This window comes from Epinephelus moara, chromosome 21, assembly GCF_006386435.1.
Source record: "Epinephelus moara isolate mb chromosome 21, YSFRI_EMoa_1.0, whole genome shotgun sequence".
NCBI classification, from domain to species: domain Eukaryota; kingdom Metazoa; phylum Chordata; class Actinopteri; order Perciformes; family Serranidae; genus Epinephelus; species Epinephelus moara.
The window spans coordinates 8589829-8732406 of record NC_065526.1 but is presented as its reverse complement, the minus strand read 5'-3'; the positions used below and the strand labels follow the sequence as shown (position 1 = coordinate 8732406).

At 42.1% G+C, this 142578-nt stretch overlaps 8 protein-coding genes and 1 non-coding gene across 18 annotated transcripts in view; 8 read left to right on the top strand and 1 right to left on the bottom strand.

Moving 5' to 3' along the window:
- The window catches only part of ubxn7 (UBX domain protein 7), a 10336-nt gene extending 8057 nt beyond the window's left edge, over positions 1-2279 (top strand). Inside the window, exon 11 of the mRNA XM_050032857.1 lies at positions 1756-2279. Within this exon, the coding sequence (XP_049888814.1) occupies positions 1756-1917 (162 nt within the window). The 3' untranslated portion in view covers positions 1918-2279. The remainder of the gene's footprint in view (positions 1-1755) is intronic.
- An 11993-nt stretch (positions 2280-14272) lies between these two features.
- tfa (transferrin-a) lies at positions 14273-25243 on the top strand. Its single transcript, XM_050033779.1, has 17 exons — positions 14273-14431; positions 14530-14678; positions 15836-15938; positions 16058-16249; positions 17234-17363; positions 17567-17622; positions 19235-19398; positions 19590-19743; positions 19847-20007; positions 20102-20198; positions 20296-20316; positions 21038-21202; positions 21661-21811; positions 22770-22837; positions 22930-23114; positions 23391-23583; positions 24892-25243. The coding sequence occupies exons 1-17, from the start codon at positions 14392-14394 to the stop codon at positions 24936-24938; spliced, it is 2076 nt and encodes a 691-aa protein (XP_049889736.1). The 5' UTR covers positions 14273-14391; the 3' UTR covers positions 24939-25243.
- A 3124-nt stretch (positions 25244-28367) lies between these two features.
- Positions 28368-52785, top strand: eif4g1a (eukaryotic translation initiation factor 4 gamma, 1a). 6 transcript variants are annotated; one of them, XM_050074472.1, is made up of 33 exons: positions 28368-28809; positions 30725-30847; positions 30939-31022; positions 31269-31301; positions 31999-32019; positions 32338-32517; positions 34353-34452; positions 35314-35424; positions 37746-37897; positions 38154-38246; positions 39311-39386; positions 39556-40521; positions 40611-40699; positions 40881-41061; positions 41525-41658; positions 41837-41956; positions 42088-42477; positions 43126-43272; positions 43383-43619; positions 43807-43911; positions 44125-44406; positions 45648-45765; positions 45851-45953; positions 46185-46537; positions 46669-46790; positions 46985-47157; positions 47249-47374; positions 47794-47875; positions 48010-48108; positions 48820-48963; positions 49104-49185; positions 49369-49509; positions 51330-52785. In XM_050074472.1, exons 2-33 carry the CDS (start codon positions 30773-30775, stop codon positions 51509-51511), a joined length of 5301 nt encoding a protein of 1766 aa, XP_049930429.1. In that variant the 5' UTR covers positions 28368-28809; positions 30725-30772; the 3' UTR covers positions 51512-52785. The 6 variants fall into 6 exon arrangements, with proteins under 6 accessions (XP_049930429.1, XP_049930428.1, XP_049930430.1 ...); XM_050074471.1 differs by having other exon boundaries at positions 30721-30847; XM_050074473.1 differs by lacking the exon at positions 31999-32019 and having other exon boundaries at positions 30721-30847.
- LOC126383293 (small nucleolar RNA SNORD66) lies at positions 42535-42607 on the top strand. The gene has a single exon (XR_007569133.1). It is a non-coding gene; the product is annotated as a small nucleolar RNA SNORD66 (small nucleolar RNA).
- Positions 52786-56335: 3550 nt separating the features above from the next.
- fam131aa (family with sequence similarity 131 member Aa) lies at positions 56336-64302 on the top strand. Of its 2 annotated transcripts, none has more exons than XM_050032717.1 (5): positions 56336-56666; positions 60186-60297; positions 60384-60560; positions 62887-63018; positions 63185-64302. In XM_050032717.1, the coding sequence occupies exons 2-5, from the start codon at positions 60207-60209 to the stop codon at positions 63745-63747; spliced, it is 963 nt and encodes a 320-aa protein (XP_049888674.1). In that variant the 5' UTR covers positions 56336-56666; positions 60186-60206; the 3' UTR covers positions 63748-64302. The 2 variants fall into 2 exon arrangements, with proteins under 2 accessions (XP_049888674.1, XP_049888673.1); XM_050032716.1 differs by lacking the exon at positions 56336-56666 and adding an exon at positions 59732-59875.
- A 105-nt stretch (positions 64303-64407) lies between these two features.
- clcn2a (chloride channel, voltage-sensitive 2a) lies at positions 64408-118637 on the bottom strand. Of its 2 annotated transcripts, XM_050033348.1 has the most exons (25): positions 118375-118637; positions 100083-100251; positions 91210-91341; positions 89142-89270; positions 88635-88768; positions 88188-88268; positions 85464-85487; positions 84890-84968; positions 82779-82904; positions 82488-82572; positions 81926-82027; positions 79586-79670; positions 76857-77012; positions 76704-76773; positions 76503-76613; positions 75783-75996; positions 75430-75563; positions 73806-74050; positions 73324-73435; positions 73166-73212; positions 71264-71332; positions 70526-70564; positions 70330-70434; positions 69989-70075; positions 64408-68671 (listed from the first exon to the last, which is right to left on the bottom strand). In XM_050033348.1, the coding sequence occupies exons 1-25, from the start codon at positions 118423-118425 to the stop codon at positions 68153-68155; spliced, it is 3105 nt and encodes a 1034-aa protein (XP_049889305.1). In that variant the 5' UTR covers positions 118426-118637; the 3' UTR covers positions 64408-68152. The 2 variants fall into 2 exon arrangements, with proteins under 2 accessions (XP_049889305.1, XP_049889304.1); XM_050033347.1 differs by lacking the exons at positions 88188-88268; positions 88635-88768; positions 89142-89270; ... (1 more) ...; positions 100083-100251; positions 118375-118637 and having other exon boundaries at positions 79586-79688; positions 84890-85775.
- Positions 100681-103630, top strand: LOC126383005 (zona pellucida sperm-binding protein 4-like). The gene is made up of 8 exons (XM_050033349.1): positions 100681-100996; positions 101106-101293; positions 101511-101608; positions 101693-101850; positions 101929-102121; positions 102720-102867; positions 102957-103032; positions 103463-103630. Exons 1-8 carry the CDS (start codon positions 100711-100713, stop codon positions 103579-103581), a joined length of 1266 nt encoding a protein of 421 aa, XP_049889306.1. The 5' UTR covers positions 100681-100710; the 3' UTR covers positions 103582-103630.
- A 6473-nt stretch (positions 118638-125110) lies between the features above and the next one.
- thpo (thrombopoietin) lies at positions 125111-128580 on the top strand. 3 transcript variants are annotated; one of them, XM_050032662.1, is made up of 5 exons: positions 125111-125433; positions 125529-125653; positions 125787-125918; positions 126033-126197; positions 127020-128580. In XM_050032662.1, the coding sequence occupies exons 1-5, from the start codon at positions 125421-125423 to the stop codon at positions 127161-127163; spliced, it is 579 nt and encodes a 192-aa protein (XP_049888619.1). In that variant the 5' UTR covers positions 125111-125420; the 3' UTR covers positions 127164-128580. The 3 variants fall into 3 exon arrangements, with proteins under 3 accessions (XP_049888619.1, XP_049888618.1, XP_049888620.1); XM_050032661.1 differs by having other exon boundaries at positions 127017-128580; XM_050032663.1 differs by having other exon boundaries at positions 125832-125918; positions 127017-128579.
- Positions 128581-128880: 300 nt separating this feature from the next.
- Positions 128881-139402, top strand: LOC126382776 (solute carrier family 12 member 9-like). Its single transcript, XM_050032841.1, has 14 exons — positions 128881-129248; positions 130491-130625; positions 130841-130978; positions 131058-131155; positions 131460-131661; positions 131919-132026; positions 133064-133175; positions 133359-133516; positions 134064-134146; positions 136398-136522; positions 136639-136831; positions 136920-137094; positions 138010-138156; positions 138255-139402. The coding sequence occupies exons 1-14, from the start codon at positions 129041-129043 to the stop codon at positions 139193-139195; spliced, it is 2823 nt and encodes a 940-aa protein (XP_049888798.1). The 5' UTR covers positions 128881-129040; the 3' UTR covers positions 139196-139402.
- Positions 139403-142578: the final 3176 nt, after the last annotated feature.

Here is a 142578-nt window from a genome sequence, read left to right as displayed (position 1 = left end):
AAGTGGACCTGGCAAGTGGCAACCCTGCGGCTTGTCCTCCTCACATTTCTTGTGTACTGACGTGGGAAGTATCCCGCCTCTCACTGGCTGATGCTCTTTGTCAGTCGTGGCAGCCTTCTCCAGTTTTCTAGCATGCCAGATATCCAGTCTCAGTCACAGACGAGGGGGCGACTTGCTCGTAGGCTTGTTCACACACGAGGACTCAACGTGGCAGACTATCTGCCGACTCACCTCTGACCCAAGGTGGCTCTCAAGATCCTCTGCGACGTCAAAATCGCGGTGAAAATCTTGTAATGTGAACTAGGCTTTAGTGGTGCTGCTTTTTTAACTTTATACAAAGCTAGGTTAGCTCTACTCACCCTTATCCAGTTATGTTAACGTAAGCTAATTGGCTGCAGCTTCATATCGACCTTGACGAAAGTAGTATCTATCCTGAAAGTGAATCAGGAAGTGCAATGGATTAACAGGATGAAGAGTGGAAAGGGTGTTTGGTCCAGATTACATACATGTGCCAGCATGGAGATGTTTAGGAAACATGGCAGTGGAGTTTTTAACTGAACTGTTTCACACAATCTTTGAAAGTGAGAGGATGCCTGAAGAGTGGAGAAGAAGCGTACTGGTACAGATTTTAAGGAATATGAGATAAGAAAACATGTGGCAGGGTGCCAAGAGAAGAGGTGTGGTATTGTATGAGGAAGCCGGGAGTAGCAGAGAAGTACTGTATGTTAAGAGCAGTGCAGGATATGTATGAGGGTAGTGTGACAGTGGTGAAGTGTGTGGAAGGAGAGACAGATGGGTTTAAGGTGTAGGTGGGATTACATCAAGGATCTGCTCTGAGCCCCTTCTTATTTGCAGTGGTGATGGACTGGTTGACAGACGGCATCAGGCAGGAATCTCTACTGACTATGGTGTTCACAGAGGACATTGTGATCTGTAGTGAGAGTAGGAGGCAGGGTGAGGAGAGCCTGGGGAGGTGGAGGTATGCACTGGAGGGAAAAGGAATGAAAGTCAGTCGGAGTAAAACAGATTTTATGTGTGCTAATGAGAAGGAGGACAGTGGCATTGTGAGGATCTGAGGACTGAAGGTAGGTAGTGGAGTTTAAATACTGGGGGTCAAATGTAACAGGGAGTGCGGACGAGGGGTGAATAAGAGAGTGCAGGTAGAGTGGATTTGCAATAAAAGGGTGTCAGCAAGAGTGAAATGGAAGGTTTACAGGGTGGTAGTGAGACGATGTTGAGTGTTTTGGAGGCGATGGCGCTGACGAAAAGACAGGAGGCAGAGATGGAGGTTGGCAGAGTTCAAGATGCCAAGATTTTCGGTAATTAGTATATTAGAGGGACAGTTCAGGTGAGATGGTTTGGGGAGAAAGAGAGAGGCAGGACTGAGATGGTTTGGACATGTGCAGAGAAGAGATGCTGGGTGTATCAGGAAAAGGATACTGGAGGTGGAGCTAGCAGAGAAGAGGAAGTTTATAGATGTGATGTGGGAGGACATGTGGGTGGTTGGTGTGACAGAGAAAGATGCAGAGGAGAGGAACAGACGATCCAATGGGGCAACCCCAAGAAGAAGTGGTATCTATCTTATCTTCTAACTCTTGGCAACAAAGCAAATAAGTGCATTTCCCAAATTGTCAAACTATTGCTTTAAGTAAAAATAATGTGAGCGTTTCCTCTGTGAACAGTGAATATTATCACATGAACACAGATTGTTACTTAAAATGTCTCACCTCTTGTATGTTACTCTCTCCCATCAAGGCCCTGGTAAGACACGTCCAGTCCAAAGGTTACCCGAATGAACGCTTCGAACTTGTCACCAACTTTCCCAGGAGGAAGCTGGCCCACTTGGACTATGACATCACACTGCAGGAGGCGGGGCTTTGTCCACAGGAGACTGTATTTGTGCAGGAGAGGAACTAGCCTTGTCAGACACACTCACTTTTGCTTGTGTATCTCTCTGGTAGACCTCACCCTTTCACCAATGATGTGGGACGATGTCACTGGCCTTGACCCCATAACCTTCTGTCCTCCTGGAATTAGGCCCCGTTTTTGCCAAGACAACTCTTAGTGGATGGACATCTCTCCTCGCCACTCCAGTAGTCTCAATACTGACGTCTCTACTGACAGCCTAATCCCTTTGTAGTCTTCTACAATTGGCCAGTAAGGTGTTACAGGTGCCGGCACTCTTTAATTTTATAATGCAGTTATTCTTCTCTGATGCAGACTTCATTTTGTTCTAAATACTGAGGCACATCAGGATAGAATATATATATATATATATACGATAGCTCATATTCAAATAAAAAAAAGCCCAAACAATGGATCACTGATTGATGACGAGGCACCAGGGACTTGTACAAAAAAGACTTTTACCTCCCATAAAGGATGTTAAATGTCAGAGTTTTATTTTCTTGCTCTTCTTGTTATTTTCTGTACCTGGGGACAGGTAAAGGGAGGCTCATTCTTGTTTAATTTGACCCAAATTTGGTCTCACACGGTCATTGTTTGAACAACTGTCATTATATGGAAGGCAGAAGCACTAAGAGAAAAGGTCCGTGAAATTACAAGTCTAGAAAATGTGTCGGACATCGGTGACACACGTGTGTAGATCTGAGAGGACTTGGTTCTGCACATTTTTACTCCAGTTTCTATTGGTTAACTAGAGACTAGTAGATTGTTTTTGGATTTCAACTTTTGATACAGAAGGGAATGAATGAAGGGTGGTACATCTCATCAGTCGGACCTACACTGTACAGAGATGGCTTAGAGAGACTGATATTTAGCTGTAGTCATTGTTTCCTTTCTTTTTTATATGCTGCCAAGAAAATATGCTGATGTTGAAATATAACCACCAAAACCAAGGGAGATTCTGCTTGGTCTCTTTTGTCACATTTTAAGTGAACTTCACAGATGTGATGAGATAAATGTCAGGTTAAAACCCAAAACCAATATCAAAACAAATGTAGAAAAAAGCTATTAGAAAGAGAAATGCAGCAACTCCTGAGAATGAACTGTGACTACTTAGACAGCAAATGTGCATCAAAATCAACAAGAATAGTAAATATTATTTATGTAGCACATCTTAAGAACTTTAGAATAAAACCACACATTTAAAACACGAAGAGAATTAAACTGGCTAACAGCCTAAACGCATAATAATACAGTTAAAAAAAACAAAAATGTAATCGAGAAAAATTATCTAAAACACTAAGCTGAGTGATTTAAATAAAGTAGGCAAAACACACCAGAAATTAAAATTTCAAAAATACAAATAAACACTGGGTCAGATGAAATCATGATGTGCTCTCTAATAAAAGTACATTTACACAGGAGACTCAGGCCCTGTTAACACGTATACAGATATTTTCCCATCCTGTTTAAAAAAGAAAAAATCTGTCCACACGACCTTCGTTGTCCAAAATATCTCTGAAACATTAGCACAACTCCAAACACTCGCCAACGTTAGCTTCCTCCCACATTCTCACCTTGTCAAAAAGGAAGTAAAGTGTACAGGCTAGCGTTAACTTTTTTCAAAATGCCCAGTGGAGATCTCATTACTGTCGATTTCCCTTCGATTAAAGGCTGAGAGAGCTCACTCTAAGATGCGAGTGAGGGCATGCAAAAGTCTTCCTTTAACTATCCCAGTCTCAAAATTGTCCCACATCTGCTGCTTCGATTTGTTCTGATGATGCTGACTTTAAGCCATTGACTCTGAGGTTGACCAAATAACATTAGAGGCCTCTGTTTCTCTGTGAGGTGGTGCAGCAATACTAAGTTTTAAGTATAGTCATTAGACCAAGCAGTGCTACTGCTAACAAAACATTAGCAAACAGGTAGTCTGCCACTGTTGTCGTATTGGGCTCATGTTCGTTACACAAAGCAACAATGGGCATGTAGGAATGGAGAAATGACGTCATAGTTTCCCAAATGCTCTGTTTTGCATGTGCTAAAAGATCCAGGGTAACCAAAGATTTGTTTCAGTATGCAACTAGCTGACCCTGCACCCCTGCTGACTTTATTAAATCCAATTATCTTAGTAAGGCATACTCAGCAACTTCTTTATAATGTTGTCTTTTTAGTTACCAGCTCGGGTTTCACGTCAGTTTGCCTGATTTGTTTTAAAATCAATCACCTCAGAGTTCAAACCAAGGCATCAACAAACCGATTTGAGACAGGATCTGGATTAACTCAGTCTGGAGCTCATGGTTTAAATTAGAGCTTTTAGATAAGATATAATACAGACAGTTGGTGGCAGTAATGTGCTTTAAATGGCAAAATTTCTTCAATAAAGAAGGTGAAGAAGAAGACCAGTAGCCAGTTTAAATTATGAAGGTTTAGGAATATTAAAATGAGCTTTACAAATGTTTTTGGGTGACAAAGTCTGAGTATAAACAAAAATGTTTGCTGCAGTTGGTCCTGGAGAGTAGCTGTGTTCCTTTCTTTGTTCATTCTTTCTCCATTTAAAAGTTGTTTTTGGACAAAGCACTCCAGTCCTGGAAGAACAGAGGTGATATGTGCTGACACATCAGTTCGCTTATATCAGAGGAAGCTACTGCATGCTGTAAAATGTCAGCTTGAATCACATGCCATTCAAATACATGTTTGATTACAGAGGTTTGTGGGCCATTGAAAGGATTTGTTAAAATGTTGATTTGGATATGATGAATATAAGCTGGATTGCAACTATTAATTGCAATGTCAGTAACTGAAATACAGCCGCAAGACGCTAGAAAGTTTGACAGTTTCTGCCACCTGCATTAAACAAAACTTACAGGTTTTAAGAAAATCGTTTATTTGTGACCAAATCTGCTGGGCCTGTTGCAAAAACATTTTTGGGACATGTTTCAACAGCTTAGTTAAAACTATTCACCAAGTTTAGTTATGGTTGCAAAAACTAACATTGATTTATGGCCAAATTTTATGCCAGGCCAAAGCACTTGTTTGGAACTGGTGGCATTCCCAGTTTCAAGATAACTTTACACATGTGGTTTAACATTATGAAACATATCCTGTGAGTTTTGTGATGATTGGACAATTAGTGATTTAAAGTCTAGTTTCTGTTAAATGAAGCCCATGTTTTTGCATTTGTAGCACCCCCTAGTGGTCAATTTGAAGGAAACTATCAGCTATGTTTCAGGTAGTCAGGGGGATGTATCCTGAATGTTTTGTGATGAGTTGTGGAGTTAGGTATTTTTATGTGCTGAGCCATGCCCCTTTAAAGTTTCTTAGTCGATGTCTTCACAATGCAGCAGGATATCAACAAGCTACAGTTAAGGAGGACATGTCAAAAAATTCTGAACAGCAGAAAATCTAGTCAGACTGACTTTAAAGGCTCACTGTGCTCTTTTTTTGTAGAGCAGTTTGAGCTGGACTTGTGTGTCCAATTTCAAGGCAAGCTGACTAACAATGTAAGTTGCGTGACCTCTCCCAAATGGAGTGCTCCGGGGATGATGTTTTTCTGCACCCCGCTGAGGAAGTTAGTGTGTTCCCCTGGTTCCCTTGTCAAAAAGCCAATGGGGTTTTTAACACTGGAATTTTGATTATTGCAGGAAAAAAGCTCTGTGGCAAACAAAAGTTTGAGAGAATGAGAAACACTTCTTAGCATCTGCCTTTTTTAAGACACATAAAAGCTTCAAAATGCACAAGAGGGATATTTACTGACGTGTTTTATGCTGTACAATAAAGCGTCTTCAGAGCTGCTGCCTGCTCTCCTCCCAGTGAGGTGGTCTGTAGTGTTGAGGGACACATGATGATTTGGCTCTATCTAATGTTAGCTACATAATGTGAACATGAAGCCGCAGCTATCTTGTTAGCAGAAGGCTAAAACTGTTAGCAACATTTTCTCTCCCTTCCTGATAGGCTTTGCTAAAATTGTTTTCTTATAGGCTGACATTGAAGTTGACGTCACCCTGGTTCCCTTGTCAAAAAGCGATTGGGAACATGCTACTTAATGTTGCCACCACGGTGAGGTTGTAAAGCCATGTTTGGCGTGATGATGCTCTGTAGTCTTATTTAGCCACTTGTTAGCAACCACTTTTTTAAGACGCATAAAAGCTTCACAATTTACTAGTAGGATATTTACTGAGGTGTTTTATGCTGTAGAACAAACATGAATATCTCTTACGCTTGTGTTTACTACAGACCTTATTTCAGGCATCTAACCAAAAACCCAATTTGACTTTGAGACAAGGGAAGTGGGAGTGCGTCTTTGGACCTTAATCGTGGCACCCCCATCAGGTTGATTGGGGTCATATTTGTTGAGCAGCCGTGGCATACAACTTCCAATGGTGCAGTGAAAATTTAATGTGTGTACGACTTCGTAGGAATTTGCAAAAACATCTCAGAAGGAAAACGATGCTGAACAGCGCAAAAACAACAGGGTCTCAGCCTGTCAGGTTTGAACCTCTAATAACTGGATAAATAATTAAAATCTATACTGAGAAACAGCAAATCCAAACCTCTTTTGCCACAGTGTATAACTATGATACATACTGCAGATCACTTTTAGTCTTGAGCCTTTGAAAACAAAAGCATTTTATTGGTTAACATACAAAACAAATTTCTTATAAATTCCTCTTGGAGTGAGGCCCCAACTGATAGTGTTAACAGCGTCTGTACAGGGCAACGGTCAGAGGTAAAAGAAAAGGACTCGCAGCTGTACAAACAGATGAGGACACTGACTCTGTGTCACTCTCCTCGCTGTGTGGATACTACAGTGCGTGAAGGGCATTCCTTCGCCTTGTTTTTTTTTGTGTGTGTGTGTGTGTGTGTGTGTGTGAGTGTGTAATGGACAAAAGGAGGGTGAGGGAAATGTGCCGGCAAAGTGCAGCGCTGAATTAAGCACTGAACACTTTTCACCTTACCTTAAAAAGCAGAAATGCAGAAAAGCAGCTCCCACAAACACATAGCAACAGATATCAAGGTTTTCTTTGCACGATGGCATCCTGAATTCACAAACTCACAGGTCAAAGTGTCGTCTTTGAATCAGTAAACTATCGACATTACTTTGAATAGTTTGCACGAGAAACTTATTTTGATGTTTTGCTGATTTTGGAGCTCTTGGGTCATAAAAACATTTCAAAACCCAGCTGGAAAAATACAAACAAGCTAAACAAGCAAGATTGCTCTAATTTTCTGTAAAAGCTGGATGTTGAGGAGGTTCAGTGTTTCCAGCTAACAGCGATACCCTGCATTCATTTCACTAGAAACCTAAATTATGCATTAGTTCTTTAAGGTTAAAGAGGTAACCAGGACGGCGGCCCTCATGACCCGCCTCGTTTGAGGTCTTGTCTGTTGCATAAGAAGGATGATTGACCCCAGTCATCCAGTGATCTGTCAGCTAGTTCTCAGAAAGAAGTCAATGTAAGTTAATGTGTGATCAGTGAGCCATGTGTGGGCTGAGTTTAACGCAGATTTTACATACAAAGTTCAGTTTGCTTGTCACAATGCGTCACACAGTTATGTCCTGTCTTCTGTGGCTCTAGAGGAGCTTTCAAAAGTTTATTTTGGGCTTAAGGCTTTATTTTTAATAGATACAAACTGAAGGTGTCGAGTTTAAAAGGAATGGGCATTTAAGGAGATTAGGATTTAATTAAAGACACTATGACAGGATGGGAAATGTGGGGTCCAATGTTTTTGGACTAGATAGAATTGCTGTGTCAGTTTTGGTCATAATTCATTATTCATAATGTGGAGCCCATCCCAGCTGACACTGGGTGACAGGGGAGGTTCACCCTGGACAGGCCGCCAGACGATCACATGGAGACAGACAACCGTTCACACTCACACTCACAGGCAGTTTAGAGTCATGTAACCTGCATGTCTTTTGAAGTGTGGAAGGAAACCTATGCTGACGCAGGACGATCATGCAAACACAGCAGGGCCTCAGCCGACCGGTGGGTTGGAACCCAGAGCCCTCTTGCTGTGAGGTGGCAGAGCTAACCACTGCCCCACCATGCAGCCCAATTTCAACCAGTCTTTTTAAAATATTTTTCTTGTTTGTCCCTCAACTTTATGGCAGTGCAAGATTATTTAACTGAAGTACCTGTAATACACGCTGAAGACATGAGCGTGCAGTTTAGAGAAGCGTGTTTGTGGACTAAAGATTTGAATCACCAGACTGACCCGACAAAAATTTGTTTGCAGTTTTTCCCGCCCTTCAAAAACCAGCTGGATGAAAGAGCGATTAAAATAGGAGAGTACTTGAGAAATAATTTTTGAAACTGGTCCAGTATTTGGTGAGAGTGGCGCAACAGGCTGCACTGTAACCACTTGGGGCATGTTTGCACCACTCATTTATGACCACTAAAAGTGCTTAAGTTTCCAACTGACATGCTCAGGTTGTTATTTTAAATGTCAACTTTTTGCAGAGGATCCCTTCAGAGGTAGACCTTTTTATTAAACTGTGAAATCCTTTTTATTTAACCAGAAACAGCCCTGAAATCGCTATGCCAAACCCATTAGACTCCATTTAAATAAACAGTAGTTGTATCATTGTAAAACACAGTACCTAAAAAATCAAACTAACAACAGCCGTCTTGGTTCGTTTTTCCATTCTTCCAACAATCGCCAGCTCTGGTTAAGTTGAACAAAAAACCTTGATTTACCCATTTAGACGTGAAAATATGCTGCTCCATTCATGCCCAAATTACCATTTATTTAAATGAGGTCTGGTGTGTTGGCAATGGCAATTTTGGGGCTGTTTCTTGTCAAACAAAAAGGATCTTACTCTTTAACAAAAAGGGCTATCTCTGTGGGGATCCTGTTCATACTGTGATCGGACACCATCATAATAACCTGAGCCTGTCAGTGGCAAAAATAAACACTTTTAGTGGATGCAAATTGACAGTGTTCAGCTGCCTGCAGGGATTACACTGCAGACTGTTTCGCTGCTGTCGCTCTGAATATTGGACCAATTTCAAAAAATGTTGTTCCCATTAGTCACTGACGCACAGAATCATAGAATAATAGACTCCAGGCTGAAACCTGTCCTTAGAGTGGGATTTTAAAAGCAGGACTTTTACTCACAATGCAGTATTTTTACATTTAATGAAGGAAAGTATTTGAGTTCTTCCACCAATGCAAAGGAGAGGTTAAAGCTCACCATCGCTGTCTCTGTAAATGACATCCTGACATCAGGAACAACTGGGACTAGCATTGTCTGTATTTTCTAATTAACCAGCAAGACGTGTTTTTTAAAGGCACTGATCTAGAGTGTTATCGTCATGTGTGGGTATCAAGATGACTCATCACTGGCTGAGCATTATTTATGTCACAGCTCGCTCCTGCACTTATACTTCACTTTTACATCTTAGTCATGTGACAAACACACAACCTTTTCCCTTGCCAACAATTTTCCTTCATGTAGTGGCACATTAACAGGTATTTTGTACAATATTTTATGCACATCTGAGGTGGTATTTGCTTATATGATGTACTAGAGCCCTAGAAGCAAAGATGATCTCACATTGCAAAACATTTTTCATGTACTTGAGGCTCACACAGAGCCCTGTGTCACAGACTGAAAGAGTCTGTCCAACCTATAATGCCTTGTTAACCCCTGCTCTGCATGTTTCAGGAGAACAATCATTGATAATAAGCTTATCCGCTCTGATTTAGCTCAGTCAGGATGGCCTTGTGGACTGTAGTCATTGTCAGACGTGCGGCCAGTCACAAGAGTCCCAGAGGTATTTCAGGCAGCTGGGTTACAAATACCTCGGATAAAAATAGTATAAAAATATTACCTGATCGTGTCCTCTGCTTGGAGGATAAGGAGCTCCCGGACCTCATTGTTTGTTCCCACTTTTCTTCGTCTTTGTGTTAGCTGCTAACTGCTAACAGCTACTTATAAATCTCCGGAGGCTGGGTTGCACACATAACATGTCATCAAAACATCACACCTGTGCTGCACATGATCACGTCCAGTTTATACAGACATCGTTTTGGTGCTGTTACTACCTCTGAGGTGAGACTACTCTGTCTCCCCATTCCATGATTGTAACTTTTATACAGAACGTCGAGGCGGTGTAACAGCATGAAATTCCTGTGTTGAAGAGGCCGTATAAAAGGGGCTTATGTCTCTAAAACTGTGGAAAAATGTTAATGTATACTCAGTGTCGGGTTATCTCAGTGGACAGGAAAATAAAGATTTAGTCATGGCAGGGTTAGTTAGTCTGTATGATTCAGCAAAATAGGGCATTTGATGTAACATCAACTTTATGGGCACTTGATCAACAATCGACTATCCAAACAAAGCGTTGTGTAATGTGCCAACTTCCCCTTTTACAACATTGTGATTTGGGTGGTTCAGGATTTTGCTCCTTTGATACTTTTAAATTACATATTTTTCTGTTTCCAGTCACACCTGCACACACATATAAAACATAGTACTATACAACTTTTTGTTACTGGTAATTACAGTTGACAGCTCAAGTATCCATCCACATATGCTTTCTACAATCTGTCCTGTAGCTTGACAAAAACCTGAGTACAGTGCTGTTAGTGTGGTTATGCTGCAGTTTTCTCTATTTAAGAGCTCGTCTTTTGAAATGTTTTTCAAGATTCAAGATTGATAGTGCACACTTACCAATGTCTATACAGTAAATCACCTGAATATTAATGACGTTGGTTTTCCTGATAAGCCTATTTGACTAAATGTAACCACTAACTGAATCCATTTTTATAATGCTGACAGGTAACTTTTACCTGAGCTGTATTTAAAGGGATAGTTCACCCAATCAAAAGCACTTATCTTTCCTCTTACTTGTACTATTTATCAATGTAAATTGTTTTGGTATGAGTTGCTGCTGCCTCCTCTTTAATATAATGGAGGTAGATGGCACTCGGCTTGTGGTGCTCAAAACACCAAAAAAACCACATTTGAAAAACACAACAGCAATGTCTCTTTCCAGAAATCACAACTCAGTTACTCAAGATAATCCACAGACCTTGTTGTGAGCAGTTTCATGTAGGGACTATTTTCTTTCTACTAAACCATGCCCACCAACTTAATTGTGTCACTGCACAGAAGGAAGCATGCATCTGCTGCTCAGCCAGCACAACCAAGCTTGCTGATGTTGCAGCTCAGTCAGAAAGGACGCCATTAATTTTTTGATGTTGCGCTGTCACAAGCACCAGCCTCTTGTCTATTAGCAGATGTCCACTTCCTTCTGCACAGTGATACAGTTGGTGGGTTTAGTTTGGTAGAAAGAAAATAGTTCCTACATGAAGCTGCTCACAACAAGGTCTGTGGATTATCTTGAGTAACCAGGTCATGATTTCTATAAAGAGACATTGCTGTTGAGTTTTTTTAATGTATTTTTGGTACTTTGAGCACCACAAGCTGAGTGTCATCTAGTTCCATTATACTGGAGAGAAGACAGACATCTGTACAGCCGATATCTATAGCACTCGGCAACTCAGACCTAAACAATCTAGACTGATAAATAGCACTACAGGTAAGAGGAAATGTATTTTAATTTTGTGGTGAACTGTCCCTTTAATCTCAATTTGAGAATAACCAGCTGACAGTAAATGCTTCATTTGACTAAAGCGGGTGTGTTTATGTCACATTCCCTACAGGATAAAAAAGAAACATGCGCAGGATTTATAAATGACTGGAGAGTTTTTTAAACAACTTTTGGTTTAATTAGTAATTTTTTTTATTGTGCGGTCCCCTTTCATTGATGGGAAAATCCACTCCAGCTTTCTGTGCAAATATTTGCTTTGCAGGGAAAAATGGATTTAAAATATTAACTCCAGACAGATTTCATAGCCACAGATTTCTCAATCTACATTTCTCCTGCTACAACTCAATGTCACGCAAAGTTTTATTTGATTAACTAATTTATACTCTTCCTTTTCAGTTATTTGTTCTACATTTATTTACTCCAATATAAAAAACACAATAACACATGAATAAATGCCAGTATAAAAAGGACAAAGAACAAAAGAGGACAAAGCTGAGAAAGCTCAGAGTTTGGCTTTTCCAAAGTTGCACCACCAAAAGTCCACTTTGAAACATGAGATCTATTGTGAAAGTTACAGGGTGATAATTCAATATTTGGCAGATGGGAACAAAGGAGGAGGTGTCATTGGTTCAATTTACAAATCAACACCAACCTTTGCTCTTGTGTTGGGCAACATTGACTCTGTAAACATGTATGTGGGTCACACTGCAGCTTTTCTCAGTTAAAATTCTCAGTTAAATGCAATTTTTCAAAAGTTTTTGCCTTCTTCTCCTGATGGTAACTAAAGTGACTGTGTCATTAACCTCCTCTGCCTGAAGTACTTACAAAGATAGATAGATAGATTTTTTTTAATTTTTATTTAACCTGACAGCATCCAATCAAGTTGCAGAAGAGAACCACAAGGAACTAACTTTACGTTACCGATCACTAGCTGGAAAAAAAAGATGCCAAAGATAATTTTGTTTGCGCACAAAAACTACAGTGTCCAACAAAAATGAGATGCAGTATGCAAAACATGAGGATTGAATTTACAGATACACAGCAACTTCCAAAAAACATGTTTTAACAAATGAGTGCAAATGTTTAAAAGCATTCGTGAATTAATTTCATTTCATTCATTTGTTTGAGGCATGGCTTTATTTCATTTAACATTGTACACTTCATATGTCTAAGGTCAAGCTCTCAGTTTTTTTTCTCAGGGTAAGCCCTACCTGTGACAGATGCAAGCAAGCTATTGACAGCTTTATTACACATTTTAGTTCAAACCTAACAACATTCTGATTGTCCATATTTCAAGTTTATTCAAGGATCGCAGGTTGAACAACTGAACCGTGCCCTTTTCTTGGACTTTCTGGTGTACTATCAGAGGATCTTACAAAAGCAGCATGGCCTACTCTGCCCTTCTGGCAAGCCTTAGTAGTCGAAATTGAAGAGTGCCTGTTCCCACCCCTTCGGCAGGTTGATTTGTGTACATGTCCTCAAAAGAGAACAATAAAAGTGACTAAAGGAAAGTTCTTTTATATTTCCTTTCTCTGTATAAAGCACCCAATGAGATCAATCCCCATGTTGCTGTGTAACTCTATAGGGGAGCTGAATGGTGCCACAGGGAGGAATGCTTGAGACAACGTGCCCTGATAACATCATGACTCCTTTTGTTGGGTGAATGCACTGCATCATGTTTCCAGAGACATCCCTCCTGATCCAGACCTGATGAAATATTCGTTAATTTGCGTACATTTAAAAGATAATTAATCTGTTGTTAAAATGGCATTATATTTGGTGACGAGTGCATCGTGACTTGGACTTGTTTAGGACTTGAAACTCCAAGGTTTGGACTTGGGACTTGAGTATAACGACTTTAGACTTGCAGAACAATGTATCAGTCCCACCTTAGATACTGTAAAACTTAAATTAATAGCCCGGGCTATTATTTGTTTAAATCACTGAAATCAACAGGCCTATATTTGGGACAGGCCTTTGATTTATTCAAAACTGTTGCTCAGCAAAGATGGGTAATTCAATCAAATTGTTTAGCGAGGGACTGGGCATTTAATTGGGACGATAGATAGATAGATAGATAGATAGATAGATAGATAGATAGATAGATATTAGTCTCCTGTGCTACTCCAGTAATACATGAAATACTTAACATCTGATAGCCCACTTGAAGTAATTATTGCATGAAATACTTTACTTTTACTTATGTACAATCTTGAATGCAGGACCTTTACTTGTAATGGAGTATTTTCTTTATATTGTTGCTACTTTTACTTCAGTATCTGAATATTTCTTCCACCACTGGTTTATGCTGCTAAGTGCAGCAGATTGGTTCTGCACAGGAAAACCACATGTATTTCGAAGTCTCAATCGCAGCAGAAATTCACTTCAACACACTAGTGTAGGCTATTTGTACTGTAGGATCAATGAACTAATGAACACTTCAATCAATTAATCAATCAATCACCTTGTTTGTCCTCAGAGAACTTATGGATTTACAGAATAAAACACAAAGCACGTGAACACACCATACAAACAGGCCTAAGAATGTGTGAAAATCAGAGTTAAGTTAGGTCTAAATAAGTCAGACTTCAGTACAAACAGGTCTATACGAGTATTTACGGATTGACTGAGTAAATGTTTGTCCTCTCTGGCTCTGATTTCAGTCAGTTCAAACAATGGTTGAATAGTTTCAGAGGAGAGTCTGTGACTTTCCAGTATGTGGAAATGTCGGATATCTCTCTGTTTTTCCTGCCATCCCAGCACACACACACACACACACACACACACACACTAAAGTACACGCGCGCACACATTAGGACACCCGAGCAAACTTTTTTTTAGTCAGCCCAGTCAGGGGTTTGCTATAAAAGCCCGAGCTGCCTGCTGCACTTTCTGCTCTGCTGACCTGGAGACCCCGCCGTCCAAGATGCAGACTCTTTTCCTTGTGGCGCTGCTCGGATGCCTCGGTAAGGACATTTCATATCTTTGCACAAACATCTTTAAATCACAGATTTACTAATTACTCAGTTTATCTGCATTGTTATTTATCCATGTGCGTTTGCAGCCGCTGTGCTCGCGGTCCCTGGCACCCAGGTGAAATGGTGCGTCAAGTCGGACAAAGAGTATGAGAAATGTACGGCCCTGGCAGGCGTAGCTCCTGCGTTCACCTGTATCAAGAGGGAGAACACCATCGACTGCATCACGGCCATTAAGGTGAGGAGAAAAACATGATAGAGCACATTGAGATGTAACATATACTTTAAGATGAAAAAGTAAAAGTATGCAGTACAGGATGGTCCCTTTCAGAGCGTTACATTAACATGTCAAGATTCAAGATTACTCTCCTTGGACATGACGGCTTTTTTTTTTAAGTCATATTTACATGATTTAATTAATGCTATTATTATGGGTAAAATAATGTGTAAAAAATGTCTACTACATATATTTCAGTACTTCCATCAGTGCATCATATTCATGTTTAAATGTGCAAAATCTTAATCTGCAGTTGTCAGAAAAAAGTAGTGTAGTAATATTCCCTCTGGAAATATGTTATGGATAAAATGGAAATACTCAAGTTAAGTCACTCAAAATGGTTCAGTACTTGAGTGCGTGTTGCTTACAGCCACTGCCACAGTGTGAAAAAACTCCAAAACAATTGTAAGTCTTGCGAGTACGCTAAGGGTTAAGAGTTTTTTGGTTTTAATGTCACCATTAAAAAACCTCTTGAACTATTTGGATTCAGTTTTTAACTCGTGTTGATGCTCTACTTGTTAACAGTCAGCAAATGTTTTCACAAGCAATGTCAGAGCTACAATACTGATTGAAACACTTACATTTGCCCCCCACATGCAGGGGGCGATTGCACACTTAACACCTTCATCAAACATCAAGAACAACAATAAACTTCCAGGATTATAGATAAAGTTATAAGAATTACATATCCACTGAAAATTTGATTCAAGTTAAATAAAAACAGCATCATTTGTCATGTAATTATATAAATATAAAGACAAAATGTTGACAAGTATGAGACATCAGTTTGTCCGTTGGCAGGCAGAGAGGAATCACCACAGAGCGAGTGCAGAGTTTCATGGTTCTGTTTCTTGTCTCCGGTGCAAAGGGTACACCCTGGACAGGCCACCAGACTATCACAGGGCTGACACAAAGAGACAGTCAACCATTCACACTCACATTCACACCTACGGACAATTTAGAGTCACCAGTTAACCTGCATGTCTTTGGACTGTAGGAGGAAGCCAGAGTACCTGGAGAAAACCCACGCTGACACAGGGAGAACATGCAAACTCCGCACAGAGGGGTTCCTAGCTGGTTGGTAACAATTTGTGTGTGTGTGTCTTTTTTCGTAACAGTCTGGTGAGGCTGATGCCATCACTTTGGACGGAGGGGACATCTACACTGCTGGACTGAACAACTACAACCTGCACCCCATTATTGCTGAGGACTACGGTCCCTGTATGTTTACAACCAGCTGTCTTTACTGATGAAATTACCTCAAGAAAGATGATCTCTTATAGCGTTTTGTACAAGCTACATGTTTTAACTGTGCTAATGATTTGTCTGCATTCACCCAGCTTCAGAGACCTGTTACTATGCCGTTGCTGTGGTGAAGAAGGGCTCCGGATTCAAGTTCAGTGAGCTCCAGGGGAAGAAATCCTGCCACACTGGGTTGGGGAAATCTGCAGGCTGGAACATTCCCATAGGAACTCTGGTGTCCATGAATTTGCTTCCATGGTCAGGCGTTGAAGACAAACCTGTGGAGGAGGGTGAGTTAAAGCACAGTCCTCAGATAAAAGTGTCACCTCTGATCACAGTGTGGAGTGTGTGCATTAGCCTCAAAAGTTAGACAGTCAAAACTTTGGCAGCCGCCTTTAAAGACACTCTCCTCAGTGTTTTCCTTTATTTAATTTCATACACCTGTAACATGATGTGATATCTGTCAGTTAAATATGAAGCTACAGCCAGCAGTCAGTTAGCTTAGCTTAGCATAAAGGCAGGAAACAGCTAGTGTAGCTCTGTCTAAAGGTCACCCAGCAGCACCTTTAAAGCTAAAAACAGGAAGCTTCCACACCCGACCCAGCAAAAAAAACCCAACAGTCTGGCACATAACCCTCTGTACTACAATGTGAAGTTTTACTGTGGCTACCTGAGTTATGAAATTACTGTGCAGCTCTTAAATTGCACTCTGCAGTAAGCATCATCACTGCATTACCTTCTCGTTGTCATGGAAGATTTCAAGAAGGACGCTGTTTCCATATTTTTCCACGCCTTTTTCTTGCTGGTCCCGTCTCCAGTTCTTCCTCGATTCCCTCTCTTGTTGCAGATGTATGTGTCACACAAGTTGCATTACATTTTCTTTATTGCGTCTTGGTCTCTAAAGACTTTTGACAGATGTGAATAAACAGAGAAAATTGCACCTGTTCCAAAAATTTTAATGACAGACAAAAGTTTCAGAGTCATTGTGTAAACATGATTAACACAAGGTGAAGTCGTTTTTATTCTGAAACATGCGATGTGTTTGGGCAAAATTTAAGACTATTCCTTCAACATAAAGGATGCTTTATAGGCGGATTTCAGTTTTTTTTATACCCGGTATAACTTGAAACAGCTTCATGTTGGAAAAGAACAGATAACTAAATAAAGTATGAATAATGTTGAGACTTTCTTTATGGAGTCTGGTCAGACTGTGTTAATGTGTGGGTGGAGGAGCGTTCTAAATCTTTGCTACGGCCCTGCTTTTTGTTTTGCAGCGGTGAGTGACTTCTTCGTGGCCAGCTGTGCCCCAGGGGCAACAAAGGGCAGCAAACTGTGTCAGCTGTGCAGTGGAGACTGCTCCAGGTCCCACAACGAGCCTTACTATGACTACGGCGGCGCCTACCAGTCAGTATCAGTCTTTCTCTGATTCTTCTTACTTCTTCTATAACGCTCACTGTCCTCTATTAACCACTACACATTTATCTTCCAAATATGACAAGCTATCACAACTCAGTCTGTAGTCCTGTGACGTTTTCATCTCATTTGATCTATCTATACTACAACAAACCTCTAATGTTGATGCACCTGTGGATTGGTCTCCTTAACAGGTGTCTGAAGGACGGCGTTGGAGAAGTGGCTTTTGTGAAGCATCTCACTGTACCTGGTCAGTATCACATGATCATGTCTTCTAATATGTGTTTATTATGGACTCACAGTAATGTCAGCCAAGCAGCTGATTTATATTTGTATTACGAGACTATAATATGCAGGCAATCTTAATTATTTCAATTAAAAGCCAAAATCTTTCTAGCTTTTCAAATAGTAAAATTCTATCAGATTCTAAACATATATTTATGTTTTGCTTTTTTTTAATTAAATTCAACATTTTCATATTGCTCAATAATGACAAAACAAGCAACAGCACTGTTTCCAGGCATCGTCACATCTATATCGCAATCACTGAATACTATGGACAGCAAGTTTTTATGTAGTTCATGATTATTACATGATTTTGAAAGCATACAGCAGAAATTTAAAGGAGGAAATAAGTTTCGAGAAGAAACCAGCTCCCATTTTATAATTCAAATTGCTAAATAATCCATTCTGGGGGCGTCGGTGGATTAGTGGTAGAGCAGGCGCCCCATGTATAAGGCTGTTGCCGCAGTGGCCTGGGTTCAACTCCAGCCTATGGCACTTTGCTGCATGTCTCTCCCTCTCTCTCCCCCTTTCACACTTCACTATCCTATCAATTAAAGGCAAAAAATGCCCATAAAAATATCTTTTAAAAAAAAATCCATTTTGTCCACATTAAATTCAAGTTAACTATCCAGCCCGTTCTGATGCCAAAGTCGTCAATTATTGCAGCTTTGTCAGTGATTTAAGTGTCAGACACCAACAGTAAAAAGTACCTTTAATGGCACTATGATATGACACCAGGTGGCGTCAGTGTATAGGCCTAACACTGCCAGACGGCGTCAGTTTGAATAATATCTCATCACCTTTGGACGACTGTAATTCTCTTTTTACCTCAATAAATTCTCCATACACTGTTGACAAACCATCCAGAATGCTGCGGCTAGGCTCTTCAAACAATCCGACAGATGGTCACATATTCAACCTATTCTAACCTGTCTGCACTGGCTTCCTTTTAATTTTAGAAATCATTTTACATTTTAGTGCTCACTGATAGGGTCCTACAATACCTGGCTCCACAGTATATTATGCATGTGAAAGGTGTTATATCCTCCTGAGACCCTGTGTCCTCATATGAGGACATCACATTCTGGGTTTACCTGATCTTATGCTTCATTCTACTTAACCTGCTGTCCTCGTTCATGGACACTTTTTTGTGCCATGAAGTGGTAGTAAGACCACAATACACTAATCCATGCAAAAAGAAGATGGCAGCCATCTTTGCCAAGTCAGTCTGCAGCCGACACAAAAGTGAACAAAGTCCAAAACCTGATCACATTTAATGGTAAAAACTTATTTATTTATAATTAATGTTTCATGGTTGATATGGTAACAGCAATGGTAACAAGCTAAGGCACTGTTAATTAGGAAGTACTCGTTTGAAGACATTATTAATGTAATTTAAAACAATAAGGCAAAACGCACACAAAAAGCAAAAAGAAAACATACAGACTACAAAAACCTAACTACTAAAGTGCAAACTACTTATGGTAGGGAGAAGATGGGTACGATACATATTTAGCACTGGAAGATTGAAAGAGAAAAAGACTAACGTTGAAATCATTGTTGTGGCACACTTTCAGATGCCGATAAGGCCGACTACGAGCTGCTGTGCAAGGATGACACCAGAGCGCCCATCGACAACTACGCAAGCTGCCACCTGGCCAAAGTACCAGCTCATGCTGTTGTCACCCGCAACGATCCACAGCTGGCCGAATTAATCTGGAACAGCCTCAACTCAGTACAGGTGGGATATGAAATATTCGTACTGCACGAAAAGCAAGCATCAAAGCTGGCTGCCTCATAAGTTAAAACAGGGAGAAAGACCGTGAGTCATGATATAAAAGGGTTAATTTATACGTGTCACCTGTGTTTCAGTTGACCTACAGTATATTTCAGTGCTTTCATACTGAATTATCTTACTTTTTGTCTTTTCAGGGCTTTGATCTCTTCTCCTCTGCTGCTTATTCAAACTCCAAAAACCTGATGTTCAAAGACTCAACAGTGAAGCTGGTGCAGCTGCCCCCAAACACAGATTCCTTCCTGTATTTGGGTGCTGAATACATGAGCATCGTCCGTTCCCTTAAGAAAGGTACTGTAAACATGAGCAGATAAAACAGACACGTAGATATACAAACCATCACACATTTATTAGACAGCAGACACTGGCTTATGGTTGTGCTTTTATTTTCCAGAGCCCACTGGCACTACATCCACCGCCATTAAATGGTGTGCTGTGGGCAAAGCTGAGACGGACAAGTGTGACATGTGGAGCATCAACAGTATCGCTGACGACACCACCGCCATTGAATGCCAGAATGCACATACAGTTGAAGAGTGCATGAAAAAGATTATGGTAAAACAGTGTTGTTTGAAGATGTGTGAATCTGTCACAAGCTGATTCTTGTGGCATTTGTCTCTGATTATCTCTCATGTTAATTGTCCTGTAGCGTAAAGAGGCTGATGCAATGGCAGTGGATGGAGGACAGGTGTACACCGCTGGGAAGTGCGGTCTGGTTCCTGCTTTGGTGGAGCAGTACAATGCTGGTATGAGGCTTAGAAACACAAAAACCATCCCGCACAATCCTGTTTTATACTTGCTTTTCTGTATGACTAATATGTGAATCTCTGTCTCTCTCCACAGATCTGTGCAGCGCATCTGGAGGTATTTCAGACTACATTAAATATTAAAATATTGATATTACTATATTTAAAAACACATACTATATTTACTTAGTGATACTGAAACATGAAATTAGATTAGAGAAGTGTGTGATTTACCTGAAATGCAGCCTTGAGGACCATCAGAAGGAAACATTTAATCTATGTCGCTATACTACAATAGCAAAAATCCCAGACAACATCCTGTCATTAACACTGTTCATATTTAATTTCCCAGTAACTCCTGGGGAAGTTTCATGGAAAGAGAAATGTAACTTGGTGCTAATTATGAGAAAAATTGAAATGTTCTTGACAGAGAAGCTCCATTTGAATCCAATTAAATATTCATTCATAACTAATTTATTATTGGAAACTTTATTCTCCATCTATTTTGAGTTTTATGCTTCACTGTAGACAAACTGCACATTTCAGCATGTTCAGCTGACCTGCTGTGCACTTTCAAAAAGCCTCTCTAGATTATGCACACACTTTACAGGAACTGATTAGCTGGAAGTGTACCAAGCGAACACTGTCTATTTCTTCCAGTAACAAATCACATAGTTCTTTCCAGGACACCTAATGGAAATCATTAGGACATTACGGAGCAGTAAATATCTACCAAACAGCTTTAAGATGAACTTTTTAATTAAATTAACTGTTACTAGTAATAATAATCTGACAGATAGTTTTCTGATTCGTCTCCCTCTGTACTTCCACTCATGTAGCCGCGGCCTCCTCTTACTATGCTGTTGCTGTGGTGAAGAAGAATTCAGGTGTGACCTGGGAAAACCTGCAGGGCAAGAGGTCTTGCCACACGGGCATTGGCAGAACTGCTGGTTGGAATGTCCCCATGGGCATAATCCACTCACAGACTAATAACTGTGACTTCAGTAAGTGACTGCGGCCTTCCTCTGCTAAAACTCCTGTTCGTATACTACTAAGTTGAAGACTATGTTTCCTATCAACAGTATAAGGAACGTTTTATTGAACACATTGATCTGCAAATCTGTAAAATGTTCTCCTATTTAGTTACAAGTCTACTTGTAGCAACTAAAACATCTCGTAATGGCTGCAGTATGTAATGCACCTCAAAGCTTTGGTAAAGTTTATGTAAAGACTGTCAAGTGTCAAAATTCTATGCCTTGTATGCCAAATATCCACCCCGACCATTGACAATGTCCATACTGAGGGGGGTGAGCTGTGAAAGATATTAGTACGTCTGTGCATGTTTTCAGTGCCTATGTGCACATATTTATGTTTTACCCTTATTGGTCTCTCATATCTAAATGTAATTTTTAGAAGACATGATTGTGTAACACCAACACACACTGTCTCCTCCTCTCCTCAGCTCAGTTCTTCACTAGTGGCTGTGCCCCCGGAGCAGACCCCACCTCTTCATTCTGTCAACAGTGTGCCGGCAGTGGCAAAGCCGTGGGAGATGAGTCCAAGTGCAAAGCCAGTGCTGAAGAGCAGTACTACGGCTACGCTGGAGCCTTTAGGTAGGACACAACCGTGCAGTCATTCGCTGCATACAGTTTTACATGTGTGTATGTTCAAAGAATAGCTTGACATTTTGGGAAATCTCTGTCTGAGATTTAGAGAAGATTGGTACCACGCTCATGTCTGTGTGCCAAGTGTGGAGCTTGAACCAGGAGGTCGTTAACATAGATTAGTGCAAAATTTGTAAGCAGCTAGCATGGCCCTCTCCAAAGTTTAAGCATCTCTGAAGCTCACTTATTAACAGGTTGTATCTCATTTGTTTAATTAATGCATTGGCGGACATGTAAAAATGACTATTGTGGTTTTAGGCGGAGTTCAGGTTAATGTAAAGTTAGCTTGACAAATGACAGTTTATCCATCAGCTCAGCAATTGCTTGCATCTTCTCTGCCGTTTGCAGCCCGCTGCTGCTCACCAAGAAAAAGTAACTGCCCCTAAAACCCACTAAAACCAAAAATTATTGTTTTTAAACTTTTGTATGAATTGAATTTAACTTGATGCATTGTATTAATTGGTGAGCTTTAGGGGCTCTAACAGGGCATACTTTTTAATATTTGCAAATAGCCGGGCTAGCTGTTTCCCCTTGCAATTTCTTTCCCAAGAGTGTTTCGCCTAGTCCCGTCCTACTGTGCTGTGATTGGCTAGTACATCCATGCATCAAGGTTGGATGCAGTTAGGGTTAGAGCAAAGACGTCATGGTACTATCCAATCTCAGCATAGAAGCGTGGGACTAGGCAGAACACTGGGGGAAAAAATGAACGTGTTTCCTCCTGCTTCATTTCTTATGCTAAGCTAAGCGAACACAGCTCCAGCTCCAGTGTTCTCATCTCACTTTTGGCAACAAAGCAATTAAATGTATTTCCAATAGAGACAAACTACTGCAGTAATTACTCTTCCAGAGCACCCTGCACAGGGTAGAAACCTCATCTTCATAAGTTATCTTCTGCATATCGTTATAGGTGTCTTGTTGAGGGTGCCGGCGATGTTGCCTTCATCAAACACACAATCGTTGAAGAAAACAGTGGTGGTAAGAGACCGACACTGACCTGTCTTCATCTCAACTATAACTGTGTTGTTTTGTATAAAACTACAACATTGTTCTGCTTCTTCTTGTCAAAGGCAAGAATCCAGCAACATGGGCTAGTGGTGTTAACGCTGACGACTACCAGCTGATCTGCCCTGGAAAGGGTCCAGTGGCAGTCTCTGATTACGTCAATTGTAACTTGGCCGTCGTGCCCGCCCACGCTGTGGTGACTCGTCCAGAGAGCCGCAATGAGGTTGTCCGCATTCTCCTGGAGCAGCAGGTTAGTGATGATTTTTTCTTAGGGCATGAGGAGTAAGATACAGGTTAAAATTCCACAATAGCATTTTTGGGGGAATTATTTGCACATTTGGTTTTAATTTTACAAGCATTCTCCTCACTTTCAACAGCATTTATTTTTTACCTTTTACCTCTGTTGACTTCTGGCCATGTTATGGATGGTTAAATTACATAATTAGATCACATATAAAATGAATAAATCTGTCTTTGAATTAAATATAGTAAGTTGTTTTAAATCTAATTTTATTTGTATTTATAGGTCAAGTTTGGCACCACTGGCAACGATCCCTCATTCAAGATGTTCCAGTCAGATTCTGGAAAGAACCTCCTCTTCAAGGACTCCACTCAGTGTCTCCAGGAGGTTCCAGCTGGAACAAACTATGAAGGGTTTTTGGGACAACAGTACATGACTTCCGTTAATTCACTCAGAAAGTGCAGTGAAACCGCTTCAGGTTTGTACAAAGAGATACTAATAGGGCTGTAATTTAACTGACTGACGTTAAAGGTCCCATGTTGTAAAAAGTCAGATTTCTAAAGCAGATATGGGTGTTATGTAAATACTGTGAAAGTATCAAAAAGCTTAATCCACAGAGAAATGCACACAGTCCGTATTAAGAAACCTTTGCCTTTAAATGAGTCGTCAGGACTTCCCTGATGTTGTGATGTCACAACTATACTACAGAAAGTAGAAACGACTGCTACAGTGCCATAACAGCATAGATTTTAATAATACCTAAATATCGGACCCCAGGGTGGCAACTGTTTTCTAGTTTGTGGGTTTATTTCCGTGGTGTGCTGCCCACTGAATATGCACAGTGGTGTTTGTCCCTCTGGCCCTGCTCATGGGTTCCTGCTCAGCTCATAGACTTTACATTTTGATGATATCACAGATTTTTAACTCGTTTTTCTCAGCTTAAGGAAAGTTTTACAAATGTAAAACCTCTATGGCTCAAAAAAATCAGAATAGAAAGATTCATAATTGACCTTGGTTGCAGTTTGCGGTGTTGTGTCAACAGTTTTACGGGCGTCCTTTATAATGTGGCCTTTGGGCTGCAGAGGATTTTTTTTTTTTGCTGCAATACCACAAGTGGCCACTGGGAAAACTGGCTGCAAGGCTGGGCAGCCTTCCTCAGGGCCTGCATTACAGTTATTTCCCAGTTGCAATGATGGTGCAGAGACACCAAGAGCACAGATGTGGAAGACCCAGAAACACTTAGCCTACCAATCAGAGTGGACTGGGCTTTTTTTGGGAGGTAGGCTTAGAGTGATAGGCGTTGAAACTGAGCATTTTGGGGTGTCGGTGGCTTAGTGGTAGAGCAGGCGCCCCATGTACAAGGCTGTTGCCGCAGCGGCCCAGGCTCGACTCCAGCCTGTGGCCCTTTGCTGCATGTCACTCCCTCTCTCTCTCCTGCCTTCATGCTTGTCTGTCCTATCCATTAAAGGCTAAAAATGCCCCAAAAAATATCTTAAAAAAAACAACAAAACTGAGCATTTCAGATGGAAGGTGAATACAGGTGTTTTCAAACAGACAGTATGAGAAAAATAATGTGTTTTTTAACATTAAAGCATGCAAACATGTTCCAGTAGAAACCCAGAGATCAAAAATGAACCTGAAAATGTGAATAATAATGGACCTTTAAAATTGTCTCCTTGTAGCCTTGCCAAGCCTTAAAAATATGCCCGCTCTGCATTCTCGAATCTTTTTTTTTTTTTTTTTTTTGTTTTTTGCTCATATGTTTGTCTTTTTCTGTTTCCAACAGATCTGGAGAAATCTTGCACTTTCCATTCCTGCCAGCAAAAAAACTAGTGGCAACCATGGACCACGCCGTGCATCATTCAGCCTCCAATGATTCGAGCACCTTACCCACACTTCTCACACTCAACCCCAAAATTGCATTGTGTATTTTCTTGCTGATCCTTTTGTAGACCTGTTTTTAGAAGTACGACCAACAAGCAGATACATTGCACTACTACAACTTACAAATCAATCACGCCCCCATGTAGCTATTTTCATGCTGTTGAAACCTAATGTTACGTTACCTTTGTTATTGGATCAACTATGTTTTGTTAACACGTGCCTGACTTTTCTCAAATAAAGCCTTTTTAATGCTCTTTTGTGGCGACACTATGGTTTCTTTCTGCAATAGTGTAACGTTGAGACACTCATCTGAAATATCACTAAAAGTACATAGTGGTATTATAATGAAAGGGTATATGAGAAGGACAATATTATCGAATTTGCATCCAATGCTATAAACAGTTTGCAGTGGCTTACTGGCCGTAAATTTACAAGTCTAAAAGTAAATTAACTTAATAAACATTAACTGGTAATGTCTTTTTGCATGACAGTGTGTGTCTATTTGACAATGTGCTTTTGGGGTACTCCAAAAAGCCTCCTTAAAGCTCCAAAAATCTGCACAAAATCCTGTGGCAGACATCTAATCATTAACAGACAGGAAAGTATATATCACTAGGGGTGAGTTTTCAGTACAAAGACCCCATCTGACCATTTATGTCAAAACTTAGGCAATAGGCAAACACATTTTCGTTGACTGAAGCTGCTATGAGCCACCAGGGCAAAAAATAACTTTGGGCCCTGAATGACCTCCTGTATGTGGTAATTTGTTTAAACTAAAATCTATTTAGTAATATGCATCATGTAGATTGTGACACAAGACTTTGCCACATATAGTGCAGGCTGTGCAGGTAGGTAATAATGCAGAACACCCCTTTATCATTTCAGCTGATGCCCTATTTTAGTTGTGCACATTCCCAAACAAATTTGCTGAAACTTTGTCATTGTCCAAGTAAAAATCAGAAACATTTGATTGTTTCAGCCTCTCAGGTGCGGGGAACTGCTGCTGCTTTTATAGCCATATGTCATAATTAACTTAACATCTGTGTCTTAGTTACTATTTTTGGGAACCACAAATAGTATAAATATGTAACCTTGGGCTCAGAGAAATTTAAATTTGACTCTTTACATTTTACAGAAAAAATATGAAGCAAGTCATAAAGAAAATAACTTATTAGTTGAAAATGAAGATAATTCTCCTGCCAATATCCCCCTGTCTATTAATCATGGGTACAAATGAGCTGTCTTTAGAATAAAACAGAGTACAATATTTTACTTACATGGGGCATTTAATTAGTTACTTCACAATTTAATACAGGACAGACTATGATGAGGGTTACAAAAACAATCTCACCTCAGCCTACTCAGTAGTTTGCTTTCTCTGTAGATGGAGTTTGTTGAGATTTAATGGAATGTAGATGTTTAAATTTCCATTTATTAACAAGTAAAGGTAGCACGCACATCCCAAAAAACTTAATGCTGGGTGCTGGACCAAAAGGTAAGTATGAAATAAAAGATATTTAAAGTATATTAATATTTAAAGTGTGTGTGATATGTTTATATTTACATTTGCACTACAGGCCTTATACCTGTGCAAATTCTTAAAGATTTTCTAAAAGAATCTTTGTAAAGTGGTATTTTGGCATTGTTGTATTGTACTGTATTTAAAGATTGTTTCTCATCAATCAGAAAGATTTTTTCTTTCTGATTGATAATATTACTATTTTTCTCACACCTGTGGTTTATCACCTGATTGTGTCAGGTGACCCTAAGGGGTTGTATATATGGAGGTGTATTCACATTTACTTTATGTCTGATGAAGGGCAGGAGCCCGAAACGTTACATCTAAATCAATTTTCAAGGAGCAGCTTCTGGTGTGCAGACTTTATCTTTTATTTCATAAATTTCCATTTATCCCTGACCACTAAGGAGTACAATATTAATACTTAATACTAGACTACTGTGTCAGGCCACATTCTGTCATAGTAAAGCCAGTACCACCACAGACTTTGTGAAATGCATGACATGAGTATATTGTGTTAGTTTCAGCTTATATAGTACGTTGAATACAGTGGTGTAAAAAGTATTCAGATCCTTTACTTAAGTAAAAGTACTATGAAAATACTCCACTACTACAATTAAGAGCCCTGTGCTTGAAAAAATATACGTAAGTCAAAGTATTCACTGTATAGTAAAACATTTCCTGTCAGTACTTTATGAGTATATATGATATTTTTGGATATATAATATTACTGCTGCATCATGGTTCATTTTACTGCTGTAGGTGTTTTAAGCTGTGCTCATTATAACTCCTTTATATGACCTACTTCTTCAGTTATTTTCTTTATTTTACTCTTTAATTTGATTTTGTCTTAGATTTCAATCTTTTACCATACAATATAAGCAGAAACAGAACAAGAACAGTATCATACATGTACAAGTGAAACACTGAGAAGACAAAATTAAAGCTGTACCAAGCAGAAAAACATAACAAAAGCAAAATAAATCTAACATGCATTAAAGTAAACATAAAGATGTGAGCGACTTGTGCTGAAAGGTTCACTTCAAGATTATAAAGATAGTGCATACATTTATTGTTTTGATAGCTTCTTTGATGTGTGAGGAAGAAAAAATTGTTGTATTTCCTTCATAAATACAAAGAATTTAAGTTTTATTTGTGAGTTTACATTTGTGAATGTGACATTTGGCAAGAAGTAAAATTAGATTAATAAGGAAAAATGCATTCATATCTTTGCCACAGTAATCGTAGCACCCAAATCTAATATTTCTGAGAGAATGTTGTCAACTATAAATTCAGTAACATCTGTTATGGCCTACTGTTGGATAGTTTAATCTTTAGCAATGCAGAGAACCACACATCTCTTAAACATCAACTTTTCATGGTGTCAGAAAAACAGCCCTGTTTCCTGCTTTGTGATGATGTAGTGTGCAGCTGATCCAGGAGGGTTTATTTACCTTAAAAAGGGAGAGAATCAACACATCTGTAGATTAGTGGTTTTTAATGAAGAGGAAGGGAGTGAAAAAATATCTGAAAAGTAACTAAAGCTGTCAGGCAAATGTAGTGGAATAAAAAGGTCAATATTCCCTGGGATTACAAGTGGATGTATGAAAAAGCACCAAATGGAAATACTCAACTTGTACCAAAGTACTTGAGTATAATCGCCTACATAGGAATAAAATAAAATAAATGAAATAAAATAAAAAGTCAGTCTTTTCTATGGCAGCCTTCTTGCTTACATTCTTCTGCTGCTTTAATAGGCTACCAATTTATTGTGAAGCAATGGCTGATGAATTGATCTGAGCTCCTGTATCACATGACCAAGGAAACGGCATCAAAATTTAATTTTCCCGGAAGTTACCCATGCGACTTGGAGGCGCACCGGCTCCATAGACCAGAAACATCGCATTATGGCCTCGCTCTGAGCCTCCTGATGCGACAGTTGTGTACATACCTAACCGGCAATCCGTCACCATCGACGCCTTGATCATGGACCTCCGGTCCAGAGGCTTTTTTCGGGGCCATCGGAATTGTCAATAGTACTCCCGAAGTACTATATTATTAGATTTTGAGCACTGTCACTTTTGCTCGCCCGGGGATTTAAACCGAAGTGACAGTAGTAGCACTCACCCCATCTGCCGGTCTGCTAGCTAGCTCGCTAAGTCAATAGCCAAGAAGGGCATCACTTTTCTTTTGGAGTAAAGGACAAGGGAACTACAACACCACTACTTTCACTAACAGAAGACTGATCAGAGGCTGAATCCCCGAGTTCCCATCTTACAACATATTCACTATTGATTCCTGGTAAGAATAAAACCAACTGACGGCGGTAAAGCTAGCTTGAAGTACACCCGAGCTCGGCTTCATTTTTGTCAAAGGCACACAGGCTAGCTAGCTAATGTTAGCTGGCTGAACAGGCCCCGCCGGCTGTCAGTCCTAACACTGGGATAGCTAGCGTGCTAATCTCGCCCAGAATACGAAAACGGATAAAACCAAATTAATCTGAGTGTTTTAATGTTATTTACAAGGTAGGTATTTAACCTTGAGGCATTCTTTAGAACTGCTCAGCTAACGTTAACCTGACAGCCAGGGTCCCTCGCTCATGTGGCTAATCTTCATATGGTTACGTTACCGTTATCACCGAACGCTTCGTCAGTTAGCACCAACGCTCACAGTGTCATTGGTTTAACATGATTTTCACTGAGTTTGAGAGCTAACGCCCCGATGGTAACGATTTGACTGAAACCCTGGTGCCAGTTGTCTTGTTAGCACCATATCGGCTCAAGTTTATCGTCAGGTTGGTGGTTTCATTTGCTGGCGGACCTTGCTGGGCCTGTAATTAAATACACCTCGTAGGACAGGGCTGGGCTAAACCGCTAACGTTAACCAACATTAGCTTAACTGTAACCTAATCGGTGTGTCAAGTGTTGCAACATTATTGCTGGGACCGGCTTATTTGCTGTTCTCTAGATTCGATTGCTCAACATGTTGTCCATCAGCACAGGGAAACTATCAAAGTGAGCTCTGTGTACTTTAAGGTTAAATGTGGACTCAGCGTTCAGCCACGTAGCGTAACTAAGCAAAATGTCTATGATAGTGGGACACGTAACGTTAGCCGGCTAACGATTTAACCTGCTTCGGCCGGGAATGCTGCCTCGTTAGCGGGCCAGCAAAATGTCATTTCATATTATAACTTAGCTAAAACACAATATGAAGGCCTTGCTGGACTGCATGTCACATTTAATCGCGCTTCATAAAACTGTTAGCTATCTTCTGCTGACAGAACCATATGGTAGCTTTGTACATTGATGCCCTGTGTAAAAGAAGCATGGCATTAGCTAGCAGCTAACGATAGTTCCTGTGTCAGCAGGTGGATGGTGGATGACACGTCTGCTAGTGAGTAGTATTCATCAGATTTTATTAATTCCACCATGTCATAGTTATCCCACCACCTATACACCAGTGATTACTCTTGATAACTGCGGTCAGATTGGAAACGGATGCCGACTTATTTGAGGGGATTATTTGCACATGTAGCTAGCACAACCAGGGGGCATTGAAGCCACTGTTAACACAGTAAATGAACTTTGACCTGAGGTATCCATTTTCTTAAATTCACTCTAAACCAGACCAATCCAAGTGATTTGGTAGCAGGCACATATGAATTGGAAGTATATCTCCAAACTGTCATAATTCATCCCCATTAGCGATTTGCTTTTTGCTGTTTGGCTAAGTCATGATCATTATGAACGTGTTTCTTTTTTTTAATAACAGTCACAGCCCCCCTTTTTAAATGATCTAATAGCCACTAAGACCCCTTTTCTACTCATCAACAGACTATTTCAGATGAAGGTTAAAACATGAGTCCATTGCTATGTGTTCAGGTAAAAGGAATCTGCAGAGGATGTCAACACTAATTGCTCATAAGACTGCACACATGAGCCATGCAAGTGAGGGATCGTGGGAGGTGGCGTCGTTATCATAGGCGAAACCACAGACCACACCCTCACTGCTTGGTTAGATGATGCCACACTTAAGGTTCATTTCTTCATACTGTGTTAAGCGATATCTAACCTGTATGGCTGCAATTATCATGTTTAATGGAGATCAAATTTGAACTGGAAGCATTTCCCCTCAGTGCCTTTATTTAACACTTGGGCAGTGCTTAATTGAGCTTTTTTTTTTTCCTCAATATCTTGCTCCTCTCTTCCTCAGAAAGGCTGGCAACACAAGGCCACCCTAATGCAGAACCATAAAAGAACGTGAAATGAACAAACCACCACAGCCTATAACGGGACCCACTTCTGTCCCAAACCCTGCCCCATCCCCTGGATTGACACAGGTGAGAACAACTGACCTTGTAGAATGTAGAAGTTGTTTTGGTAAACTTAAGTTTGGTAACATGTATTTTTCCCCCCTTCTCTCCTCTGAAGGCCGCCTACGGTCCTGGACAGCCCCCTTCTCTTGTTTTTGCCACCCCACCTCCACAAATGAACTCTGCACCAACGCCAAGACAGGTATTGTTCACAGCATGGTTTTTTCTTTCTGCTTAGGTTTTTGCATTCAGTGTCTGGGTGTGTGATATTTTGCCCTATATGGAAACCCTCCCTTTCCTACTATTTCACAAAGACTTCTGACACGGCGGCTTCTGCAATAAGGCTTTGGCTAAATCTGTGTGTGTGTGTGTGTGTTATGGCCTATTTGCCATGTTTCTCCTTGAATGTCAATCTTGACTTCTTTCCTCTCTTCTGCTGTCCTCCCAGTTTGCTGCAGGCCCCCGTACTTTACACCAACAGGTACTAACACCCCTCACTTTTCCGCACATCCCCACTGTCTCCTTAGTGTAATGCATGCTTTCAGTTCCACGTGTTGGAGTATTGGATGAGAACGCTGTAGTGTTTAACTTTTCCTGAGGTCCAGTAACATTGAGTTCTATATCTCATTCTAGAAATGCATATTTCTGTGTCTGAAGTTGTGCCATTTTTCTTAAGTTGTTGCAGGGTTGCAATTTTTCGATAGCAGATTTCACCCAGGCCTTATTTATTCTTTATTCATCCTGCACATACCCACATTTTTACCCCCATACTTCTTTGCATTTGCAAGACATCGTCCCAAACCTGCCGTCATAATGACAGAGTAACAGCTTAGCGGGTTAATATTAAAGTGAATGGATTTTAGTACCTGTAGCATTCTAACACTGTTTCAACGCCTGCATGTGCCTGCAGCCCCTGAAGTGATTCTTTTACCACTCAAAACTGGGACCCGCAGGACATGAGGGGTGCTTACTTCTATACAGACCTCTATAGAGATGCATGTGTACAGCTATGGTTGTTTGAGCTTACTGTTCATGGCTGAGAGATATTTTGCTGCTGCCTCTCATACTCTTCCTTCTTACACCTTGTTATCTCAACCTTCCACATTGTCTCTTGTCCTCATTTTCACCTTAATCTCACTCCCTCTCTTGCTCTCTGCTCATATGTTGCGCGGCTGAAGGGTGGATACAGAGCATTACAGGTAACAGCTTTTCTCTTCGTCCCTCTCCCCCCCTCTTAACTTGGGCTAACCTCAGTGTAGCAGGGAGATATGACATTCAGTACACTTTGGACTCAGTGTAACCCAAGAGCTGAACTTGTTGTACACATTGGCAGTTGCTGTGAGTGCTTCCAGCTGAGATTAGGGGTGTGTGTGTGTGTGACTGGACACACACATGCAGAACACATGGGTTAGGACCACCATGGTTAAGATACTCAATGCACACACAGCAACAGGTTTGCTTGTGCAGTTCTGCATTCTTCATCCCTCTTCCTTCGTTCTCCCTCACCTGTTCTCCAGAGTTACTATCAGAACCGACCAGCCATGGCCACCAGTGCTCCAAGGGTACAGACAAGTAGTGGCCCGCGACCTGTTGGACCTGCCCATGTCTACCCACCCAGCTCCCAGATGATGATGATCTCCCAGCAGCAGCTGTCTTTTGCTAGCTCCCCTCAGGGCTACTTCATCCCCCCTGGACAGGTTGGTTCACAATCTGTTTGTTGCAGTGACAGACGTATAACCGGTCTACCCTACAGCCTGCCCACATCAGACTGCATACATGCAAATTATATTACTGTAGTGGTACAAATATAAGACAACATTTTTCTGAAGAAATTGCATTTGAAAAAGTGGAGGTCAAGGTCAAAGACATTTACGTGTTCAAGCTGAGGTAGGCAGAAATCTGGAAAGGCAAAGGGGAAAACAATTTAATTTGAAAATACACCCTCTTCCTGCAGCTTTCCCCTCGCTGTCCTAAGCCCCTCCCATCAGACAGGCATGCACACACTTAATACAGTTATCCAGTGTTTCCTATAAATTGGTTTCTTATTTATCTGTAGAGCTGTGCGACAGAAAATGAATCGCCAACTATTTTGATCATCAAATACTCGTTTTCATCTTTCTTTCTTTTTTAAAGCAAAAGAGCCAAATATTTGGTGATGCTTCCTAAATATGAAGATTTAATGCTTTTCTTTGTTATATATGATAATGAACTGAATAGTTTGGGATTGTTGGATGGTTGGAAGATGTCACCTTGGACTCTGGGAAATTACACAGGGCATTTTATACTTTTTTCTTTTTTTTTCACATTTTACTGCCAAAAAAATATTAATCAAGAAAATAATAGGCAGATTATTCATTAACAAAAATAATCATCATATAATATTATATATAGATATATATTGTAACGCAATAATAGTTGTAGCCCTAGCTGGGAGTGAGGTTGAGGACACACTGTCATTCGAGGCTCGAGCTAAAGTTAGCTACCTAAAAGTGAACTTGAAGCCAAAGCTATGAGCTTTTGGCTCTGGTTAGCAGAAGGCTTTACCTTTTATCAACATTTTAGCTCTATCTCTTAAAAGCTTTGCTGAAATTGACATTTGTTTCTTTTCTTTTTTTTTGTCAGAATCTCTCTTAGACTCTTTTTGTCAAGTCCATCTTTGTTTTTTGGCTGGAATAGCAACTTTCTCTGTAGGATTCTCCGCCATTAAATCAGTCTTACACCGAAGAGACATGCGCACATATCTGCAGTTATAGGAATGCCCGCTCTGTGAAATGATCTGTGATTGGCCAAAGTCTCGGGGCAAAAGCTAGATTTTCTAAAGCCTGAAAACAGAGCCAAGAAAAGGTTCAGAAGTTTGATTTTCTCTCATTTTCCCTTAGTACAGTATGCTCAGAGTTTATTATGGGATTTTTGCCCATTTATTATGGGATTTTTGCCCAGTGACGCCAAAAAAAAAAAGGTGTACCTGAGCTGTAACAACTGTAGATGTTCTCTTTGAATAGAAGAGGGTGCCTGACCTGACAGAGTGAGCTTAAGCTAAATTTGTTTAGTCAGCCCAGTTTAACCTACTCTAGTTACTGATGGCTAATTTAGCTGGTTTTGCTGCCTTGGAGAAATTAAATTTTTGGCAAATGAAAATTAGTTGAAAGCCTCTTCCAACAAGACAGATCGGGGACCGAATCGTTTGTCAAGCAGCCAAGAATTACCAGTGTCAGAAAATGTCATAATGGGAAGCTGAAAAATGCTAACAGCCAGAGAAAATCAGTCATTATGCTTCCAAGCGCTGGACAGGAGAGTGTGTGAGCATGTGACTGATAGACACAATGAAGGCGTAGGTACATTTGAAAACAAAGAGCCACACAAATGTGTGAGTTTCTTATCTCCAAAAAACAGTTCTTAGAAAAAGGGTCTCATCTTGTTGGAGCCAGTACAGTATGTTACTGTGGAGATGGCAGAGATTTATCTGATGCTCTCCCTACTTAACTGTTCCATCTATTGTTGTTGTCTCTGACTCTTGATTTTGCCTCTGCAGTACCGGGCCCCATACATGCCTCCTACTCAGCAGTATCCTGTGACCAGCGGTACAGCAGGCTTCTATCCGGGAACTAGCCCTGCTGAATACTCTGCTTATGGTAAGGGTTTTTGACTAAGACCGACAACAACCAAGCACAACCATAAACACGGAGGATTATCAGTTAAAAGAGGTGAAATCTCAAACACCAGAACATTTAACAGAGATTTTAAGCATGTAGTTTTAATCCATATCAGCTGAGCACCTCTTTACCCATAAGGCATCGCTGGATGTGTTGTGGTTTTGCTTGGCTGGTTGGTGTGTTACATGTCTTTTTGGGTCAAAACACTGCTGTGTGTGGTGAACTGCCAGTTGCATGTGGTCTGGCTTGATTCTGCTTTGGCCTGTGTTCTTTCTATCTGCAGTCTCACCTGACACTGCCTTACAGGTTCCATGAAATGGCTTTTTTTTTTCTTTTGCTGGATGTATATCCATATTAACATGCTGTTGAGGTGGGATTTAATGTTAGGAGTTACCTAATTTGAATATTAATGAGAATTCAAAAACATCTAGAAGAGAGACAAAAATGGAAAGCAAACATCTAAGTAATGGAGCAGCCACTGCACTTTTGAGAACATTATTTTTGAAAATGCCACCCCAAACACACTTCTGACTTGTGTCACCGCTGCAAATACTCATTTGCTAAAATGAGTACAAATGTTGTAATTTTTTTTTGTTTGTTTGTTTAAAATATGAGGCATTGTTAAAGATATGCAAAAAAACACTGACCTAAGAATAATATGCAGCCAGGAACACAAGGCACATTAAAGACATTGTTCATTTCATGGGACCTTTTTAACACCCTGCTTCCTCTGGATCCTCTCATTAACTCATTCTGCATCTGTCTCTTCCTGCCCTCTCTCCTTCTTTCCTCCCTCTCCCGCCCCTCACTCCCTTCCTCTCGTTTGCTGCGTTGGTTCAGAGCCCTCTCTTGCTGCGAGGGAGAGGCGGGGTGGTGGGGGGAGAGGGGGCGGCCGAGAGAACGGCCGTCTCTCTCTCCACGGTGCTCCTCTCACCTCCCAGCGCTACCCTGGTGAGTAGTGTGTGTGCTTGTGTGTTGGTCAGCAGGCTTTAGTGGCAAAAATCTCTGTGGCACTCCTGTCTCTGATAGTGTTTTTTTTTGTCTTACCTTATTTTGGTAACACATGTTTACTTGGGATGCAAAGTGAAGGTCAAATATACAAAACATATGAATTCCACTGTAAATATCTTCAAGGTGGAGATGAAAAACTGAACAATATATGACTGTGGTTCCTTTGATGTCTACCCTAAGCAAGATATGACACTGCAATCAAACTATTGGATTCATTTAGATTTCTCTAGTAACTAATATTTCTCTTTTCCGCCAGAAGGGCACAGCCATCTTTCAACAAGCTAGTCGGTGACGTCACGAGAATGGTGGTTCACTAGGAGCACTGATTACAGCACTGTACCTAAGATTAGTCAATAAATTGGAGTTTGAGAGTTTGGATGAGATACAGAGAACTATGGACAAAGGTAAAAACCAATCAGCAATTCCTTTTGAGCCAATAAGACTATATAAATGGATAAGACCTGCTTCTGTTGAGCCAGACCATATAAATGGGTAAGACCTGCTTCTGTTGAGCCAGACCATATAAATGGGTAAGACCTGCTTCCATTGAGCCAGATGACAGTGGCGGACGTGAAAGACTACTTGTACTTGACTAGCATGTTATTCAGTGTCAGGTTACTGCAGCTGCACTTCTCCACATGAAGTACTTGCTCTACCAGTGTCCCCAATAAAGGAGTCAAGTTGTCAGACCAAAACAACAAAGTGAGGTGCTTCTAATTTCACGTTATCACTAGCATGTCTCAGCTAACTTAGCTAATGTAAGCCTAACCCAGCTTTTACATCCACAAGCCACCTTATATCATGATCAACATCATTCCCAACTAAAAAACTGAGTCCATAGTCGTCATTTTCTGCATCACCAAGCAGTGGTAAAATAAACAAGCGGTATGACTCTGGTTGGGTTAAGCGCCACTTGAACACCACTTGAAGTTGTTCTTTCTCCTTGTGGGGGTCGGGTTAGATAGCTGCTGGTGGCAGCCCTCTTCTCAGTGTTCATAATGGACTTTTTTCCTTGCCATGGAGACACCACCAACATCTTGCTGGCTCTATGGTAGAATTTTGGAAATGAAGAGCTCCCTCCTGCGACAGAATCGGCTCATAACATTAGCCTAGTTGATGATGTTAGCTTTGCCTTAGATCATTAACTAAAAGTATTCCTCTATTTAGCGTTGTAATGGCTCCTCTCCTGCTTTTGCACATCCATACAAGCAATCCTAAACTTTAGTTCTTCATCATCAAAGGACAAAACATGTTTTACAGTACCAAGTTTACCAGGCCTGCTTCAACAACTAAGATGAACCATGAAGCATCCTTGTGACATCACCAACTAGCTTGCTGAAAGATATATTCTTATTTTCTGTCTTTCCTTCAGTAAAAATCAAACTAACCAGAGTCATAGTGTTCAGTGTTTTATCTCCTCTTTAATGCAGTAGTGAAGGTTTTTCTGAATGCTGATTATACTACCAGAAAGTACACTTTTTATTCATTCATACTGTGTCAGTGCAGTGTATACCATATCAGGTTGTGGACAGCAGTGAACAATATAGTTGCATTTTATATAAAGGTTATTTCTAGGCTGTAAAGGTTATTTAAAAGCTAATAGCTTTAGTAGGCAGTTAGACTTCCTTTCACATGCAAATCACCCAAACCTGTGCTGTCGTCAGTTGCTTAAACAATATCCTTCAGCTTTGGGGGGAAAAAAACCCAAAAAGCCAGGATTCCCTTTAACATGCTGCTTCTGTCCGACCTTCACAGTTTGATGTGAAGGTTGTCACTTCAAAAGACTGTATCGTAACCAATTTCATGCTAGTGTTTTTAAGATTGAATAACTTAAACAATCACACAAGCTTCCTGTAACGGTTTCATTCGTTCAGTTAAATTCAGCATCACTAGAGGAAGAACACATAAACCAGAATGACGATTAGCTTTAAGTTTGTATTTCGTTCATCGTAATCCACACACCTCATTAAGGCTCTTGGTGTGCATTTATGTTTCTCTGCTCCTACAGGAATCTCCACTCTGTTATTGCAGTATGTGTGTTTTAATTTGTGTTATTGTAGAAATATGAATAGAACCTTCCCACAAACCACTTTGCATGTTCTTTATGAAAAACATGGCAAATAAAGATGTTTTTGGTCGTAAATACAAAGAAAAAAAATCTTGTGAATCCTGGATCGACGCTTATTCGAATGTGAAGCTGCGTCTTTCACCTGAGTGTTGTTAACTTTTCATTAATTGTTTGCCTAATTTTACTGTTACAGCAGGAGCATACTATCCAGCTCAGCCGCAGTACTCTCCGTCTGTCCAGCCAGCGCCGGTCATGATCAACCCCGCCCAGCAACAGCCACAAGCCCCAGCTCCTCAGCAACCACCGGCACAGTCACAAGGGCCACCAAAGAGAGAACGCAAACCGGTAGTGTGTCACAACAAAAGGGCAGCGCACCTCTTGTCTGAGGTCAAAAAAAAAAAATGAATGGACAGAAAGTGTATTGTGTGTTCACTGTAGAACTTTCCCTTTTACCTGAAAATAACAACAGTATTTATCATGATGGGTGGCAGCTATAGATCAGTAGTGGCAGCATCCTTTACATACTGTCTCTATTTTAATGTTGGATACATGTTTTGTGGAAACTTAACTAATACATATTACTTGCTTGGTCTTCTTATAGATAAGGATACGAGACCCTAACCAGGGCGGGCGTGATATCACAGAGGAGATCATGTCAGGTGGAAGGTCCACCACCACGCCAACTCCCCCACAGGTACGAAGCATTTTTAATGACTCATTTAAACTCTGATCTGTAGCAAGCATGGCTGTGTACGTAGTTAAAGATAAAATTGTTGTATCGATTGTAAATCCCGAGTACTAATAATTTTAGTTTAAGTTTTAAGTTTATTCACTTTATTATATAATGACTCATGTTTGTGTTAATCTGGGATAAAGGTTTAGTTTTTCCCATTTTAGAAATCCAAATTGTTGTCAGCTATTCTTTACTGACTTGAGGTACCGTATGTGTGTTAAATAAATTAAAGCACAGGCGACTCTAACTGTGAAACTCAAGTTGTTGGAGAAAAAAAGAAATAAGATCTGTAATTCTGACTTTTATTTTGTCTAAACTGGTAGTTGGCTTATCTGACAACGTACTAATTTTTCCAAATATAAAACAAAAATGTATTATTTATGTCTTTCGATTTAATTATACATAACAACATAATGATTTAAAAAATGTACACTTTGAGCACATCACGACTGTACTCTAAATATGAAGAGAAGAAAGGACATTTGGTGTGTTTGTATGAACAAAGGACACATTGTCGGAGAAAACAAAGCACAGCTCAGAAATTCTTTGCACACCAGCTCCCAACTTATTTACTTTTCATAGAGGTAATTACATGTTTTCACATCTCTGTGCTAACGTCTTATTATCAGCACAGCACAAGTGTAGCATGTTTCACAGAACAAACAATACAAAGCTGAAGTAAAGACACACAAATATTCACTGATGCTTTGAGCTGTGTTATATTTTTAGGCTAGTCCGCCTCAACTTGCAAGTACATGAGTTGCCAGCTGGGTTCGGCAAACATAAGAAATACTTGGGCTTAAATGAAATGCAAAACGCTTCAACAGCAGGACACACTACGGCCTTCAAAATGATCACAGAGTAAAATCAACATGTCTTTGATGTAGTCTCAATTTAAAGTTATTTCATTGCATTGCAGAGATGTTGTGATGGATAACATTAAAGGCATGGATGTAATTAAAAAATGGTTGTGATCTGTGTATATGGGACCTTAAATAATACTTAATACTGTTTTGTGATTGCAGGCCTCCTCAGCAGATTCAAGTCCTGCACAGACCAACGGTGAAGTTACACAGCCTGCCACTACAGTGACAAGAAGAGGTGAGTACTTCATATCACAGTGCAAGCCGTCTTTTGTGATAGCTTTATCGCGAATGTTGATATTGTGATGAAGATAAATTTTTGATATATTGTGCAGCCCTGATCCCCAGAAGGTGGCAGTGTTTCAGATTTTCCTCTTTGTGATTATTTCATGTGTTTCACTGCCCAGATGAAAACATGGAGCCTCCCGTTTGCGCTGAAACCCCACCTCCTCCTGCGACAGTAAATACAGAGCCTGTGGTGGAGGCCAAACAGGAAATTGACAACCAGATGACACCACCTGCTGAGTTAGCCGCACAATGTGTAGCCCCTACAGCCGCTGCTGAGGTGCCGTCCCCATTGATAAAGGACCAGCAGTCTCCCTCTTCCCTCCCTGCAGCTGCAGCAGCAGCAGCAGCAGCAGCAGCAGCAGCAGCAGCAGCAGCAGCAGCAGCAGCAGCAGCACCTACTCCTCCTCCTGCTGAGGCAGTAGATAAAGTTGATACTAAAGTTAGTGACACAGTAGACGCTCCTGTCGTCCCTTCAGCATCATTAGCAGCACAAGAGGCGCCTGTGAAAATGGAAGAACCACAGACTGCCCCAGCTCCAGCTGAGAAGGAACCAGAGAAGGAGGAAAAGAGAACAGAGGAAGTGAAGAAATTGGAAACAGAGGAGCAGGTGGCCAGCGCTAAGTTGGAACCTGCAGTGGAGGTTGCTGCAACAGTTACCCCTGTTATTGAGGCAAAAGAAGAAACGGCTACAAAGAAAGAAACTGAAGTTTCTCCGCCTCCACCCTCTGCACAGGAACCAGCTGCTCCACAGACACAGAACCCAACACCGAGCCCTGCCCCTGAACCTGAACCCACACCGGCTGAAGCGGCAGAGCCTCTTCTCTCCAATGGCCTCCCTCAGGACACTGAGGAACTGTCTGAGGATGTGGCATTTTCAGACACTACACCCCTTGACAAGCCGGATGCTTCTCAATCTCAGGAATCCACACCTGTGGCTAAAACGGTAATGCCAGCCCAAGAGGAGGAGGAGCAGGTGGAGGAAGAGGAGGAGGAGGAGGAGAAGAAAGAGGAAGAGAGGAAGGAGAAAAGTGAGGATGCCCCTCCTGCCCCTGTCAGCCCTCCTACAGAGGAATCTACTATGCAAGGTAGGGTGGAGGTGATTCTGGCTCACATTTGTGATTGTCATATGTGTCTTACTAGATTTTAATGTCAACACTGTGTCCTTTTGTTGAAGCTGCAACGTCTGTGCCAAAGAAGAAGAAGAACATAAAGGAGCTCAAAAAGAAGCAGGCCATTGGAGACCTTCTGGATGCCTTCACAGAGGTGTGTATCAGTCCAGATGACAACATGAAAGATTAACACAAGGTCATGGGGTCTCAGCAGTTTCAGCTGTTTCAATAATATTTTTGAGGATATTTAGTTTTATAACACTACATTCTCTGAAGAGTAACTGGGTTATCATAATACGTCTTCAACTCTTCCCGTTTTTTTTTTTTTGCCACAGGAGCAAGAAGCCAAGCCTGCTCCTGAACCCTCGTCCACTCAGGCTGACCCTGTCCCTGTTGCTCCACCTGAACCTCCCACTGAGGTCGCTGATGAGACTTGGGAGGAGAAAGAGGACAAGCAGAATGCAGAGCCTAAAGCCACACCTGAGCCAACTGAGAAGAAATACCAGTACAAAGAAGGTATGCTGCGACTGAGACTCTCCAGAAATGGAGCGTCAAAGTTTTTGTGTGTAGTTGAAAATTAACTGCTGATATTACAGATAGAGAGATAGAGGGATAGATAGACAGGCTGAGTGTAATGGATGTGAGGCATCTGCAATTTTAGGTTTGGTCTTCCTCCATACAGCACTGTAAAATACATTGCAGACTTATTTCTGTAACTTGTCAGTCACCTTTCCTGCAGTGTAACCGTCTTTGAGACCTTGTTTTTGCTCTTTTCACTGAGGTTTATATACCATGCTGTTATGTTGAATGATGAAATGCTTTCAGCCTTCAACCTCTTTTGCACTTGTACCAATGTTTTTTATGCGCACAGGCACCCTAAATTTAAAAAAGCAAGAGGCACATAAAAGAATATGAGGACACAAGTTGCACCGCGTTAATGCAACACTGTGTCATGCAACATTTCTTGTTCATCTCTCAGAACAATGGAAGCCAATAGACCCAGAAGAGAAGAAGCGGTACGACAGAGAGTTCCTCCTGGGCTTCCAGTTTATCAGCGCCAGTATGCACAAACCCGAGGGCCTGCCTACCATCAGTGATGTGGTCCTGGACAAGGTAGGGGATGTTATTCATACTAATGTCATCTATGTGTGACATTGTGATAAATAAGTGGATGTTAAATTAGAAGCGCTGGGGAAGTTTTAGTGACAGAGAATGAGGAAACATGATGTCAATCTTATCTGGTCAGTGTTTTGTATTTTTGCATAACACTAAAGTCATTTTCCCTCTTCAGGCAAACAAGACTCCACTACGGCCCGCTGACCCAGCTCGCATGATGAATGTTGGTCCTGATTTTACTCCCTCGTATTTGGGGAACCTTGGGAGCAGATCGGTGGGAGGACCACGAGGCCCAGTGAGTTTCTTAAGAAAGAAAATTCTTGTCCCTTTTGATCATGGCAGTGATCATAATTATGTGTATTTGTTTTGTTGAATAAGGTTTCTTTGCTAACTTCTCTGAATCTGCATATCTTCTCCTCCTTTTAGCCACCTGGGCCACGTCGCTCCCAGCAAGGTCAGAGGAAAGAGCCCAGGAAAATCATCAGCAGCATGTCCCTCAGCGACGACGTGCAGCTCAACAAGGCTGAGAAGGCCTGGAAGCCCACAGCGAAGAAGAGCACTCGAAGCCGCGGCGCAGAGGAAGTCGACGAGGACGATCCCGAACAAGCCAAGACTCAGGAGCTGTTCAAGCGTCTGCGCAGTATCCTCAACAAGCTGACCCCTCAGAAGTTTCAGGAACTGATGAAACAAGTGACAGAGCTGACGATAGACACAGAGGAGAGGCTGAAGGGAGCCATTGACCTCATCTTTGAGAAGGCCATCTCAGAGCCCAACTTCTCTGTGGCCTACGCCAACATGTGCCGCTGCCTTATGGGGGTAAGCTGTGTGATTATTATTATTTTTTTTTTTTTTTTTTGTGGATCTTATAATTTTCTCCAATGATGGCTTCTGTTTTGTGCCACATGCCTGGGCCGCTGAATATTCATGGTGAAACTGATATGTCAAGTTTTTAAAGGTATACTATGCAGGATTTTCCTGAAAACAACATTACAATACAATATAATTTATAGACTCCCACAAAAGTAGTCCCTCTCAATCATCACATATGACCCACTAGAAGTGTGTGACTCAATTCATATCTGCAGAGACCCTGGCCTCTGCCCGTTTTCTTCCTATTTTGCTGTGTTTGGGCGTTTCGTGCACCGCAGGGGGCTGACGTGGACCCTGAATTCTACTATGAATTAAACCGCATGTGCGTCTGTGTGACCGCAGCTGTCCGCAGACATTCAATGTGGAAATTATGTCACAGTCTTAAGCAGCAGGCATCTAAGAGGAAGCTACGGAAACCAATGACATGTGGCCAGAAAAACATATTTATAGGGAATGGTAATGAATCTGGGGTTGGCTTTCACTTTTGCTGCCGATACTGTTTACAAACAGACTATTCCTGCATAGTATACCTTTAAATCATATAATTAACAGTAGGATGAAAAATGTTTATTCATTAATGTTTTCCTTCTTCAGTTGAAAGTCCCCACCTCAGATAAACCAGGACTTTTTGTGAACTTCCGCAAACTGCTGCTCAACCGCTGCCAGAAAGAGTTTGAGAAGGACCAGGACGATGATGCAATCTTTGAGAAAAAGCAAAAAGAAATGGAGGCTGCCAAAGAGGTATGAAATGTGAACTTGTAGTGTCACAACCACCACAGGTTGTTTATCTAGTCTAAACTCTTCTTATTATTCCACTACTAAGAACAACTCCCACTTGTATCTGCCCTCAGGGAGAGGAACGTGAGCGTTTGAGGGTGGAGCTGGAGGAGTCCAGAGACCAAGCCCGTCGCCGTTCATTGGGTAACATCAAGTTCATTGGCGAGCTCTTTAAGCTGAAGATGCTGACAGAGGCCATCATGCACGACTGCGTAGTGAAACTACTGAAGAATCATGATGAGGAGTCTCTGGAGTGTCTCTGCAGGCTGCTCTCCACAATAGGCAAAGACCTGGACTTTGAGAAAGCCAAGGTTAGTGAAGCATGAACACACGAACAACCGTCTCCACCTGTCTGGGCCACTTGTTATCTGAGATGGGATTGAGGAACTGTGAAGACTTTTCTCTACATATAAATCAGTCTCACTTTTTCATTTACACTGAGGACGACATTTCATAGCCATGACTCATAAAAGCTGCCTTTTTTCTGTGCCCTGTTAGCCTCGTATGGACCAGTATTTCAACCAGATGGACAAGATCATCAAAGAGAGAAAAACCTCATCCAGAATCCGCTTCATGCTACAAGACGTCTTGGACCTTAGAAGGGTAAATATGAATTAATCCATAAGAGGATATTGCAATACAGAGTCGATAACAGGCATTTCTAATGTCATGAAGTGTACCTGACTGAGCAGGATTATTTAAATCTGTGTGTGAAGTAATCCACAGGGATTATGAATCTCACAGGAAGCATGAATATAGACATTAAATGAGAGGTGTTGAAACAGGCTGTCTTTTAACCATCTTCTGTCTCTACAGAGTAACTGGGTGCCTCGTAGAGGAGACCAGGGTCCTAAAACAATTGACCAGATCCACAAGGAGGCAGAGATGGAGGAGCACAGGGAACAGATCAAAGTCCAGCAGCAGCTTCTGTCCAAGAAAGAAGGAGGTGGAGGCAGGATGGGAGGGAACATGGGGGGCCGAGGCCCTCACACACCAGGAGGTGGTCGGACTAGCCAGCCTCAGGATGAGGGATGGAACACAGTACCCATCTCCAAGAACAGACCCATCGACACCACCCGTCTTAGCAAGATCACAAAGGTAATGTCCAAGTCATACACTGAGGTTTTCACTGCATTTATTGTCTAAAATCTAGGACTGCCCTCAACTAAGAATTCTCCTAGTAGACCAATAGTCATCATTTAGGTCCATTAGTTGACTAGTCACCAGCATGTTTACAATATTAATTTAATTATTAAATGATATATTTTGGTGGTTTGAGTTGAAGGTGTGAGAAAGAATAGTATCAGTAACATTGTTAACACTGTGCTACATTACAGAGAAATACAAAACCGTACTAATGAACCTTCATTAATATAGGCCTATATTTTATCTACAAGTGCACGTCACACACTGAGCGAGCCGCCTGTTAATGACGCTGTGGGCTAATGGGCATGTAGCTACTTCCATGTTTCAGATGATACGTCATGTTTGTAGTCGACCAATGAAGATGAGTTTACATATCACCTTGGGTTCGTCCTTCACCTTCTCAAAATGATCCCACACTTTGGATTTCCTGCCCGACATGTTATTAACTAGCCTGTGGAATAACCACAGGAAATTAGGGGCCGTACACATGCTGTGTCTTTAACCGCCTGGAAAACATTGTCCCTTTATGTGCCAGCTTTCAAGAGCGTGGCAGTAGGTTGTGTCTGAGGTTGCTGAGCAACCTTGTCAAGCATGGTAGAGCCTTTTTACCTAAATCCTGAGTGCAGAGCTGATCTTCTTCCAGGTGCTGTTTATAAGTGTGTAGGCCTATCGTCTGTGGGACAGATGTAAAGCTCTGGGTAGCCCTGCACTAACATGATCAACTTTTCAGTATTTATCAGACTGAAGATTTACAGAACAAAGAGATATCTGGTGGCTGTGATTGGTTTGTCCCGTGACTCCTGTCTGACTGCTGACCAACGTTTGGTCGACTATTAAGGGGCAGCCCTACATGTCTGTAAAGGGGGAACATGTTTTTACCCATAGAACCCATTTTTACTCAGATAACTTGAGGTCAAAGATCAAGGCACCCCTTTGAAAATGGTCATGCCAGTTTTTCCCTTGCAAATATTTAGTCTAACTTGGGAATGTTATTTAGCCCCCCTCCTGACAAGCTAGCTTGACATGGTTGGTGAGTGCACCACAGCATCTTAATGATGATATTGACAGCAGAAATCGCTGGCACTCCATTAGGTCTCAGAGGGTTACAGTCTGAGGTTAAACCTGATGAGTTGGAACTTCTGTGAATGTGTATGTAGCTTGTTTGTTAATGAAACTTTTGTGTTTCCCTTCAGCCTGGTTCTCTGGACTTCAACAACCAGCTGTTGGCTCCAGGAGGAAAAGGCATGTGGGGTAGTTGGGGCAAAGGCAGCAGTGGAGGAACTGGAGCAAAACCAGCAAGCGGAGAGCCGGGTAAGACACCTTCTTAAAAAAAAAAACAGTATGGTTTTAACCTGTTAAGTGGTTGGAGTGTTAATCTGTTGTTTTCCTCGTTTAGATTCTGGTCGTCCAGCTACCAGCACGCTCAACCGCTTCTCAGCCCTGCAACAGTCTGGTTCGTTGTTGTCAGCACCTGACTCTGATCGCAGAGCTCCTCAGAGGTATTTAGCAGCTACAGATATTTTCTTATCCAGTGAAATGTGTTGTCTTATTGCTGTGCTCGTATTTTCTTCTTTCTCCCTTCACTGTTTACAACAGTAAAAGGCACTGTAAGAGATATTTAGACATTTCTGTGTGTAAGTGTTCATCCTGATAGTGAGCGGTTTGAGACCAGATTTGACGGCACAACATTGTGATAAATGTGGACCTTTTTTCTCCCTTACAACCTTTAGGTCAAGCTCGAGCCGTGAGCGCGGTGGTGACAGAGACAGGGGTGATCGCGACAGGGATCGGTTCGACCGATTCGATCGCAGCGAGGGACGGGAAGGTCGTGACGATAGGAGCACTCGGAACCAAATCTCCAAGAGAAGCTTCAGCAGGGAGTCGCAGGAGCGTGGCGGGAGGACCGGAGACCTCCGGGCCGCAACTGAACCTGTGCGTCGTGTGGCCAGCATGACGGACGATAGGGACAGAGGAAGCAGGGACCGAGGAAGTCGGGATAGAGGAAGCAGGGACCGAGGAAGCAGGGACCGAGGAAGCCGAGACAGAGGAAGCCGGGACAGAGCCCCAAGCAAAGATCTCCCAGGTGAAAAACCCACCGAGCAAAAGTGAAGATTTGAAATAGATATAACGGCAGAAAGAAGTCCTGGAGGAAACACTATGATCACACAGAGATTAGAATGATGTTTAACTTGGACTGTCTTTTTTCCTCTGCAGTTAAGCGTGAGAGCGCCCCCACTCCTCCTCCTTCTCTTTCAAAACCTGCCTTGAGTGAAGAGGAGCTGGAGAAGAAGTCGAGCGCCATCATCGAAGAATACCTCCACATTAATGACTTGAAGGTAAAAACATGACACATGAATTTTACTCAATACTGGACCAGTTTCAAAAATTGTTCTTCCCCTTAGTCACTCCGACAAGAACAGGGGAAAATAGGGTTGAAATATACCAAAGTTATCCTTAAACCAGCAAATGCTTGGAATATGAAACCAATCTGATGGCCAACATTGTATGTCTTCTTCCTTGGCTGCTGCAGGAGGCATTGCAGTGTGTGACAGAACTCAACAGTGCCTCGCTGCTCTACGTGTTTGTGCGGAACGGCGTGGAGTCGACGCTTGAGCGCAGCACCATCGCTAGAGAGCACATGGGCCTGTTGCTGCACCAACTTATAAAGGCAGGAATATTGCCCCCACAGCAGTACTACAAAGGGTGGGTATTTAACAGGAAAACCATCACACATCCTGTTGTATGAATTTTGTTTTAAGTGAGACTTAGTGCTGTGTGCTTTTTGGGACCGTAGGCTAGAAGAGACCCTGGAGGCTGCGGAAGACACGGCCATAGATATACCTCACATCTGGCTCTACCTGGCTGAACTCATTACCCCCGTGCTCCATGAGGGAGGCATCCCTATGGGACAGCTCTTCAGGTGAGCTACACTGCTGACAGTCAGCACAAATAATTAAGTCTAAGCAAGCTTAGTTCCTTTGGATTGAGATCTGTCAGAAACTGATGCCTTTAACCCATAGCTCTGTCCATAAATAACATCTGATTCTCTTTTCTCAATTTTAATAAATTAAACAAGATTGATCTGTTTTAATTCTTGTGTATTTGTAGTGAGATGTAAAGAAACATTTTTAGGGTGTTGCAGTGAGAATTTACACCTTTGTCAGCATCTCACAAATGTTACAGAAGCGTCTGTCTCTCGTCTCATTCCCCTTTCTTCTCTTTTCCTGTCACACTTTGATACTTAAATGTCACCTACAGTGAAGTAGTTTTATTAACAGTGGGAACAAAACAACTGCTTGCTGAGGTCAAAAGCATAATTCAGTGTAATTGTGTCCACAGGGAGATCTCTAAGCCTCTCGTGCCTCTTGGGCAGGCTGGTGTGCTGCTCGTACAAATCCTCAAGTTGCTCTGCAAAGAAATGGTAGGTCCTGCCATATATAAATTCAAAAAAACATCCACATTACATTACATCCTGTTGTACATTAACAAAATTTTAATGCTGTGTATAGTTTGAGAGTTTAGACTCATTTATTGTTGTTTTTTCTTCCCCATCAGACCGCTAAGAAGGTCGGGGCCATGTGGACAGAGGGCGGGCTGAACTGGTCTGATTTCTTGCCCGAGGATGAAGACGTCAACAAGTTTGTCACTGATAAGGTCTGTAGGCTACAGAAGTGCAAGACAAGTTAAACATGAACAATTAGAACAACCAGTCAGACTGTGTTGGAGACCTGAGGGTGAATCAGGCTGTATAGAACTGTTATTTTATTTTACCGTCTAGTTTTGGTGAAGGCACGTGGAAATAACAGAAAGAAGGATTATAAGCTCTTCGTTTTGAGTATATGTGATATATAAATGAAGATATTTAATTGCTGCAAATTATTAAGTGAACCGTATGCATAGCAAGTGCACCGACTGCGCTTGCCCGAATCTTTTGTTCCACGCTCCTGTCCAGTCCAAAACACTGCGGTCAAGCCAGCTGCAGCTGCTGCACTGCAGTGAAGTTGGCTTTATGTTGGATATTGGGCAGAGTTTCACTCTGGGCCCAGCAGCCACTTCTTAGTTTCACCTTTACCAAACGTTGGCAGTAGGAGGAGGGTAAGCTCACCTCCCAGCCCTCCTGTTTCATGCCGGGGGGCTGATAGGGACCGTCAGTTGTACTATGAATAGAACCCTGTGCACGTCCGCATGACCGCAGCTGTTCGAGGACGTTCAATGCAGGAAGTATGTCCGAGCCTTTAGGAAACTGTGGCTGCCAAAGGGTGGGGAGATTGTTGTTGACCAATAAAAAAACAAAGAATTTAAAGCAGACACCTTAACGAGTTCATCACTTACATGAGTATCAATTTTCTTTGTTATGTAATTTAGAAAGTGGAGTTCACCTTAGGGGAGGAGATGGAGTCAAAGGAGGTCAGCAAGAAAAAGGTCCTCACTGGAGAGGAGCTCAGCAAACAGCTGGACAGACTCCTCCAGGACAAGGCCAACAACCAGCGCATCATCGACTGGGTTGAGGTGAGTTAAACATCCCGGCGATGTAGCTCATATTGTATATAATAATCCATGCAGGGATTTTGTTATTTAATATTAAAGAAACATGAGTAATTTATGATTCCCCCTGTTCAGCTGTTATTTCCCCTTTCTGTCTTTTTCAGGCTAACTTGGACGAGCAGCAAGCTGCTTCCAACCAGTTTGTACGAGCATTGATGACATCAGTGTGTCAGTCTGCCATCATATGTGAGTATGACTAATGCAGCATGTAGAAATAAGGGCTGTCACTTTATGGCTAAAATTATCACAAAAATGATCACAGCATATAATTCATTTTTGAGCTCTGGGAAGTAAAAAATGTTCGTGGCACACATAAATGATATTATGTCATGGTTTGTCTGAACAAGTGTTTGTCTCTCCTTGTTTCAGGTGACAACCCGTACAGGGTGGATGCACGGCAGATCAGTCAGAGGGCCAGTTTGCTGCAGAAATACCTGTCTGATGAGCAGAAAGAGCTGCAGGCCCTCTATGCCCTCCAGGCTCTGATGGTGCACATGGAGCAGCCAGCAAGTGAGTATTTATTTACCTGTGGAGTGCCAGCAGTAACGTGTCAGGGTTAAACGGACAGAGGTGGATAAAATAACAAATGCTTTACCCAACAGTAGCCTGGTATTAAATACAAAAGCTGTCGGAGCTCAAACCTTTCAGGTTTTGACTGTTACTGATGTTGATTAAAATACAAATATGGCAATTATTGAGACCGCAGTTTGAGATGGTGTCAGAAATGTTAATTTAATTAATTACATGAATGGCAGACAATCATAGCGTAGCATCAGCCAGCTCTCACGCAGGGTCCGATAACTCTACGGCTGTACTCCATAGACTCAGGCAGCTGTGTCCATTTTTCTTCATTTTCAGGCTGGTTTTGTTGATTTCAAGCTAGTCATGGTTAGACGTTGTAACTGGGGGCGTGAAATAATGATCCCCATTGCCCAGAGAGGTTGGAGGGAGATATACATTAAATGTTAAACGTTAATGTTAAAAACTTTACGTACTAAACGTAACACTACACCTGTCACAGATGACACTAAACAGTGGTGATTATAGTGGTAATTTATTTGTGCCTGAAATCTGACATACTCCCCACTGTAAACTAAACTACCAGTGTTTATGCTGATGCGTGTATTCGGTTCTGATTGGTTAGTGGGAAAGTGACATCAGAAAGAGGAAAAACATGTTTTTAAATTTAAGCACCTTCATGTGGACGTGATCTTCAACAGATTGTCCTGAGGTCTCCCTGAATGCTGACACGTGGTGCTAATTGGTATTAATGAAAGGGAATTTTATGATAACCTTATGTCAGACACAGGACACGTGTATTAGCATAAATTACTTAACACTTTTTGATAATGATGATAATTTTATTTCTAAAGCGCTTTTCAAAACGGTTACATAGCACTTTACATATCGGTAATTAAAACAGTCGACATAAAAACAACAACTTTTAAAAGAATGATAAAAACACAAGTGCAAAAAAAACCCTGAGGAAATAAAAGACAGTTTAAATGAACTTGAAACTCAAGAAAAATCAGGAAAGGCTCTCCAATAAAAGTAGGTTTTAAGAAAGGACTTAAAAGAGATCACTGACTCAGCCGACCTGATTTCCTGGGGCACACTGTTCCAGACCTCAAAAGTACATCCTGGCGTAAAGAGGCTAAAACTGGAGTGATGTCATCACGTCTCATGGCAGCTGAATTCTGAACAGTCTGGAGTCGATTAATAGATTTTTGATTCAGGCAAGAAAAGAGGCTGCTGCAGTGATCCAGATGTGAAGAGATGAAGGCGTGTAAAATTGTCTGTCTTTAAAAGTTAAAAATGGATCATATTTTTGAAATATTTCTAAGATGATGAAACATGATTGCAAAAGCTTTGTGACGTGCTGCTCACAACTTAAATTACTGACGAGCCAGACTCCAGGATGTCTTGCAGCGGGTTTGATATTATCCCATGGGACCAGCCGAAGGCAGAGTTTGTTGTGTAATGTGCTGGGGCCCGATGACAGCAATCTCTGTTTTGTCTGAGTTTAGCTGAAGGAAATTTTTTGACATCCGGCTTTTAACATCAGTAAGGTAGTCATTAAGTGAACACATCATTCCAGGGTCTGTAGCTTTAACAGGCAGGTACATCTGTGTGTTGTCAGATGTTTAAAAACCGTACAAATGACAACCTCAAAAATTATGTTTTATTAATTAACATTAACTAAACAGTGTGAGCGCATATATTAATGCAGGGCTGTATTGTAGAGCTCCTTTCTTTTCTCCTCCTCTGTAGAAAACCTTTATTTTTTTCATCACCAGATCAGTATTAACTTCTGTATCTTGACTCTGCAGATCTGCTGCGCATGTTCTTCGACGCCTTGTATGATGAGGACGTTATTAAAGAGGAGGCCTTCTACAAATGGGAATCCAGCAAAGACCCTGCGGAGCAAACAGGCAAAGGGGTGGCCTTAAAATCAGTCACCGCCTTCTTCACCTGGCTCCGCGAGGCCGAGGAGGAGTCTGACAAGGAATAAAAGACTGGACTGAAAGCTGCCGCCCCCCTTTGGCAAGACGGGGGCTCTGCAGGCGGCTGCAGAGAGTCATGGACAATATTGCCAGAGAGGCAGACTCGAATCAATCCTCAATGAGGATAAATCTTTATTATTTTCTTCTTTTCTTTGAGGGATGGACTCAGAAAACAATCATTTCTCTCTCCCCTCCCTCTCTCGCTTCCTCATTATTTCCCCACCTGCTTGTCACAGCAAGTGTCCTCATCAAATAAACTTGAAAACTGATTCAGCAGGATTGCTTGTTGACGAGGTGTGAAGTATCCCACATCACTACGAAACTCTTTTTCTCACAATACAAACCAACAGGCTGCTTTTTTACTGTTCTAGATTATTATGATGCCTAACATCCCATCAGATCTGCAAGAACGAACAGCAGGGCGTGTGGTGAAGTGGGTTCCCTGATTCGTGGGTATCGTCATGCCATAATGTGTGTTCAACCCAAACTCAGCTCTTATGTCTTTGTCCCTTACTGGAGTGTGCAGCATGACTGAAGTGTGTTTCTATTAATGATACAGTGGACGTCAATAGACAGATGTACATGGACTAATCTTAATTTGATGGATGGAGTTTTTAAAACAAAGGTTGTCTATTTTCTCTTCCTGTTTCCCATCATGAACTTATAGAGGGCCGAAACACGGAGGACTAGTGTTGACCTTTGACCTTGACTACTAGGGGATGGTCTTAATGCTTCCTCTAAGCCATCCTCTCCCATCCCCAGTAGTGAACCACACTGACTGACTCTGCATCCTTACCTCTTCTATACTTAAACCTGAGCTGTCGTAGAGGACACTTAATGACCCAATCACCATTAAAACTTGAAATCTACAGAAAATTGACTTGATGGAAAATATATAAAGTTAAAAAAAACAAAAAAAAAACACACACACACACACACAGAAATGATCCGAAAGCCTTTTCTACTTTAAGTGGAAACTTATTTCAGGAGCGTTCTGTAAATATATAATAACGATAATTAAAAAAAAACTTCTTTTTTTCAGTTTTATTTTTCAGAAATGATAAATTGCTGATGTTAATTGCAGTGTATCCTTTTCCAACAGAAACAGCAGTTGTCCAGATGCAGAGAGGTGCTTTAGATAATCCATTGATTATTAGTTGTATTGGAATTTTGTAAATATTTTTTTTTGCTTTCTTTATTTAAGAAATTATTGCTTCTTTTGCATCGGAAACTGGAAAGATGAGGTAACGGAACATTGCAAATAAAGGACTTATTAAGTTGCTGAGCAGAGTTTGTGTGAAACGTGTCGGCTGCTCCAGTGATTTTATGGTTTGTGTGTGTGTGTGTGTGTGTGTGTGTGTGTGTGTGTGTGTGTGTGTGTGTGTGGTCATATCGACGCTCCAAACTGACCTTGTTAAAGATATACTGAGCAGGATTTTCCTAAAATAACGATGTATAGACTTGAAAGAAATTCCTCAGTCATAACTTACGACCCACAAGAAGTGTGTTTCTCTGCGGAGCCTCTGTACTATGCTCGTATATTCTTATTCTCCTCTTATTGTCTGTTCGGGACATTTATGGGCGCATATCCTCACAACGCTCAAGTGAGGTTGGAACTTTTTTAAAAAGGTAGCGACCAGGGGTCTTTCTAAAACAGTGCCTAGGATTGATATTAAAAAATGCAGGTATGAGCAAAAGCCAAAAATGGTGTGCGCCAAAACATATTCAACAATTTCTGAAATCAGGATTCCACCTTACCATCTGTGTCGCCAATTTCCTGTCTCAAAAATGTCTCCAAAGCCGCAGCTTTTCCAGAGGAGGTGGTGTACGCCTCTGTCAGGCCCCGATTTGTGCGTACGCAATCTTTATAAATGAGACCCCAGGTGCCGGACCATAAGCAGCAGGCATCCAAGAGACACAACACTCAAGTATAGTGAGGTGAAAGACCAAACGAGAGTAAATCTGGGGTTGGCTTTTACTGTCACTTGCACTGGCAAACATGCTGATAAACGGTAACCAGCTATCCTGCATAGTACCACATATACCTTTTAAGGGGACTGGGTATCAGCCGTGGTGTCACCATGACAACTGTGGCTCTCAGGTAGAGCGGGTCGTCCACTAATTGGAAGATCAGCAGTCCGCATGTTGAGGTATCCTTGAGCAAGATCCTGAACCCCAAATTGCTCTTGATGGCTGCTCCATTGGTGTGTGAGTGTGTTAAAACTGAGTAGCAGGTGGCACCTTGTATGGTAGCCTCGGCCACCAGTGTGTGAATGGGTGTGAATGGGTGAATGTGACTCGTAGTGCTATACAAGTGCAGTCCATTCACTCTACATTAAACAGTCAAGGTCATAGAAATTCAACGTGTCTGACATCAGTTTAATTCATTCATCATCATTCATCAGTCACAGCGGGCCGTCGACTCGACTCACTCCCAGGTGTCATGTTACCTTTACATTAAAATAATTCCAATTAGTTACATGCAGGGAAGTGGAGATTTATAATTTGAGCATGGGAGAGGACAAAGTTAAATTGGTGCCTCTGTGTATCGTGTCTGGATTGACCCACTAGGTCACCTTGGGGATAAATGGGCTGCAGAAACCCCACTGACCCAGTTCTTTCCTGTTGTGACTGAATGTACTCAGTCACCTTCAAGCAGCCACAATATACAGCGCACATGTGTATATACCAGTACATATAGTCAGGGAAAATGTTCATCACAAGGTCCCGGAATCCAAAATGGTGACTTCCAAAAGATACTCACTTCAGAAAATGAGCATATCGAACTAGAGAGGTCTCCAACATTCAGGCTTGATAAATTACTTAAATATTGAAATACCGTTTCGATTAATCCGCTCATCATTTCAGCATTAATAAAGAGACAGTTCACCCCAAAAACAAAAATACATATTTTTCCTCTTACCTGTGGAGCTAATTATCTGTCCAGGAGGTGGTGAACTTCCTGAGTGTGATGACGATGAGGGCGAGGAGGACAGACGCTCCCAGGAAGACAGCTGTAACAGTGGCTGTGATGGCCCCAGCACCCCTGCACACACACACACACACACATACACAGAATATTAATCATTTAAATACATAGGATTGGCACAGTCATGGTGTATATAGAGTCAGTTTTACCTTCCTCCTCGTCCAGGGCTTGAGAGTGTGTGGTGTCCTCGTAGCCGAAAGTGAAGGACTGCTCTGTCATGTCCTAGAAATGGCTTGGGTGGTGACATCATTGGGTGGCTCTCCGTACATGGTGTCCTGGTTGTCTCTGATTGTTGAGTCTGCGACTGTCTCTGCAGACCAGAAAGAAAAATAATACCATTTGCTTTCAGGTTATTATACACTTAAGAAAACATGCTGCATTTCTGCCATTACATTCCAATTTTCTGTAATTATATTAATTTGTTTTTCTTTAACAGACCCCATAGTTTTTTACTTTGCATTTTCTTATTTCTTTGGGGCAATAATAACAAGCTCAGGTCCTCTACCAGAGGCCAGGGAGTTTGAGGTATCTGCGCAGTATCTTAGCTGTTCCCAGGACTGCACTCTTCTGGACAGAGACCTCAGATGTACCTGGAATCTGCTGGAGCCACTCTCCCAGTTTGGGGGTCACAGCCTCGAGTCTTACACCCTGCTGTCTCAGGAGCATCTTTGCACAGCCTGCACCTGGGGTCCTGTCTGCTATGTTGTGGTAGACACCTGCTTCTATTGATCTTGTGCTAAGTGCCTGTTCCTGTGCTGCCATGATTAGTGCTTCTGTGCTGTCTTTCAGTCTGGCCTCTTCCAGCCACTGTTAGGATGTCTTGATGACGGCCACTTCTTTAATCTGTCGGTGGTACATGCCGTGCAGGGGCTTGTTCTTCCATGATGGTTCATCCTTCTCTTCTGCTGCCTGAGGTATTCACTTAGCAGCTCATCTTTGGGGGCCATCTTCCTGATGTATTCCTAGATCTTGGTTGTTTCGTCGGGGTACCCCCAAAGGTGAATATAGGGGTGAAAAAAGAACTGGTTATCAAACCTTCGATCAAAATTTCCCAGGTCCCAATCTGCTCAAGGATTCTTGTGATGTGCCGGTACCCCAGATGTACCCCTAATCCAAGGTGGGGCCTCCTTGGATCGGACTTGGCTCTGACCTTTCGAAGCTTTGACACAGGATCTCTGGGAGTGTCCTGCAGTGTCTGGCACCAGTGCATTGGCGGCAGATCCATTTAGTCCAGTGGGTGGTGAGGTGGGTTAATGGCACATGCCACAGATGCTCATTCAGAGTGGGATCTGGGGAATTTGGAGGCCAGGTTGACACTTTGAGGTCTTTGTCACATTCCTTGGGCCATTCCTGAGCCATGTTTGCAGTGTGGCATGCTGCATTATCCTGCTGGGGGCCACTGCCATTGGGGAGTACTGTTGCCATGAGGGGGGGTACATGGTCTGTAACGGTGTTTGAGTGGGTGGAACATGTCAGGTGGTATCCACATGAATGATTTCCCAGCAGAACAATGCATTGGAACAAAAATAATCAAAGTTATTCACTTCACCTGAATGCATGTCTTTGGTTTTATTTATTTATTTACAAGTCCCATGTTGCGGGTTATATCAGATAAATACGGTCAGATTAGCTTGACTGCAGTTTTTTTTTTTTTTATTACAAAATAATTTTTGGACCTTCCAGCTTTTGCCTGATATCACACTGCAGTACATTTCCACACATGAACCGCATGTCCACCCTGCATGTTGAGTGTGTTTACCAAATGACTGCGGGTGTGTGCAGTAAAGTACATTTTAAAACATAGACAAAATGAGCTGCAGTGGTTTCCGGGGCCAAAGCTGCAGGTTACTGTATCCTGATCTTGGCTGCACCGGGAGGAGGAGGAGGACGAGAGGGAGGAAGGGGGGGAGATGGGATGTGACACCGCCTTGCGTTGATGACGCTTGCCATCGGGAGACATTTGGACAGCCTATGTAACCCATATACCGAGCAACAAATGGTGCGTCTGTGCTGGAGACCTGATGCTGGAGTTAGGAAGATGTTTCCGCCGACTGAGTGGCATTAATGATCCACTGCAGAGCTGCTGCAGGGGCACACACCGCGCGCTATCATCTGTTGATCGGATTGGAGACAATTAAGCGCATTATCATGAGCCGCCGCGGTCCGACTTACAGGTAGGTACCGAGAGAGACGGGGATCATTACAGGCGCACGAGCATCGTTAGAGCCGTGAAGGTGCATAGAAAGGGCAGGCAGCTCTTGGCATGTTTATCCGATGCAGGTATGGAGCTATTGGTATGCAGATGGAGACTTCAGAGGTTGCCAGGATACCCGCTGCTGCTGCATCCGCGCCTCTCGTGCGTTATTTTCCCCGTAATTGCAGGCTACAGGCCTGCACCCATCAATGGCGGGGTGATGTTATTCAGCCGAGTGTCGCTTCTGTTGCTTGAATTTCCACAGAGAGAGAGAGAGAGAGAGAGAGAGAGAGAGAGAGAGAGAGAGAGAGAGAGAGAAATAACAAGCCATCACATCAGCACTGCAGCTCCCTCCATTCATTCATGCCAGATAGGCCTACAAGGTGTTTGGCTCAGACTGGCTGAACTCGATCCCACTTGTTGGTCCTGTAAGTCACATCACAGGCTGTGTGGATGTCACACCATCATCCTGTTGGACGTGTTCAGTCGTGTTCGTGTCAAAAAGGCACACAGCAGTCTGCCTCTGCGGGGAGTCGACTCAATAATCCAAACACCTCGTGAAAAAAAACGGGACTTTAGGCAACTTGATCACAAACAGCTCCACGTGTTATCAGGGTGGGTGAAGGCCAATTAGCAGCATTTGTCAGCTGGCGATCAGCATGTTGAAGAGGGAGTTTTTAAAAGCAACATTACGCAATTAACTGCTCCAGAGGGGCCAAATCATGTGCAGGTGCACGGGTTCAAAAAAAGAAAGAAGAGGCAAATATCAAAGGGAACAATCTCAGATCATCCAACTAGTGATTATTTTCATTATTGATTCATCTGTCAGTGATTCCTCTATAAATTATTTAGTCTATACAGGCTGCAAATGTCCTTTTTTTTGTTCAATCAACAGTCAAAACCACAAAGATGTTCAGTTTACAGCGACAGATGACAAAAATCAGACCTTTGAGAAGCTGTGAATCAATGACAAGGGCTGCAATTAGGTTTAACTGTCAATTAATCTGTCCATTACCTCCTCAATTAATGCAGCAGCTGGCGTTTTAACAAAAACTAAAAGGTCTGACCACATCATTCCTATTTTATCTTCTCTTTACTGGCTCCCAGTAAAACAAAAATGATTTTAAAGTACTTCTAATTGTTTTTAAATGCTTTAATGGTTTAGCTCCTTCTTATGTAAACTACCACCATTATGAGTTCACAGTAGAGAGATCCATAGATCATCTAATAAAGGTCGACTCATTGTACCTGAAATCAAATCTTAGGAATTAGCATTATTATTATTATCTTCCTTTTTTAAGAATAATGATAATAATACCTTCTTATTTTGTTTTCATCATGTCCTGCTCGTTTTTATATGTGTAACACTTTATTATCTTACATGATATTTTATGTTTGTCATGTATGATGTATCTTAAAAGCACATTGAGTTCACGCTTGTCGTATTAAATGTGCTATATAAATAAAGTTGACTTAATTAATTAGTTGTAAAGTCTATAAAATGGGGGAAAATGTGGATCAGTCCCAAGATGACGTCCTCAAATGTCTGAAAATTTTTCAGATAATCAGACTTTATTTCTTTACACAAGTCATTCAAACTGATAAATCAATTATTAGGCTATTAATTTAACAGCTGACAACTGTTTTAATGACTTAAACCAGTTATCAAAATCGCGGTTAATTAAATTTTCATCTGTCGACTTATCAATTGACTAATCTTTCTAGCACTATAACAGATTACTGCATCAACAGATGAACAGAGAAGTTTAAACCAGATGAGAGGATGTGACCTACATACTGTTCACAGCCCTGGTTACCAACCTAAGGGTCGGGACCCCTGCACGTGGTCACCAGATAAATCTGAGTGGTCACAGGATGATTAATCGAATAGCAGAGAGGAAAAATATTGTCATGCTGCATATCTTTATATAATTTTCCCACTTCTCTTGAATGTTTGCTTGTTGGGATGACCTCTAGCTCACCTGGTGGAGCATCCTTCACATATAGGCTGAGCGAGCGGGGTCAAGTTTGACCTGTGACCCTTTGCTGCACGTCATACCTTCTCTTCTCTCTCCAGCTGCTCCTTCATAAAGGCAAGAAACCCCCCAAAATTATTCCCCCAACCTTGTCTGGTCACTTAAATTATCCAAATAAAAACATGTAACCTGTGACATGCGATATTAGTCTGCTTTTACAGGACATGATGTAAAAATGTTGCAGAGGGAACCACTATAGAGTGAGTGAGTGGCATATGACCTCATTATAACCCACAACAATTCAAAGTAAAAGCAGATTTCCTTTAAGTCTCCTTTTGTCAACGTGATTTTGAGCGGTGCTGAAATCTGTGCGTCTGGGTCTCAGGAGGGGAGCCGCACAGAGCTCCACATGCTGAACATGTGGTGTGTTTATCAGCGCTGAGCATGAGTGACGTCCGCAGTGCTCACAGGTGTGTGTTTGCAGCAGAAGTTTGCCTCTGAGGAGCGTTGAGGAGCTGTAAGAGCTGTTTGCACCTTTCATATCACTGCCTGCCAGCTCCCTACCTGCCTGTGTGCCTCTGACACACATTTCCTGTCATTTCTGACTTTCACGTAAGCCTCTAACCGCAGCCTCTTCTTTCTTAGCTGCTTTTGGAGCCGATCTGCTTAAGGGTATCTGTCAAGTCATGCACGTGCTCAGAGTTGTGTTTGGGCAACATGTTTACTGCTTGTTTAAGACTCACCTGCCCTAAAAACAAGACATACTCCGCGCAGATTTAGGTGACACACCAGATCCACTGGGTGCAGCCATATGTGTGTTTGTTTTAGACGTGTAATAAAGTTGGGTAGCAATATCACTTTTAATAGGGATCAGCAGCTTTGGGGTGAGCAGGCCTGGCTGGAGCTGCTTACTGGAGTTAGTCACATGCCATATGTTTGCCCCCGACGCATGGTCACCACTGCCCTCAGCTGCCTCACCTCCCTCAATCCCAACCATTCTAACCGGTTTCACCGGCTTACCCTGGCTTTAGCATCTGTGCAGTAAATGTAGGGCATAGTTGTTTGCTTGTCTGTCCCGTGGTTTAAACCAGTAAACCCAAGCTGTGACTTTTAGTTGTGTTGGTTTGCTGCGCTGTGACACCATCTCTGCATGTCCACGATGAGGCTGAGGTCCAGGAGTAGAGAAAGGAGGGAGAGACAAAGAGATGAAGAGGTAGGAAAAAGTCTGTTTATTAAAAAGCAGTATGGATCTCTGTTTGGGAAGAAGCATTTATTTTGGCATGGAGGCCACAGCTCGTGTGTTTATCCTGTGATTCATATTTGATTTTGAGCTTTTCATTGAGATGCTATTAGAATGTTTTTCACAGTGTAAATATTGGCAAAGTAAACATTTACTGCTTTGTGGAAATAGCTGACTAGTGCTGGATGTGACGCACAGATCTGGACTAAACTGAGCTTATTTGCTGCTTTCGTGCATGTGGTGCAAAACGAGGAGTTTCACTGAAATCTGATGTGTCTTGCAGGTGAAATTTGAGGAGAGTGAAATGATTCCGAAGTCAGGAAAATCTCCGGCAGACTCGAGGAAAAGTGTCGGCATCCAAGAGTTTGCAGCACTGGCCAGATCCTCCTTAAATGGTAATAACTTTCTTTGTGTGTTTTTACTTGATGATTACCAAATGAGTTAGAACTTCAGACTCTGACCTCTGCTGCTCTGTGTGCAGGTATCTCTCAGGCAGTGAGGGACCATGTGACGAAGCCCACCTCCCTGGCTCAGGGCCGGGTCGCTCACCTCATTGAGTGGAAAGGTTGGCCCAAACCTGCAGACCCACCTCCAACTGCACACTTCAGCTCCTACTGCCGTCTGACCGAGGGAGAGAAGGAGGCCCGGTTTGCTGCAGGTAGGGGTGGGATGATATACGATTTAATCTTGACTGTGATAAAAGAAAAAATAACATTAAGTTGCTCTTGGTGAATTTTAACTATCGGAATAACTGTGAATATCATGTCCAACAGCACCTAAAGAGACTCTGCAAAAACAGGCTGCAAGAGATCTTAATCAACCATCGGCATGTGTCGTATTGCAAGATACAATGCAATTTCAAATAGCTGCAAAACCTGACTTTTAAAGATTTTTTTCCCCGCAAAAAAGTAAAAAACATGTGTCCTGTGATGCAAGAAAAATATTTGTTTCTCAACAAAATAAAAAGTAATTCTAGTATGTTTGATATGGAAGAAAATAAATGACTTAAGTACTTGAATTTTTACAGGCAGTGAATACTTAATAAATACATTTTAAAAACACAACACAAATTAAATAGCAACATACAAGATACCCAGAAAAGGGATTAAGCAATCAAGCCTGAACATTTTGACCCATCAAATTTTAATAGTGTTATATTTTTAACTAAATTTGACCGATTCAATTTGAGCAAATTGAATATATTTTTTTAACTGTGAAACTTTTATTTTTATTTTTTTAAATCTGAATATGTGAATTGTTGTTTTTTTTAATTTAAAAATTCAAATAGGAACAAATAAATTCAGATACATGGCTTTCAGAGTAAAATATTTCAATGCTATAAACTCAGTGGCTTTTGAAATTTAAATACTTGTCTCTCTCATTTGTTTCCATAGTTTGAAGAGATTTAAGCACATGTTGATGATTATCAGGATAATATCGTAAATTACAGTTATTTGAAACAGGATAATCGTGACATGACATTTTCGTATCATCCCATGCCTACAGCTGCGGGTGTTGATTTCTGTGACCTTTAGCCAAGGAGAAGTTTTGTATCCAGCTTTTGCTGCCTAACTAGCTGGTGTCTGTTTGAGTGTGCACGTGCATCCTCTTACTTATCCCGGGTTTAGCTCCAGCATCATCTCCTGGCAGGCTTCCACCTTCTGTCATGCACCTAATCCCCTAAAACTCCTGTATGTCAGCGGTCCGCTCCGCCCACCGCGCTGTCTCTTGGGTGACGGCTTGTCTTGGCAGCAGATGGTGGCCTATTAGACACTCTCCCACAACACTTCACTGCCCACCAATGGTACAACAGCTCCTGTTGTTTGGCTGTGACTCATCCTCTCTGGCGCCGGTGACATCGACGTGGTTTGATCAAGAGAGAGAATGTTGAGAGGGGGGGGGGGGGACACGTAGTGATTGTACATCATGTACATCATTAAGTCTTTTTCCTCACACTTTGATCCATGCTCTGAAATGAGGACACTTTATTCCTGCTCTGTTCATTTCAAAAAAGCTCCTGACAAGAGCCGAAACAATCGATTAATGAGCTGAATCACCTTTCAAGCAACAATGCAAAACATTTCCTGATACCAGATGTGAATATTTTGGGGCTTTCTTCGCTGTCTATCATTGCAAACTGAATATTTTTGCACTTTGGACTGTTGGTCAAACAAAATGAGCTATCTGAAGATGTGACCTTGGGTTCTGGGAAACTGTGATTGGTGTTTAATGTTACAATTTTCTGATATTTTAAAGACATCCAAGGGAGGTTTTGTTACAATAATGGTGGGGACACATATGAAAACAGGGAGCTTCAGGGTCCTCCATCGAAACACTTAAATTCCTTCATTCTGGAATTTTTTTGTGCACCAATATGTGCATTTTCATCAGTTTATGGTGTGAATGTAAAAATCCTCTGATAAATAAATAAATTAAAGTCATTTTAATAAAAAAATGCACTTTCTAAATATTGAGGGTTGCGTATCCCCTGCGTCCTCCCCCGAATCTATGCCCATATAGACTGTGAGAGCCACATTGTGTGAATATAAGTTCACCAATCTGATACCAGGTAATTTATTAAAATTGGTAATGTCATATACAAGATTAAAACTGTGTATTTACTATTTTTAAGAAGATCTCCATAACACTATGGTCTAGAAACTTACTTAAAATGGCTCCTGTATTTTTTATGTAGTCTCTTGATTAGGAAATGGGTCAATAATATACAGCTGTTATTTATTTATTTATTTTATCACAATAGCATTGGATCGGTACATGGTATTAGCTGATACACAAGTTCAGGTATTAGAGTCGGTTTGGAAGGGAAAAAATGGTATTAGAACACCCCTAAAAACAAAAGGGAAAAATCAGCATTTGGTTTAACTGATCACAGGTGGACACACACATTTTTCCTTTTAAGGGTCACAAACCACAAATAAAAAAGAAATTGTGAAAATCACTGCATTAATTTGTGTCCCCGCTAGGTGTGGCTGAGCAATTTGCCATTGCTGAGGCTAAGCTGCGAGCCTGGGCGTCTATAGATGACGATGAGGAGGAAGACTCCAACGATGAGGACTCTCACACCAACGAACAAACCATCTCCAGCCAGAGCGCAGGTATCCACAGTCGCCACCATTTTGTCCATTTCATCACCTATCATGTTCATTTCTGCGTCCTCACTGACAAAACCTCATCTTCATCTTCATCCTCATCCCCTTCCCCATCCCCTCCCTCAATTATCCATCCATCTCCAGGTGTTCTGACTTTTTGCTCCTCCCTCAGACGAAGCCACATCCAATCCTACCAGCGGAGCGCCGTGCCAGCCTGAAGTTGAAGCTGGCGAGGCTCCGCCCTCCGACAGCCCCCTTGGCTCCAGCAGCGGCAGCCTGTTCTGTGGCAGGCCTGCGTCTCACAATGACCCACATTCATCCCAGACCAATTCACCTACTTTACCCAGCGACTGCATGAGTCCCTTCCTGGAGGAGGAGGAAGAGGAGGAGGAGGAGGAGGAGGAGGAAGAGGAGGAGAGGCTGGATGGCCAGGAGGAGCAGCCAGCTCTTTTGCAGGAGCAGAGCAGTGAGGTCTGCATCCACCACAAGCCTGAGTGGAGGCCTCGGGCCAGGAGCAGCAGGTTCGACTCCTGCTACTCCACCTCTCACTCTGAGTCCCCTGGAGAGGAGGACGAGGAGGACGAGGAGGAGGAAGGCAGCGTGTTTCATGAGTTTCGAATGTGGCATTCCAGCCGGAGGAGCTTCTTCTCCGACCGGGCCTCCTCTGGAGTGGCGTCCTTCGATGAAGAGGAGGAGAGGGATGAGATAGAGGAGAAGAAAGAGTATTTGATGTGATGTGTTGTCCATCTTTATGTCTCTTTGAGTCCGTGTTGATTCTGGATATGACATAATCTATTCTGCTTTCACCGTTAAAGGGACAGTTCACCCCAAGATCAAAAATACATGTTGTTCCTCTCACCTGTGGAGCTGTTTAACAAACCAGATTGTTGACTTTCTAGACTGATTAACAGCACAACAGGTTAGAGGGAAAAATATGTTTCTGATTTAGGGGTGAGCTGTCCCTTTAACTTCTCTCCACCTCCTCCTCTTCCTCGGATCATGTCTCCTCCACTCGCTGCCTTCTGTCTGTCATCCTCCAGGCCTTCCATGTACTGATCTCGCTCCGTTTATCGCTGCTGTAAACAGTATATATATATATATTGATTGGAGAGTTCAACCAGAATGTAAAGCTGTTGTTCAAACTGAGTTTTGTACATTTTTGTGAAGAGTCATGTGTTGCATTGGTTTTCTATGGATATTTTGTAGTGTTGTTTCCTCTGGGTCATGCAGTGTCATGTGGGTCGGGCTATGTTTGATACTGAATGTCTGAATGTCCTGCATATATATAAATATGACTTTTTTTGAAAGAAGTGTGTGTTGTCTTTTTTCCCCCTCACAATCACAAACATGCGAAGAAGACACACAACTTCTCTTTGAAAGGTGTTTTTTAATTTAATCATTCACTCATGTACAAAAACAATTTTATGTCCTCTGAAAAATAACGATGGCTGTTGGATTTCAAATGCATAATTCTCCTATGTACAATAGCGTGTACGTAGATCTCATCCGTGTATGTTCATATGTACAAAGCATATACAGGCCAGTGCCATATAAAGGGAGATACTACAGACTTATTGCTTAACTAGATACGCTGCAAATTAGCTTATACACTCTCTACATTTAACTCCTTATGCGTTATCTTATATGGCGAGCACTATTTCACATTCTATATGCAAACGAAAGGTTAAGACGTTAATAAATCGTTGCACAAATGTTTACGCAGACAAAACATGAGTTGGTGCTGCGATGACATCACATAAAATTGAAACATGGCTCAAAAATTGCATGAAGCTAAAAATACATCAATTTGAGGGTCGTAACGAGGACTCACACGCACTTTTGCTCTACAACAGTTTGTGGGTTATCACTGTGCTTAGTTACATTTCTTGACATTGCATTGGAGGCCAGGCTGGATTAAATGTACTCTGTTGTAAAGATACGTGGAACATATCACGGTGTTAATATCTACAGGCCGCATACACGTGTGCGTATAAGTGTGAGTGTGTTTGTGTGCTCTGTACAACAGCCGGTATCTTTCGCTCGGAGCTCAAGTGTTGTTCCTTTAATCATGCTAGAAACACGTTAAACACGCAATTAAATTCACGTAGCAGAGGATGTAGAGGCAGCTCAAGTGACAGGACTGACAGTTGCCCTCACTGAATCAGCTCCTCTGAAGCCAAACGAGGCTACATGTGCAGGAAATTATACTCATGGTAATTACAATGTGCTTCACCAGTATTCGGATCCCTGTACTAAGCTTGGTGGACCTTTGGAACTGAAGCTGCCTTTGAACAGTAGATCCCAGTCGATTTGGGGACTTCGGGGGCTGATATGACACCAACAGCTGCTAGTAAAATAAAGAAATAAAAATAAGATATGTGTTGTGAACACTGGAGTCAAACTAATGATGTCACTGTTGCTATTAAACCACCTTCGACAGCATTATTACTGTAAATTTATTGCATATAAGCCAACACATAACCAACACCTCTATATCTTAAAATTATTAGCCATGAATTCTGGACCTCTAGTATAAGTCCAGTGCTAATAAATAGGTAGTAGTCTGAAATCATACCATCATGTGCTCATTGGAATAATATTCTTTGTTCTTCTGTGCTTTCTTCTCCATTATTTGCTCCTTATATTGTTCCCTCTACATTATTTGCATGTGACTTTTTTCACTCCTTGTAATGGAACTAGGGCTGAGTATCAGTTCTCAGTACCTTCAAGTTATCAGCCGAAATAACCCAGTACCAAGTAGTACTGACGCGTCTCCCGTCAAACGATACCTGCATTAGATCCTTTTGTGCCGGGTGTCTGATCCTACTCTGTCCCAACTCCACAACCGATCAGCAAACTTTCTGTTGCTGCCATCTGCTGTCTATTGTCGGGCTGTATAACTGCTACCACCATTGTTTACCAACTGTAAACTTGTTGTTGTGACCATGAGCAAAAAGCTTTATTCTCATTAAAATCAATTACAAAAATGCGCCTCCAGCTGCTAAAATGCTTTCTGTGTGATCAGGGCCTGAGTCAGTAGTTCCCAACCTTTTTCATGACAAGGACCCCTAAATTGATTGATATTAGGTCAGAGTTGATCCCCCATGTGATAAGATTTGACTTCAGGGACCTCCACCTGAAAAGATTTTGGTTGCTAGAAATGATTCAGACCAGAATTCTGTAGTTGTCAACTGCAGTTGAGGACGCTAGCAGTTAGCCCTGTTACCGTCTGTGTGCATCTTGGGGAGCTTTCACCAACTGTCGCTGCACGGAGCTCACACTCCTGCAGCAGCAGCAGCTACAACACATACAGTCTGCGTTTTGGTGAAGTCTAGTGCGGCAGAGTTTGCAGTCCAGCGTGCCGAGATGCCACCAAAACGTTCCAAATTATGGCCATAATACACGCCACACCGTTTACATTATGGGGATCAAAAGAAGGACTCTTCTTGTATTAGTATCACTTTCAGGGATCTGGTTTGGGTACTGGTACTGTAATATTTTCAAATGATACTCAGCCCTAAATATAACTGAAGTCATGTTGACAGGATGTTATTTTGGCACAAAGACTCAAATTATGTTTAAGAGTCTGAACCAAATCTGAGCATGGCAAGGAAAGTGTCAAAAAGTCTCTCTCGCGCGCACACACACACACACACACACACACACACACACACACACTTTAAAAGATACAGCTGGTAATGTTTTATATTTTTCTTATTGTCAACAAAACCAAACTAGTCTTTGTATTTGGGTCCACTAAACACTCTCGGTAAGGTATGTTTGGAACCAAAATTAACCCTTCAGACATGGTACCTAGACCCTATGTCTGTTTAGCGTTTCCACTGCAAACAGTACCCTTAAAAGTGGGCGGGGTTGTTGTCACTCACTGCTCCGTCCAGGATTCACTGTATTTCCTCTTCACCGGTGACACAGATGGAAGTCTGCACCTCGTTTATCATCCATAGAACGCAGTTGCACGCCGACATTTTCAGAACAAAATAGAACAGGCCGCAGTGAGAGTCTGTCTCTATGGGATATTTAAAAACAGCAGGTTTGTGCATTTAGTCCCTCTCAGGCAAGCTCAGGGGTTTAGTGTGCCGGAGCCCACATGAATATGGCTCCGCAATGCTTTTTTTTAAAACTCTGAGTGAGGATTGGAATATATGTCGTCCCTGTCGAAATTCATATATATAAACGCTTGAAGATCCACTCATTACTTAAAGTGTATGTCACATGAAAACTTCAGTAATGGTTAAAGTTGTAACAGTGAAATTCACTGTGATTGCTTCACGTCATCAACTCATGCATTGAGTAACATTACAAGTTTACGTTCCACCTTAAAAGTTACCAGCAATGATAGAAAGAGACTGTATAAGTGTTCCCATGGGCTGCAGCATCTTCCGGTCTGATTGCCGGTTACATGATTGGCTACTGCAGTGCGATGTCAGGTTGCATTTCTTAAAAAGGTGAGTCTGTTTTAACTTTTTGCAGCAGGCTGCTGTGATTTTCTTCGGCATACCCTGTGGCCCCCACCACCGCACTACCCACACTCTAATGAACGGCATGGCGTTTTTGCTGCAACGCCTGATTTGGTGTGAATGCTGCGCTAAGCTAGTGGCCTCAAGCTGTTAGCCTCAAGCAGAGTTGAGGATCTTAAGAGGTCTGACAGGTCTTCTATCTGAGCTCACACCAACAGATTTCTGTTTTAATCTTCAAACCAATGCTGATTCAAGTGGCATCACTTCGTATAATTTTTATCAGATATGCAATGTTGCTCTCCAACACCTGTAAACAGACTTTGATGTGTCAAATCTGAGGCACTCCTCTTTAAAGATTTGCATCTTCAATTGGAATCGAAAAGCCACAAACAGGAGAGGGAGGTCAGAGAGAATGGAACAAACGCACTGGATTTGTTGACAGTAAAAAAATATAGAATAAAGCCAGCGTCATCCTTTGAAACAAACATCTGCACAGTTTGAAAAAAAAAAAATGAATTCACACATGCTCTCCTTCACTCGTCCACTCACGCCACAACAACGTTAGAAACACAGGTATCTAGGCTGGACTTGGAGGTGAGAGTGACCTCTACACATGTAAGAAACGTCAACATTCATGAGGCGACAGCATGGATCCCCTCTGATCATTCTGATCGATCCTCAGTGTGGGTGGGGCCACCCTCTCCCACAGGTTCTGATTGGTCCTTGTTCAGAGCTGGACTCCCCAGCTCTTGCTCTGTGACGTCCGGCTCAGGAGTGTAGGTGAGGGGGTCATAGTCACAGGCCAGCTCTGATTCCTCAGTGTGGGAGGGGCTGCAGTCAAAAGTAAACTCTGATTGGTCCTCGGTGAACGAGGGGCTCTCCTGGAGCACCAACTCCGACGACTGACTCGAGGCGTCACCGGGGCTGGTTTCAAACTGCAAATTCGTTTGGTCCGAGAAGTTGACGGGGATCTCTTTGTACGGGAGATCTGGCTGTCCCTCCACATTAGGAGGGTGGTTGGGTTCCCGTGGCAACGAGAGCCCCCTGTGGCGGATGCACAGCTTGTGTAGTTCTGTTACCTCGGACACAGTCGCAGTGTTCCCACTGTCACGGAAACTGGCCAACGGAGGGCGCACTTTTACTCCAGTCACTGTCACTGAGCCCTCGATGGCCTTACGCAGCTGGAGACACAGAGCCCCAGGCAGCCGGGGGAAAAGAACGAAAACAGTTAAAAAAACAACAACAAAAAAAACAAAAAGGGAAAGACAGCAGAAAAGGATGATAGATGGTGAGCATTAAAAACAAAGCTCAGATCTTTTGAAGTAGGGTTGTATGAGGTACTTATCCATAGTGCGCGTATAACATACAGCAGATGTGGCAAAAAAATCAGTTTAAGTGTACACTATATTAAAAATATTTTCACCACTTTATCTTGATGCAGCTAGCCCTCTCTGACAGGGAGGGCATTGGCGGCTTCACTCCTCATCTATGCACTTGTCTAAGCCACCAGACTCCATTGACAAAAACAGTAATTTTAGCTCGCTGAACATGGAAGCTGCTGGTCCACTGCTGCCTCGATAAGTTCATCTGATTTTGTGGTTGTGTGACTTAAGTGAATCTGAACTAACCCCTTTTAAACACCAAAGTCACACAATAACACAAACTAACTAACTGTTTTAGACAACGTTAGACCAGCAGCTCCTGTGTTCAGTGATGTTAAATTACTGTTTTTCTCAATGGAGTCTGGCTTTGAGGAGAGCATAGCTTATAGCCTCAGTTCCCCGTCTAAACGGACTGCAGCAAGGTAAAGCAGTAAAAATATCCCAAATATAACTTATACTTAACGTGTATATATTTTTTTTCAGGTTGGCTGAGGCTAAAATATGTTTTACTGCTGCCCTTGTCCGCATCAGCAGTGCATTACTTAGCCTCCATGTTGGTACTTCTGTCTGCTTCTCCGAACTGGGGGCATGCGGACATCTACTGTAGGTACACTGACTATGGATAGGTACCTCACACAACCACACTTCAATAATAATATTAATAATAATTATAAACTGTATTTATATAGCACCTTTCATACAATAAAAGGCAGAACAAACTATAAATCATAAAATCAAGTAAGATTTTAAAAGAGCTTTAGCAGCGTGAAGCGTAAATAGAAAGTAAAAGCATAAAAGTTTCAGACCTGTATCAGGAAAAGTCAAAGCTAGTTAAAGGCTAATGTGAACAGATACGTTTTTAGCTTTCTTTTAAAAGTATTTAGCGAGCTAGCTGCAGAGTTTTGAATGAGCTGAAGTCTCTCAGTGGGGTTTTTTGGGAGGCGAGTAAAAAGTGTGTGACAGTAGTTGAGTCAGTTTGAAATAAAGGCATGAATCAGTTTAGAAATGGTCACACCTTGGCTATGTTTCTCAAGTGGAAAAATGATGATTTAATGATGACATACAGAGGAAAGTTTCTGTCAGGAGCTTTAACAATTGAAGGAAATGCGTGCACACCTCTTTGAGAGAGACCACTCCAACCAGACGTCCCATGCTGGTCACATAGGCGTGATCCAGACCCAGCAGAGAGAAGATGGTGTGAGTCTGCGAAGGAGGAGAGATGGGTCATGGCCTGGATACAGACTCAGAGGGAGGTGTTTGCATTTGAAAGCATCACATTTGTCTAGTTTGTAACATGTCTAAATCAGGTGACTGCTAAATATATGGTCAGAAATTAAAAATCATGATAAAAATAAAGGTTGTCTAGGCATTTATTGTTAAATATTTATATCGTATAACTAAGAGAGTAAGCTACTCTGACAGAAAGGTCAATGTTATGTTGTACTTTCTGTTGATACCTTATGCAGAGATGTTTGCTCCACCAGCTGGAAAGGAGCGGGATCAATCTTGCAGTTCTTGAAATCCACCGGCTCATCGAGCTGTTGCTCCTCCCACTCTGCTATCTGCAACAAGAAGCAGGACAAGACACTAAAACTTCTACACTCTGAGTTGTAAAACTAAATTTGTTTATTTTTCTGTGTGTGTGGGTCTCACATCTGATGGGCTCATGCAATCGTCCACTTCAGTTGAGTCCTAAAAGACAAAACAGAGTAAGACATGCATTGTCCCTGTTCATACACACACACACACACACACACACACACACACACACACACACACACACACACAGAGTCTTATATACATAGTATGTATATAGTACGATTCACACCATTGTGTACACTGTAGAGCGTACCAGCACACACACATTACACAGGGAGCAATATGAGGGGGTGATCTGTTTGTTGGTGTCAGTGTAGTGTGTGAAATACAGAGCTGTAATCCAATGACTTACATGGAGATTTTCAGAGGTAAAGGTGAGAGCACAGTTTGGTTAACAGGTCAAACTGTGAACCCAGCACCCATAAAACTATACTGACAACACCAATAACACCACCAACTGTAAGAGTCAAGCACCTTCAAATTAAACACAAAACAAATTCTCCAAAAGACATGATGACACCACCACACACAGAACGAGCACTAACAGAGAGAAAGCTGATGTAACATTTGGTTTAACACTGATGTTGAAAAGATGATGAAACCGTTACCACTTAACAAAGAAATTGCCCCGTCTCTCTCACACACACGCACACACTTTCTCTCGCTCTCTCTGCAAAGCCACTCCAATGCTTTGACTGGTGCACCATAAATATTTTGGTCCAGCACTCACTACGTGTGTGTTGCAAGGCAACGGTTACTAAGCAACAGTCTCTAGGCGGCAGACAATCTTACCGCCATGGAGATCCTCACTCGTTTGGGCTTGGGCTTTCTTTTTTCAGGAGGAGCCGGCCCAGCCGGGCTCTTCCAGTCGGGGAGAGAAGGCATCAACACAGCACAACATTAACACAGCATCAGCGAACAGTTTGACACCCTTACATGGTGTTTCTGGAACACTGGATCCCAGTCTGACTTCTACCAGGAGAAGTCCCTGAGATGTGAGCACAATGTTGCTGAAAGGGTATAATTACTACACCACGGATGAAGGTGAGGTGAGGGCACAAAATCTGTACATGGAACCCAATGTTAATACAACACTGGATGGTAGAGACACTGCCGGAGTAAAGGTATTTGAACACCTCACATTTTAACATTTTTGTTCAGCACTTTCTTTTCCCTCAAATGTCCCCTTAAGGAGCTTAAAGGTCGACAAAAACGAAATAATTCCACCCTGGCTGACACTGTTACAGATTATTAAATCAGCTTTTTGGTTTCCAGTGAAATGTCTCCACAATTATTTTGTTCATCCATGTTTCCCTCAGGATGAAATGTAATAACTTTGATGATCCTTTGACTTTTCTTCTTGTGTCAAAACTCCTGATTTGTCAAACAGTTTGGTTCGTGACCAAATACCCTGAAAACAACCCCATCAGTCTCAGCTGTACTTTGTGTTTGATGCTAATTAGTGAATGTTAGCATGCTAACACGCTAAACTAAGGTGGTGAACAAGTGAACATTGTAGCAGCTAAACAGCATGATAACATTTAGCTCAAAGGATCGCTGTGCCTCCGTACAACCTTACAGAGCTGCTTGCATGGCTGTAGACCCTTAGTGTTGTTCATTAATACAACCAAAAAAGAAAGAAAGAAATGCCTGGCTCATGTTCTTGATAAATTTATTTTAAAACATTTCAGCTTGGCCCATTTTGTCGGCATTGGTGAGTGACTTAATATTGTTACTGGTCAGTGGAGTGGAGTCTCTGTCTGTCTGTCGGTCCTTTGATTTTCCTGACAACTGTTCATCTGATCAACTTCACACTTGGCAGGTGTACTGCCGTCGCCATTTTGGATTTTTGGAGCTGGAAATGACCGTATCTGGACAGATTTAAATGGGTGAGTTATATAAAAATTCACCCAATGTTATTAATGAAGAAATTAGCTAAGGAGACGTAAAACGTTTTTTTGTGCCAGGCTGTGAACATTTCTGCTGTAAAGTGTCTGCGGTGATTGACTCACTTCTGGAGCCAGCCTCAAGTGGTCATTCAAGGAACTGCAGTTTTTGGTACTTTGATGTTGGCTTCAATTTTGCCAGTTGGGTATAGCTTCCTATCTGTCACTCCCTATAGTACATTCAAGAACAGATAATAAAAGAGAGACTGAAGATGTTACACTGTAGCAAACATTTCAAGAATCAGCAATGTAACTTTTGGAATGAAGGTTGTTTGTTCCAGGAAATAGCCTGGTCCCAAATGACTGTTAGCAAATGATGCGTACACTCTAGCACAGGCATGTTTTGAACGGGCGCTGCACTGCTTGCTTAAGATATAACGGATGTTTCAGGTAAGAAACATCCCTGTGGCAACATTAAAAAGTCAAACTGGAGTGCTGTCCAGTCCTTTGTGTTTTAAAATATAACCAAAAATGCTAACACGTAGGATGTTCAAAAACGTTTGACTGGCAGTGAATGTGTTGTGTAGTGACTCACAAAAGTTTTAAAACAAAACTTGACAGCATGAGATCACACAGGAAAACCCTGCTGCCTGTGGGTGGATCCTGCCCGTCAGCAGGAGGCAGAGGAGGAGGTGGAGGACGGCATACGCGTGGACTCAGAGAGAGCACACACACCCACGTATACGATGTCACATTCATACGGTACACTTGCACCCACACGTACATGGTATCCCTCTGTCTTGCTCACCTCCAGCAGCTCTTTGTCTTGGTCAGCACAGGAGAGGGTCTGAGAGCCTCGGGGAGAACACACAAAAATCGGTTTTTATTCCATCTGGATTTGAAATATTATTATTTCAATGTGTTTGTTCTCAGTATTCCAGGTTGGCAGCGATGTAAAGTACATACTATTTGGCGTCTCTGTGTCGCTGATGGCGGACACAGTTTTCAAGGCAGATTTCAGAGGAAGTTGAACATTGGAAACCACTGGGCTGAAGGAGGAAGACTCCTCTGTGGAGATCTACATGGAAAATATATTAACAGAGGAAGCCAGACACAAGCATGCATGCACAAACACACATACACAAATACAAACAAGGCCACAGAAAAAAACAAATATGAGCACATGCACATAAACAAACAGGACAGCACAGGTAAGGGCACAGACGACAGAGACACAGAAGACATGTGTTAATGTTAATGTAGGATTAAAGCACATTCACAGTTAACAGTAAACACTTACCACAACAGTTGTCCAAAAACTCCATCTGTGCCTTTACCTACTGCTACATGCTTCACACATGCTGTGGCTGATCCACTTTTAGTCTATCACTACAACCCAACCCACACTTGGCCCCAGCCCAGCCCTGGCGCCCCCGGACGCCTCACACCTGTTGGGTGCTCACCAGGAAGCGGACCGCTTGGCGAGCGCTGGTGTTGGACGAGGCGTTGGTGTTGGTGTGGGAGGAGGGGGAGCTGGGCGTGCTGTCGGTGGTCAGGCTGGGCAGGTGATTGTGGGTGCCGTTGTCTTGGGCCAGCTGGCGGAGGTACTCCAGCCTCCGCTGGTGGCCCAGCTGAAGCGCGAGCAGCGACTGGAGCTGCAGGCGCTCTATGGAGCCCAGCAGGATCATGGAGTCTGAAGGAGGGGGGCAGAAAAGGACGGACAGAGGTGACAGGAAATTTGTTAAGTAGGAGAATGAGATAAAATTGGCAGATAATAACTTTCATTATAATATTCTTTAAATAATCCTATCAAAATTGGTGACATCATTTCAACTGAGAAGCAGTTAAGTTCTTTGTCCAGAACAGGACTGAGTATCTAACCTGACTGCTTGTTGGATGTGGTATCTGCTGCGTCCAGACCTTTGAATCTGCCCACTCCACTGAGTTGACTGGCGTCGTAACATTAAACAATGGTTTCTCAGTTAAAATACAAAGCACCAAAAGCTGGACTAACGCCGTTATTAAGCTGTTTTTCAAACGTTGTCAAATTGTGCGCCAGAACCACTGAGGAGTAATTACAACAATGGTGAGCACTATAGACAAAATAGAGATGTGGCTAGATCCATCCATCCATCTATTTTCACAGGCTTATCCGGGGCTGGGTCACGGGGGCAGCAGGCCAAGCAAAGCACCTCAGACGTCCCTCTCCCTAGCAATGCTTTCCAGCTCTTCCTGGGGGCCCCCAAGGCCCGAAACACCTGTAACAGGAGGCGCCCAGGAGGCATCCTGATCAGATGTCTGAACCACCTCGACTGACCCCTTTCGACACGTAAGCTTCGAGCTTCCTCTGGATGTCTGAGCACCTCACCCTATCTGTAAGGCTGAGCACAGCTGCCCTGTGGGTCCACCACCCACAGGGACAGGAATCAGGGTTCGGTGCATTGTGGGGCAGATAGGGGTTGACTTAAAATCACATTAGGTTCAGGCAGATGCCCTGGTGCGTTGATTGGTTTTGGAAAATTGAATCTCCCTTTCCAACAGAATCAGTTAGAGCAGTGCCAGACTGAAGATGAAAACAGAGTTTAACGAGTTGACAATTGTGTCTATCAGGTAATCAAAAACTCTCAAATACCAAATATTCATTATCTTCTAGAGTTAAACTTCTTGTGTTCAATTCAATTCAATTTTATCTATAAAGCCTCAGAGGGCTTTACAGCATACGACATCCCTCTGTCCTTGGACCCTCACAGCAGATAAGGAAAAACTCCCCTCAAAAACTGTAAAAAAAATAGTAGATTCCTCAGGAGGAGCAAGTGAGGAGGGGTCGCTCTTCCAGGATGGACAGACATGCAATAGATGTTACGTTAAGATCACACAAGCAGCGTATTTATAGAAAAACACGTTTATATTCCTGAAAATAAGGTTTCCATACTGAAACCCTGGTATTATATCAACACTTGAATCGAAACACCAGCAGTCTGAGTCCTGAAATTTGACAGGACTGCTGCACTACTATGAAGATGAACCCTGAGACTTACAAAGATGTTTTGTTTTTTTTTGCCATGCACTCACCGCTGGACTCAACCAGGGCCAGTGTTTTGAGATGACCAGTCAGCAGCATCTCCTGCAGGTCCCGATAGCAAGAGTTAAGAGTGATAAAGCGCACATCCCTGACCATGATGTCCTCCACACGGATATTATACTTCCTGAAACATGGAAGAGGGGAGGAAGTGATGAGAAGGGGGAGCAAAGAGACACAGAAACAAGAAAGGGAAGGAAATGAAAAGCGAGACAGGAGATACAAAACAAATGAGGGCACAGAATCAGTAGAAAAAAAGAATAAAAAATATAAATACAAGGGGCCGCTCCGTCCTGAGCATTCACTGAAAACAAACAGCTGGCTAATGTGAACGCTGCAGACTCACTCGTGATGTCCCATGCCCAGTTCAGGCAGATAAGGGAGTTTCTTGATGCGGATGATGGAGTCGTACAATGATGGTTGGAGCGCCTGGGCCACGGCGTTGGCCAGGATCACAGCGATCATCACAGGCAGGATGTGGGAGATCTGACCAGTCAGCTCAAACACTATGACTGCTGTGGATACAGTGTGGGTGACTGCTCCAGACAACGCTGCAGCACCTGTGTAGGAGGGAATTTAAGAAAAATCCTTTTCTGTCTAGCCTCTTTAAAACCATTAATGCAGTTATTAGAGGAGATCAAACAAATTTTTTTAATAGGAATTAAACATTAGACTGTATAATGTGATGCTGAATGTGCACACTGTCTGTGTGTTATTAATCAGGGAAGATTTTCGTGCAAGACAGCAAATCCAAACCAGATTTTCTGCGGGATGTCATTCTAATTCATAACATTTAGCGCCCTCCTGTCACGCTAACCAGTGAGTCACGACCGTGGTAATTTTGTATGGAACGATTTTCTATTTTACTTCGGCCCAAAATGTAGTCCAATTTAAGTGGAATCAGTTTTCATCAGTCACATTCTATAAGCTGGTATGAAGTCTGAAGCCTCTGTGGCGGGGACGACTCCAATCACACAGGAGAGAGGAAAAGTGAAAAGTGGCCTGAAAATTAGTTATCAAGGCAAATCAGATACAAAATGGTGAATTACAGAAAAAGAGAACTCACCAACGACAGCATAACCGCCAGGAACTATGGGATACACGTTGCCGACTGCATGTATCCCATCAGGAAACATGGCTGCCATGATCTCTCCGACAAGTCTGCCAAATGCTGCACCTGTCCGTCACACAAAGATGGAGGAAATTAGTTAGAGAGCTTCTTACCACTGCAGTAGAGACATTAAAAAATGCAGTAGATTTTATTCACCGATAAGAAAAACTGGCATGAAGGCTCCGCATGGGACAGGCATGGTGGTGGCCACAGCGGACATCCAGAACTGAAACAAAGAGAAAAGCACGTGTGACGAATCATCAAAAGCCAAATCCTACAATGTTCTCTAGACACATGTCAAAGGCCTACCTTCATGATGATGAAGAGGATGAGTGTGATGAAGACATTGACCTGTGGGTGCTTCCAGGCGTGGTTGTGGCTGATGTAGTCGAATTCCTCTGCCACGCCCTGGCGGCACCATGTGCGGTTGTCGAATAGTGCGACCAGAGACTCTTGCTGCGTCAGCTGAGGGGTCAACACGAGAGAGGTCATCTGAATGTCTGTTTCTTAATTCAGCGCCCATGACAGACCTGTGCAGGAGGCCGCAAAGGTCAGCAGTAATGGCTGCGCTGGGATCTACATCTCCTGGAAATTCCTGCAGCCTAAAATGCTGCATTTGATACTGCTGCTATGTTTTGTTTTTACTGTTGTTGTTTTTTTATAAATCCCAGGAGTCCCTTAATGATAGCATTAATGATACTGAGTCGAATATCCTGGTGAAATAAAGTACATTGAAGGGACTTTAATCTTTTTTGTAATCTGTGCACTGCAAACTCAATTTTAAACAGCCACTTTGGGTGTTACTGACTTTTAAATGAAAAAAAAAAAAAAAAAAAAATCTTTAAACTAATCAGCTATCGCTCTGAGGACAATTAGCCTCTAGGGGCAAATACAAATACTTAGGTGGTTCCAGTAAAAGTAGGTAAAGAGGACATCTGGGCCAAGACTTCCTCCTCTGAGCAATGGTCATTTTGGCTAATCTCTACCCAAGATTAGTGTCACAAATTCACTATCTGAACAAATGTCTCCTCTTCTGTTCCTGAGATATGACATTGAATAAAGTCCAGAAGTGTTCTATGCACAATATTATGACGTCACAGTGAAGCTGACCTTTGACCTTTTGAATATAAAATACCATCCCTTCATAGGGCTGCCCTCTTATAGTCGACCAAATGTTCGGCAAGATTTCATTGGTCGCTCAGTCACAGTAAAAAAATAAATAAAATAAAACTCTATTAGGAGCTGTGCCTTGTCAAAACAAATCAAAACCTATATGACTGGACCATGTGGGAATTTAATTTGAAAGGACAGACACAGGAAGTGGCCACGCTCAGCAGTCAGACAGGAGTCAGGTTAATTTCCAGGGCTGGTACCTGCGGTTATTCCACAGGCTAGTTAATAACATGTCGGGCAGGAAATCCAAAGTGTGGGATCATTTTGAGAAGGTGAAGGACGAACCCAAGGTGATATGTAAACTCATCTTCATTGGTCGACTACAAACATGACGTATCATCTGAAACATGGAAGTAGCTACATGCCCATTAGCCCACAGCGTCATTAACAGGCGGCTCGCTCAGTGTGTGACGTGCACTTGTAGATAAAATATAGGCCTATATTAATGAAGGTTCATTAGTACGGTTTTGTATTTCTCTGTAATGTAGCACAGTGTTAACAATGTTACTGATACTATTCTTTCTCACACCTTCAACTCAAACCATTGTGTTGCCCCGCCCAAAATATATCATTTAATAATCAAATTAATATCATAAACATGCTGGTGACTAGTCGACTAGTGGCCCTAAATGACGACTATTGGTTGACTAGGAAAATTCTTAGTCAGGGGCAGCCCTATCACTTCATCATTTTATTCTATTAGACATTTGTGTGAAATTTTGTCACAATTACCATATGAATCCTTGAGTTATGGCCAAAACATGTTTAGTGAGGTCACACTGACTGAGTCCAAGTGGATGTTTGTGCCAAATCTAAAGAAATTCCCTCAGAGCACTTCTAAGATATCACGTTCACAACAATGGGACATAGGTACCTATGGACAGACAACCTGAAAACATAATGCCTCTGGCAACGGCTGTCGACGGGGTGAAGACATAAAAAATAGAAAGGAGCTAAATCGTCATCAGATGGTCAGATGGGTTCCAATATTGCATTTCGGCCGATATGTTCTGCCTCAGTTTACTCTCCACATGGAAGGTTTACCTGCCACTCAAACATGACCGGTCAATACTGCTCAGACTACAAACAGACTACAAATGGAAACCAGAACGCTTCACGTACCAAAATCTTGTCCCATCACCTACAAATTCTGCATGCAGATACCTGCTGATGCCAGTGCAGCAATTTGTCTTTTTACGTCAGATTTTTTTTCTTCAATAAATGTTTGAAAGCTGCACAGGGAAAATAAAAGTTATTCACTCACCTCACTAGCAGATGTTTTTAACATGTTTTGACAGTCTCTAAAGTCTCACAATGCATCTAAATGGCTTGTTTTGCAGGATCATTGTGCGGTGCGACAGGTGCACAGGCAACACAAGCGCAAAAACTGTGTGCTCTGCATCTCTAAAAAAAAGCTCAAACTACATTTCACTTTGTTGTGTTACTTGTCAACGTTTCCAGTGGCAGTACAATGTGTCTGCAATATCCACTTAATCTGAATCAGATGCTGATTCCTTTGTTTTATTTCTGCACAAACACTGCAGCGTTGCATCAGCGAGTTTTGTATTTAGCAACTATGAGCAATCGTCAACTGAGCAGAGAAGCCTGAATATAGACAATAAGACAATAAGCATCTGATTTCTGTTGGTTGCATTTGTTAAAAAAATGTTATTTTTAATTTTGCTTTGTCTTTATAGTCATATCAGGAAACATGGTAGCGATTAAACAGCTTATACTATCATACAAGAGGAGCCAGATGACCCTCAACATGACACCAACTCTCACTTCATTAAAAATCACCATCAATCATCCAACAACAGCCGAAGCTTTCATGCTGTCATAAGAGCGTGAAAGTATTTTCTCACCTGTCCGGCCATGAACTGCCCGAAGCCTGGAGGGAACGTGAGAGTGGAGACCAGCAGGGTGACAAGTGCGGGATACAACAGGCGCCTGACAGGAAGAGAAGGACTACGGGGTCATTAATGGGTGCGCTTGTCACACTATGTGCTTATACTTGATTTCTGGGTGGGGAGGATGGGGAACTATAAATAGCTCCCTGTGATGTGTGAAACTGACCCAATTCATACAAGGACTTTACCTACATTCCCCAATATTACATTCACAATGTGGCATAAGACTCCAAAGCCAATTTGAAGCACTAGTTTAAGGGCACGTGAGTGGGATTTTGATCCTTCAGTTTATTAACAATTTAACTACTTAAAATGTGGCTTTAATATTTACTGGAATTTTAAAGGGGCTCCATGCGACATTCAGAGCATTGATGTTACAGCAAACAACTATGTCAAGATATAGTGGAGTAATGGAGTCCTGAGCAGAGAGTGAAGTCACGCTACCTCTGTGTGTGTTGAAATCCGAGCCTCTTTCTTCGATGTTGTGGTAAACAGTCTGACATGCATGTTAGCACATGTAAGTCTCTCCCATTGGCTAGCAAATTACTGCCGCTCTGGACTGCACTCCAGGGTTCCAACACATTTTTACCAATGCATTTTAAAAACTTTCCCACAATATCTCACACCAGCCAATGCAGCAATGGATTGGTGGAGCAGCAGTTGAGGTTGCCCCGCAGCTATACACATGCTTGCCGTACTGGTAGAAGGGTTACGTTATCTGGCCTAGCTACAGCAGGCGTGAAATATGTGCTTACGTATGTAGTCTGATGAGCAGCATGGCTGACCAGAGCTGCTTCCCAATGTTTCCAATCTCATATGTTTTGGTGCAAGGCATCCTTCCAGCGTGGCGGGGATCTGCATCTCTTTTGAGCCATGTGTTATATTTGTCGTTTTAAAGCCATACATCATTAACACGTACTTCCCAGGCATTTGCCGAGAAGCAAACTTCCAGTGCTCTCTAACAATACTTGCATGTTAGACATTCTGCTGCCAACTAGCTGCATGCCAGTGGAGTTTAAATTTTTATTACAAGAACATATTTGGCATAACGTTTGACATGTTGGCAGGACTTTTATGAACATATTTTAAACCAGCAGTTCCCAAATGGTGGGTCACAGTTCAAAAGTGGGTCACAGGTCCACACTGAATGGACCACAAGAGACTTGCAAACATGTCAAGTCTGTAAAAAACACACTTTATTTTGAAGTACAGTGAATTTCCGGCACAGAGCTTTTATTCTGATGTGCTGTTTCCTGCTGTAGAGTGAGTGACTAACAAACAGCTACTTGATAGCTACAGCAAACGAGCTCAACAACACAGTCAAAGCAAGTACAGTGCTGGATATATTAAACTGTGTTGACTTTGAACTAATGACTGAGGAGAAATCTGTCAGTCACGTAGCTTTACACTAGAATTTAATTTATTAATACAAGAACATATTTCACATAATGTAAAAAATGTATACTCAGAACTTTCCCAAAACATTCTGCTAACTCTAAACTATTTCCAGGCCTGGAAAACAGTTTTTCTAATTCTGTAACTTTTCCAAGATTTTTATAACAAACCCGGTGCAAACCCCGGTGGGAATCGCTTACATTGGGACAGCTTTGTCCCAGAAGCATTAGCTTAGCTCTATTAGCATGGTAGTCACTGTTTGCACTGTTTATGCTATTAGCATTGTTAGCTGCTAGCTACCGATACAGCCAACTTCATGTTGAGAGCCATGTGCAGACAATCCCAGACTCTGAATCGAAGATATGCTCTGAATGTCTTAGGGAGCTCCTTTAAAGGAATAATACAATATTTTGGGAAAACTGCTTATTGGCTGTCCTGCTGAGAGATACATGATAAGACTGATACTCCTCTGATATTTGTACACTTGATATGAAGCTATAGAAACTAGCCAGTTATCTTAGCTTAAACACAAAGACAGGAAACGGGTAGCCATGCTCTGTCTAGAGGTGGCAAAATCCACCTACTAGTGCCACACCTATTAACTTTCTATATCTTGTTTGGTTTATTTGTACAAAACCCAAAAGTGTATTTTTGCAAGTTGAGCCAGACAAGCAGTTTCCTCCTGTTTCCAGTCTTCATGCAAAGCTAAGCAAACACTCTTCTGGAAGTGGCTTCACACTCAACCATGCAGACATGACAGTGGTATCGATCCTCTCATCTAGCTCTCAGCAAGACAGTGAATGAGTGCGTTTCCCAAAATATCGATGGGATGAATTTTTCATTCAGTTTGATCCACAAAGGAGTAAATATTGTGTGTAGCATCATGAGTTAGATACTCACTTCCTCAGCAAGAACTTGTTAATAGTCTTCTGTTTCCTCATGCACTCCACAATCAGGCGGTTCAGGTAGACAAACAGAGCACCACCAAAACCACAGGCAATCCTACAGACAGACAGACAGACAGACAGAGACACAACTGTTTAGTCTGTTGAAGGTGAAAGAGAAGAGCACCCCAGGACAAAACAAATCCAGCTACACTGAAAAGCAATCACACTGCCACTGAAATACAATTTTACTGCCCCTGGTTAGGTCACTTTACCAGGGCTCTTTGACAGGAAGCCAACTGATGTTCATTTTTTATTTCTCTCTATTAAAACATTTCGCCATCAAACAAATCAAATCTGGCACGTGACGATGTGGATACAGCTTCTATTTGTAATCAGCAGAGTAAAAAGTTAATTTCATGCCCCGTTCATCGGATACAAATCAACCTTCAGACTCACAGCAGGAATGTGAATGTGACCAGGGCGAGACTACAGAGAGAGACTCTTAGATCTCTTAGGCGCCAAACTGCTCTGGGATCAGGGCTTAATATGGCGTCAGTCCAGGGAAACACACTCACCCGAGGATGGCAAACGCTGGAAGCTCCTGAAGGTCAAACGGGAAGTCAAGACGGAAACGGGTCTTAAAGAGAGCAGTGATGGTCTCTGAGGAAATAGAGGAGTGTTGTCAGCCTGTGTGGACTGCACAGCAATATGGCTGTTTGTTACAGATACAAACTGACTGGACACAATCACACATCATTTAATACATAATACTGACCCTGCCCCATTAAATGATTAATAATATAAAGCATGATAAAGCTCAAAAAATATTCCCTAACTTCCTCCTAATCTAATTATTTGTCCTGTACCTTCCTCCTGATTCCACACTGCCAACACTCTGAATATGAAGGCACTGAAGGTGGCGGCGAAGAAGCCCCTCCAGTAGTTCCTCACCGCAAAAAATGTTGAAGTGACCTCAATACTAAACAGCACCCCTGCAACACACAAACAAACACACTTAAAATACACTCAGAGACTTTATTGAAGAAATGGTTGAAACAGCCATTATGGAAATTTGAACAGTTGTATTTGTCTCTTTGTATTTATTGTTGTAACAATGTTTATGCTGCCCTGTTGGCCGGGTTATTCTTGAAAAAGAGATTTTAATCTCAGTGAGACTTTTAACTTGTTACATAAAGGGGATATACATAAATATATACATGCAGATGAAGATCATGAGATACAATCTGGCAGGAAAGAAGTCTAGTTAATGCAACACGTCACTTCCAAGTGTACTATACTGCATCATCAGTGTCTTTATGTGATCAAATTGTTCCCTCTAGACAAATATCTGCTGAAAATGGCAACACGTGTTTTTTATCATTTAAGAATCACCATCTGAAGAACTCAGGTAGTCAATGCAAATTAGTTTGTTAGCTACATTTCTTGACATGGATCTAAAACTGTGTCTCAATTCGCATTTTTCTGTACTTCAACTTCCTATTTTGAGTGCATAAGTGCTTTCACACTGACAAGTAAGGTATAATGCTATGCACTATGAGAACCAGGATGGTGTACTCTTCCATCTTCCTCTTAATGGTCGCCATCTTGACTATGCACATGAAGGGGAGGGAACCACCAAACTTGTAAAAAAAATGGCACCCAGTAAACAAGCAAACAAGCCAGTAAATATTTTGGCAGGCGACAATCGTGGTCAACTGTTGGTGGTAAAGCTCTGTCTGTTTGGGTTTTTTTGTAGGCCAAGCAGGAAGTTAACATCGCCCTGAATTCCTCTACAAAAAGCCAATGGGATTTTTTTTTTGGATTGTTACAGAAAATATGCTCTGTGTAAAACAAAATTTTATGATACTTACATGTTTTGTTCACCAAAATCATCTTCACAAATGAATACTGCTTTTATGCTTTTTAAAGTGTAACAGCAATCGCCATGATTAGAAAGCCAACTTTAGGCTATGAACGAACTAAACCACGGTCTCATGACTTCAACATCACGACCACTGAGCTTTTTGTTTGGCATGAGGTTTATTGTTCCTGACAACCTCTGTAGTCTCACTTAGCCACTTGGCAACCGCCTTTTAATGACGTGTAAAAAATTTAAAATTCATGAGTTGGGTATTTTATGTATGTATGTATTTTATGATGTAGAACAAGACGTGGAAGTCTCTTAAACTTGTGTTAACCACAGACTTTATTTGAGGCATCCAACAATAAACTCATTGACTTTGAGATGAGGGAACCTGGAGTGCTAAATTGCTGACTCATAAAACTACTCATTCCTGCATCACTCTGTTTGCCATTAAGAGGAATAACAAGAACAAGAGGAGCAAGAAGAAGAAGAAGAAGAAGAAGAGGTACAAGAAGAAGACAAAAAAAAAACTGAGAAGAACAATAACAAGAACAAGAGGTACAAGGACAAGAGAAACAAGAACAAGAAGAACATGAGGTACAAGAACAAGATGAACAAACAAGGAGAACAAGAACAAGAACAAGAGAAACAAAAACATAAAAAAAAAAAAACAGAGCAAGAACAAGCGGAACATGAAGAACAAGAAAAAGAAGAAGAGGGGGTCAAATGTTGTGATCGTCATTTCCGGTAAGAGCACAATAGCCGTTCAATTTGAGACAACACAACCCCGTCGAAATTCACGCACTACTCAAGTACATACACAGTGTAGACACAGTGTACTATATGAACGTGTACAAACATAAGTATCCAAATTGAGACACGGGTTTGGATCAGATGGCACATTTTGACCTTACAAGTGAACTCTGACGTCGACAGCAGTTGTTGAGATACAGTACGTTGCTCTGAATCAAAGAGTTAGACGGACGGACTGACCAAGATTGGCCACCGCTCTCCTGCCAGTGGGGTACATATTCTCCTCATCTAATTAGCTCCTTTAATTGTCTACCATAATTAGATAGCATTCAGTCAGAGGCTGGAGCCTTGTTGTCTTACCTCCAATAGGGGCAGCGAAGCAGCAGCCCACACCCACTGCACAGGCGGCCGACAGCATCTCTGTGTTCCTCAGCTCGTTCTGTACGACAAGAGCCAGATATACACACAAGTGGACACACACACACACACACGCACAGAGCCGTGCATTCAAGCAAATACACACACACATTCCAACAACAGGTGTACATGTACGTGCAAATGCCAGACAAACACAACAAATGCATTACTCATGAAAACCAAAGTCACCAACTGTTCATAAACACAACAGTTTTACTGTAAAGCCGCTGCTGTATCTTTTCACATCCGAGGAGATTACATACACAAGAGGTGGGATATGAGAGGCCATAATTGAAAACCTAGGATTGTGTGTTGAAATCATGGGAATGAGATGTTTGTATAGAAGCAAGGACGGCACAGATCGATGCCTCGCTGCGACGGTTCACTGAACAGATTCAAAACAGCGCAGACAAATGGAAAAGCATCAATCTATCTTTGCTTCTGAAATGGACAGCATGGATTATTAATGTTGATGGAATTGCCAATAAAGAAACTATCTGGCTCGTGCATTTCATACCTTGCTCCCCTCAAAGGGCTCTTCCTTTAGCAGTGAAAGTGAAAAGGAAAAACAGACAGAAATATGCGTGAGTGCGATCTGTGCGAGTGTTAGAGGTTACCTTTTTATTTCTGCTCCTGGAAGACATCCAACTTATTATCCAAACCACACAAAATCAAATAAGCGGCGAATGAGCCTCAGCAAACACAGTCTTGATTCAGCAGTGAACTGAATTAACATTTTTCCCGACTGATTATGTTTAATGGCTGCACAGTCGACCCCTGGACTATTTCAGTCTTTCTAACTGTGCTGACATGAGTTTTTCTTCCTCCTCATCACTGCAGTCTATCTTCCTCCGTACTGATGGTGAGTGATGCTGGTGCTGCTGGCACATGGAGGAGAAGCATAGCACACTGTCCACTGCAGAATTACACAGAAGCCCAGGGTGCGGTCTCGCATGAGTGGAGGTGAGAGTGTGTCCTGGGGAATGGCAGAAAGTCAAGGAAACATCAAAGACTTTTTAAAGAATAACTGGGACTCTGTGTGTGTGTGTGTGTGTGTGTGTGTGTGTGTGTGTGTGTGTGTGTGTGTGTGTGTGTGTGTGTGTGTTTCTTGCAGCTTCACACCTTTGAAGACCAAAGGAAAAAAAAANGTGTGTTGTGGTGTGTGTGTGTGTGTGTGTGTGTGTGTGTGTGTGTTTCTTGCAGCTTCACACCTTTGAAGACCAAAGGAAAAAAAAAAAAAGATCAAGAAAATCCTCCCATGTGGGTAAATGTTGCCCATCCTCATTTCTTCTCAGGGACTATTTAGGCCTCGGCTTTTTCATAAGCAGAAGGATTAAAGGAAGAATCCATCTTGCAATACTTTGAATCTATTAAAAAATCACTGTGGGTTGTTCAACATAAAAGAGATGTCACGATAAGATATTTCCACCTTTCATTTTGACTGCAAAAATGTTTTCAGCTACTTACATCATCAGTAATAAATGTGATTTAAGCAAGAAGTGAGCTTGGGATGTGATGATCCCCTGTTAGAGCCCCGAAAGGTGGCCCTTAAAGCAGCTGTATGCGACGCTCAGAGCATATCTATGATTCAGAGTCTGAGACGGGATTGTCTGCACATGGCTGAGCTGGCGGCTAGCAGCTAACGGTGCTAACAATGTAAACACTGCTCATAGAGTAATGGTGTTAACCTGGGGGGAATCAGAGGGTGGACGTCACGCTTCTGCAATGATGCCGTTCCACCACCATGGGTTGGGACGCCATTATCACCATTATCAGTGTAGTGCAGAGGGGTGACACGCGCAACCCCACCTAGAGCATGGTTCTGTTTGAGGATTCTGCATCTTAAAAGGTAGTTTTTCCTCCCTGCTGCCACCAAGTGTTTGCTCATGGGGGAACTGTTGGGTCTCTATAAGTATAATCTAGACCTGCTCAATATGAAAAGTGTCCTTGGATAACTTTAGTTTTGATTTGGTGCTTGACTTGACATGCGGCTAACCACTACAAAGAACAGAGAAACTCAGATTCCAACACACAGCGTGACTCTCTTTGCTCACTATATTACTCCACTATATCTTTATAAAGAAGATAGTTCTTAGCTGCTATATTAATGTTTTAAGTGTTTACAGCACCTTCAACTCTCAGTTACTCCATGTTTGTAGTGGGCAGCTTCCTGGTGTGAGTGTGTGTGTGTAAGTAGGGCGACGTGACAAAGATAGCTTTGGTCATAATGAAACTTCCCTAGATAAATAAAGGTTATAAAAAGAAAAAGATGCACTTATTCATCCTGGTGATCAAGTACTGTGTAACTGCTATGATCCCTCTTTGATTATGGATGGAAATTTGTCAAATTGACCCAAAATGCCTATGAAAAAACCTCCCCTGCGTGCAATTCACTTTTAATCATTTGGAAAAAGACAGGAACAACTTCAAGTTGCTCCGTCACTCAGATTAAGTCAAGTACATGAGGTGGATTATGGGGGAGTAGCTGTACAAAAAAGGTTAAAAGTTTGGAAAGCACTGACTGTGATTTTGGCTCTGTGACTTTGTTGGTGGTGGTGGTGTGATTCAGTGATTAATTTGGAAGATATTTTGCATTTTAATTATCAACAGGACAGGTTCGTCCTGACAAAGTGGTTAATATTTCTACATATCTGAGTTTAGTAGGCACCACCAACTGCTGTAAATATAATAGCACGTAAATTTAAAGTGGAAACAGAAAACGTAGCAAAGGGGGATGATCGTGGACTGATGTGTAGGTATGCTAGGCGAGTCATGTAGCTCAAGGACAGGTCACGTAACCAGTTGAAGTTACATCTACTCACTACGAATAGCTATCAGGGAAAAACAAAAGCTCTGTCCTATTCCTGTTTTGGTTGTGCAATGGCTGACGCATTCCATTTTTTGCTCAGTAAATAGAGCCTTCATTTCCCCGCAAGATCGTACCCAACGGAAGAAAGAATTGCACAGTGAAAGCGAGGCTTATAGGGAACCAATGTAATCAGACAGTCATTATTTTATAGCTCTGACATTGTGCAATCAACATGTCCTTCATAAGGGTAAATTAAAGAAATAAAACCTTGTCTATTTCCACTTTAATCTCTAAGAGAGCACATTTAGTTGATGGTGAATCCTCCACTTAGAGACACAATCTGTGAAATTCTTTCAAGGTTCAATGACTCATTTGTGCATCAGCATGCCTGGAAGTCTGCCTTCCTGTCTTTAATGTGCTTACTGTCCTCACCATGTAAATCCCACCGAAAAGAGGAGCCATAACTTTGCTCAGGAGAGCGGCGCACAGACTGGCAACATGAACGAAGGGTCCCTGAGAGGGAGGATGGAGAGAGATTAGGATGTTAGTAGACAAGATATGACTGAGGGCACATTTTAGCAGAGCATGCTGTACTCAGGTCCAGGGACATTATTCAAAACCTCTGCACAATTAAAACCTGCTCAGATTCAGATTTAAACAACTTTATAACGCCCCAAATGGGAAATGCGAGTGTTATTAGCAGTAAATCACTTTTCTTATTTTCACAGCCGTGACTTTAATGAGAATTTAATAAGAAGCAAGATTATTATATCCTGCCTGACAGGAAACTTCAAAAACCGTCAAGCAATCTGTCATGTGTAATTTGTTCAGGCGAGAAGGCTGTGATGAGAAGAGATGAAGGAAAAAGAAACCCTCTACCTCCTTCCCCAGAGGCATCCCACTGCCCAGAGCACAGGTCAGACCAATGACTTTGGCCACAAACGTCTTAAATGTCAGGTACTCCTTTAGGACCACCCCCCTCAGTATCGTCTTCATCTCTGGAATACCTGAACCTGGGAGATGAAGGAGATGTCAGGTGGGATGATGGAGTGGGGAGAAAAGACGGGTTGAAAGAAAGCAATTACAGAGAGAGGAATGAGGGGAGGAAAATGAAGAGCGAGGGAGGTGGGTGAGGGGGACAGCTTATTGATATTCATATAGTTTTCTGTATGCACATCTCATCAGAGGTTTACAGTATGGATTTCCTGCAGACGTGACCACAGAGACACGCTTGTCTTTGGAGGCCTGATGATGCCTCATGGAGCCAGTTACATTATTCAAACACAGACATGTGACTAGGAATTAGAGATATGAATACACGTTTATGCATAACTTGCTTAAATGTGTGTGTGTGTGTGTGTGTGTGTGTGTGTGTGTGTGTCTTACCTACAGCCTGAGGCGCCAGTATCTGAGTGAATCCTGCTGAGAAAGTGATGAGCACTACAGGGTAGGTGACCCAGGCGATGTACTGCAGAAGCATGTTACTGTCCAGTCCACCCAACATCCACTTCTGTGCTGCACACACGTAACTTCATCTCAGTATAATGTAGTAGAAAACACTTCCCTCATCTTATCAGATTCATCTGTTGTGAATATATTAACCTGATTCCTCTGACCTTCATCACTGCCCTTTGACCTCCCGTCTCTGCCTTATTCATGAATCTTACCTCACCTACAGCAGCTTGGTGGGCTCCCCTTCCTCGTTCATTTTCAGCTTTCTTACTATCAAAATTGATATCAATTTTATGGAACACAAAAGCAGAAGCGTTTCTGCTGTTTGGTCAGGGTAGCAGAGGAAAAACTACTCACCTCACCCTTTAGTAAAATGTATTAAAAGTACCAATACAACAAGACAAAATGACCCCATTATAAGTAAAAGTCCTGTATTCAAAAGTATCATCAACGAAAATTGATTTTCAGAAATGGAGCCATTGCAAAAATGCCTCGTGGTGGTCATGACAGCCATTTTGCTTTCTGCCATAACCGACTGTGTGTTCCAATACTACCATACTAAGCCAGAAAAAGACTGACTATGTCCCAATACATAGCATGTCAAATGCAGTATGCCAAAAATACTAGGATGTTCTACTACATCTGGTCCAATTTTGCAGTATGCAATCTGACCCACAATCCTCTGCGCAGCGGGAGATATGTCACATTGACTGAGGCGCAACAAGATCACAGCTGATTGACAGCTGATGGATGACAGCGCAATTAAGTTACTGATGACCTGTGGAGTAGTATTTACAGCAATATTAATTGTTTAAGAGAACAAAATAACCTTAAATATCACAAGCAACAAAAGGACATTACTATAAAAATGATGTAATTTCACTGTTGCAAATATCATATCTGTGCATTTATATCTTTGAAGTTAAACTACATACACTGCAAAGTAACAACAGCAGAGCTCTCTGGGTTGATCTTAGAAATAGGCATCTGAGTATCAGATATCGTGGTTTATATTTGATCAGCACTGCCTATGGGGCGAGGAGGGATATCTAGGGACTAGTTAGATGGAGTTCATTTACATATACTACCCACATTGTTTTGATACAAAGCTGGTTTAAAATCAGCAAAGTGCCTCTTTAATTCTGATGCAACAGTGTGTAAATCGCATTCAAAGCATTTACTAAAGAGCACTTTCAGCAACAGACGTATTCAACACCAGTGTGTGAAGGAGCGATACAGGAGATGATTCCTGCTGAGTGCTATCAGACTTTACAAGTCGGCTCTTCACACATCCAGAACATATCACTTGAATAGTTTGGGAAAGCGCACTGTAATGTTCAACTTGATGTTTAACTATACTGGAAGCTCTGTTTGTGTTAATGTCATCTGTGTATGGCTGCTATGGCGTTGTAATTTATCTTCGGGGATCGATACAGAAAGACAGACAGAAACAAATAATCTATCTCATATATTCATGGGTGCACAATCAGTCTTGTAGTTGTGGTTTATTACTTACAGATATTCTATTGTTTGAGAAAGAGGGGCTAAATCTTCTACTGCTTATCTGTTTAGGAATGCACTGTTTTATTATCATTAATCATTTCAGAGGATTTTCCGTTTCACACTCTAACTTTTCATCACAGTTAAATTAGTTTGATCTCAGCACCCAGTGAATCAATTCAAGTGTCAGTGTTAAGATGATGCATGTGATGCTGTGTGTGAGTAAAAACCCTATTTGTTGATCCTTTAAATATTAATGAAAGCCACTTTGTTAGCTATCTCAAGATCAATATAGCTCTGCGACAGATTGACAGTCAATTTGTATTAATATTTTACCACCTACTTCACACCTGACAGGGCCTCTTAGCTGTTTGGAGCAAAGCACGGCTCCTCGCGGATTAATACTTTGCTGCCTTTTTGAGAACAGCCCTTTATTCACTGCCCATCCATCTGTCTTTGTAGCTCTGCCCTCTCTCTTTCTGGCTCTCTGTCTCTTTCCTACCTTCTTGGCAGAAGGCGATGGCGTAGTCCATGACCCAGCTGACCAGCGCCATGAGCAGCCCCAACAGAATGAGGAAGATCCAGTCCTCCCCCACCCGCGAGATCAGGAACTTCTGGCAGCGAGATGCACACACTGAGGGCACGGGGACAGATGGGGACAGAGGAGACACAAAGTAAAATCTCTGAAATGAATCTCAAAGGTGTGAAAAGGGACTGAAGAAAGATATTTGTTAGTGTGAGACTTAAAAGAACCAACTGTGTCAGAGAGGAAGGAAAAGAAAGAAGCAAATATGTCGTGACGGAGAGGGAGATGAATAGAAGGATGAAATTATGTGAAATTCAAAAGACAAAACACAAAAAAGTTTCAGATATGAATGCAAGGAAGGATTATACAAGTATGTTACGAGCAGCGCTGATGCTTGGGAGTGTTGAATTTGAAGTATTTTTGCATTAATGTACAACCATCTGGTATGTAATTAACCAGATTATCCAAAAAGAGACATTAGACATACAGTAGATGTCAGTCAGCACGCCCACACACGAGCTGCCGACCTTCCGCTGCCTCGATCAGTTATTTTTTGTTTGTCTTAATGTGTGACTTTGGCGTTTAGTTTGGATTCACCAAAGTCACACAAAAACACCAACTCACTGACTTATCAAAGCGGTCAAAGACCAGCAGCTCCTGTGTTCAGCGAGCTAAAATTACCGTTTTTGTCAATGGAGTCTGGTGGCTTCGACGAGAGCATAGATGGGGAACTGAGGCCATTAACGGCTTTCGCTGAAGCACTGAAAATACTCTTAATATAGCGTACGCTTAAACTGATATTGAAATGTTTAGGTGGGACTTTTTTCAGGTGGCTAAAAAACCTTTTGTTGCTGACCCCATCCACAGCAGTGCATTGCTTGGCTTCCATGTCAGACTCCTGCCTGCTTCTCCAAACTGGGTGCATGCCGAGTGACATCGACTGTAAAAGGACTATGGACAAGTTCACCATATAACCCCACGATCTATCCTTTTTAAACAGTAAATATAATCTGCTGCATCTCTCTCTGCGGTTTTCCTCACATTTACCTCAGTCTAAGTCCTTCTAGCTTTTGACTGTGGCATTGCACATGCACAATGTAACTGGAGCTGCAGTGTCCGAGGGTTGCAGCAGATGGAGCTGGAAATAAAGGGGTGGTGTCTGCTCAGGTGCTCTTTGGGTGTGCTCAGCCTGACAGAGGCTTCTGGCTACGCTTGAATAGACGGCAGCTGATATATCGTAGGAACATTTTTATATGGAAACATTTGTTTATCTTCTTTAATTACAGATCAACTGCCGACGCCTCAGTGAAACAAATCAGTCATCTCAATGTTTTACTGCTAGCAAGCCAGTGACTGATACTTATGGGTGGTGCAGACCAGATGTTAGTGCGCAGGTGTTGTATCCCATTGATACAACACGCAGTATGACTTCCCCTGTTTACCCTTCTTGTCAGGAACTAGAAGTGTTGTTGTTAAAGCCAATGAAGAGTGGAAAACAGTAAAGTGCTGCCTAAGAAAGTTATTTACTCCATCCTGCTGTTTCTTCTCAGTTAGCAGACCAGCTACCAGGTTAGAGGTTTTATGTGGTAAAATGTAGCCAGGAATGTATTTTGGTCCTGAATTATTAAGAGATCTTTTGACACGATGCAGCAAATTAATGCTTTTTCTACTCTGGTAACATCATTATGAATTAGTGGAAGTGTCGTGAAGGTTTTTTGGGAGACGATACCCAAGAAAAGACCTTCACTTGGGTCAGACATGGTGGAAATTAAAGTGTGAACAAGGGTTTGTCACTGATTGAACCTCTGACAAATTAATAAATGAGAAAACCAAACAATTATTCTCATGCTGTGTGAATAAAAGATCCAGTTTCACATAAAAAAAAACAAAGAAGAATGGTGAATTATGAAAACAATGAGCAGTGTGGACAGAGAGATACCATCTATGCTCCTTGCGGGAGTGAGCAGTGACAGAACGATAACAAACTAAAGGAGGTTATTATGTGGCGAATATGCTGAGAGCGAGAGCGTCACTTCATATTCATCCACCTCAAAATTCAAGATTACAGAGACAAAACAAAGCTGGGTCACGGTTATAAATTCTGCCATTACATTCTAATCTATAGCTCTGAGCTGGGTCAGCTAAAAGAAGCATCACTGGACTCATTTCTTTCTCTCTTGTCTGCGGACACAGCCAAAGCCTGGAATTCACTTCAACATCCAGAGCATTTATACATGTGGCTGTCCCAAGAGAGGCGCAAAATGTGCCACTAACACATTTACCAGATCCATATCTCATAAAAATTGTTTTTTACTGTCCCGCTTGGAAGTAATACAGTGAAGATTGGCACAAAGACAGGATTTTAGGAGAAACAAAGAGAACAACAGATGTGATGATGACAGTAAAACAGTGTGATGGGAAGGAGAAAAATAAACAGAGAGAGAGACAGACAGACAGGAAGACAGCGATCAGTCAGTGATACTGTCCATAAAAGCACAAAAAATTGCAATGAGTCGATCTTACTAACACTATGAGTATTGTCTGCGTAGCCAAAGCACAGTAGAGCTTATCCCTCCATTATATTGCTGCTCCAGAACTATTAAAAACACATCAGTGGCCCACACTGTTGCACTGTGTGACACGCAGAGCTGCAAGTAACAATTACTCTCATCTTCAGCTATCTGCCGACTATTTTCTCCATTAATCTTTGGTCTATAAACAGGCCTGTCGCCAGAATAAAATGTTGATACTGAACGTTTCTCAAACCTCGGATACATTTATATGTTTCATACATACATTAGCATTTCTAAAGTGATGCAGTTCTGATGACATGTATATGAGCTGTGTTTGTCATCAGCAGTCAGATGGAATGGTGGATGGCGTAACGCCTAGGCCAGGCCAAGAAACAGAAAGTAGCAGACCACTGTTCGGTAATGTTTAACGACACATCAAGACATTCACCGCTGTGTTTGTAGAGATCAACTGGGTCTTTTAAGCTGAAATAGGGATGGGTGATATGGCCCTAAAATAATATCACAATATTTCAGGGTATTTTTGTGATAAGGATATTCTTGACAATATCACAAAAATAAATAGAAAATAAAATTAAAAATTAAAAGAATTTATAAAAAATAACACATTTTTCAATTTTAAAAAATAAAATTGCAGCAAAATAAATGATATAGTTTTACAGTTTGCCTTCAAATATTCAGTAAAAACTAAACAAAAATTATCTAATTTCTTTAGTTTGTGAACAACAACAGTAACTCAGAGTGAGATTCTGTTACAATATTAATAGTTCAACATAATAAAATCTACTACAAAGTACACACTTAAACAGCTCCCACATACAAATAATGTCCCCTGGGATCTATATATATAAATCGACAGGTGATTTCCTTCTTTTAGCAAAATCCTAAATGATTGAGTTGTTTTTTTCCACCTGGACCTTCATGCTCTGCCATTTCTCCTCTAATCATCACGCTGTAACCTGTGACAGGCTGTTATGATACCACAACTATCACACATTCACATATATGGAGTTTTTTGTCGAGCCGCGAGCATCAGGTAGGTTTACATTACCAAAGGTTTATGACAAAATGACTTGACACGGACTCCTGTGTGTGCACGGCGAGAGAGGAGAGGGAGGGACGCTGTGCTGCTGCCAGAGGAGCCGCTGAATGAGTTCCCTCTGAGCGGTAAGTCATTAAAAGAGTCTGAGAAGTCCGGGGCTGTTCATAAAACATTCAGGACGCCACAGTTTATTCCACACTACTGAAGCTGCTCCTCTTTTTGGAAACACCGCGGAGTCTGTAATAATTTTGATTTCAGCGGTGCTTGTTCTTGCCGTGGGTAACAGTATGACGTAAATATGTCAACAAGGCACACCCTATTTCCTAACCTTAACCAAATGGTTACATAAAGTTTCAACATATCCTCTACATATGAAACATTCAAATGTAACATATCCGTGATTTGAAATCACACTTTTCCAGAGCTAACATTTTGTCCCATCAATTGCACATAACATTAAATTTTATATAATGTACCACATTGAAAGGTTGCACAGTCCCTCTGTAGAGAAGCTGGAACAGTCAAGTGTTTGAGATTCCTGCTTGAAAAATGAGTTAATCTGCTGATTCACTTTCTGCCACTCTTCTAATTGATCAATCGACTAATCGTTGAAACTCTAGTGACACGTCCCTCTGATCAAATGAACCTGAGCACTGAAGTACATTTTGAGTGAATGCCACAAACATCTGCCACAAATATTTACTTGAACAACAAACGTGCATTGATCCGCTGCTGAAAATAGTCCCCTAACAAATGCAGTATTTATTTGTGTTTGAGTAACGGTTGCTGAAAAACTACAGTGCCGAGCTGTTGTATGAAATTACTGTGCCTTTTTAAATATGAAATACAACCAGTTAAACTCTCATATTTGTACTTTTCTTTTTCTACGGTTGTCAAATGTGTGACTATGCTGCTTGTACAATATGTTTAAGAAAAAGGTCCCTCCTGATGATCATGTTTTCTTGTTGCTCAAATGATATTGCTACTGTACAGGGACAATAAACGATATACTAAATACTGTTACTGAATAAAAGCCAGACATTGCAACAGTATTTCTGGTGCAGGATTCAGGTCACCAGGGGGATGCTGAGTCTCACGGGGGAGGTGGGGCGCAACTGTGTGTGCACGACGGGGCGAGTTGCCCGGCAGCCGGGCCACCTGCCAGATGGTAAGTTGCCAACAGAGAACGTACACATGCGAGTACACATACAAACCCATCACGCTGTGCACACACACACGCACACACACCAAGTTATAAAAAGAAACATATCAGGGCTTTTAAAGATGAATCTATCTGAGCAGATTACACTGACATGTTCTTCACTGGATCTATAATTTTTATTTCACAGTTCACTGGACATTCCCATGTGCACGAAGAGGGGGAAATTTATATTCCCATAGCTTCTCTTTCTTTATTCCTGTCCCTCTCCAACACATCTAGTCTGGCACCTGCACATACTTCCGTGTGCATCTTGGCTCACGCTCACATCCGCAGGCTCAGCGGCGATCACAGATGTCTTTTCCTGATCCCGTTATAAAAATCACACCCATCGCCAGACATTTTCTCCACCTCTGCTAGTCCTGCATTGCATCACCTGATACCAACTGTGTTCAGAAATAATACTAAGAACTACAGGAGAGTTTTCACCTATAATGAGTATGTACAAAAGGTGCAAAGCCACTGAATGCTTAACATGTGACATAATACATACTATGATGCTGATCTGTGGAGTAGATCTGTGTTACATCAGCTAGAACACCACAGAAAGATTCACTCTAAGTCAAAGTTAAGGCAGTGAGGCAGTACATGCTTTTAGCTCTCCATCACGACCGGTAGCAGAGCCCTTGGCTGCATGTGTAGGCTGCCTTGTTCAAAAGCTGCGGCTCCAGTTACTGATCTCAACTGAGGCACACACTCGTAAGTCCATCACCCACAGAGATGATGTTCCCACACAGATACATGAGCGGAAAACACTAAAACTCCCTCTTCTCCCAAATCTGAAGGTTCTCTCCTCACACATTACTTAACAAGACAACAGCTGAACCCGTCCAGCCTGAGCGTCTATCTAAAGACAAGTCTAAAAATACAAACACAGCTTGATCTACGAGCACACGGCACACAGACAGCGAGCACACAAATCACTGTGGCTGGCTCCTGATCTGAGAGTGATTGTTTTAAATGGCTTCCATTACAGCAAGTGAGCAAGGCTAGGCTGATGTAGTGTAGCTTTCACCTATGGTGCAATGTATCAAGCTTTAATCAGATCACTGGTCACAAGGGCAAAGAGGCAGAAACGGAGGCTGGAAAACAGCCACGCTGGCTCACTTGTGCAAACACGTGTGAAAACAAACTGCCGTTCTCTATTTTCTCCTTTTTCTCACTCCTGCTGAGCTATATATACTGTACTGTATCTAACCATCCATCTATCCATCCGTCCGTCCGTCTATCCATCCATCTAATATAGGCATAAATAGTGCATGTAATGTATGGTCATATACACCAATTAGCCAAAACGATAAAACCACTGGTGGGTGAAATGAATAACATTGATCATCTTGTTACAACGTAATGTTCTGCTGGGAAACTTTTGGTCCTGGCACTTGTGTGGATGCCACGATGCACTCCACCCACCCAAACACCATTACAGACCATGTAACCCTCTCATGGCAACGACACTCCCTGATAGCAGTAGCTCCCCCAGCAGGACAATGCACCATGCCACACTGCAAAAACTGCTCAGGAATGGCCTGAGGGACGTGACAAAAAGCTAAAGGCATCAACCTGGCCTCTCAATTCCCCAGACCCTGAGTCTGATCAAGCATTTGTGGGACATGCCAGTACCCCAAAGGTACCCCCTTCCTCAGTGGGGCCTCCTTAGCTCAGACTTGGCTCTGACATGTTGAGGCATGGACGCAGGACCTCTGGGGGTGTCCTTTGGTGTCTGGCACCAGAATGTTGGCGGTCTGTTGTGAGATGGGGTAATAGCACGTGCCACAGATGCTCGATCAGATTGGGATCTGGGGAATTTATAGGGCAGGTCAACACCTTGAGCTCTTAGTCACATTCCTCGAGTGTACCTGAGCAGTTTTTACAGAGCTGCGTGGCACACTGCAATTGAGGTGTGCTGGTGCCATGAGGAGGTGTACTTGGTTTGCAGCGGTGTTTGGGTGGGTGGAGTGCATCAAGTGGCATCCACATGAATGCCAGGACCCAATGTTTCCCATCAAAACACTGCACTGTAACAAGATGATCAAAGTTAATCACTCCACCCACCAGTGGTTTTAATGTTTTGGCTGATCAGTGCATATGTACAGTGCAGCATATGCACATGCACACACTTTGTGTTGAGGTTTGTATCAAAGTTCAAATTCAACCAAATCTGGGGGTGCAACTACAGATTACTTTCATTCACAATTAACTGATCAATCATTTGATGAGTAACAGAGGTTTTTAAAGTCTTACACTGTCACCATCCTCAAGACAAAACCGAGACAGCTTTAACTACATTTCCTATAATTTGGGGCAGTGGTTCCCAACTGGTGGGTCACAAATGTGTCAAGTTTGTAAAAAACACACTTTATTTTTAAGTACAGTGAATTTCCAGCACATTGTTTTTATTTTGAAGTGTCGTTTCTTGCTGTAGAGTGAGTGAATAATGGACAGATACTTGACAGAGACAGGGAACTAGCTCGACTGCATGGCCAAACACAAGAATGACGCTGAATGTATTGAACAGTGTGGATCTTGAACAAATGACTAAGGAGAAATCTGGACCTCGTGGCTGGACCAATTGGGAACCTGTGATTTAGGGAACAAGACGTGTCACCATAGATTCATTGAGGGGTAAAACTTTCCCCTATTCCTACTTACATTTTGGCAAACTGGCCATTAAAAGTATGCAGAATTACCAATTAGCAGTTCCAGTTTGTAATGTACCAACGGATTTACAGACAACTATCAGTGGAATAATTTATACTGAAGAATAATTTAAAAGTGATCCTCAGGCAAGAGTCAAAAAATGACAAATATTTAGTTCACTATCACAGAAAACTTAGAAAAACAGGAAACTATCACACTCAAGAAACTGGAGCCAATAAATTTTGGGCATTTTTGCGAAGAAATGACAAACTGTCAAACAGTCAATTTTCAAATAATAGCTGGCAAATATTTTTCTATTCATCGTTTAACGGGTTAATTAAATACACACATTGGCTCTAACCAAATTTACACTCACACCTACCACATTTCTCACTCTCCTCTAGTACTATCTTGCCAGGCAGATGATTTGGGTTTTATTAAATCAAGTCTCATCCACCACATCAATACAATGCAGATGAGGAGAATTTCATTTGTGGGGTTTACAGCATTCAAAAAATGTGTCTTTCAAGAACAGTGTCCTTGTTACTGTGGATTATCCCCAGACGTCAGTGTGAATAGTTTTTATTGGGACCACTTCTACAGCAGAAAGTACTTCTAATGTTTCAATTTGGGTGAACTGACCCTCAAGGAAATGCTTTGCTGCTCTGTTGACTTACAAAGAAAAAAATCCCCTTGATTTTACAAACCTGCATAAATGAAGGTTAAACAGAGTACAAATAAAAATAAACACACTGGAGGATGCACACACACACACACACACACACACACACACACACACACACACACACGACCACACACCCAGACACACAGAGTCAGGATCTATCACTCCTTTACGGTGGAGTACGTCAGTCTGAAGTGGAGCTCTCTTCTACTGCCACTCCCTTATCTGCAGTCATCTGGGGAGACTAGACATAAAATAATCTGACAGTTCAGATCAGAGTTCTGCTCACACAAACAAAAATACACACACACATAGGGAAGCTAACATCTCTCCACACACGCACACACACAGATGTGTGCACGGTGGGCCACTGGCAGCCAGCAGAGGGGGCTGTCTTTGTCTGACATTGAGACAGCTCTTGTTGGCTGGAGGTCATTGCTCAGATCAGTCACATTTAATCGTGTTCAGATCCTCTCCTGCTCCCCCGTGTCAGGTGTACTTGTACTTACGTGCTGCTGTACTTGAAGAAGTCAGTGTTTTCACACAACTTTCACACATGCTGGAGTGCCACAGTCTCTCTCACACTCACACACACGCACCTGATCATCTTTGTTTATGAGCACTGAACACTGCTTTGGTCTGACCTTCACATCATGAGCATTAAACTACCTGCACACTTCGTCCCTGCAAGTACGCTGAAGAAGATTTAGGGCTTGTTGAATGGTCATCACTTACAGTGGCACTTTGCACAGGGGTCCTTCTCATACTCCAGCAGATCTGCAGCACGACTGCGAACACTGGTGTTCCTCCGCAGTGCTCCACCATCCCGCACTCCTCCATCCCGTAGGCGGGCTGCTTCCTCCTTGGCATACACACCCAGCTCCTGGGTGTACCGCCCATACATCTGTGAGCATGAAAAGACAGAAAAAGACAGCTTTTATACAGGTGGTGTGCGTGGGAGGCAGTGAAAGAAATGTCATAATACAGTGTTGGGTCACAGTAAAGATAGTCAGCTTGTGTAAACACACGGAGGTTCAAACTGAGAGTAAACAGGGCCAGGTGTCGGGAGATTCGCCGCCTGCAGCTCACAGCTTTTCTCCAGTCTTTTTTAGAAGAAAAAAATCCACTCCACTTTGACTCAACAGTCTTGTAATGACCTCTTTTCAGACAGATGAGCAGACAATAAGCTCCACCTGTCAGCTACCAGCTGATTAACTCCACAGGGCTGCCACACAATTGACTCCTAACGATAAGAGGCGGAGTTCTCAGCAAACGACACATAATCAATCGTGTATAAAGCCTGCGTCTGAGCCATAGGAACTGTTATTGCAATTCTAGCCAGTGTGCAGTTGCTTATACCATAATGGAGCTTTTCAAGTGTCTGTTTGGTGTGTTGGTGGTTGTTGTTTTGGCTTGTGGTGTTACTGCCCAGCATCACTGGACGCTGCCTCTGCAGAAACACCAACCTTCTCCTTCTTTTCAGCAGCCTCAGCAACAGCCGCATGTCCCTCCACCTGCAGCTCCCTTTGATAAATGCCAGGTGGAGCAGAGCAACAAGATCCAGTGTGGGACTGCAGATATCACCGCTGAGCAGTGTGAAAACATTAACTGCTGCTTTGATGGGTGGCAGTGCTACTATGGGAAAGCAGGTACCTGTGCTCTCAGGGCAGTTTCTAGTGCCTCTCAAACAAATGCTTCATGGTGAGTAACACAACTGCTGCAACTGAGAATTAATCCATGTATTCTCTCCTCACCCAGTGACTGTGCAGTGCACCAGGGATGGCCAGTTTGTGGTGGTGGTGGCTAAAGATGCCACGTTGCCCCACATTGATGTGGAGTCAGTCAGCCTGATGGAAACAAACAACCCCTCCTGTACTCCTGCGGGCGTCACCTCTGCTTTTGCAATCTTTCAGTTCCCTGTGACTGCATGTGGCACCACACTCAAGGTGACTGGTCCAGTTTTTACTTCAGCTAATATTTGAGAAGTTAAATATGGTAAAGTCTTCACCTAAATTTTTTATGCACTCAAATATCAAAAGATTCAGTTTGCGATGATGTAAACCTGTGAAACTGGAAGCTTCTCACATTTGAAGATTCAAACAGTGTCATGTGTTTCCTCAAATAACAATTGAACATTTTCTTTTGATTCCACTCCTCCTGCAGGAGGAAGATGGTTACGTGGTGTATGAGAACCACATGTCTTCCTCGTATGAAGTGGGAATTGGACCCAGAGGATCAATCACCAGGGACAGCCATTTTGAGTGAGTTAAAATCAATCTCATTATTGGTTTTGGTGGCCTGCTCAGGTTTCCTGAGATGTAAAGCCATCTGCTCTCTCCCAACAGGTTATTGTTTCAGTGTAGGTATTCTGGCACAGCTGTGGAAGCTCTCATCATGGAGGTGAATGCTGTTCCTCCACCTGTGCCGGTCGCTGCTGCAGGACCCCTCAGAGTGGAGCTTAAACTGGGCAACGGGCAGTGTCACTCAAAGGGATGTGTCGAGGGTGAGTGACCACAAGACTCTTAAAAGGGTGCCAGCTGGTGCTGAATTTCTGCATCCACTAAAACTCTTTTGATTACAGAAGAGGCAGGGTATAGCTCATTCTACACTGCGGCCGACTACCCAGTCACTAAAGTGCTGAGGGAACCAGTCTATATTGAGGTGAACATCCTGGAGAGGTCTGACCCAAACCTTGTCCTTAACCTGGAGCACTGCTGGGCCACATCTACACCCAATCCTGACAGCCTGCCACAGTGGGACCTTCTGGCTTATGGGTACATTCTAAAAAGGATTTTAAAGTCAAAATACATCTTTCCTCTTACCCATAGTGTTATCATTGTAGATTGTTTCAGTGTGAGTTGCTGTGTTGGAAATATCAGCAGTAGAGATGTCTGCTTTCTCTAGAATATGATGGAACTAGATGGCACTCAACTTGTGATTAAATCGCCAAATTTAAAAAACACTAATCGTCCAGAAATCATGACCCTGGTTACTCAAGATAATCTGCAGACCCTGTTGTGAGCAGTTTCATGAGAACTCTTTTCTACCAAACTACACCCACCAACCATATCGTCACACAGAAGGCAGCATGCTCACAACAAGGTCTGGACTATCTTGACTAACAGGGTCATGATTTCTGGAAAGAGACACTGCTGTTGAGTTTAATGTTTTAGTGCTTTGAGCACCACAAGCCAAGCGCCATCTAGTTCAATTATACTCGAAGGCAAAACTCCATGGCCGATATCTCCAACACTGCAACTCGCATCAAATGTCTAGACTGATACACAAGAATATGCATTTCATTGCAGAGGTAAACTATCTAAAAACAGCTGTGTGAAGAATTCTGTTAACTTGAGCTCTTGTTGGTTTCAGGTGTCCCTACGATGATGACCGTTATGTAACCACAGTGGTGCCTGTGGATGGCTCCTCTGGGCTTCAATACCCAACACACTACAAACGCTTTATTGTTAAAATGTTCACATTCGTGGATCCAAACACCTTTTCTACCCAGAAGGACACGGTACAGATTAGGCGCAATAACATCATTGGATGCTACACTTTACAATCCAACTGTAGCTGACACAATATGCAATCTGCTTACTTTTTCAGGTGTTCATCCATTGTGCTACAGCAGTGTGTTATCCCAGCAGCACAAACTCTTGTGACCAGCCATGCCACCGACAGCGTGAGTAGCTCAACTGTAAAATGACTGCAACAAATGGTTTACCAGTGTATAAAATGCCTGACAATCTAAAGTTAACAGTGTCAAGAATTGAACATTCCTGATGAGCCCTATTAAGCCACAGCAGGCTGCCAAATAAGTTGATGGCCTCACAGTCCCTGGGCTTACATTACCACACTGAGTTTAAATTTGTGAGGTGGAGAAGTCAATTAAGTACTGGATCAGCTATCTACCTAAATTTGTCAAGACAAAGTTCTATCAGTGCATCATGAAGCTTCCCAGTGAAAAATGGAAGGCAAATCCTCACTTGGAGGATCTTGAACTAGAGACTGCTTGGCATCTTTACTAAACAGATGACGCATCACAACTGATACACTTCTGTCAGATTATGAATTTGCCAAATCAAGTGATAGATGAACCCTTTCTTTTGCAGGAAGAGCTGTTGCTGCAGCGAGGAAAGTCTCTTCCAGTCGGAGAGCTCTAGTCTCAAGTGGAGAGGTGATCATGACTGAGCAGAAACCATCTTCTCCCAACACCAAATTGAAGAGATGACAGTCCACTGGCAGCCAGATCTGGCCATGACTTTTAATAAAAGCTTGTGTAAAGCTCATGCTCACAACTGCGTCTTGTTTGACTTGCTCTGTCAAGGTCACTCATACATTTTTCTGCTGAGGTAGATTTTTGTGCAGAGGCAGTGTAGTTGAAGCATGTAATGCAACCCCTCGTCCTGATTTGTGCTGAGAAATCACAAGATTGCATTACAAGTGAGATTATGCTACAAGTCTAACTCTAACATATGGCAAGAATAGACTAGTTATAAGCTGAAAATAATTGTGGTTGAGGCTGAGAACCAATCCAAAAGACATGTTAAACTAGAAACACCAGTTTTGCAGTTCTGTGGTATGAGTAAATCTTTGGGTGTTTGGGAAGGCAGTCGCCAGAATACACTGAAAATGCACCCAGCAAAGTACAGCCTGCAGCAAGCTGCCACACAATGGCTATGGAAAGCTGCAGCAGTTGCTGAGCTGTGACTTTAGCCAAACTAAAATTTGGGGATAAACTTTGAGTAGCAAATTGTGGGCAGAGAGTACCTGCAGCTCAAATCCTGTGACATGCTGAGCAATGTTACAAAGAATTTCTTTCCACCTGAAATGCCTCGGTCACAGATATGTAACATGGCAAGCTGCACTATGCTGTTTTCGCTTAAATTTTTGGCATTGTACATCTCTGCAAACCTTGCAGCAGATCAGAACTTGCATTTTAACAATGCTGTGGTCTGTTTAGGCACATAACACTTGGTTCTGCTTTGGAAAAGATCATGCTACAGCTTAAAAATACCCAGGTTTGGTGCCACAATCACAGCTGGAAATGTTGCCAAGGTCTTGATAAAATAAACCCATTGCTGTTGGTCTTGGACACTGGTCTGCAGCTTGGCAGCCATCTCGCCTAGATCTGAAGCTATTCAACATCCCCTCCACCTGATAGTCAGCTCGTACATGTAATCAGGACTACGTCACTTTAGAAATGATGTCAACAATTTCTCCTGGCGACTGGGCTGCTTTTTAGCTCGCCACAGCCACATTAAGATGAGCATCACGACTCCTTCAGGCTCACTGCTTGTCTCCTTCCCATTCTCTCCCTCCTCACTCTTTATTTTGTGATAACAGTCCCTCTTGGTTTCTCTGTATGCTACAACTTGCAACATCTCTCCTCCACTGCTCTGCACACCACCTCCCTTTTTGTCCCACTCCAACCCGTCCACCCCCTCCTCTCATTGAGATGGGCATCACGACTCCTCCAGACTCGCTCTTTCTGCTCGCATGCACAGGAGGTGCAGAGGGAAAGCAGAGCAGCCGTATATGTTCAGTCTGACTGGCGAGCAGAGGGAAGGCCCATGCTGTCAGGGATGCTCATCTCCATCCACGTTAACTTCCAACCTGCTGGGAAGCATTTAAGCAAAACGTAGCTATACATCATATTCAGACAGCAGCACGGCCTCGTGTGTAAGCCAGAGAATCCCAGAGGAATCAGCCAATAGGTGCCAGCTGACGAACGCTAACAACTGCTGCTGTGTGGACATGCATAAACATGTTAGCCGAGTGAAATGTAAACAAGTTTTGCCACTGTCAATTAAAGCAAAGTGCTGGATGCAGGGTTTGCATGCATGTTTGGCATTTTAAATATTGGGTGGATTAAGCAAATGGGTCACTGAGTGAAAATCAATATTATTCAGGCAAAACTCTACTTTTATTGTAACAAAAATTATAGGGGTATAAAATAACTGGCAAATGATATCGACATTGTTTGCTCTCAAACCGTCTGTCTGCATTTCTTTAGAGCTATTTATTGAAGTGGATTCTGTTGGGTCTTAAAGCTGCAGTGAAAAAAAGAAAAATAAGTATTTAGTATTCAGCTTTGTGGGGCTATTAATGCAAAGGCAACACAACCTTCACACCACAGTGGTCAGCATAATTTCTAAAACTCAGAAAGGCATTCAAATGTGCGTCAACGGCATTTTGTAATTTCTAGTGATTATCATGTATTAAGATTATTTTTGGCTTTTTACCTCTAGTGGAAAGAAAGCTGAGATGCGATAAGGAAAACAAGGGGAATGAGAGCATGCAACAAAGGTCACAAGCCAGAACCAAACCGGTAATTATTGTGGATACTGTGTAAAGGGGCAGTTCACCACAAAATCAAAAACACATATTTGTGTAGTGCAAAATGTTGGAGATATCGGTCGTAAAGATGTCTGCCTTCTCTCCAATATAGTGGAACTAGATGGCACTTGGCTTGTGGTGCTCAAAGTGCCAAATAAATGAAGCTCAGCATAACTGCCAAATGTTAAATCTGCTCCTGTCAGCTGTCACTACAGACGGAATCGTCACGCCCTCCTCCAGTCACCTTGTCCAGAGCCCAGGACGAGCTCATCAAAAGCCTATCGCTCTTCACATCCAGACCCTCAACTTCCTCTTCATCTCATCTCGTCACCACTACCACCAGCGTCAAGACCCAATGGGGGTGGATCCCTGGAATAGATGACATCATGATGGGGTCTAATCACCAAAAAACTTTTCACATTTCTCATACTTATGCGCACATGTAAATTGATATTCTTTTCCCTCACAACAAGTCTCTCCTGATTGAAATACATTTGAAAAACTCAACAGCAATGTCTCAAGATAATCCACAGTCTTTCCTGTAAGCAGTTTCATGTAGGAACTACTTTCTCTTTACCACCTGGCAACTGTATCACCATGCAGAAGGAAACATGTATGAATGAGAGCTTGTGACAGCGCGAGATATAAACATAACTGGTGTCCTCCTCAGCTGAGCTAGCTCAGTGGTGCTAGGTGAGCTAGCAGTAGAGGCATGCTTCTGATAAATGCCACTACAGGTAAGAGAGAAAATATGTGTTTTTGATTTTGGGGTGAACTGTCCCTTTAAATATTTGATACAAAAATGTTGCAGATGGAAAAAAGTATCCCCCAAATGGAGAATATTTTGAGGGCAGTTCCACTTCTTCCTCATCAAAAGAGAATCAATGTGTCTGTTAGTATTTCATAAATTAAACGACCCATATCTGTCAACTTCTAAAGATCTGGATCAATAAATGAAAGCATGGAGGAAGAGTGACTGACACTTGCTGGATTTCCTGGTTGGTCTATATTTGTATCATCACTACATGAGGAAATGAAATCTACTCAAGGCGACACTGAATTACAACTTTCCTACTGTATTTTGTGTGTTGGCAAAAAAAAAAAAATTCACGCACCCACACCCACAGTATAGACACATACAAACCCACCACCAGCACCAGACAAACACCCACTGGGAGAATAAATGGGGCCTGTTAGTGATTCTGTCTTTGGCCTGTGTGAAAGCAATCACTGGCCATCTGGAGCACGGCCCCCTGGGAGAGCAGCAGGTGGGACCCTGTGGGTTAAATGAGCTGTTATCTGTAACCAGTTCACCTCCCACGTGACCAACTTCTGTATCCACATTAGTCAGTTTACCTCCCACATCAAAACCCTCTTCACCAGTTAAACTCCTGCCTCCCACTGGTTGCTATTGACTTGTTTGTCATCGACCGTTATGCCGACAGAGTAAAGTTCCAGTTCGGTGCAAAACAGTTTCACAAGGGAGGAAATTATGTTCACTACAAAAAAAAACTGAAGGATAATCCAACTAACCGTCATCTAACTAATCCCATTAAACAATCATAGACTGAAAATGCAGAAAATCCATATTCTGACATGGCTCACATCACAATTCTCGTCCTTAATGTCTCATTTCAACAATGATTTTCATAGTTGAAAATAGAAACACAGAAATACAAAGAGGTAAAAATAACTCTTAAGACCCAAACAGCTTGCAGAAAAGAAATTACTGACTTTGCATCTGGTAAGAAACTGCAGCCTCAGACTGTTTTACAGCAGCTTTTGTTCAGTCCAGATATTCTGGGAATATGAGGCGGCTGTCTCTACTGTGATAAAATAAAAATATGCATTGATATTGTAAAGTCAGTCAATAGTGACTAAAAAAGCCTTTAAATGTCTTCCCCACATTACATGTACATGTTTAGAGATATTAAAATAAGAGTGACTGTGTGCGGATTAGAGGTGAAAAGGTCAGTTTTACCAGTTTCACAATAAACTACAGTAAATTCCCAATGATTCGTGTTACCGTTCAAATTCTAATTTTCATTACAACTGTGTTTGATTACTGCGTTTTCAAAAACTCACAGTAAATACGGTCCAGCATCAACAAACAGTCTGCCAAGCACATGGTGCCATCTTTAATGTTAATTCACATCTGATATGGTTTCCAATTCCTATGTCATTATTTTAATGTTCATGCAAACAAAAAGTGCATAATGCTGCTAATTTTATTTGTGGCTGTTGATGTAAAACATGGTGACATGATTTCAATGTGTGTATTAGGGGTGTGCCATATCATTTCATTCACAATAATACCGGTATGATTTTAATATGACATGAAAAACCCATATTGTGATACTCGCAATATTTCAGCTTGATGACATATTGACATCTTACTGTTACCCATGGCAACAGCAAGCATGGCCGAAAGCGGAATTATTCCCGACTCTGCAGTGGTTCTAAAAAGAGGAGCAGCTTCAGTAGTGTGGAATAAACTGTGGCGTCCTGAATGCTTTATGAACAGCCCCGGACTTCCCAGACTTTTAGCGAGTTACTGCTCAGAGGGAACTCATTCAGCGGCTCCTCTGGCAGCAGCACAGCATAGCAGATGTATAGTTAAAAGCATTTATGCTCAATTAAAACAAAATCAGAAATCAAAAATCAGACTATTGGACATATCTGTGTATGTGTTGGTTGATAGGTAACATGAATCTGCAGCACAGAAATGCAGAACGAAGTCTGAGTTAGTTAAAAAAAGGTGTCACTATTAGATACTTTGTCGATTAGAAAGCACTGACGACATGATATTTCAACTGCCCTGCTCAGTAGGGATCTTGCTATGAATTGAAAAAAATATGTTTTATATTTAAATGGAAAATATCAGTATCTGCCTCAGACATCCAGTATCAGACGGGCTACACTGCCCACCACTTCTAGGTACTGACAAGGGAAGCACCTTCACTATTACCAGCTATTCTAAAGCAATTACATGTCACTCTGCAGCACTACTTACTACACCCACAGGTCCATCTACCGGATAAATACTTTCCAGTAAAGCACCACATGGCCACCAACTGTCCACTGCGTCAGACCCCCCACTTTACTGCTACTTCACTCACTCTGCCAGCTCTCTCAGTCAGACCATGTGCAAGCCTAGCCTTAGGCATGTTATGAGACAATGGGCCCCTGAGCAGGGGTTCAGGCTTCAGGCTGTTGTGAATACTCTGTTTCCAAGTTGTTGTTTTTTTTTTAAATTTTGGCTATAAGCTGACGTCAGATCATGACAGGTTCTTTATATGGTCATCTGCTCCAGGCATGGCACTGCAAGTGTCTACATGATACAGCCTACACTGCTACATGTAGCTACATGCTAACATCAGGGAAAGTGTTGTTGATTTCTCCCTGATTTTGGATCGTATTCCTGCTGGAACACGCCTGGTTGTGTTAAGAAGCTTTTATTGGAGATTTTTCCTGGGAGAAAGTGATGCTATACTCAGTTACAGTCATTCCCTCGCTACAGTGACTAGTGATGGTTATCATGAAGACTTTTATTAACCTTTATTTAACCAGGATGTCCCATTGAGATTGAAAATAAATAAATAAAACAACTATTCAAATATAGTAGCCTCTAGCACGTTACCACATTCCTTATGATGCCCTTTAGATCTATTTGAAGATTGTTTAATGTCCAAGGTGCATCATGGGAGAATGCAGTTTTCCCCAGATCTGTTAAAAGCCGGGGTACATTACTACTACTCTTAACAATACTCCTTATCGATTCTTTTTCATTTCTAAATAATTGCTTTTTAGAAAAATATATTAATTTGAAAAAGAATAATTTCAGAACAGGATTACTGAATATTTTAAATGGAACTAAATGCTGTTTGCAGAGCAGCAAGTCATTTCTACAACAGCAACGTCACTATATAAATAACATTTCGGACATCACAATACTGAGTGAAGTTCAGGTTTTATCAGTAACTATGAGTCATTCCTCCTGTCCTCCTGCTCCCTCTCTGCTGATGTGATTCAGGCTGTTTGTGTCAGCCAGCAGCTTTGTTTAAAAGTATTTGCCCAGTTTTAACATGAGTGGCAAACTTAGCTAAACGGTTAGTCTACATACAGACAGCTGTTTGTTAGCTTATTTGTAACAATTCGCCATTAGCCAAACTCGCATGCTGTCCGGTGGATGAGAGACTGCGGACAAAGCATATTGAAATATCACTGTCTGCATGTTAACATGTTTATGCTTGCTGGACACATGTATTGATAAAGTACTGGCTTTTTACTCGCTAAGGTTTAACTGCACTTCCAGTAACGAGCGTAGTTGCCTTTGAATACTTTTCAGGTTATCTTCACTTTGGTCAGCCCCGGCACAGAGCGCAGGTGAGAGGCTGCAGGATGATAATGAATTAGATCAAAATGTTCATAGTACAGATAAAAGGCCGGATAACGTCGGAGCTTATCAATACCATCCCTAGCAGAGTCGCAGAGCCAGACAGTTTTCTCAGGTCAGGAGCTTCAGGAGAAAGGCGCTAAAACTGAGCGTCTCAGACAGAAGGTGAATATAGGTGTTCAAACACAAACAGTATGAGGAAAATAAAGTGTGTAGACCACTGAAGCATGTAAACAAATTACAAGTGTGAACCTGAAAATGAGCAAAATAGGTACCCTTTAACTGACATTCATTCACCTGCATCATACAGGATTTAGAGTACAGGCACACTCAAAGACAACAGCACAATAAATAGAAATAAATTCAACTGTATCTTAACAACACAGGATTTGTAGCATGTGTACATTCAATTAAAGCAAAAAGCACATTAACAAAATACACCTCTCTTAACCACAAATCAAAGTTCTTTTGGGGCTCTGTCACTGACATCAATGATAAAGCCCTTTAACCATGCAACAAGAAATGCAAAGTGCAACTTCAAGCTGAGGTTCTGGTTTACGAGCCCTCTGAGCACATGGGCTCCTGGGCCTGGACCCGTTAGGTCCATTCTGTAATCCACCTGTGAGTCTAGCACAACAGATGAGATTAAAAAGTTCTTCATTATTCAGCTATTCCCAGGGCAGTATAATTTATTCATTGTGAGGAGACAGCAAGGACAAATATTTGACACTCTAATGATGGAGGCTTGAACATCTAAAACTATCATCCTTTCTGCTTTTTATTATTAATAAATATTCATTAGACGAATTTAATCTCTTCTTTTATGGTAGCCTGTGAGAGAGTGAAGGGACCTGTCGCTGCGGCGAAAAAGATGGATGTCTCAGACCCTTAAACTCCCACATACTGTTGTGGCGGTGTGATTACTTTAACGCGTGCTGAGTGTGTATTGATGAGACCGGGGAAATAACGGGAGGACTAAAGCACTCTGAGCTAATCTGAGCAACGGAGCCTCCAGGGACGAGATTGAAAATTGAATTAGAGGAGGAAGTGACAAATTTGACTCATCCCGCAGTCTACATTTACATTAATATAGGTAGCGGAGGCTGCTTTTAGAATAGTTACCTATGAGTCAGAGCTCACACACACACACACACAGAAACACACACACACAGACAGCAAAGTAAACATGAAAAACCTTGATGCTGTCGAGCAGACCCTGTGCACCCAGACAAGTGAAAATACACCAACACACACTCTGATCATATTAGTAGAAAGCAGCACAAAGGATGGGGGAGGGTTGGGGGTGATGTCAGGGAGACTGAAGGATCAAGCTGAGAGAGTGACATCTTGTCAGAAAAACACTTGAGGGGGGATCTGGTTGTTTCGCGTACATCATGACACTCATCCACAGAAATTACATTTGCAACAGGTTTAAAATGGGCTTTACCAGCAGAGAAATAAAAACACTCAAAGTTTGTCTACTCAGGGCTCTAAATACCAGGTGCATAAGCCTGGCAGTGCTCCTAAAATATGAGCTGTGCATGTAATTCTCAGCTCTACAGTACATGCACATAACTTGGTACGGAAAATATGGCGTGCAGGGCAGCCAACTCTCACGCACTGAGGCTCACAGTTTTCACACACTCTCATGTCACACGTCCATTTTTTCACACAATCAAAAACAAATTTATAACCGATAATGTACGTCGAGCCACAATAAGAGGACACAGCAAGACAAGACAAAAAAGCACAGCAGCACTGTGTAAAACCTAGTGAAGCCAGCCACTGCTTTGAATTTGAAGTGCATCTCTTCCTGCTGTCACGTACAGGTCCTTGGACCGGCCGAAAAAGATGAAGAAAGACTCGCAATAGAGCAGTAATTTATTACACATCATATCTAGTCAGTGGCAGTGCTGATATGATAATAAAACATTTCCATAGAGTGCCCCAGCCCAGAACTGAGTCCTAAAACCTGAAAATGAGCTGGCATTTTAGAACTCCTGGTTCCCTCATGTCAAAGTCAGTGGGTATTTTGACTGGCTTTGCTTAGATGCCTGAAATAAGGTCTGTGGTTAACACAAGCTTAAGAGACTTTGAGGGTTTGTTCTACAACATAAAATACATTGTGAATTTTGAAGCTTTTATGTGTCTTAAAAAAAGGTAGCTAAATGAGACGACGTAACATCATCACATCATCATCACACCAAGCGTGGCTTCAGAGCCTCGTTGTGGTGGTGATGTTAAGACATGCGACTGTGGTGCAGTTTGTTTTTAGCCGAACGGTAGATTTTTACTTCTGGTGATTGAATTTAGGCCCCAAAAATGATAAAAGTGGTGTTCATTTTTGAAGATTATCATGCTGAATAAAATGTGTCATTATTTTAGTAGTTTATTTTCAGCAATAATCCAAAATCTAATAGTAAAATTGCACTGGCTTTTTGGCGAGGCTGACAGAAAAACGTCATCCCTGGAGCACTCTGTTAGGTTATATACAATTTAAAGTAACTTCACAGTACTGTACAGAGAAATTCAGCACTGTAACATACTGAAAATGTCCTCATTGTTAAAGTCTCACAAATTAAATGATTAAATGTTTCCTTCAGAGGTTTGCTGAAATTTTCGATGTAATCCTGTTCAGTATGAGCCTGACTGTGACCATGTAAAATCTGAACTTATTTACTTAACAGTTTTTCCAGAAAATTAAAGGGAGAGTCAAATTAACATCTCAGCACTCTGCAGTTTCCTAATATTTGAACTGTCATATACGAGAAGATGTTTGATTTCTTTTGGTTGGATCCAGCCGCAGTCGTTGCTGGTAATGCCAGCACACCAAATGGTGCTGTAATTTTCAAATGTATTTTTTTTTGGCACTTTGAGCACCACAAGCCTAGTGCCATCTAATTCCATTATATTCCACAGACAACGTGATCTCATCCAAACTTGTCATATTTTGACACTTCAGCAGAAGCCCCGCCGTCATTACAGTAACGCGGGGGCTTCTGCCCAAGCATCAAAATATGACAGCAGGGATTAGACAGGCAGCCTTTAGCATTTTGAAGCAGACAGGGTTGGCAGTTTAGGCAACAAAACTATTTGGTTATGGCTGGGAAAAGATTATGGACGTTGCTAAAAAAAACACCTGGCTTTGGTAGCACAATCACAGTTGGAGAGGCAGCAGTGTGTCTTGAACACTAGTCTCCTAGGTCAAAGTCCTGTGCTTGTTGAACCCATCCACATCCCCTACCACATGGCCTAGGTGGACTTCAATGCCCTTTAAGCTACCTTTGTTGCTAATAATGATGCGGATGGGTTTACATTGGAGTTTGTGGAAAGTCCTCTCGCACAGATGCTACAGGGTGCCCACAGTGTCATTATAGTGACACTGGGGACACTGCTAAATGGCTTATTCGATGCCCTGTAACTGAGACCAGGCTGCATGAGACGACAGACATCTGTGCGTCCAATATCTCCAACACTCTGCAACACACGCCAGAACAATCTACACTGATTACAGGTAAGGGCTAGTCCAGACCAAAGATTCGCAATGAGATGACCCCATCTTTGAACGCTGCAGAGAAAAGTTGCAGCGGTGTAAACTAGCTGATCTGAGCTCGACTCAGGCTGGCTGATGGTGTCACCTGCAACTCAGCTGGTCAAATCGCAGGTGGCTTGTTTGGGAATGCAAAGCACATCACCTGTTTCTACAGCCAATCGGCTTGTAGTGAAGTCTAGTGGTCTAGTCAAAGTGACCACAGACAGCATGTTCGCTTGCTGCTGCATGTGCTACCTCCTCAATGAGCCCTCCATTTCCATCCTCACCGTGTGCCGGACGGTGGGCTGCTGCTGCTGCTTGCTGTTTGTTCTTATGCCCCTTCAACACACATTGCCACTGACTGATCAACTGGCGCTGGTTATGCATATTATTCTGGCGTATTTATTATGAATACAGTCCAGCTGATGCTTGTTTTGTTTGTTTTTCACCGTTTCATCACTACTACAAATGCAACTATAGCCAGTATCTCACTATCACTATCCTCATTCATACTTAAGAAGCTACAAATTATATTCAGCCACAAAATAAGCCTGAAAAGCTGCAAATCAGAACAGAAATACAGAGAGTTGTTGCACAGAGATGATACACCGTCTCATCGAGTTGCATTGGTGTGAACCAGGAGGTTTTAAGAATGTTGCAGAATGGCACATTACAAGTAGTTGCATGTTTCACCCTATCTTGTTGCAAATCTTTGGTCTGAACTGGGCTTAATTAAGGGGTGAACTGTCCCTTTAAGTAAAGGATTTCAATACTTGTTCCACCGCAGTTTATTTCACAATGCTACATTTTCATTTTGGGTTATTAACAAATGTTTATTATTACAGATTATTGGGCCCTATATTCTCTGAGTGGTTTTTAAACAGTGTCTAAAATATCTTGTATCTTGGCAGTTAGCTCTTTGGTTCGTGAGTACACTCTGCACAGTACAATGAGCAGGGTCTATTTTAACAGTCAAATGAATTGAGATGGATTCTTTCTGTCTGCAGTCTCTGCAGTGGCCCGTTCAGTGGCGTGCAGGTAACAGCACTATTCGGAAGTGACAGGAGCTGAAATGGACCCAAGCCAGCTCCTGTGTGGGAGAATGTACAGAGTGCTGACTATGAGGAACTAGACCCCCCTGAAGAGACAGCGCTTTTATGTGTGTGTGTGTGTGTGTGTGTGTGTGTGTGTGTGTGTGTGTGTGTGTGTGTGTGTGTGTTTGTGTGTATAACGGCGACAGAGGGAGAGAGATGCTGAGATACAACAGAGACGTGTATGACAGTCAAATTCTATTCAAAATATCTGCGTTTCTTCATGAAGCTTCTCCTCACAGCTGCACCACATGGTGATGAGATGTACAGAGACACTGTTTAATTGTACAAAAACACAGAAATCCTTTAAAGCGGCTGAAGTAAACTGCAAACAGCATGCTGGTATTTACCAAACCAACTGGTCTGTGACTCTTTACACCAAACAATACAAAGGAGAGGAGAGAGGCAACAGATCTCACAGTCCAGTTTTTTGTGGACAGAGTGCTTGCTCACTGCTGTTCAGAGGACAATCTGTGTCTGCATGCTGCACACTGCAAACTAACAGTATGCAAATATATAAGTATGAGGAGTCTTACTCTGTGTGGAAATGTTTCCATCTTATTTTTTTGTTGCTGGAGAATTCATAGTTGATCAATCTGGGCAAACCGGCTGCCAATGCTTTGTCTTTGTGAGACAGAAGTGTGCTCTTCTCTTGCACCACTACAAGCGTATTTTTACATAATTTTTTGTTGCAGTAGCTTAAAATATTCATCAACCACAGACATATGGAAACAAATACAAAAAGGTGAGAACTGGATTTGCTCAGCGGTAAATCTTCATAGTCAGGGGAGCAGGTTGCTCAGAAACAAACACACACATGCATACATTCAGAAAGGCCGGCAGCTTGTGTGCTGTGCATCATTTCCGCGGTGCTGCAGTGCCCTGTGGCGGGGAGTGTGGTGGTGGTGGTGGTGGTGGTGGGGGGGGGCGTATAAGGTGTGGTGTATTGGCTTTTCCTCTTCAGGTGGATCATGACTTTGATCCTCGCAGCGGCTAAATCCTCAGGTCTCCCGCTGCTGGAAGGACATGAACATGCCGCCTCTAACATGCGCTCCAACAGAGACTTACCGCACACTCATTTAAGCACGTATGTGTGGTCAGGTAAACAGAGCATACCCACCCACATACACACGCACACCCCCATAAACTAAATGCACATGCAGGACCTATGGAGCATGCTTGCCCACGCTTCTGAAAAGAGAAAACACATGCACACGTGCGAACCCAATGACACATCTAGACCTCCTACACCTCTTAAAAAAGCAAAAAGAGAAGAATTCAGATGGAAGGCTGCAACACTTCGACACCAAGTTACCACAACACAGTCTGTCTCTTTTCTTTTCAGTCTCTGCCAGCGTCTTCTCCACATTTACCTGCTCCATTCCTCCATCCCACGAGGCATTGGGGAAGCAGACAGCCACTGCCGGCTGTCCCAGCATGCAGTGCACCTGACAGCAGTTGTAGAAGCCAGTGACCCATGCACCAGACCCTGGTTGCTTTCCAACTGTCGGCCGCTGCACAAAAGATCTCTGGTGCATCTCCGCACAGGACCGTGAAAATAACAGCTTGCTGCTTAAAATAAAGAGCCCTGTTCACACCGCCTTTTTTTCACGAATATCTTAATGGCTATAAATAGCCTGTTTATTCTCTGTTTTACTATTCCCTCCGGATAATGAGTTCAGAGAGGTTAGTGGGGATGCTTTCTAAGAAATTTCCAAGAAATTTGTTTGGTGCAGTGGCTGCTGCTGTGCACGATATATGAATGGCTATCATTTACATATCAAATAATTGTTTTTTGCACAAAGGGAAATGTAATCATGGCCATTTGCACCGTAATTATATCCATTATTCAGCTGTTCAGCTCATTTATGTGAGAAGTTATGATACCCGCCACATGTTATCTTAATGGATTGTCACAGCAATGCTCATTGATTTTAAAACTCCAGCTTCAACAGGAGTCATAAATTAAAGGGGCTATTTTTGGTCCATTGCCTTGGTGAATGCTTCAGTCAATCAGCTGCTTATTCCAAGTAAAGATTATAAGCCAGACACTTATCAATACTGGAGGGAAATGGCATTTTTAGTGCAGTGGCTGTGAATGAGATGACATTTCTATGCTGCTTCCTCGCGGAGAAGTTATCAGACAGATCTCTATACCCTCTATCTGCTTCATGTCATCCACTCAGCCCTGCTATACAGCATCAGTGCTCCTGTGCTGCCAAAAACTCATGCAACCACATGACTGAAAAATCCACTGAATCTTGCTGATGGCAAACAATAAAACACAGAGGTTCCTTTTGTCAACACTTGAATGCAATTTTATAACGCAGCGACGCAAGCAATAAACCGTCGCTTATCTGATTTAAATTTGTGGCTAATATCTATCTCTGCGTATCATTCCGTTTTCTAAGAGGGAAATCACAGATGCTTTGTTTTACCAGAGGGGAGGTATATGATGAATAGTGCTGCCACTTTGTAGTTGGAAAGTATCGGGACACAAACTGCACAATCAGAGAGACACACATGCATCTATTTTTGGTGTAATGGACTGGTATGTAGTGAGTGAATGGTAAAGCCATTGATCTGAGTGCTATGGTCAGAGGAGAGGGAGGGGGCAGACGGCACGCTCCAATCCTCAGAGACTCCGACTGCCATTTTACATTACTATTGATCTTTGCACGGAGACACACAGCATGGTATCGATCTTCACACCAACAAAGAAAAAACACCTCTGTACCACTTGGGCCCAGCACAGCTGCACGAAGACGGGCTGACCGAGAGATTGTGCACATGTGAGACACAAGAAAGAAGAGAGGGAAAGAAGATGAGAGATAGCTGCAGTCACAGACTCACAAATCAGGGTGGAAGGACACTTTAATCCACTGGTGACTGACTGCCAGCCTATCTGTCTGGCCCTTTATCTGAATATAGATATCCCTGCGTGGAGTGCTCCAGGGCATCACTGTCAGTCCTGCACTGACATGAGTGGGGAAAACTGGTGCATGAGGCAATTAATATTCAGAAACACTCCACTTTTGGTTCATAAGTAAAAAGGGGCTGCTCTTGCAAACAGGAAGAGCTGAGGGGGAAAATGACACGTGGGGACATGAGGGGATGACAAGATCTGCAGGAGAAAGAGGGGAGATAAGGAAGACACGGGACATGAGCGAAATACGGTAGAGCTCAGTAAGCAGGGTGAGGCTCTAATCTTATGTTTCAAGGATATTAACATCTTAATCATGACCCATTAGGCCACACATAAAGTGATCAGAGATAGCCATACATGCATTTTCTCGAGCTGAACAAATTAATCTGACATGGTTTAGTGAAATCTAAATTGGTAAGAATTAATTATTAAGGCGGGCCAGGCAGAGGCTGAGAGTGACGCAACACCTGTGGATCAAGGTGCATGAATGGAGAGCAGCAATTACAGAGAAAGCAGACGTCAAGAGAATATTTATACATTTATTTATTTATATATATAATAGCCTAATACGATATATTATCCTATAAAAAGCTGCACACACTCTCCTCTCGTCCTCATACAGGACACAGTTGAGCAACCGGCAGCTGTGTCTCCATCCTCCGGGCCACGCCGGCATCCATGACGCCCCTCCATGCCCGACACGACTGAAAGCATCATCTATGACCTCATGCGAAACTCACCAAAGTTTGCTGATACTGAAGCGTCCGGTTTTCTGTCTTGTCCTTGGCCATTGTCGCAATATCCTCATTAAGACACCCGATCCGAGACACTCTGAGGAGTTGCAAGTCCGCCCGCTAATTAATCTGCGGAGGAGGACCCGGCGGCGCGGCTGCGTGCCATCACATGTGCAGCGTGTAACAGGTTTCTTATCATGAGCCCTCCCGCATGATGCAAAGCTCCGCCGCCGCCGCCGCTGTGATGTGCGTGTGTGCGTATGTGTGTGTGTGAGCCAGATGAGAGTGTAGCCGGCTGTCGCCTCGCAGCAGCGCTGGTGCGGTTTGACTGCAAAACACCGCCTCCCTCCTCCACTCCACTGTGCTACTGTCTCTCCGGAGTTACTGGATTTGATGATGTTTTTGTGCTTTTGTGTGGAGGCGTGTGCAGGTGCAGGTGTAATAAAAGCCTGTTGGGATAAATGACAAATGATGGAGTGTATGGTATGGGTTTTTTTTTAATTCCTGCGTGGTATTTCTCAGCTGTCCTTTGCTCCCGATTTGAGTCATCACTGGATTGATCAAGTGTGATGAGTAATTCACAAGGGTGAGGCGCGTGTTGGGCGGATATATGGCTCTGTCAATGTCATAAAGACATCTTTACAACAGCCCTTTAATAGGCTGTCCCTTTAGTAAGTGAATAAGAATGGTGGCTGAGCACCCATTAGTGACTTCATAGCAGCCGTGCCCTTTTACCTCATTCCTGTACTTCATTGCCATGTAGCCTCTCAGGATGAGTAATTTTAAGTGAGGTGGCTCCAGTGTTTTGCACAATCACTCCCTGCAGTTTGATTTCAGATAATCTGTCTAAATCTCATCCTACTATTTTTGGTCTCTTTTCAGTGAGGTGTTCTTAAAGGGGCACTTACTTTCATTAAGATAAGGGTCTCACAAAAATCAGATTTAATCAAGAATGGTCAAAGTCTATGCAGCTGAAGACAATATGTTCTGACTTCTAGTTCCCAGTAATGGTAAATATCCAAAAACCGGATCTAAGCCTGTATTTCCCATGATGCAACTTGATGTATTTAATTACACACCTCCTGCAACTTGAGATATCCCTGCTGACATTCACAGTATATTCCGCATCCAGTTGGGTACCCACAGCAGCGGATGACCCTCAAAAAAAGGTGATTTGCTATTTGAGATTTAAGAATTTTAGCCTTCACCATCTGGAATATGAGAGCTGCTTCAATCAGGTGCATCATTAACAGGTACGTTAGACTGCTGTGCAGATGTGCTGCCCTCTGTTATGAGAATACGCAAAAAATATTCCTTTAAATTGTTTTTCCTGAATTGCATTTGTTTTATTTGGACAGTGGGTGGTGCAGTGGTTAGCTGTCGCCTCATAGCAAGAGGGTACCTGGTTTGAACCTGGGGTGGGGGAGCCCCTCTGTGTGGAGTTTGCATGTTCTCCCTTTGTCAGTGTGGGTTTTCTCTGGGTACTCCAGCTTCCTCCCACAGTCCAAAGACATGCAGGTTAATTGGTGACTCTAAATTGGCTGTAGGTGTGAATGTGAGTGTGAATGGTTGTCTGTCTCTATGTGCCAGCCCTGTGATAGTCTGGCGACCTGTCCAGGGTGTAACCTGCCTCTCGCCCAATGTCAGCTGGGATAGACTCCAGTCCCCAACAGGATAAGCAGTTATGGAAATGAATGAATTATTTGAAAAGCGCATGGTTTTTATAGGGTTTGCAAGTCATCGTGCCGGTTCATGAGCATATCTTGAAAATCAGACCCCTGCAGGACTCTGCTCCCCATGACGAATGAACTGTGTAACTGTGTATTAATGTGTAAAAACAGGTGGAATTCCCCTTTAAAATCTTAACATTCAAACAATCTGAACTGGAAAGAAGCAGTAACTTGAAGCTGTTTAGCGTTTTCAGTGGACAATTTAAGTAAGTGGACAACATGGAGAACAAAACTACCAAAGGGAAGAAATGTAAAGACTTCAGCCGAATCACATTTACTGTCTCACGCACACACGCAGTGTACAGATGGCTGACAAGTTTAAGTGGAAAATCTGAAGTGAGCTTTCCAGCAATTAATGATGAGCAAAAATGAATGAAAATATCTTTTTGAACAACTCTATCAAAAGTCTGAGTGCCCTTTCCCATTTGCACACTTGCTGTTATCATATACTGCTCATGCTGCCTGCTGCAATGAGTGAATAAGAAGTGATTGAATCAGACTCGAGTCCAGACCTCCATCAGCCAAGGACAATGGTACATTCAGGTGCTTCTTGCATGGTCCTCCTTCTGACTTTGGTGCGTTCATGAGCTTTTAGCTGTAATGTGGCAACAAAATGGATGTGTTGTCTTTTATCGCACAGTCTGATTAAACAACATGTTAATAATGAAGAGCAAAGGAGACAAATTAAGTGAGCCATGACTGATGATTTTCTGACAAAGGCAGCACAAGGCTGTGGGGACGTCTGCTACTTGCCCTTCAAAGAATGACGGATCGTTGGTCGGTGACATTTCTGTAACATCAAATTAAGCTGACATAGCCAACCTACACACAAGTGGGAGGTTAAATCAATGCATTAAAATGAATATTTTATCTTTATTAATGTAAACTGTGGAGAGTTTGCATGTTCTCTCCGTGTCAGTGTAGGTTTTCTCTGGGTACTCCGGCTTCCTCCCACAGTCCAAAGACATGCAGGTTAATTGGTGACTCTAAATTGGCCGTAGGTGTGAATGTGTATGTGTCAGCCCTGTGAAAGTCTGGTGATCTGTCCAGGGTGTACCCCGCCTCACGCCTGATGTAAGCTGGGATAGGCTCCAGCCACTAACAACATAAGCGGTTAAGGTAAATGAATGAATGAATGAATGAATGAATGAATGATGTAAACTTATACATGATGACTGGTAATGCATTAATGTGGATATACTGTGACAGACTGTCATGAAGAAAGTGACATGATATTTTGCAAAAAGTACCAGAACTCTCGATACATTTATACGAATCAGCTCGTAGGAGCCGATACTGTGAAAAGACTCGGTCCTCCCATCACTGCCACCAGCAGCACCATCCATAGGGCACAAAGGGTGAATAAATTAGTATGAACATTATGTGAATAACATGCACCTGTCTTCACAGACACCAGATCTCAACAGACACCATCATCCTCGAAACACCAAATGAAGGACCACCATGTGGGAGAATGGTGTTCAAAGGCCCATATCAATGCAATGGAGCATTGAAGCTGTTCTCATCGTGGCCCCACACCTTACTGAGACACTTTATGCTGGGATTAATGCATTGCCTCATATTCAAGTGTATTTCACACAAGAGAACCACATGCTTCAACTATTGTCTGCCAAACGACCCCACAAGGAGCATTTCACAGTGAAGTGCTGTGCTCATGGGCACCACAACAGTCACTGTAGAGGCCCATACGCCATAAAACTGCCTTGTGTGTTAGTGTGTGTGTGTGTGTTTGCAGAAGCACTTCTCGGGAGAGATTGCATTCAACACTGAAAGCTCACACATGAAGGATTGTTACGCTCTCAGATCACTTCTGTTCCTCAGATGACACATGTATTACAATACTGTGAGCTCATCTCTCTGGGCTTTCACCAAAGGCTTTTCGGAGGTGCTACTCACAGGCAGCAGAATCTATTGCACTGACAGATGTGGAGCCAAGTGAGACCCGCACCTGAAGGATAACCACTGTTTCAAGAGTTCACTGCTACTTCATCAGGAGCCAGACGTCCATCATGTTTGCCAATATGCCCTCAGTTGGATGGACTGAAGTTCACATTTTCAGGAAGTTCAGAACTTTCTCAGGCCAAAGCAGATAGACTCGCCTTGTGCACTCTTAGCATAAAATTGTACCACCCAAGCAGCAGGTTACTGATGGATTCAAGCTTTAAATGGATGGCATTACATTAAACAATTTCACTGGTCACAGACCAGCATGCATTTGAATATCAAACTCTCTGATCCCTTACAGGTTAAAAGACTTAATTCCACTGGGAGTCAATGCCTCTGACGGGCTGACAGATAAAACAGTCCTGCACAAGACTGCAGCTGATTGGCTGTTGGCAAGGCAACCAGTTCAAAGCGCCAGACCACAGGCACCAGAATGAACCAGAGCCTCTGGGACCACTGAGTATTGGGAGGGATTTCACCCGAACACACACATCATTCACAAATCTCATTATTCATGCACCTCAGGTTCGTACACACCTTGCGCCTACAACTTGTCCTCACATCATCTCCCTCCTTCATAACTGAGGGTAAACAGTGTCTCTGACTTCATTTTATCATGGAGCCGGCAGCCACAGACAGGCAGGGGCATGCTGTGGCCCCGGCAGCGGAGGAACTGGGTGCCCTGCAGCCCCAAGCTCCAGCACACTGACCCACATCCTTCCATCTCTGCAGGATGCTTTAGAAATATAAACCACCCACCTCTGCATGGAGGTTTGGTACCAAAATACGTGAGGAAAAACAATGTGTCTCCTGTCCTGTGTGACAGTGAAGAAAACTCAACACCACATGATGAGAAAGCACAGGAAATGGTTTTAAACAAATGGTGTTGTGATAAGAATTGGGTGAAGGTTTGGTTTAGTTTAATTCTACATTAATTCATCATTGTAAGCAAAGATATTTTAAATTCAAGGAGGTCAGAGGAATAATCTCAGACTATTTCTTACATTATATTATCTTTTTTCGTGTAACGTAAGTCTGAAAGTAACAGTAACAATAATTTAATCTGACATTATGTGTGCATTTTCTCACACACATTTTACTGCAATACATCTGTATTACAGTACAAAGACCTTGAGTCCTTGGTGCACAACATTATGCCAGTACAACCACCTGTGCCCCTTTTTGTGTTGCATGGCAAGTTTCTCAATTGTCAGTCATTCCTGTTTGTCCTAGCTAAAACAAAATACTTAAACTATGTGAAGTAACCACAAAATGACACCACGTCACCAGTAAATACTCCACAAAACAATCAGACCTTCAATTAACATTTGCCCTTGAGCCAGAGATAGACAAAGTTCAGGAGACACTAAAAGATTAGACACTTTGGAGAGAGATAAGAGACGGAGATGCATCTTGTCAGGACGCAGCACACTTACGGTTTCCCCTGAGTCTGCGTTCCTCCTCTTTTTTCTTCTTTCCTCCTCGGGCTACGGATTCAAAACCGTCAGCTGCGTCCCTCCATTGTGCCTAGGCGGAACAATTAATGGAATAAAGGGCACACAGCTACAGGTTGCAGCGCACGCTTAATCGATGATGTGATCGGGCAGCAGATGACTCCCGGAGAAATCACACTTCACTCCGCCGGTAGATCCCAGAAACCGGCCCGCTGCTGATGCGCAATCCAAACAGCACCGCGCCAAAGTTGTCAACGCGGCGCGTAATTACCGGTTTTGCGCACAGCGGAGCAGGCAGCTGCTGGCTGGCTTTGGAGACCAGGAGCGACAAACAGCCAGCCGCCTGAGTGCGCGGCTGCATGGGACTGTGAGGCAAAGAAACTCTGTGATAAGATTCTACAGTCTCCTCATCGGCTCCAGTTGAGGTGGGAGGGAGACAGCGGGGTACCGGGTGTCGTGTCCGTGATGCAATGCGGGTACCGTCAATGCCATGGCCCGCAGTTTTCTCCTTGTGTGCAGAAATCCAGGCGCTCCGGTCATTATCCGCGGAGCCGCGGCGCACATTTGTCTTAATTAACGGCGGTCGGGATTGTCTGCAGAGATAGCAAGAGGCTTGAGGGGAGAAAAAGAAGGCATGTGTTCTGTGTCCATGCTCTCTCTATCTCTCTCCCTCTTCCTCTGCATCTCCCCCTCTCTCTCTCCTTGTAGCCTATGTGGCAACACACACATGCACACACTCTTGGGGTTTAATATTAGACGTCATGCGTCTTAATCATGGCACGCATAAACGGCTTGGGCGCAAATAGAAGAGGGCAGGGGCTCAGTCAATGTCCAGGCTGAGGTGATGGGGTTAAGCACGTGTGCTCCGAAATGAGGATGGATGGTGCATTCCCCCATCTTTTCTCTTATCCATGCAATTGACAGCTATTCCTCAACCCCTGTGCGTGGCAATTGAATTGGAGCGTCACCGCGTCTTCCAGCTGCGCCCCCCAGGCATAACAACCCGATGGACGATTGCATGTATCCGGGTGAAGACCGCTCGTTGACTTCTCCTCCTATGTGATAAATACAGCCAGTGAGGCTATTAAACAATCCTTGGAGGTGTAATCACGTTGGCAGTGATTTCACCTTGTCCTCTCTGCAGAGACCACATGCTTGTAAGAATACATGAAGCAGCTGAGTCAAAATGTGTTTTTACAAAAATAAAGAAAATGAAAATCCTGGCACAACTTTAAAAGCCTTTGTGAACCTAAATGTGAAAACAGTCTGCCTCAACCCTCTATGTGGGATTGTGGGTATATCTGAAATCTCTTAAAACACTATTTTCCAAGTCCCTTGTGTGAAGTTAAGTCACCACAAACAGACTACACACCCACATGTAGTTTACACACACCCACATGCTGTGCGTGGGCTGTGTAGCTCCCTCTGACACCAATTTTGTCAATTATATGGACCCAAGCTGCTACCACAATTGGCTGGAGCAAACCTTGACAAAAAGTAAATAGCCTCCAGCAGTAGAGCCCAGATTTGATGTCAGCTGTGTAAATGGAGTCTTTCACAATAATAAATCATTAACCTTTTAGTCAGCAAGCATGCTGTCCCCTCAACGCTCTGAAAGCCAACTCTGGCTGAACGAGAAGCAAAATAGTCTTGTAATATCAATGAAATGCCATTTTCAGTCTGTAACATTTTGTTAAACTGCACGGCGGGGAAGTTGGAGCGCATCCTGCTCTCGGGCTAGATAACACTCGCACTTCCCACCACTGAATGAGAAGGTGGGAAATCAAGTGGTGAGAAGACAAAAAGGACACACAGCTCCTCCACAGTGGACACAGGGCGATTTCCACCTGGCACATGTCTTAATGGAACAAATGTGGATTCTTTGGGAGCAGCCGAGCAGGGCATGGCTTTAAGCAGTGAGTAGTGAGTCCAAAAAGTTTGACTTGTGAGAATTTTAATGCACTAATGCACTGGCGCCCGGGATTCAATGTGTGTTCATGTGTTTGTCCAGGACTCCTGCTGCTCTGTATGGTAGCCTCTGAGGTGTGGGATGCTGAGACCAAACCCATAGAATTTGTGTGTAATAAAGGCGCCAGGAGGGCTATGAATATTGTGGCAGAGGTGGAGAGAGCACTGGTGAGGATATGACTTTTACAGATACATTTCCCCAACATTTGTCTGTCTCTCTTCCACCTGCTGAGGTGATGTATCTAATCTTCCTGCCTGTCTGTTGTCACCTGTAGTCTCCCATCAATCTGTTTCTCTGTAGTCCACCTATTTGTCTGGCTCCTGTCACCTGTCTCCTCCCTTGCAGAGTGACTGTAACAGCTCCGCGACCCTCCCCACACCAGTCCAGCTCCCCTGTACCGAGCTTCATGTAGCATCCTGGGGAAACAAATCAGTATGTTGGCACGTGTATGGTCCAAAATCCTCTATCACAGTGGTTTTCTATTGGTTTAGGTGTTTTAGCCTGTCTTTAAAATCTTTTTCTGTATGTGTGTGTGTGTTACCATAGCACCAGGAGAAGAGAGGTGACATAGTTGCATCCTTGAGGCTTCTTATCGAAGGTGTGAAGGTTGTGAGGGCCCCAGGCCAGGCAGGATGTGCCACTTTGCTACTGCAGAGACTGGAGAACAACATCAACAATTACCTGCTTATTCTCACAAACCTTCAGCTGAGTGTAAGACACATTCACAGTGACAGAATGCATGCAACCAAGCAGTGATTTTTGGTGATTTGCTGGTACAAATTGTGCGTAAGCGTACATGTTGACATTAAGATTGCTACAAATTTAGTTGCAAAGTTTCTGGATGTCTTGGGTACATATAATCATTTAAATAACTATATTCACAGTCAAGAGGCTCCCAAATGCACATCATTGAAAAGCTTTTGATCGAGCTCAGGCTTGTCACAAACTTCCACTTCTGATTTTATCATCTGGATGCCTTGTGACCTATAAATCCCCAAATCAAAGCTACCCGGGCTCAGTCTGTCCTCGTCAGTCACACACGGAGCCAAGTAAAATTCATCAGGGTGCCGATGAACATTCACACAAAGTGAGTGAAAATGTGTTGATGGGCTTCTCTCTCACTGGTTCACATCTGATTCAGAGGCATTATCAGTTTCCTCTGGTGTGGAAATATCCTGGTTTCTCGTAAATCTGTGGCTTTGGGGTGTGATGATGTAATGCTGTGTGACCCCAAGCCTTCCTTCCTCGGGACAGAAAGAAGATAGCAGTGCATACTTTCCCACTGAGACACAGTGCAAGATGGATGTCCTGTGAACTGTGTTTTACATAGTATCTTAAAATCTGGAAGGTTTATTTGTGGATTTCAGTTTTGTAAGTGTTACTATCAGTAAACAGTGCCATTTTAAAATCTGTGTTTGATGTTATGTCACTGACCTTTGGATAACTTCCAGCCTCCTGTTTGTTTTACTCACGGTATTTCTGTTTCATTCCTACAACTATCTTTATTGTTGTGTTTTCTGTTTGGACCAGCAGGGGCCAGTGGTGAGTCCAGCAATGTCCTGTGTTCCTCGAGGCACCCAGAGTCTGCACACAGTCCTGTCGAGTTACAACCAACTGCTCTCAGGCAAACTGGAGCGGTTCATGGTTAACCTGCAAGACAGATGCATTTCCCAGTGACACAAGAGCAACTTAAGTGGATGCAGTGTTCTTTACAAACTGGGGGATGAGCTCCAGTGGGACAATAAAAGAAGAATGAAAATCCATCAGAGAAAAACAGCCAATGTGATCTGGATATTCTCCTCACCTTGTTGCCTTTATCAAATTTCAAATTTAGGGAATGTTTTCTTTAGTAGTGACACTGTAAGATTAAAATGAAGTAATACATGCTTCTCTGCTGGTCATTAAGAGGAACTACAGCCGGGAAGGACAGAAGTTAAAGGCAGCAATATGTTTGCAATGATAATATTAAGGGACAAAATAATGCATGATGGGAGTGAGGTGTTTTGTATCATACCACATAAAACTAGGGAAGCTTTAAATTTGGTTGTAGGCCCATAGAACCAATGCAAGTCTATGAAAGCAATCATTGTTTTCTGGCCAGATTTGTAGTCTCCCATCAGTCTGTCTCTCTGTTGTCCACCTATTTGTCTGGCTTCTGTCACCAATCTCCTCCCTTGCAGAGTGACTGTTAAGGCTCGGCAACTCTCCTCACACCAGTTCAGCTACCCTGTACCAAGCTTTTTGTAGCATCCTGGGGAAACAAATCAGTATGTTGGCACATGTATGAGTCCACAAGCATCTACCACAATGGTTTTCTCACTTGCTTACTGTTGGTTTGAGTGGTTTAGCTTGCCTTTGCTTATATCCACTAACACATTCCATTACATTTCGTTTTCAATATCTGTAAATTTCAAACTTGTTAAATGTTTGCTTTTGTATAGTGTGACTCTTTAAGAGTAAAATGAAGTAATACACCCTTCTCTGCTGGTCATAGAGAGGAACTACAGCTAGACAAGACAGCAATATGTTTGCAGTGATAAAATTCAGTGACAAATGAATGTATGACATGAACGCAGTTGTTTGTATCATTCTACATTAAACTAGGGATGCTTAAATTTGGTTGTAGGCCCACAGGACTAATACAAGCCTACAAAAACAATGTTTTAATGCCAGATTTCTTTTGCTCCTTTGTCAGCAGTACAAAGGTCTTGCAAAGTGGCTGGAAACTCACTGCCCATATCCAGAGCCAAAACAGTTTTATTTTCATTCTGGTATTTATGCAAATACTGCTAGACCGTCCTTGCACATTAGCTGAATTTAAAAAAACACACATACATTTTGGTATGAATTTAGAAAGCAAATCTAGTTTATTCTCAATGCACTTTTAGATCTTTTCTGTTTACATTTTATTTTTAAATATTTCCTGTAGATGTGTGCACATTTCTATGCATTGCTTTTTTCTAATTCAGGAAATCTGTTAGATTTACTTGTGAATTTCTTTGTGTAAATAAATACCCTGATTTTGCATTTAAGAGGACATTTTTGCTACACTAAATACTGATACATTTATTATACAAAAACACAATATGTAATAAACTCTGATTTCATACTGCCATTTATTTGATTACTCATTTGTTTATTCATGTATTTGTTTATTTATTTATTTACTTAGGTAGGTAGGTAACAGGTACGGTAGATTTTTATAGCTAGGCTAACGCTAATTAGCTACTTGCTAATGCTAAGGGATATAAACAAGGATTAATTGAGAAGAAGAGCAACTGATTGGATGAGACCATCACAGACGGTGACGTCACTTTTTCATTAACCAATCGTCATTACCAGCAGAGTGTGAGCCGGGCGCGGTGTAAGGGAGGTGCGGAGGCTAATGGCGGCTACTCGACTGGTGTTAGCTAACCCCTGATTCAACCGTTAGCAAATGTCACCATAGCTACAGAAAAGACGTTGAGGTTATCTGAGCACTGCGGTTGAAACGTTGCTTTACAGTTGACGCCAGTGAGGTGCTTTTACCGTTAATTACCAATAGCTTAGCCGCCATGGCAGAAAAGGCTCCTCTTCTTCATTACCGACTCACCACCAGCGCCAGTCCGGAGCCGAAAGATTGGTCCAAGCACGGCGGGGCGAAGGCGGGCAGAAACGGTCGACGGAGGAAGGACAAGACCGCCCGGAAGCTCGGGGTGGTGTTTGGCGTGGTCATACCGACTTTACTGTCTATGTTTAGCGTCGTTGTGTTTCTGCGCATTGGTGAGTAACGTTAGAAGAGAGCTAACACTTAACAAACATTTCATTAGGCTGAAGTAAAACACAAATAAATAAACCTTGTGAAAAAATACGGCTCTTACAGTTCAGGTTGAACCAGGTTGGCGGTTAGGTCGATGCTAACAAGTAGGTGAAATAATCCATTTTGAAGTTAGCCTCTGAATTACTAATTTGAGTCTTGATAAAATATAAATCCTAATCAGTTAAAGTCATTATTCTTTGACATGTTTTTGAAGGCTGTAGCTAACATTTCCATTTACCAGTATATTAATGTGTCCATCTTTTATTGATAATCAATTAAATTCTAAGTGGGTCAATTAAATGCCTCATCAGTTTCCCAGAGCGTGTTTGTTTCAGCAAAATGCACAGAATTCACAGATATTCAGTTAACATTGAGTATAAAATGAAAAATAGCAGCAAATTCTTAAATTAAAGAAACTGGAAGCACATTTTTGACAGTTTTCTTGAGAAATTAGTGAATAATTAAAGAAGGCAATGCTTTATACCATCTGTTGTGTCCATTAGTTTCATTATCGACTGATCTGGTGATTATTTTCACCTCTAATTGATTACCCGCCCCCCCCCCCCCCCCCCCAACCAGAATAGTGCACACAAAATGGAGCATTGGGAAAACAAAAAACAGAAGCAAAAAGAAAAGGACGACAAAAGTAAAACAAATGTAACATAAATTAATATTTATAAAGAAGTGTGAGTGGTTGTTGCAGGAGGTTCACATAAGAATTTTGAAGAAATTGCATGTACAGTTTTGACTGCTTTGTTGTTTCATGAGGAAGAAATCATCGACAAGTTTTGGTCCATCTTTAATCAATTAATAATTTAGTCCACAGTGTCAAAAATTGCTCATCACAATTTCCAGGAAACCCAAAGTGACATCTTCAGTTTGTCCCTTTTGTCCAACCAACAAGCCAAAATCCAAAGACTCTTCATTTACTATCACAAATGACAAAGAAAAGCAACACATTTTCACATCTAAGAAGCTGGAAACAACAAATGTTTGACATTTTTGCTTGAAAAAATACCAAAACAGTTCATTCATTATCAAAAATGTTGGTGATTTGTATTCTTTCAATCAATTAATTGGTTAATCATTGCAGCTCTCGAAGTGATGAGAAAAAAAATATATTCCACAAATTATTTTGCAAACATACAGTCCTGAGGTGAATATTAGACTACATTACAAGTCAGATTTCCTTCCACCTCTTTCAGGATTCGTTGTGGGTCAAGCAGGGCTCTACCAGGCCATTGTCATGTTCCTAGTGGCCTACTTAATCATCACGATGACTGTGCTTTCTGTCTGTGCCATCTCCACCAATGGGGCTTTGGATGCTGGAGGTGCCTACTGTATCCTTTCCTGCTCAGAGAGACTTCTGCTGTAGCTTAAAAGCCTCACTTGGGTTTGTGTCTGTGATTAAGCCTGACTAATGGATTGAGAAAAAATTGACCCTGCTCTTAATTCCTCCCCATGATTTGCTTTTTTTCAACCAATAGCACAGGTCCCCTCTCTTACTTAACATTCATAAATCTGGAGTCAGCAATCCCTTAACTTGGATCCCCAGACATGATCAGCCGAGCCCTGGGTCCAGAGTTTGGTGGCAGCATTGGGATCATGTTTTTCTTTGCCAATGTGTGCGGCAGTGCTCTCTATGTTTTGGGTCTGGTGGAGGCCATCATGTCTACCTTTGGCATCCCAGAAGGTAAAGCACACTGGGACATTGTGGGACATCTAGAGTAGACATGTGACTATGATAATAACCCTGTTTACTGTCCCTTCAGAGGGTGCTGCAGGACTCCATCAGGTGTTGCCCTCAGGATACTGGTGGTCTCTGCTGTATGGCACTGTCCTGCTCTCCTTGTGTTTAATTGTCTGCTTGGTGAGACTTCATTGTTTTCATTTTACCTAATTTTTATTGTCAAGCAGCTCATTTTTGGCTTTTATACATAGCGGGAGTTTTGAGATTTATTATTTGAGATCTGTTTTGCTGAATTCACAACTATTTAGAATAAAGTGACTCTTGTGTTTAAATCCCTACTAGTGAACTCAATAGCTGGTGTTTTCTTCGGGCACCACTGGCAGTCAAGTAAAAAATGAACATGACACTAGTGCTAGGGTATATATCTGTATAGATGTATAACATAAGCCAGTAGTTTCTAAATGTAACTGTCCTGTCATTACAGGTGGGAGCCCACATCTATGCCAAAGCCACCTTTATTATCATCATCATAGTCGCGTCGGTTCTGACTACCATCTTCATCAATTTTTTCATTGTGGGGCCCATTGTGGTGATTCTCCCTGATAGTTCTGGTCCAAACAGAACCAGTCTGGACACCGCCAATTATACCGGCTTCCAGCTCCACACCTTGGAGGGCAACCTATTGCGTAAGTGTTGGACATGTTGTCAGATGTGATGGCTGGACATTTCACATGCTTTAATAATCTTTAACCGATTTTAAAAATATAATGCAATGAACAAAGACAGCCTTTATAATATTACCTCTGATTTGTCAATTCAGGACTTTGATTTTTAAGCAGAAGATACGAAAAATTATCTAGCATGCTATAAATCAATCTTATTTGTATTAATGATCCCTGATGTGTTTTGTATAAATGATGAAGCCTTCTGTCACTCCTTTTAGCCAACTACACAGTAGACTACACAACTGGTGCCATGATGAGTTTTGCCACAGTGTTCGCCGTTATGTTTAATGGCTGCACCGGGATCATGGCAGGCTCCAACATGTCAGGTAACATGGTGATTAAATAATTTCTAACTAATAATCTCAATACGTTCTTAAAGGGCAAACAAAGGGTCCTTTATCCCAACTCAAGGGCTGGATCCTACAACAATCACAAAACACAAAGCTGGTGTTCTGGAAATTAATGGGGAATTAAGAATCCCAACATGTTATTTCCATGATCTAGGGAAGTGTTAGTGTTTGTGAACATGAGCCACTCTCTCTCTCAAAGCCGAAAACCAGAGAAGTAAGTTTCAAACTTGTGATGTCATCAAGTGTGAAGTCTGGAGCTGCTGCATAGATAATGAATAGGAGCTAAACTTTGTGGACCCATAAAATGTTTTTCTTTTTTTATACCCAAGTGAGCTTTATTTGACTGTAGTGTTCTCAGCTCTGAACCTGAAAATGTACCCATATACTTAAAACTTTCCCTTCGGTGCTCTGTGTTATCCACAACATTTTTCCTTATTGCTTGTCTGTGGAGCAGCTATAGATTATACTTCATGACAGCACAAATTTGAATTTTAGCACTCTAGTTTTTGGATTTGGGAAAGAAGGGTTAGGGCTAGCGCAGATGTCTTTTGAAAATAGGTTTAAAGTTCCCCTTAAAAAGAAGAAAAAGAAATGCACCTCCCATGAAGTTGTAGTAGTTTGCACAGCTCTTTGCCTTGCTGCAGGCTTCTTCTTTTCTTTTGTTGTGGCTTCTTTGTCTTGTTTCACACTTAAAAATGACTCCGTTGGCGTGCAAGTGAGTACATACTTCCGCCTATGCAGAGGACATCAGCTGAGTAGGCAGTCATTCAGTTTGGCCCAGGACACATTAGCATACACACTGCTGAAAGACTTTGGCCATATGCGGCCCAGGCCACTTCTGGTCTGAGCGAATGGATCTCAACACGCATTGAGGACAAATTGAGTGTGTTCACACCTGTACTTAAGGCTGTCTGCTCGATCACTCAAGATGCATGTTTAATACCAGGTGTGAACAGGGCCTAAGGGGTTTAATAGATTTGTTTTTGTTGAAGTCTTTGTCATGTGTTTTCCAGGGGACTTGAAAAACCCGAGCTATGCCATCCCAAGAGGAACACTTGCAGCTGTTCTTACAACTTTCATCACATACAATGTGCTTAGTCTGCTGGCTGCGTGGACCTGCGACCGGTTAGTCAGACATGCAGTACTAGCACAAGAACCCTGAAATGTATATGATACCCAAAAATGACCCATGATGCTGTGTTCACTTAAATATTTAACGGGTGATTTTCAAGTAGAAATTTTTGTATTGAAGCACTTCAGCTTTTGTTTGATTCATTTCATATTTGGTATTTTATCCATTATTCTCAGTCACCTCCTCCAAAAAGACTACAGTTTCCTGGGAGACATCAACGTATGGCCACCTCTGGTGACAGTTGGGATTTACTCCTCCACCGTGTCTGCTGCCATGAGTAACCTGATAGGAGCCTCCAGGATCCTGTATGCTCTGTCCAAAGACAACCTGTTTGGTAAGATTCTTGAACCAAATGTGTGCTGCTGCCCAATGCTTGCAATTTGTTTTCTCTGCTGTCCCCAGCATTAAGAATTACAAACCAAAGAGTGGGGTTTTAGCTGATGTGGCCTCTGACCATTTCTGTAGTGAGAAGGATTTCATTACTAATCTTCCACGTTGAGGTTATGATGAGGGCTAAATGGTTGATCCAGAATATATGAAAGCGTATCCAACTCCAGCTGGTCTTCTATAAAGCTGAGTCAACATTTTAATAATCAGCCATCTGTTGAAAGAGGCCTCCCATCTCAGATGTGAGAAATTGACACTTGTTATTAATTTCATCATGTCTCGTTTTCCAAGTGGAGGCATGTTAATTTGGAAGGCATCGTTTGACAACAGATGGCTGGCAGTGTTGACTTTCTCAGAAGAAGAAAAAAAAAAAAATCTTCTCATTGTGTGTTAGGCTTAAGGACAAGTGCAGGATGACTCAGTTGTTTATCTGATGTAAGATCATGAGCAATAACAGTGACTTTTGCTTTTGTTAATGTTTTATATCTCTACAGGTGGTGTCCTGGCCCCTGCAAGGAAAACCTCTCGAAGTGGGAACCCCTGGGCCTCGGTGCTCATCTCCTGGTTGCTTGTACAGGTAGGCTAAGACAGGGCTTCTCAAACCTTTGTAACACAAGGCCCACTACTGATTGTTAACAAATTTCCAAAGACCACCTTTCCAAATAAAAACATAACATAACCAAAAAAAAAGAGAAAAAATAAACCAGGCTGTGAATATGTGTAATGCCACTGTCAGCTGTTAATACTGTGATGACTTTCTGTTGTGCCAGAAGCCCGTCCCTTTTCCTTAGAAGAAATATTTTGCCTTCCCAACACATCCCACCAGCTTTGTTTAGGTGTCTGTGGAGCTTTGGTGGTTTTGGCACCTCCAAATTTATGGACTTTCACCACAATCATCGCACTGTGCTTTCAGCTCAGTATCACTGCCTGCCATCATGAATCTAAATGCAATGTGTCATATTTCCTCAACACATCCTTTGGAGCTTTTACTGGCGCAGGGTTGTCTCTCACATCACTCTTTGGGTTTCCAGAAACCGATCCATTTTGCGTCAATGCACCTGAGGTAATGTTGGTAAACTAACGGTGGCAAAACATGTTTGTCTCTACCTGATGTGTTGTGATCGGTGTGCAGTGTGGTGAGATTCAACGTAACTGGTCATTTTAATCATGGATTTTAATTTGAAAGTGTTCACGGGTCATACTGATGTCCATATTTACATTTATTGTTCGTAGAAGTATCAGGGAACACCGTAAAAACAAAAGGGTTGACTTCCGGATCATGATCATGTGATTTACAAAGAAAAGGCATAGAAAAAAAAAAGAAAAGCATACAAAGAAAAACATGTTTATCATCATTAATTTAACAAAGACAAGTAGACAGATAATAATAACTCTAGCTCATAAAGTATCTGGAAATGACAGTAAACAAAATCTTTTGGAACGGCATAAGAAAACTGTTTAACGATCATAAAAGGATCTCATGTATGACTTCTGGTGTTGTCATGGCAACATGTAAACAAAGCTCTTGTCAGCGTCAGCTACATTAAACACATTTAGTAACTTTGAAAATTACCAACAACATTTAGTTTTCAACCAGTTGGCAGTTCCTCCAGAGCCCACTAAATGGCACCAGTGGGCCACAGGTTGAGAATCGGTGGGCTAGTACACTGTATGCCAGGGGCTGTGACAGTTTTCCTCTGTGCATAAAGCTTGAGCTCCACTAAAGATCAAACAGAGTCAATTCTTTTGCCCTCAACCCCTTCCCGTTCATATCGCTCTTTCACTTCTAAGATTTGTGCCCTAGTTCACAACTTCACCTTGTGAAATGACTTTTTAGCCACCGTCCAAGTGGATTTTTTTTTTTTTTTTTTTTTTTTTTTTTTTTTTTTTTTTTTTTTTTTTTTTGCCATCACGCATTGACTGCTGGCCATTACCCCTTTTTAAGAACTGAAGAAGAACAGTGAATGGAAGTGGTTTAATGTTAAATTGATGTTTAACAGCAGAAGATAAAAAACATATAGCCATTTACACCCTAATTATTTGTCTTAAATTATGGTGTCTGTTTCTCTATCTGCCTCTAATGTGTAAAAGTAACAGGAGGGGTTTATTTCAGTAACAGGAAAGATGAAATGGATTAAGTTTGAACATTCTTGCCCTAAAAGTATAATTCACAATTGCTGAAAATACATCACCATTGTCATCATACTGTGTAAAGCCACTTTTTGTAAATGTGTTGGTGGAAAAATGCAGTGCTCCTCTCTGAGGGCAAGGTAAAAGTAAGGGAAGAGCAGGAAGAGGCAGATAAATTGGCAGCTGACCATCTGGATTACTTACATTTGGATCTACCGGTCCATCACCTACCGCTCCGCTGTGCAATATATTTTATGCTCAATTTTGTTCATTTGTCAAATGAAAGGCATACAGGTTTTGCCAGGAAGACAGAGCAGGGTAATGCGGCGTTATACTTGTAAGTGAACACCTCATTTCACTACCATGGTACTTAGCATCACTATATTAGCTAGATAGGAAGGTTCATTACATTATTCTTACAAAGTCATGGGCATTTATAGTATTACTGCAATTTAGGCTATTTATCAAGGTAGTTCATATTGGGGTCAAGCGACATCCAGAAGTCTAAAGCAGCTCAAGTAGTCTAGATATAGGGAGTTATATTGTTTGTATACATTGTTCTCAGTACCACTAACTAAGTGTTTTTAATGCAAGAATAATTACATATCTTTATAATCAGTGTTTAAAACTTGTACCTGCAACCTCAGTGAGATCCATGCAGCACAAGCCAAGTTAATGTTTTTTACTCCTTCCACTAGGTGGTGCTGTTTGCTGGTAAATTGAACACCATCGCTGGTATTGTAACCATCTTCTTCTTGTTGGTCTATGCGGCTGTGAACTTGGCCTGTTTGGCTCTGGAATGGGCATCTGCACCAAACTTCAGGTAAAGTGCAGGATATTGTCTGGCTTTCTGTTTTGGATCTTATTTGCACACTCCTGCTTGAAAAGGTTGGTTGTTTTCATTTCACATTCTGTCATTGTCTCTGTTTTTAAATTTAGACCCTCATTCCGATTTTTCACATGGCATACCTGCACTCTGGGTATTCTCGGCTGCCTGGTCATGATGTTCCTGATCAGTGCTATTTATGCATTTGCCAGCATAGCCTTTATGCTGCTGCTGTTGATGCTCATCCACTACCTCGGTCCCATGAGCAACTGGGGCTACATCAGCCAGGCTCTCATCTTCCACCAGGTATCACAAAACAAGCCATGTCTTTTACTGAAGCAATGATATGATGCAAGTTAGCATGAAAAGCTACATCACATCTTTGTTCACACAGGTGCGCAAGTACCTGTTGATGCTGGATATGCGTAAAGACCATGTGAAGTTCTGGAGGCCCCAGCTGCTGCTGATGGTGGCAAACCCTCGCAGCTGCACAGGTCTCATGACTTTCATTAATGACCTGAAGAAGAGTGGCCTCTATGTGCTGGGACATGTAAAGCTGGGTTTACTGGGTAAGAACTGTGTAGGGAGGAGACCAATGCACATGTACACTTTTCATTGGACATATTGGTTCCCCAAATTTTTATTAATTAACACTACTGAAGGCTTTAAAGGTCTAGTTTGAAAGTTAGTAACAAGCGTGGTTGCCGTCAACTCAAGTAATTTTTGCGTTATCTTTACTTTGTTTCCACCACGGGCTCTTTGCTGCTCACAGACTTGACTTTGTGTTGTGTGTGTGTATATCTGAAGGAGGTCAGCCCGTCAGAGACCGCAGAGAGCAGGTGAGAGGCTGCAGGATGATAATACTGCATTAAACCAAATTGCTAAAAGGTACCGATGAAAGGACCGATAATGTCGTAGCTTGTCAATACTACGGTCTTTGAAAATTTAGCCCCAGGGCTCGAGTAATACTGCTAACCGTCCCTAGATTCAATGGAAACTAGCAGTGAGGATTTCAGATTGCAACCAGTTGAAATGATCTCCTAGTTAGAATTCCTCGCATTTTCATTGTTTAGGAGGTTTTTAGCAGGAGCTGAATTATCTGCAGATGTCTCTTCCTCTTCAAAACAAACAGATCAGTAGCTTAAAACTGGTAAAACACTGAATAAAGCAGTTTCACATTAAGAAATCGGTGTGTTTCTGTTAGTTGCGGAGGGGCTGCTAACTATGGTGACCAATGTGAAAACAGAAATAGTCCTATTTAGAGCCAGTGTTTGCTTTGTCTGTGTAGGGCTGCTGTAGAAAACACAATTCTTATTTTCAGCTGTTAATGCACTAAAAAAACATACTTAATATGTGCCATTTTTGCCAGTATATCCCCCCAAATCCTACACACTGGACCTTTTTAAAGATGACTGTTTAAACGTTAGTTGCTCTAGCCTTTGTCGTCAAAGACTATAATTATATTTTTGGATGTGATTCTACAGATGGGTTGCCCTCTGATCCTCTGCAGAGCCGTTACGACTCGTGGCTGTCTCTAGTGGACCATCTAAACATCAAGGCATTTGTCAACCTTACCCTGGCAGACTCTGTCCGACACGGTGTTCAGAACCTGCTCTTCATCACAGGCTTCGGTAGGACAGTTTACATTGCTGCTATATGATGATGTTGGTTGTCCATCATTGATTGCTCTTGTCCAAAACACATATTTGATGCATCTGTTTGCATCTAGGTGGAATGAGGCCAAACACCCTTGTCTTGGGTTTCTATGATGACTGCACTCCTGAAGACCACCTCCAAGGTAAAATACTCCTGTCTACAGGCTTTGGCATGGATGCAGTGACTCCATCCATAGACCCCCGAGAGCAACGGTCTCCCTTCTTCCCTAATGTGCGGGATGCTGAGGAAGTCAAAGATCTTCTGGAAGAGGAATATGTGTCAGTGATTGCTGATGCTGTAAAAATGGGGAAGAATGTGACACTGGCTCGTTACTTCAACCAGTTTAACCGGGAGGAGGCCTTGGGGACAGGAAGAAAGATTGCAGGCTACCGAAACACAAGGGGGCCGTTTGTTGACGTGTGGCCTTTGAATCTGCTTCGACCAGACAGCCGCGGTTACATCGACATCTGCTCACTGTTTCTGCTGCAGTTGGCCAGCGTGCTTCAAGAGACGCGTGCCTGGAGCCACGCAAGCCTCCGCCTCTTCCTGTGTGTGGAGGCTGGTCACAGTCTGAAGGAAGGGGAGGAGAAGAAGCTGCGGATGATGCTAAAGGAGCTCAGGATTTCAGCTCAGGTGGAGATGGTGGCATGGGACCAGGTAGTGGCGCTGCACTGGCAGAGACAAGGAGGAAGAGAGAGCGGGAATCTGGAGTCTGCACAGAATGAGGAGAAGAGGGAGAAAGCAGAGGAAGAGGAAGCTGAGAAGGACATTGGCATCCAAGCATTTCCCAATAATGCTGCTCAGCTGACAGATGAGTACATCTGTGCTGTCAACAATCTGATTCGCAGACACGGTGCCCCGCAGCCTGCTGTGCGTTTCCTGTATTTGCCCCGGCCACCGGCAGACACAAACCGTTACCGTGCTTACCTGCACCAGGTGGACGTGTTGAGTCGAGACCTGGGCCCAACACTGCTCATTCACGGGGTCACTCCTGTGGTCACTACTGACCTCTGAAATGTTCAACTTAGCTCCATCAACAATCTTGATCTGGTATTGTTTGTCGGTGGGACTGTGCCTGTTGCCACCAGTTTATTCACCTCGTATTGAAGCTGTCAACTACAACATCAGACCTGACACGAACAAGCAAACTAGTTTTATGCTTGAGTCAAACCACATTTCACCCACAATTCGTGTTTCCCTTATATTCTTAAAACACTCAGGGAAGTTGGATTTAATGACCTCAAGTTTACTTGTTATATACTGAACATTATGAGTGTTGTAGGCATAACAATGTATATCAGCACATTTCTGGAGTGAAAGGCGTGAAAATCAGAAGTGCATTAGGCCCATGCATTTGTTAGAATATTGTAACCACATGCTCTTGAACATCATAAGCTTTGACTTTTTGTACTTGTTAATGGACAAATGCATTAAATTAATTGTTGTATTACCTCAGATTTCTGTCTTGTGATTTTATTTAGAACTGAGGAGAGAGACTTGCTGCTAGTAAATAACTCAATTAGCTACGTGTCCTTACAAAGATCAATTAATCCAATTAACCTAATCCAATCCAATCCAATGGTCTATGTCGAGCACCACTAAGATGCACCTGAGTCTTGGCTGTTTAATTCCTGCAGAGGGCGATATATGCCCATATCATGGCTGTGCTGATGCGCTGTACCAAGTTTGCCTTTACTGGGCTTTTGGTGTATTGCAGTAACATTGAAAATAACAATTCATGAATATGAATTGTACTTGAAGCATATGGAGGCTGAACTGACAGGTTTTCTCGCAGCCTCACCATCCCTGACTCAGCATAGAGCAGCACTGGTTTACCTGTTGCTGACTGGCTCTCATGCTATAATGCTAATATTTCAATCTTAGAATGTACCTGTTTGCAAGATGGGAAGGTAATTATTACACAGGTGTGGTTGTGCATCTTAAATGGAAAGAAATTATTTAAAAACAGTTTCTTTTATGTATGTGAGGCTCCTCCCCAAAGGAGCAGAACATGTCCCATTGTCTATAATCAAAATATCTCTGCTTATCAGTGGCTTGATTAGAATAAAATTTGGTGCATACATCACATTGACACAAAAGAAGAAGAAACCTGCAGGTTAGGACTAGGTGATATGAAGTGAATCAAATATCACCATGTTTCTTACGAAATACCTCGATATTATAACAAATTGGTAGGGTTGACTATCGGTGCTTTCCCAAAATATTTACACAGTGAGATTTTTGAGAAATCATCAATAATGTGGATATAAGGATTAAGTGGAAAAAGGCAAATAATAGTCTGATAAGTTCAGAAAATCACATCACTTTACTGTAATGCTGCTTTAAAACCAGGAAAAGGGAACACTCAAGATATTATGACATCTAAAATCTAATACGACATCTAGCCTCATCATAATATCGATATAATATTGATACATTTCCCAGCCTGACTTCAGATAGAACCGAGATCCATAAAGTGCCTTGTCTTGTTTCATATATAAAATTTAATAGTCTTATTATTACTTCACATTTTTTAGGAATAGAGTGCTTTCCCATTCTTCAAAGAATTTAGAGCTGAAGCACCCCTGACATTTTCACTGAGCAAACATGACATTCAAATTTTTAAGGGTCCAACACTTTGGGATTGGAGTGGACATTTGGAGTAGGTCAGTATGTGGTGTGCAAATGGACACTCCAAACATTATCATGAATGGAGTATTTTAAATTACATCCCTGTTTTGTAGAGGATAAGACCTTGTCACATATACATACGTGTACTTATGTTATTATCCACATAATCCGGGTTGACAAATGAATCAACCTCTCATCTGGCTGTAGTATTATTAGACTGTTAGTTTTATTTCATTGAAAACTACCTGAATGATGCAGCGCATCATTTGGCACAGGAAGTGTGTGGTGGGCGATGGCGAGACTGTACCTGCTGATGGAGAGCCGACGCCATCTGCGGCATATGTCACGTTTGGTTACAGAAAATTCCATGAGTTTGCACATAGAAGTATTGACATCCGCCTACACGCCAATGACAACCTGCGTGTGGGAGGGAGTGTGTTGACAGATGGAGGCAGATTTGGCTTCGAGAACTATAAAGGGATACCACATTCATTTTGGAGCAGGAAACATGGGCATTTAAGAGACTGAATCTTTTTCTTTTAGGGACTGAGCCTTTTTTCTTTATTTTGGATTCACAAAGAATCAATAATGCACCTGTGGATGCATCCAAACTGTCAGAGCAGTTCTTGGTGTCAGATTGAGGGTTACCCTTCTCTTTGCCTAAGCCAACAAGTGGAAAGATGGAGGGACTGAATCACTTCCGACCGGTGATTGTCTTGGAGAGGGGGAGCTGCTGATTTACGAGAGGCATAATGAAGTGAATCACAGTGGCCCTCTGTTAGGCTGGCACTTGTGTTTTGTGCGAGAGAGATCGGGTACTTGTTAAATGCAGGGTTTTGTTAGAGCCACTTAAAAAAAGGCAGCAAGTGTTTTTGTTTAATATTAAGTACCATTTTTGTTGGCGGTGCTGCTGGCCCCTTTAGAAAACACTGTCTATTCATGTCTTTTTATCAATGAACTGTTTGGGACTAATGGATCAAAAGCACTTCATTAAAACCACCCTTGCTTTTGTTTCACGAAATGAATGACTAATTCACCTCAGCCATTTCATTCAGAAATGTATTGAAATGGTATGCATGCATCATCATCATTGGAAGAGAAGCTATATGAGAGTGCAGTTCAAGGTGTGAAGTGGTGCTTGTAGTCTGCTGAGTAATTTCCGACGACCATGTAGGGAGTGGGATCCTCTCAGACTGTAAACACGGAAAAAGCATTATCAAAAAACTTCCGCCGATCAATAGGAGGATTCAAGCCATAAAAATGGTAAGGACATTATCTGCCCCGGGAATTGGGTCATACAGGAAATAAGAGGAGTGGAATCCCTGTTCCTGTGGAACTAGCATGACCAAAACCTAGTATCACAACATAACTCTGACTTAGAGGAATAATAAAACACTACTCTGATCTGCTGACCTTTGGATCATTCAAAACTCGCTTAATTAAGCTACCAGATTTCTGTGCTTAGCCATCTGTATCACTTGAGAAAAATGCGTTGTAATGTGAAGATGTAGGATTTTACTGGCATTAGGCATTTGACCAAAGCAACTGGCAACCATCATGACATCATAGCAAAGTATGGAGAAGTATTCCACTGCTGGAAAGATGGTCTTTTTATAAAACTGGGCTGTCTTCAGTAGCAAGATGCACCTGCTTTTAAAATTGGTGCTACGTGACCAGACAAAATGGAGGAAAAAGGGCTGTGGCATTGGTTTTTTTGGGGGGGGGGGCTGGAGTCTTTCCCAGCTGACATTGGACAAGAGGCGGGG

Bases quoted from the DNA above. Each gene is read 5' to 3' on its own strand.
- tfa (XM_050033779.1), top strand. From the start codon at position 14,392: ATGCAGACTCTTTTCCTTGTGGCGCTGCTCGGATGCCTCG. The intron at 17,364-17,566 runs GTCAGTATCAGT...TCTCCTTAACAG, and splicing joins GACTACGGCGGCGCCTACCA to GTGTCTGAAGGACGGCGTTG. The intron at 21,203-21,660 runs GTAAGTGACTGC...TCCTCTCCTCAG, and splicing joins GACTAATAACTGTGACTTCA to CTCAGTTCTTCACTAGTGGC.
- eif4g1a (XM_050074472.1), top strand. From the start codon at position 30,773: ATGAACAAACCACCACAGCCTATAACGGGACCCACTTCTGTCCCAAAC. The intron at 43,273-43,382 runs GTATGAAATGTG...ATCTGCCCTCAG, and splicing joins AAATGGAGGCTGCCAAAGAG to GGAGAGGAACGTGAGCGTTT. The intron at 46,538-46,668 runs GTGAAAAACCCA...TTTCCTCTGCAG, and splicing joins CCCAAGCAAAGATCTCCCAG to TTAAGCGTGAGAGCGCCCCC.
- fam131aa (XM_050032716.1), top strand. From the start codon at position 59,813: ATGTCCACGATGAGGCTGAGGTCCAGGAGTAGAGAAAGGAGGGAGAGA. The intron at 59,876-60,185 runs GTAGGAAAAAGT...TGTGTCTTGCAG, and splicing joins AGAGACAAAGAGATGAAGAG to GTGAAATTTGAGGAGAGTGA. The intron at 63,019-63,184 runs GTATCCACAGTC...CTCCTCCCTCAG, and splicing joins CATCTCCAGCCAGAGCGCAG to ACGAAGCCACATCCAATCCT.
- LOC126383005 (XM_050033349.1), top strand. From the start codon at position 100,711: ATGGAGCTTTTCAAGTGTCTGTTTGGTGTGTTGGTGGTTGTTGTTTTG. The intron at 102,868-102,956 runs GTACAGATTAGG...TTACTTTTTCAG, and splicing joins TTTCTACCCAGAAGGACACG to GTGTTCATCCATTGTGCTAC. The intron at 103,033-103,462 runs GTGAGTAGCTCA...TTTCTTTTGCAG, and splicing joins CCAGCCATGCCACCGACAGC to GAAGAGCTGTTGCTGCAGCG.
- clcn2a (XM_050033348.1), bottom strand. From the start codon at position 118,425: ATGGCCAAGGACAAGACAGAAAACCGGACGCTTCAGTATCAGCAAACT. The intron at 75,997-76,502 runs GTGAGTTCTCTT...CCTCCTACACAG, and splicing joins TGGCGGTTATGCTGTCGTTG to GTGCTGCAGCGTTGTCTGGA. The intron at 68,672-69,988 runs GTGTGCACGCAT...CTGTGTCTCCAG, and splicing joins GAGTGGTCTCTCTCAAAGAG to CTGCGTAAGGCCATCGAGGG.
- thpo (XM_050032661.1), top strand. The intron at 125,919-126,032 runs GTATGTTGGCAC...GTGTTACCATAG, and splicing joins CATCCTGGGGAAACAAATCA to CACCAGGAGAAGAGAGGTGA. The intron at 126,198-127,016 runs GTAAGACACATT...TGTTTGGACCAG, and splicing joins TCACAAACCTTCAGCTGAGT to CAGGGGCCAGTGGTGAGTCC.
- LOC126382776 (XM_050032841.1), top strand. From the start codon at position 129,041: ATGGCAGAAAAGGCTCCTCTTCTTCATTACCGACTCACCACCAGCGCC. The intron at 131,662-131,918 runs GTAAGTGTTGGA...CACTCCTTTTAG, and splicing joins CTTGGAGGGCAACCTATTGC to CCAACTACACAGTAGACTAC. The intron at 132,027-133,063 runs GTAACATGGTGA...TGTGTTTTCCAG, and splicing joins GGCAGGCTCCAACATGTCAG to GGGACTTGAAAAACCCGAGC.